Source organism: Myotis nattereri (assembly GCF_964212035.1).
Source record: "Myotis nattereri genome assembly, chromosome: 15".
NCBI classification, from domain to species: domain Eukaryota; kingdom Metazoa; phylum Chordata; class Mammalia; order Chiroptera; family Vespertilionidae; genus Myotis; species Myotis nattereri.
In genome coordinates this window covers 35,159,611-35,303,789 of record NC_138090.1, presented here as the reverse complement: position 1 = coordinate 35,303,789, position 144,179 = coordinate 35,159,611, and positions in this window count along the sequence as shown.

Here is a 144,179-nt window from a genome sequence, read left to right as displayed (position 1 = left end):
TCAAAGAGCTCAGAACACTGTGTAAATGCGGTTACTGTTCTAAGAATTCACAAAAATACACACTGGAATTGTTCTGTGATGTAAATGGAACACTTGAATAACAAGTCAAAAGAACCTTATTACAAACCGGGGAATAAAAATATAGTGAATATAGGTTCAAACAGGTCTCAAATGCCGAGTTTACTGTTTACATTTCCTATTCCCGTCATTCTTACGGCGTTTTTAAAGAAACTCCTTAGAATACCAAAGAATATGAGTTAAAGAGCTCAGAACACTGTGTAAATGCGGTTACTGTTCTAAGAATTCACAACAATACACACTGGAATTGTTCTGTGATGTAAATGGAACACTTGAATAACAAGTCAAAAGAACCATATTACAAACCATGGAATAAAAATACAGTGAATATAGGTTCAAACAGGTCTCAAATGCCGAGTTTACTGTTTACATTTCCTATTCCCGTCATTCTTTCGGCGTTTTTAAAGAAACTCCTTAGAATACAAAAGATTATGAGTTAAAAGAGCTCAGAACACTGTGTAAATGCGGTTACTGTTCTAAGAATTCACAATAATAAACACTGGAATCGTTCTGTGATGTAAATGGAACACTTGAATAACAACTCAAAAGAACCTTATTACAAAATGGGGAATAAAAATACACTGAACACACGTTCAGATAACTCTGTAATGGTTAGTTTACTATTTAAAATTACAATACCCGTCATTCTGATGGCGTGTTTAAAGAAAGTCCTTAGAATCCTTCAGAATATAAGAAATTTGATCTCAGAACACTCTGTCAATGTGGTTACTGTTCTAAGAATTCACAATCATAAACATTGGAATGTTTCTGTGATGTAAATGGATCACTTGAATAACAAGTCAAAAGAACCTTATTAAAAACCGGGGAATAAAAATACAGTGAACATAGGTTGAAACCAGTCTCAAAGGCCGAGTTTACTATTAATATTACCTATTCCAGTCACTCTGATGGCGTTTTAAAAGAAACTCCTTAGAATACTGAAGTATATAAGTTAAAAGAGCACAGAACACTCTCTAAATGTGGTTACTGTTCTAAGAATTCACAATAATAAACACTGGAATTGTTCTGTGATGTAAATGTAACACTTGAATAACAATTCAAAAGATCCTTATTACAAACTGGGGAATAAATATACGGTGAACATAGGTTGATACAGGTCTCAAATGCCGAGTTTACTGTTTACATTTCCAATTCCCGTCATTCTGATGGCGTTTCAAAAGAAACTCCTTAGAATATTAAAGTATATAAGTTAAAAGCGCACAGAACACTCTCTAAATGTGGTTACTGTTCTAAGAATTTACAATAATAAACACTGGAATTGTTCTGTGATGTAAATGGAACACTTGAATAACAAGTCAAAAGAACCTTATTACACAACGGGGAACAAAAATACTCTGAACAAACGTTCAGATTACTCTGAAATGCCGAGTTCACTGTTTACATTTCCTATTCCCGTCATTCTGATGGTGTTTTTAAAGAAACTCCTTAGAATACCAAAGAATATGAGTTAAAAGAGCTTAGAACTCTGTGTAAATGCGGTTACTGTTCTAAGAATTCACAAAAATACACACTGGAATTGTTCTGTGATGTAAATGGAACACTTGAATAACAAGTCAAAAGAACCTTATTACAAAACGGGGAATAATAATACAGTGAATATAGGTTCAAACAGGTCTCAAATGCTGAGTTTACTGTTTACATTTCCTATTCCCGTCATTCTTACGGCGTTTTTAAAGAAACTCCTTAGAATACCAAAGAATATGAGTTAAAAGAGCTCAGAACACTGTGTAAATGCGGTTACTGTTCTAAGAATTCACAATAATACACACTGGAATTGTTCTGTGATGTAAATGGAACACTTGAATAACAAGTTAAAGAACCTTATTACAAAACGGAGAACAAAAATACACTGAACACATGTTCAGATAACTCTGTAATGGTTAGTTTACTATTTAAAATTACAATCCCCGTCATTCTGATGGCATGTTTAAAGAAAGTCCTTAGAATCCTTCAGAATATAAGAAATTTGATCTCAGAACATTCTGTCAATGTGGTTACTGTTCTAAGAATTCACAATAATAAACACTGGAATTGTTCAGTGATGTAAATGGAACACTTGAATAACAAGTCAGTAGAAACTTATTACAAACCTGGGAATAAAAATACAGTGAACATAGGTTGAAACAGGTCTCAAATACCGAGTTTACTGTTTACATTTCCAATTCCCGTCATTCTGATGGCGTTTTAAAAGAAACTCCATAGAATACTAAAGTATATAAGTTAATAGAGCTCAAAAACTCTCTAAATGTGGTTACTGTTCTAAGAATTCACAATAATAAACACTGGAATTGTTCTGTGATGTAAATGGAACACTTGAATAACAAGTCAAAAGAACCTTATTACACAACGGGGAACAAAAATACACTGAACAAACGTTCAGATTACTCTGAAATGCCGAGTTCACTGTTTACATTTCCTATTCCCATCATTCTGATGGTGTTTTTAAAGAAACTCCTTAGAATACCAAAGAATATGAGTTAAAAGAGCTCAGAACACTGTGTAAATGCGGTTACTGTTCTAAGAATTCACAACAATACACACTGGAATTGTTCTTTGATGTAAATGGAACACTTGATTAACAAGTCAAAAGAACCTTATTACAAACCTGGGAATAAAAATACAGTGAATATACGTTCAAACAGGTCTCAAATGCCGAGTTTACTGTTTACATTTCCTATTCCCGTCATTCTTAAGGCGTTTTTAAAGAAACTACATAGAATACAAAAGAATATGAGTTAAAAGAGCTCAGAACACTGTGTAAATGCGGTTACTGTTCTAAGAATTCACAATAATACACACTGGAATTGTTCTGTGATGTAAATGGAACACTTGAATAACAAGTCAAAAGAACCTTATTACAAAACGGAGAACAAAAATACACTGAACACACGTTCAGATAACTCTGTTATGGTGAGTTTACTGTTTATAATTACAATTACCGTCATTCTGATGGCGTGTTTAAAGAAAGTACTGAGAATCCTTCAGAATATAAGAAATTTGATCTCAGAACACTCTGTCAATGTGGTTACTGTTCTAAGAATTCACAATTATAAACATTGGAATGTTTCTGTGATGTAAATGGAACACTTGAATAACAAGTCAAAAGAACCTTATTGCAAACCGGGGAATAAAAATACAGTGAACATAGGTTGAAACAAGTCTCAAAGGCCGAGTTTACTGTTAACATTTCCTATTCCCGTCACTCTGATGGCGTTTTTAAAGAAACTCCTTAGAATACTAAAGTATATAATTTAAAAGAGCTCAGAACACTCTCTAAATTGGTTACTGTTCTAAGAATTCACAATCATAAACATTGGAATGTTTCTGTGATGTAAATGGAACACTTGAATAACAAGTCAAAAGAACATTATTACAAACCGATGAATAAAAATACAGTGAACATAGGTTGAAACAGGTCTCAAATGCCGAGTTTACTGTTTACATTTCCTATTCCCGTCATTCTGATGGCGTTTTAAAAGAAACTCCTTAGAATACTAAAGTATATAGGTTAAAAGAGCTCAGAACACTCTCTAAATGTGGTTACTGTTCTAAGAATTCACAATAATAAACACTGGAATTGTTCTGTGATGTAAATGGAACACTTGAATAACAAGTCAAAAGAACCTTATTACACAACGGGGAACAAAAATACACTGAACAAACGTTCAGATTACTCTGAAATGCCGAGTTTATTGTTTACATTTCCTATTCCCGTCATTCTGATGGTGTTTTTAAAGAAACTCCTTAGAATACCAAAGAATATGAGTTAAAAGAGCTCAGAACACTGTGTAAATGCGGTTACTGTTCTAAGAATTCATAAAAATACACACTGGAATTGTTCTGTGATGTAAATGGAACACTTGAATAACAAGTCAAAAGAACCTTATTACAAACCGGGGAAAAAAATACAGTGAATATAGGTTCAAACAGGTCTCAAATGCCGAGTTTACTGTTTACATTTCCTATTCCCTTCATTCTTAGGGCGTTTTTAAAGAAACTCCTTAGAATACCAAAGAATATGAGTTAAAGAGCTCAGAACACTGTGTAAATGCGGTTACTGTTCTAAGAATTCACAACAATACACACTGGAATTGTTCTGTGATGTAAATGGTACACTTGAATAACAAGTCAAAAGAACCTTATTACAAAACTGAGAACAAAAATACACTGAACACACGTTCAGATAACACTGTAATGGTGAGTTTACTGTTTACAATTACAATTACCGTCATTCTGATGGCGTGTTTAAAGAAAGTACTTAGAATCCTTCAGAATATAAGAAATTTGATCTCAGAACACTCTGTCAATGTGGTTACTGTTCTAAGAATTCACAATTATAAACATTGGAATGTTTCTGTGATGTAAATGGAACACTTGAATAACAAGTCAAAAGAACCTTATGACAAACCGGGGAATAAAAATACAGTGAACATAGGTTGAAACAAGTCTCAAAGGCCGAGTTTACTGTTAACATTTCCTATTCCCGTCACTCTGATGGCGTTTTTAAAGAAACTCCTTAGAATACTAAAGTATATAATTTAAAAGAGCTCAGAACACTCTCTAAATGTGGTTACTGTTCTAAGAATTCACAATAATAAACACTGGAATTGTTCTGTGATGTAAATGGAACACTTGAATAACAAGTCAAAAGAACCTTATTACACAACGGGGAACAAAAATACACTGAACAAACATTCAGATTACTCTGAAATGCCGAGTTCACTGTTTACATTTCCTATTCCCGTCATTCTGATGGTGTTTTTAAAGAAACTCCTTAGAATACCAAAGAATATGAGTTAAAAGAGCTCAGAACACTGTGTAAATGCGGTTACTGTTCTAAGAATTCACAAAAATACACACTGGAATTGTTCTGTGATGTAAATGGAACACTTGAATAACAAGTCAAAAGAACCTTATTACAAACCGGGGAATAAAAATATAGTGAATATAGGTTCAAACAGGTCTCAAATGCCGAGTTTACTGTTTACATTTCCTATTCCCGTCATTCTTACGGCGTTTTTAAAGAAACTCCTTAGAATACCAAAGAATATGAGTTAAAGAGCTCAGAACACTGTGTAAATGCGGTTACTGTTCTAAGAATTCACAACAATACACACTGGAATTGTTCTGTGATGTAAATGGAACACTTGAATAACAAGTCAATAGAACCTTATTACAAACCGTGGAATAAAAATACAGTGAATATAGGTTTAAACAGGTCTCAAATGCCGAGTTTACTGTTTACATTTCCTATTCCCGTCATTCTTTCGGCGTTTTTAAAGAAACTCCATAGAATACAAAAGAATATGAGTTAAAAGAGCTCAGAACACTGTGTAAATGCGGTTACTGTTCTAAGAATTCACAATAATAAACACTGGAATCGTTCTGTGATGTAAATGGAACACTTGAATAACAAGTCAAAAGAACCTTATTACAAAATGGGGAATAAAAATACACTGAACACACGTTCAGATAACTCTGTAATGGTTAGTTTACTATTTAAAATTACAATCCCCGTCATTCTGATGGCGTGTTTAAAGAAAGTCCTTAGAATCCTTCAGAATATAAGAAATTTGATCTCAGAACACTCTGTCAATGTGGTTACTGTTCTAAGAATTCACAATAATAAACACTGGAATTGTTCAGTGATGTAAATGGAACACTTGAATAACAAGTCAAAAGAACCTTATTAAAAACCGGCGAATAAAAATACAGTGAACATAGGTTGAAACCAGTCTCAAAGGCCGAGTTTACTATTAATATTACCTATTCCAGTCACTCTGATGGCGTTTTAAAAGAAACTCCTTAGAATACTAAAGTATATAAGTTAAAAGAGATCAGAACACTCTCTAAATGTGGTTACAGTTCTAAGAATTCACAATCTTAACATTGGAATGTTTCTGTTATGTAAATGGAACACTTGAATAACAAGTCAAAAGAACCTTATTACAAACCCGGGAATAAAAATACAGTGAACATAGGTTGAAACAGGTCTCAAATGCCGAGTTTACTGTTTACATTTCCTATTCCCGTCATTCTGAGGGCGTTTTAAAAGAAACTCCTTAGAATACTGAAGTATATAAGTTAAAAGAGCACAGAACACTCTCTAAATGTGGTTACTGTTCTAAGAATTCACAATAATAAACACTGGAATTGTTCTGTGATGTAAATGTAACACTTGAATAACAATTCAAAAGATCCTTATTACAAACTGGGGAATAAATATACGGTGAACATAGGTTGATACAGGTCTCAAATGCCGAGTTTACTGTTTACATTTCCAATTCCCGTCATTCTGATGGCGTTTCAAAAGAAACTCCTTAGAATATTAAAGTATATAAGTTAAAAGCGCACAGAACACTCTCTAAATGTGGTTACTGTTCTAAGAATTCACAATAATAAACACTGGAATTGTTCTGTGATGTAAATGGAACACTTGAATAACAAGTCAAAAGAACCTTATTACACAACGGGGAACAAAAATACACTGAACAAACGTTCAGATTACTCTGAAATGCCGAGTTCACTGTTTACATTTCCTATTCCCGTCATTCTGATGGTGTTTTTAAAGAAACTCCTTAGAATACCAAAGAATATGAGTTAAAAGAGCTTAGAACACTGTGTAAATGCGGTTACTGTTCTAAGAATTCACAAAAATACACACTGGAATTGTTCTGTGATGTAAATGGAACACTTGAATAACAAGTCAAAAGAACCTTATTACAAAACGGGGAATAATAATACAGTCAATATAGGTTCAAACAGGTCTCAAATGCTGAGTTTACTGTTTACATTTCCTATTCCCGTCATTCTTACGGCGTTTTTAAAGAAACTCCTTAGAATACCAAAGAATATGAGTTAAAAGAGCTCAGAACACTGTGTAAATGCGGTTACTGTTCTAAGAATTCACAATAATACACACTGGAATTGTTCTGTGATGTAATTGGAACACTTGAATAACAAGTCAAAAGAACCTTATTACAAAACGGAGAACAAAAATACACTGAACACATGTTCAGATAACTCTGTAATGGTTAGTTTACTATTTAAAATTACAATCCCCGTCATTCTGATGGTATGTTTAAAGAAAGTCCTTAGAATCCTTCAGAATATAAGAAATTTGATCTCAGAACATTCTGTCAATGTGGTTACTGTTCTAAGAATTCACAATAATAAACACTGGAATTGTTCAGTGATGTAAATGGAACACTTGAATAACAAGTCAATAGAAACTTATTACAAACCTGGGAATAAAAATACAGTGAACATAGGTTGAAACAGGTCTCAAATACCGAGTTTACTGTTTACATTTCCAATTCCCGTCATTCTGATGGCGTTTTAAAAGAAACTCCATAGAATACTAAAGTATATAAGTTAATAGAGCTCAAAAACTCTCTAAATGTGGTTACTGTTCTAAGAATTCACAATAATAAACACTGGAATTGTTCTGTGATGTAAATGGAACACTTGAATAACAAGTCAAAAGAACCTTATTACACAACGGGGAACAAAAATACACTGAACAAACGTTCAGATTACTCTGAAATGCCGAGTTCACTGTTTACATTTCCTATTCCCATCATTCTGATGGTGTTTTTAAAGAAACTCCTTAGAATACCAAAGAATATGAGTTAAAAGAGCTCAGAACACTGTGTAAATGCGATTACTGTTCTAAGAATTCACAACAATACACACTGGAATTGTTCTTTGATGTAAATGGAACACTTGATTAACAAGTAAAAAGAACCTTATTACAAACCTGGGAATAAAAATACAGTGAATATACGTTCAAACAGGTCTCAAATGCCGAGTTTACTGTTTACATTTCCTATTCCCGTCATTCTTAAGGCGTTTTTAAAGAAACTACATAGAATACAAAAGAATATGAGTTAAAAGAGCTCAGAACACTGTGTAAATGCGGTTACTGTTCTAAGAATTCACAATAATACACACTGGAATTGTTCTGTGATGTAAATGGAACACTTGAATAACAAGTCAAAAGAACCTTATTACAAAACGGAGAACAAAAATACACTGAACACACGTTCAGATAACTCTGTTATGGTGAGTTTACTGTTTATAATTACAATTACCGTCATTCTGATGGCGTGTTTAAAGAAAGTACTGAGAATCCTTCAGAATATAAGAAATTTGATCTCAGAACACTCTGTCAATGTGGTTACTGTTCTAAGAATTCACAATTATAAACATTGGAATGTTTCTGTGATGTAAATGGAACACTTGAATAACAAGTCAAAAGAACCTTATTGCAAACCGGGGAATAAAAATACAGTGAACATAGGTTGAAACAAGTCTCAAAGGCCGAGTTTACTGTTAACATTTCCTATTCCCGTCACTCTGATGGCGTTTTTAAAGAAACTCCTTAGAATACTAATGTATATAATTTAAAAGAGCTCAGAACACTCTCTAAATTGGTTACTGTTCTAAGAATTCACAATCATAAACATTGGAATGTTTCTGTGATGTAAATGGAACACTTGAATAACAAGTCAAAAGAACATTATTACAAACCGATGAATAAAAATACAGTGAACATAGGTTGAAACAGGTCTCAAATGCCGAGTTTACTGTTTACATTTCCTATTCCCGTCATTCTGATGGCGTTTTAAAAGAAACTCCTTAGAATACTAAAGTATATAGGTTAAAAGAGCTCAGAACACTCTCTAAATGTGGTTACTGTTCTAAGAATTCACAATAATAAACACTGGAATTGTTCTGTGATGTAAATGGAACACTTGAATAACAAGTCAAAAGAACCTTATTACACAACGGGGAACAAAAATACACTGAACAAACGTTCAGATTACTCTGAAATGCCGAGTTTACTGTTTACATTTCCTATTCCCGTCATTCTGATGGTGTTTTTAAAGAAACTCCTTAGAATACCAAAGAATATGAGTTAAAAGAGCTCAGAACACTGTGTAAATGCGGTTACTGTTCTAAGAATTCATAAAAATACACACTGGAATTGTTCTGTGATGTAAATGGAACACTTGAATAACAAGTCAAAAGAACCTTATTACAAACCGGGGAATAAAAATACAGTGAATATAGGTTCAAACAGGTCTCAAATGCCGAGTTTACTGTTTACATTTCCTATTCCCTTCATTCTTAGGGCGTTTTTAAAGAAACTCCTTAGAATACCAAAGAATATGAGTTAAAGAGCTCAGAACACTGTGTAAACGCGGTTACTGTTCTAAGAATTCACAACAATACACACTGGAATTGTTCTGTGATGTAAATGGTACACTTGAATAACAAGTCAAAAGAACCTTATTACAAAACTGAGAACAAAAATACACTGAACACACGTTCAGATAACACTGTAATGGTGAGTTTACTGTTTACAATTACAATTACCGTCATTCTGATGGCGTGTTTAAAGAAAGTACTTAGAATCCTTCAGAATATAAGAAATTTGATCTCAGAACACTCTGTCAATGTGGTTACTGTTCTAAGAATTCACAATTATAAACATTGGAATGTTTCTGTGATGTAAATGGAACACTTGAATAACAAGTCAAAAGAACCTTATGACAAACCGGGGAATAAAAATACAGTGAACATAGGTTGAAACAAGTCTCAAAGGCCGAGTTTACTGTTAACATTTCCTATTCCCGTCACTCTGATGGCGTTTTTAAAGAAATTCCTTAGAATACTAAATTATATAATTTAAAAGAGCTCAGAACACTCTCTAAATGTGGTTACTGTTCTAAGAATTCACAATAATAAACACTGGAATTGTTCTGTGATGTAAATGGAACACTTGAATAACAAGTCAAAAGAACCTTATTACACAACGGGGAACAAAAATACACTGAACAAACATTCAGATTACTCTGAAATGCCGAGTTCACTGTTTACATTTCCTATTCCCGTCATTCTGATGGTGTTTTTAAAGAAACTCCTTAGAATACCAAAGAATATGAGTTAAAAGAGCTCAGAACACTGTGTAAATGCGGTTACTGTTCTAAGAATTCACAAAAATACACACTGGAATTGTTCTGTGATGTAAATGGAACACTTGAATAACAAGTCAAAAGAACCTTATTACAAACCGGGGAATAAAAATATAGTGAATATAGGTTCAAACAGGTCTCAAATGCCGAGTTTACTGTTTACATTTCCTATTCCCGTCATTCTTACGGCGTTTTTAAAGAAACTCCTTAGAATACCAAAGAATATGAGTTAAAGAGCTCAGAACACTGTGTAAATGCGGTTACTGTTCTAAGAATTCACAACAATACACACTGGAATTGTTCTGTGATGTAAATGGAACACTTGAATAACAAGTCTATAGAACCTTATTACAAACCGTGGAATAAAAATACAGTGAATATAGGTTTAAACAGGTCTCAAATGCCGAGTTTACTGTTTACATTTCCTATTCCCGTCATTCTTTCGGCGTTTTTAAAGAAACTCCATAGAATACAAAAGAATATGAGTTAAAAGAGCTCAGAACACTGTGTAAATGCGGTTACTGTTCTAAGAATTCACAATAATAAACACTGGAATCGTTCTGTGATGTAAATGGAACACTTGAATAACAAGTCAAAAGAACCTTATTACAAAATGGGGAATAAAAATACACTGAACACACGTTCAGATAACTCTGTAATGGTTAGTTTACTATTTAAAATTACAATCCCCGTCATTCTGATGGCGTGTTTAAAGAAAGTCCTTAGAATCCTTCAGAATATAAGAAATTTGATCTCAGAACACTCTGTCAATGTGGTTACTGTTCTAAGAATTCACAATAATAAACACTGGAATTGTTCAGTGATGTAAATGGAACACTTGAATAACAAGTCAAGAGAAACTTATTACAAACCTGGGAATAAAAATACAGTGAACATAGGTTGAAACAGGTCTCAAATACCGAGTTTACTGTTTACATTTCCAATTCCCGTCATTCTGATGGCGTTTTAAAAGAAACTCCATAGAATACTAAAGTATATAAGTTAATAGAGCTCAAAAACTCTCTAAATGTGGTTACTGTTCTAAGAATTCACAATAATAAACACTGGAATTGTTCTGTGATGTAAATGGAACACTTGAATAACAAGTCAAAAGAACCTTATTACACAACGGGGAACAAAAATACACTGAACAAACGTTCAGATTACTCTGAAATGCCGAGTTCACTGTTTACATTTCCTATTCCCATCATTCTGATGGTGTTTTTAAAGAAACTCCTTAGAATACCAAAGAATATGAGTTAAAAGAGCTCAGAACACTGTGTAAATGCGGTTACTGTTCTAAGAATTCACAACAATACACACTGGAATTGTTCTTTGATGTAAATGGAACACTTGATTAACAAGTCAAAAGAACCTTATTACAAACCGGGGAATAAAAATACAGTGAATATACGTTCAAACAGGTCTCAAATCCCGAGTTTACTGTTTACATTTCCTATTCCCGTCATTCTTAAGGCGTTTTTAAAGAAACTACATAGAATACAAAAGAATATGAGTTAAAGAGCTCAGAACACTGTGTAAATGCGGTTACTGTTCTAAGAATTCACAACAATACACACTGGAATTGTTCTGTGATGTAAATGGAACACTTGAATAACAAGTCAAAAGAACCTTATTACAAACCGTGGAATAAAAATACAGTGAATATAGGTTTAAACAGGTCTCAAATGCCGAGTTTACTGTTTACATTTCCTATTCCCGTCATTCTTTCGGCGTTTTTAAAGAAACTCCATAGAATACAAAAGAATATGAGTTAAAAGAGCTCAGAACACTGTGTAAATGCGGTTACTGTTCTAAGAATTCACAATAATAAACACTGGAATCGTACTGTGATGTAAATGGAACACTTGAATAACAAGTCAAAAGAACCTTATTACAAAATGGGGAATAAAAATACACTGAACACACGTTCAGATAACTCTGTAATGGTTAGTTTACTATTTAAAATTACAATCCCCGTCATTCTGATGGCGTGTTTAAAGAAAGTCCTTAGAATCCTTCAGAATATAAGAAATTTGATCTCAGAACACTCTGTCAATGTGGTTACTGTTCTAAGAATTCACAATAATAAACACTGGAATTGATCAGTGATGTAAATGGAACACTTGAATAACAAGTCAATAGAAACTTATTACAAACCTGGGAATAAAAATACAGTGAACATAGGTTGAAACAGGTCTCAAATACCGAGTTTACTGTTTACATTTCCAATTCCCGTCATTCTGATGGCGTTTTAAAAGAAACTCCATAGAATACTAAAGTATATAAGTTAATAGAGCTCAAAAACTCTCTAAATGTGGTTACTGTTCTAAGAATTCACAATAATAAACACTGGAATTGTTCTGTGATGTAAATGGAACACTTGAATAACAAGTCAAAAGAACCTTATTACACAACGGGGAACAAAAATACACTGAACAAACGTTCAGATTACTCTGAAATTCCGAGTTCACTGTTTACATTTCCTATTCCCATCATTCTGATGGTGTTTTTAAAGAAACTCCTTAGAATACCAAAGAATATGAGTTAAAAGAGCTCAGAACACTGTGTAAATGCGGTTACTGTTCTAAGAATTCACAACAATACACACTGGAATTGTTCTTTGATGTAAATGGAACACTTGATTAACAAGTCAAAAGAACCTTATTACAAACCGGGGAATAAAAATACAGTGAATATACGTTCAAACAGGTCTCAAATGCCGAGTTTACTGTTTACATTTCCTATTCCCGTCATTCTTAAGTCGTTTTTAAAGAAACTACATAGAATACAAAAGAATATGAGTTAAAAGAGCTCAGAACACTGTGTAAATGCGGTTACTGTTCTAAGAATTCACAATAATACACACTGGAATTGTTCTGTGATGTAAATGGAACACTTGAATAACAAGTCAAAAGAACCTTATTACAAAACGGAGAACAAAAATACACTGAACACACGTTCAGATAACTCTGTTATGGTGAGTTTACTGTTTATAATTACAATTACCGTCATTCTGATGGCGTGTTTAAAGAAAGTACTGAGAATCCTTCAGAATATAAGAAATTTGATCTCAGAACACTCTGTCAATGTGGTTACTGTTCTAAGAATTCACAATTATAAACATTGGAATGTTTCTGTGATGTAAATGGAACACTTGAATAACAAGTCAAAAGAACCTTATTGCAAACCGGGGAATAAAAATACAGTGAACATAAGTTGAAACAAGTCTCAAAGGCCGAGTTTACTGTTAACATTTCCTATTCCCGTCACTCTGATGGCGTTTTTAAAGAAACTCCTTAGAATACTAAATTATATAATTTAAAAGAGCTCAGAACACTCTCTAAATTGGTTACTGTTCTAAGAATTCAAATCATAAACATTGGAATGTTTCTGTGATGTAAATGGAACACTTGAATAACAAGTCAAAAGAACCTTATTACACAACGGGGAACAAAAATACAGTGAATATAGGTTCAAACAGGTCTCAAATGCCGAGTTTACTGTTTACATTTCCTATTCCCGTCATTCTTAGGGCGTTTTTAAAGAAACTCCTTAGAATACCAAAGAATATGAGTTAAAGAGCTCAGAACACTGTGTAAATGCGGTTACTGTTCTAAGAATTCACAACAATACACACTGGAATTGTTCTGTGATGTAAATGGTACACTTGAATAACAAGTCAAAAGAACATTATTTCAAAACTGAGAACAAAAATACACTGAACACACGTTCAGATAACTCTGTAATGGTGAGTTTACTGTTTACAATTACAATTACCGTCATTCTGATGGCGTGTTTAAAGAAAGTACTTAGAATCCTTCAGAATATAAGAAATTTGATCTCAGAACACTCTGTCAATGTGGTTACTGTTCTAAGAATTCACAATTATAAACATTGGAATGTTTCTGTGATGTAAATGGAACACTTGAATAACAAGTCAAAAGAACCTTATGACAAACCGGGGAATAAAAATACAGTGAACATAGGTTGAAACCAGTCTCAAAGGCCGAGTTTACTGTTAACATTTCCTATTCCCGTCACTCTGATGGCGTTTTTAAAGAAACTCCTTAGAATACTAAAGTATATAATTTGAAAGAGCTCAGAACACTCTCTAAATGTGGTTACTGTTCTAAGAATTCACAATAATAAACACTGGAATTGTTCTGTGATGTAAATGGAACACTTGAATAACAAGTCAAAAGAACCTTATTACACAACGGGGAACAAAAATACACTGAACAAAGGTTCAGATTACTCTGAAATGCCGAGTTCACTGTTTACATTTCCTATTCCCGTCATTCTGATGGTGTTTTTAAAGAAACTCCTTAGAATACCAAAGAATATGAGTTAAAAGAGCTCAGAACACTGTGTAAATGCGGTTACTGTTCTAAGAATTCACAAAAATACACACTGGAATTGTTCTGTGATGTAAATGGAACACTTGAATAACAAGTCAAAAGAACCTTATTACAAACCGGGGAATAAAAATATAGTGAATATAGGTTCAAACAGGTCTCAAATGCCGAGTTTACTGTTTACATTTCCTATTCCCGTCATTCTTACGGCGTTTTTAAAGAAACTCCTTAGAATACCAAAGAATATGAGTTAAAGAGCTCAGAACACTGTGTAAATGCGGTTAATGTTCTAAGAATTCACAACAATACACACTGGAATTGTTCTGTGATGTAAATGGAACACTTGATTAACAAGTCAAAAGAACCTTATTACAAACCGGGGAATAAAAATACAGTGAATATACGTTCAAACAGGTCTCAAATGCCGAGTTTACTGTTTACATTTCCTATTCCCGTCATTCTTAAGGCGTTTTTAAAGAAACTACATAGAATACAAAAGAATATGAGTTAAAAGAGCTCAGAACACTGTGTAAATGCGGTTACTGTTCTAAGAATTCACAATAATACACACTGGAATTGTTCTGTGATGTAAATGGAACACTTGAATAACAAGTCAAAAGAACCTTATTACAAAACGGAGAACAAAAATACACTGAACACACGTTCAGATAACTCTGTTATGGTGAGTTTACTGTTTATAATTACAATTACCGTCATTCTGATGGCGTGTTTAAAGAAAGTACTGAGAATCCTTCAGAATATAAGAAATTTGATCTCAGAACACTCTGTCAATGTGGTTACTGTTCTAAGAATTCACAATTATAAACATTGGAATGTTTCTGTGATGTAAATGGAACACTTGAATAACAAGTCAAAAGAACCTTATTGCAAACCGGGGAATAAAAATACAGTGAACATAGGTTGAAACCAGTCTCAAAGGCCGAGTTTACTATTAATATTACCTATTCCTGTCATCTGATGGCGTTTTAAAAGAAACTCCTTAGAATACTAAAGTATATAAGTTAAAAGTGCTGAGAACACTCTCTAAATGTGGTTACAGTTCTAAGAATTCACAATCTTAACATTGGAATGTTTCTGTTATGTAAATGGAACACTTGAATAACAAGTCAAAAGAACCTTATTACAAACCCGGGAATAAAAATACAGTGAACATAGGTTGAAACAGGTCTCAAATGCCGAGTTTACTGTTTACATTTCCTATTCCCGTCATTCTGAGGGCGTTTTAAAAGAAACTCCTTAGAATACTGAAGTATATAAGTTAAAAGAGCACAGAACACTCACTAAATGTGGTTACTGTTGTAAGAATTCACAATAATAAACACTGGAATTGTTCTGTGATGTAAATGTAACACTTGAATAACAATTCAAAAGATCCTTATTACAAACTGGGGAATAAATATACGGTGAACATAGGTTGATACAGGTCTCAAATGCCGAGTTTACTGTTTACATTTCCAATTCCCGTCATTCTGATGGCGTTTCAAAAGAAACTCCTTAGAATACTAAAGTATATAAGTAAAAAGCGCACAGAACACTCTCTAAATGTGGTTACTGTTCTAAGAATTCACAATAATAAACACTGGAATTGTTCTGTGATGTAAATGGAACACTTGAATAACAAGTCAAAAGAACCTTATTACACAACGGGGAACAAAAATACACTGAACAAACGTTCAGATTACTCTGAAATGCCGAGTTCACTGTTTACATTTCCTATTCCCGTCATTCTGATGGTGTTTTTAAAGAAACTCCTTACAATACCAAAGAATATGAGTTAAAAGAGCTCAGAACACTGTGTAAATGCGGTTACTGTTCTAAGAATTCACAAAAATACACACTGGAATTGTTCTGTGATGTAAATGGAACACTTGAATAACAAGTCAAAAGAACCTTATTAAAAACGGGGAATAATAATACAGTGAATATAGGTTCAAACAGGTCTCAAATGCTGAGTTTACTGTTTACATTTCCTATTCCCGTCATTCTTAAGGCGTTTTTAAAGAAACTCCTTAGAATACCAAAGAATATGAGTTAAAAGAGCTCAGAACACTGTGTAAATGCGGTTACTGTTCTAAGAATTCACAATAATACACACTGGAATTGTTCTGTGATGTAAATGGAACACTTGAATAACAAGTCAAAAGAACCTTATTACAAAACGGAGAACAAAAATACACTGAACACATGTTCAGATAACACTGTAATGGTTAGTTTACTATTTAAAATTACAATCCCCGTCATTCAGATGGCGTGTTTAAAGAAAGTCCTTAGAATCCTTCAGAATATAAGAAATTTGATCTCAGAACACTCTGTCAATGTGGTTACTGTTCTAAGAATTCACAATAATAAACACTGGAATTGTTCAGTGATGTAAATGGAACACTTGAATAACAAGTCAATAGAAACTTATTACAAACCTGGGAATAAAAATACAGTGAACATAGGTTGAAACAGGTCTCAAATACCGAGTTTACTGTTTACATTTCCAATTCCCGTCATTCTGATGGCGTTTTAAAAGAAACTCCATAGAATACTAAAGTATATAAGTTAATAGAGCTCAAAAACTCTCTAAATGTGGTTACTGTTCTAAGAATTCACAATAATAAACACTGGAATTGTTCTGTGATGTAAATGGAACACTTGAATAACAAGTCAAAAGAACCTTATTACACAACGGGGAACAAAAATACACTGAACAAACGTTCAGATTACTCTGAAATGCCGAGTTCACTGTTTACATTTCCTATTCCCATCATTCTGATGGTGTTTTTAAAGAAACTCCTTAGAATACCAAAGAATATGAGTTAAAAGAGCTCAGAACACTGTGTAAATGCGGTTACTGTTCTAAGAATTCACAACAATACACACTGGAATTGTTCTGTGATGTAAATGGAACACTTGATTAACAAGTCAAAAGAACCTTATTACAAACCGGGGAATAAAAATACAGTGAATATACGTTCAAACAGGTCTCAAATGCCGAGTTTACTGTTTACATTTCCTATTCCCGTCATTCTTAGGGCGTTTTTAAAGAAACTCCTTAGAATACCAAAGAATATGAGTTAAAGAGCTCAGAACACTGTGTAAATGCGGTTACTGTTCTAAGAATTGACAACAATACACACTGGAATTGTTCTGTGATGTAAATGGTACACTTGAATAACAAGTCAAAAGAACCTTATTACAAAACTGAGAACAAAAATACACTGAACACACGTTCAGATAACTCTGTAATGGTGAGTTTACTGTTTACAATTACAATTACCGTCATTCTGATGGCGTGTTTAAAGAAAGTACTTAGAATCCTTCAGAATATAAGAAATTTGATCTCAGAACACTCTGTCAATGTGGTTACTGTTCTAAGAATTCACAATTATAAACATTGGAATGTTTCTGTGATGTAAATGGAACACTTGAATAACAAGTCAAAAGAACCTTATGACAAACCGGGGAATAAAAATACAGTGAACATAGGTTGAAACAAGTCTCAAAGGCCGAGTTTACTCTTAACATTTCCTATTCCCGTCACTCTGATGGCGTTTTTAAAGAAACTCCTTAGAATACTAAAGTATATAATTTAAAAGAGCTCAGAACACTCTCTAAATGTGGTTACTGTTCTAAGAATTCACAATAATAAACACTGGAATTGTTCTGTGATGTAAATGGAACACTTGAATAACAAGTCAAAAGAACCTTATTACACAACGGGGAACAAAAATACACTGAACAAACGTTCAGTTTACTCTGAAATGCCGAGTTCACTGTTTAAATTTCCTATTCCCGTCATTCTGATGGTGTTTTTAAAGAAACTCCTTAGAATACCAAAGAATATGAGTTAAAGAGCTCAGAACACTGTGTAAATGCGGTTACTGTTCTAAGAATTCACAACAATACACACTGGAATTGTTCTGTGATGTAAATGGACACTTGAATAACAAGTCAAAAGAACCTTATTACAAACCGTGGAATAAAAATACAGTGAATATAGGTTCAAACAGGTCTCAAATGCCGAGTTTACTGTTTACATTTCCTATTCCCGTCATTCTTTCGGCGTTTTTAAAGAAACTCCATAGAATACAAAAGAATATGAGTTAAAAGAGCTCAGAACACTGTGTAAATGCGGTTACTGTTCTAAGAATTCACAATAATAAACACTGAAATCGTTCTGTGATGTAAATGGAACACTTGAATAACAAGTCAAAAGAACCTTATTACAAAATGGGGAATAAAAATACACTGAACACACGTTCAGATAACTCTGTAATGGTTAGTTTACTATTTAAAATTACAATCCCCGTCATTCTGATGGCGTGTTTAAAGAAAGTCCTTAGAATCCTTCAGAATATAAGAAATTTGATCTCAGAACACTCTGTGAATGTGGTTACTGTTCTAAGAATTCACAATAATAAACACTGGAATTGTTCAGTGATGTAAATGGAACACTTGAATAACAAGTCAATAGAAACTTATTACAAACCTGGGAATAAAAATACAGTGAACATAGGTTGAAACAGGTCTGAAATACCGAGTTTACTGTTTACATTTCCAATTCCCGTCATTCTGATGGCGTTTTAAAAGAAACTCCATAGAATACTAAAGTATATAAGTTAATAGAGCTCAAAAACCCTCTAAATGTGGTTACTGTTCTAAGAATTCACAATAATAAACACTGGAATTGTTCTGTGATGTAAATGGAACACTTGAATAACAAGTCAAAAGAACCTTATTACACAACGGGGAACAAAAATACACTGAACAAACGTTCAGATTACTCTGAAATGCCGAGTTCACTGTTTACATTTCCTATTCCCATCATTCTGATGGTGTTTTTAAAGAAACTCCTTAGAATACCAAAGAATATGAGTTAAAAGAGCTCAGAACACTGTGTAAATGCGGTTATGTTCTAAGAATTCACAACAATACACACTGGAATTGTTCTTTGATGTAAATGGAACACTTGATTAACAAGTCAAAAGAACCTTATTACAAACCGGGGAATAAAAATACAGTGAATATAAGTTCAAACAGGTCTCAAATGCCGAGTTTACTGTTTACATTTCCTATTCCCGTCATTCTTAAGGCGTTTTTAAAGAAACTACATAGAATACAAAAGAATATGAGTTAAAAGAGCTCAGAACACTGTGTAAATGCGGTTACTGTTCTAAGAATTCACAATAATACACACTGGAATTGTTCTGTGATGTAAATGGAACACTTGAATAACAAGTCAAAAGAACCTTATTACAAAACGGAGAACAAAAATACACTGAACACATGTTCAGATAACTCTGTTATGGTGAGTTTACTGTTTATAATTACAATTACCGTCATTCTGATGGCGTGTTTAAAGAAAGTACTGAGAATCCTTCAGAATATAAGAAATTTGATCTCAGAACACTCTGTCAATGTGGTTACTGTTCTAAGAATTCACAATTATAAACATTGGAATGTTTCTGTGATGTAAATGGAACACTTGAATAACAAGTCAAAAGAACCTTATTGCAAACCGGGGAATAAAAATACAGTGAACATAGGTTGAAACAAGTCTTAAAGGCCGAGTTTACTGTTAACATTTCCTATTCCCGTCACTCTGATGGCGTTTTTAAAGAAACTCCTTAGAATACTAAATTATATAATTTAAAAGAGCTCAGAACACTCTCTAAATTGGTTACTGTTCTAAGAATTCACAATCATAAACATTGGAATGTTTCTGTGATGTAAATGGAACACTTGAATAACAAGTCAAAAGAACCTTATTACAAACCGGGGAATAAAAATACAGTGAACATAGGTTGAAACAGGTCTCAAATGCCGAGTTTACTGTTTACATTTCCTATTCCCGTCATTCTGATGGCGTTTTAAAAGAAACTCCTTAGAATACTAAAGTATATAGGTTAAAAGAGCTCAGAACACTCTCTTAATGTGGTTACTGTTCTAAGAATTCACAATAATAAACACTGGAATTGTTCTGTGATGTAAATGGAACACTTGAATAACAAGTCAAAAGAACCTTATTACACAACGGGGAACAAAAATACACTGAACAAACGTTCAGATTACTCTGAAATGCCGAGTTTACTGTTTACATTTCCTATTCCCGTCATTCTGATGGTGTTTTTAAAGAAACTCCTTAGAATACCAAAGAATATGAGTTAAAAGAGCTCAGAACACTGTGTAAATGCGGTTACTGTTCTAAGAATTCATAAAAATACACACTGGAATTGTTCTGTGATGTAAATGGAACACTTGAATAACAAGTCAAAAGAACCTTATTACAAACCGGGGAATAAAAATACAGTGAGTATAGGTTCAAACCGGTCTCAAACGCCGAGTTTACTGTTTACATTTCCTATTCCCGTCATTCTTAGGGCGTTTTTAAAGAAACTCCTTAGAATACCAAAGAATATGAGTTAAAGAGCTCAGAACACTGTGTAAATGCGGTTACTGTTCTAAGAATTCACAACAATACACACTGGAATTGTTCTGTGATGTAAATGGTACACTTGAATAACAAGTCAAAAGAACCTTATTACAAAACTGAGAACAAAAATACACTGAACACACGTTCAGATAACTCTGTAATGGTGAGTTTACTGTTTACAATTACAATTACCGTCATTCTGATGGCGTGTTTAAAGAAAGTACTTAGAATCCTTCAGAATATAAGAAATTTGATCTCAGAACACTCTGTCAATGTGGTTACTGTTCTAAGAATTCACAATTATAAACATTGGAATGTTTCTGTGATGTAAATGGAACACTTGAATAACAAGTCAAAAGAACCTTATTACAAACCGTGGAATAAAAATACAGTGAATATAGGTTTAAACAGGTCTCAAATGCCGAGTTTACTGTTTACATTTCCTATTCCCGTCATTCTTTCGGCGTTTTTAAAGAAACTCCATAGAATACAAAAGAATATGAGTTAAAAGAGCTCAGAACACTGTGTAAATGCGGTTACTGTTCTAAGAATTCACAATAATAAACACTGGAATCGTTCTGTGATGTAAATGGAACACTTGAATAACAAGTCAAAAGAACCTTATTACAAAATGGGGAATAAAAATACACTGAACACACGTTCAGATAACTCTGTAATGGTTAGTTTACTATTTAAAATTACAATCCCCGTCATTCTGATGGCGTGTTTAAAGAAAGTCCTTAGAATCCTTCAGAATATAAGATATTTGATCTCAGAACACTCTGTCAATGTGGTTACTGTTCTAAGAATTCACAATCATAAACATTGGAATGTTTCTGTGATGTAAATGGATCACTTGAATAACAAGTCAAAAGAACCTTATTACAAACCGGGGAATAAAAATACAGTGAACATAGGTTGAAACCAGTCTCAAAGGCCGAGTTTACTATTAATATTACCTATTCCTGTCACTCTGATGGCGTTTTAAAAGAAACTCCTTAGAATACTAAAGTATATAAGTTAAAAGAGCTCAGAACACTCTCTAAATGTGGTTACAGTTCTAAGAATTCACAATCATAAACATTGGAATGTTTCTGTTATGTAAATGGAACACTTGAATAACAAGTCAAAAGAACCTTATTACAAACCCGGGAATAAAAATACAGTGAACATAGGTTGAAACAGGTCTCAAATGCCGAGTTTACTGTTTACATTTCCTATTCCCGTCATTCTGAGGGCGTTTTAAAAGAAACTCCTTAGAATACTGAAGTATATAAGTTAAAAGAGCACAGAACACTCTCTAAATGTGGTTACTGTTCTAAGAATTCACAATAATAAACACTGGAATTGTTCTGTGATGTAAATGTAACACTTGAATAACAATTGAAAAGATCCTTATTACAAACTGGGGAATAAATATACGGTGAACATAGGTTGATACAGGTCTCAAATGCCGAGTTTACTGTTTACGTTTCCAATTCCCGTCATTCTGATGGCGTTTCAAAAGAAACTCCTTAGAATACAAAAGTATATAAGTTAAAAGTGCACAGAACACTCTCTAAATATGGTTACTGTTCTAAGAATTCACAATAATAAACACTGGAATTGTTCTGTGATGTAAATGGAACACTTGAATAACAAGTCAAAAGAACCTTATTACACAACGGGGAACAAAAATACACTGAACAAACGTTCAGATTACTCTGAAATGCCGAGTTCACTGTTTACATTTCCTATTCCCATCATTCTGATGGTCTTTTTAAAGAAACTCCTTAGAATACCAAAGAATATGAGTTAAAAGAGCTCAGAACACTGTGTAAATGCGGTTACTGTTCTAAGAATTCACAAAAATACACACTGGAATTGTTCTGTGATGTAAATGGAACACTTGAATAACAAGTCAAAAGAACCTTATTACAAAACGGGGAATAATAATACAGTGAATATAGGTTCAAACAGGTCTCAAATGCTGAGTTTACTGTTTACATTTCCTATTCCCGTCATTCTTACGGCGTTTTTAAAGAAACTCCTTAGAATACCAAAGAATATGAGGTAAAAGAGCTCAGAACACTGTGTAAATGCGGTTACTGTTCTAAGAATTCACAATAATACACACTGGAATTGTTCTGTGATGTAAATGGAATACTTGAATAACAAGTCAAAAGAACCTTATTACAAAACGGAGAACAAAAATACACTGAACACATGTTCAGATAACTCTGTAATGGTTAGTTTACTATTTAAAATTACAATCCCCGTCATTCTGATGGCGTGTTTAAAGAAAGTCCTTAGAATCCTTCAGAATATAAGAAATTTGATCTCAGAACACTCTGTCAATGTGGTTACTATTCTAAGAATTCACAATAATAAACACTGGAATTGTTCAGTGATGTAAATGGAACACTTGAATATCAAGTCAATAGAAACTTATTACAAACCTGGGAATAAAAATACAGTGAACATAGGTTGAAACAGGTCTCAAATACCGAGTTTACTGTTTACATTTCCAATTCCCGTCATTCTGATGGCGTTTTAAAAGAAACTCCATAGAATACTAAAGTATATAAGTTAATAGAGCTCAAAAACTCTCTAAATGTGGTTACTGTTCTAAGAATTCACAATAATAAACACTGGAATTGTTCTGTGATGTAAATGGAACACTTGAATAACAAGTCAAAAGAACCTTATTACACAACGGGGAACAAAAATACACTGAACAAACGTTCAGATTACTCTGAAATGCCGAGTTCACTGTTTACATTTCCTATTCCCATCATTCTGATGGTGTTTTTAAAGAAACTCCTTAGAATACCAAAGAATATGAGTTAAAAGAGCTCAGAACACTGTGTAAATGCGGTTACTGTTCTAAGAATTCACAACAATACACACTGGAATTGTTCTTTGATGTAAATGGAAAACTTGATTAACAAGTCAAAAGAACCTTATTACAAACAGGGGAATAAAAATACAGTGAATATAGGTTCAAACAGGTCTCAAATGCCGAGTTTACTGTTTACATTTCCTATTCCCGTCATTCTTAGGGCGTTTTTAAAGAAACTCCTTAGAATACCAAAGAATATGAGTTAAAGAGCTCAGAACACTGTGTAAATGCGGTTACTGTTCTAAGAATTCACAACAATACACACTGGAATTGTTCTGTGATGTAAATGGTACACTTGAATAACAAGTCAAAAGAACCTTATTACAAAACTGAGAACAAAAATACACTGAACACACGTTCAGATAACTCTGTAATGGTGAGTTTACTGTTTACAATTACAATTACCGTCATTCTGATGGCGTGTTTAAAGAAAGTACTTAGAATCCTTCAGAATATAAGAAATTTGATCTCAGAACATTCTGTCAATGTGGTTACTGTTCTAAGAATTCGCAATCATAAACATTGGAATGTTTCTGTGATGTAAATGGATCACTTGAATAACAAGTCAAAAGAACCTTATTACAAACCGGGGAATAAAAATACAGTGAACATAGGTTGAAACCAGTCTCAAAGGCTGAGTTTACTATTAATATTACCTATTCCTGTCATCTGATGGCGTTTTAAAAGAAACTCCTTAGAATACTAAAGTATATAAGTTAAAAGAGCTCAGAACACTCTCTAAATGTGGTTACAGTTCTAAAAATTCACAATCTTAACATTGGAATGTTTCTGTTATGTAAATGGAACACTTGAATAACAAGTCAAAAGAACCTTATTACAAACCCGGGAATAAAAATACAGTGAACATAGGTTGAAACAGGTTTCAAATGCCGAGTTTACTGTTTACATTTCCTATTCCCGTCATTCTGAGGGCGTTTTAAAAGAAACTCCTTAGAATACTGAAGTATATAAGTTAAAAGAGCACAGAACACTCTCTAAATGTGGTTACTGTTCTAAGAATTCACAATGATAAACACTGGAATTGTTCTGTGATGTAAATGTAACACTTGAATAACAATTCAAAAGATCCTTATTACAAACTGGGGAATAAATATACGGTGAACATAGGTTGATACAGGTCTCAAATGCCGAGTTTACTGTTTACATTTCCAATTCCCGTCATTCTGATGGTGTTTTTAAAGAAACTCCTTAGAATACCAAAGAATATGAGTTAAAAGAGCTCAGAACACTGTGTAAATGCGGTTACTGTTCTAAGAATTCACAAAAATACACACTGGAATTGTTCTGTGATGTAAATGGAACACTTGAATAACAAGTCAAAAGAACCTTATTACAAAACGGGGAATAATAATACAGTGAATATAGGTTCAAACAGGTCTCAAACGCTGAGTTTACTGTTTACATTTCCTATTCCCGTCATTCTTAAGGCGTTTTTAAAGAAACTCCTTAGAATACCAAAGAATATGAGTTAAAAGAGCTCAGAACACTGTGTAAATGCGGTTACTGTTCTAAGAATTCACAATAATACACACTGGAATTGTTCTGTGATGTAAATGGAACACTTGAATAACAAGTCAAAAGAACCTTATTACAAAACGGAGAACAAAAATACACTGAACACATGTTCAGATAACACTGTAATGGTGAGTTTACTATTTAAAATTACAATCCCCGTCATTCAGATGGCGTGTTTAAAGAAAGTCCTTAGAATCCTTCAGAATATAAGAAATTTGATCTCAGAACACTCTGTCAATGTGGTTACTGTTCTAAGAATTCACAATAATAAACACTGGAATTGTTCAGTGATGTAAATGGAACTCTTGAATAACAAGTCAATAGAAACTTATTACAAACCTGGGAATAAAAATACAGTGAACATAGGTTGAAACAGGTCTCAAATACCGAGTTTACTGTTTACATTTCCAATTCCCGTCATTCTGATGGCGTTTTAAAAGAAACTCCATAGAATACTAAAGTATATAAGTTAATAGAGCTCAAAAACTCTCTAAATGTGGTTACTGTTCTAAGAATTCACAATAATAAACACTGGAATTGTTCTGTGATGTAAATGGAACACTTGAATAACAAGTCAAAAGAACCTTATTACACAACGGGGAACAAAAATACACTGAACAAACGTTCAGATTACTCTGAAATGCCGAGTTCACTGTTTACATTTCCTATTCCCATCATTCTGATGGTGTTTTTAAAGAAACTCCTTAGAATACCAAAGAATATGAGTTAAAAGAGCTCAGAACACTGTGTAAATGCGGTTACTGTTCTAAGAATTCATAAAAATACACACTGGAATTGTTCTGTGATGTAAATGGAACACTTGAATAACAAGTCAAAAGAACCTTATTACAAACCGGGGAATAAAAATACAGTGAATATAGGTTCAAACAGGTCTCAAATGCCGAGTTTACTGTTTACATTTCCTATTCCCGTCATTCTTAGGGCGTTTTTAAAGAAACTCCTTAGAATACCAAAGAATATGAGTTAAAGAGCTCAGAACACTGTGTAAATGCGGTTACTGTTCTAAGACTTCACAACAATACACACTGGAATTGTTCTGTGATGTAAATGGTACACTTGAATAACAAGTCAAAAGAACCTTATTACAAAACTGAGAACAAAAATACACTGAACACACGTTCAGATAACTCTGTAATGGTGAGTTTACTGTTTACAATTACAATTACCGTCATTCTGATGGCGTGTTTAAAGAAAGTACTTAGAATCCTTCAGAATATAAGAAATTTGATCTCAGAACACTCTGTCAATGTGGTTACTGTTCTAAGAATTCACAATTATAAACATTGGAATGTTTCTGTGATGTAAATGGAACACTTGAATAACAAGTCAAAAGAACCTTATGACAAACCGGGGAATAAAAATACAGTGAACATAGGTTGAAACAAGTCTCAAAGGCCGAGTTTACTGTTAACATTTCCTATTCCCGTCACTCTGATGGCGTTTTTAAAGAAACTCCTTAGAATACTAAAGTATATAATTTAAAAGAGCTCAGAACACTCTCTAAATGTGGTTACTGTTCTAAGAATTCACAATAATAAACACTGGAATTGTTCTGTGATGTAAATGGAACACTTGAATAACAAGTCAAAAGAACCTTATTACACAACGGGGAACAAAAATACACTGAACAAACGTTCAGATTACTCTGAAATGCCGAGTTCACTGTTTACATTTCCTATTCCCGTCATTCTGATGGTGTTTTTAAAGAAACTCCTTAGAATACCAAAGAATATGAGTTAAAAGAGCTCAGAACACTGTGTAAATGCGGTTACAATTCTAAGAATTCACAAAAATACACACTGGAATTGTTCTGTGATGTAAATGGAACACTTGAATAACAAGTCAAAAGAACCTTATTACAAACCGGGGAATAAAAATATAGTGAATATAGGTTCAAACAGGTCTCAAATGCCGAGTTTACTGTTTACATTTCCTATTCCCGTCATTCTTACGGCGTTTTTAAAGAAACTCCTTAGAATACCAAAGAATATGAGTTAAAGAGCTCAGAACACTATGTAAATGCGGTTACTGTTCTACGAATTCACAACAATACACACTGGAATTGTTCTGTGATGTAAATGGAACACTTGAATAACAAGTCAAAAGAACCTTATTACAAACCGTGGAATAAAAATACAGTGAATATAGGTTTAAACAGGTCTCAAATGCCGAGTTTACTGTTTACATTTCCTATTCCCGTCATTCTTACGGCGTATTTAAAGAAACTCCATAGAATACAAAAGAATATGAGTTAAAAGAGCTCAGAACACTGTGTAAATGCGGTTACTGTTCTAAGAATTCACAATAATAAACACTGGAATCGTTCTGTGATGTAAATGGAACACTTGAATAACAACTCAAAAGAACCTTATTACAAAATGGGGAATAAAAATACACTGAACACACGTTCAGATAACTCTGTAATGGTTAGTTTACTATTTAAAATTACAATCCCCGTCATTCTGATGGCGTGTTTAAAGAAAGTCCTTAGAATCCTTCAGAATATAAGAAATTTGATCTCAGAACACTCTGTCAATGTGGTTACTGTTCTAAGAATTCACAATCATAAACATTGGAATGTTTCTGTGATGTAAATGGATCACTTGAATAACAAGTCAAAAGAACCTTATTACAAACCGGGGAATAAAAATACAGTGAACATAGGTTGAAACCAGTCTCAAAGGCCGAGTTTACTATTAATATTACCTATTCCTGTCACTCTGATGGCGTTTTAAAAGAAACTCCTTAGAATACTAAAGTATATAAGTTAAAAGAGCTCAGAACACTCTCTAAATGTGGTTACAGTTCTAAGAATTCACAATCATAAACATTGGAATGTTTCTGTTATGTAAATGGAACACTTGAATAACAAGTCAAAAGAACCTTATTACAAACCCGGGAATAAAAATACAGTGAACATAGGTTGAAACAGGTCTCAAATGCCGAGTTTACTGTTTACATTTCCTATTCCCGTCATTCTGAGGGCGTTTTAAAAGAAACTCCTTAGAATACTGAAGTATATAAGTTAAAAGAGCACAGAACACTCTCTAAATGTGGTTACTGTTCTAAGAATTCACAATAATAAACACTGGAATTGTTCTGTGATGTAAATGGAACACTTGAATAACAAGTCAAAAGAACCTTATTACACAACGGGGAACAAAAATACACTGAACAAACGTTCAGATTACTCTGAAATGCCGAGTTCACTGTTTACATTTCCTATTCCCATCATTCTGATGGTGTTTTTAAAGAAACTCCTTAGAATACCAAAGAATATGAGTTAAAAGAGCTCAGAACACTGTGTAAATGCGGTTACTGTTCTAAGAATTCACAAAAATACACACTGGAATTGTTCTGTGATGTAAATGGAACACTTGAATAACAAGTCAAAAGAACCTTATTACAAAACGGGGAATAATAATACAGTGAATATAGGTTCAAACAGGTCTCAAATGCTGAGTTTACTGTTTACATTTCCTATTCCCGTCATTCTGATGGTGTTTTTAAAGAAACTCCTTAGAATACCAAAGAATATGAGGTAAAAGAGCTCAGAACACTGTGTAAATGCGGTTACTGTTCTAAGAATTCACAATAATACACATTGGAATTGTTCTGTGATGTAAATGGAATACTTGAATAACAAGTCAAAAGAACCTTATTACAAAACGGAGAACAAAAATACACTGAACACATGTTCAGATAACTCTGTAATGGTTAGTTTACTATTTAAAATTACAATCCCCGTCATTCTGATGGCGTGTTTAAAGAAAGTCCTTAGAATCCTTCAGAATATAAGAAATTTGATCTCAGAACACTCTGTCAATGTGGTTACTATTCTAAGAATTCACAATAATAAACACTGGAATTGTTCAGTGATGTAAATGGAACACTTGAATATCAAGTCAATAGAAACTTATTACAAACCTGGGAATAAAATACAGTGAACATAGGTTGAAACAGGTCTCAAATACCGAGTTTACTGTTTACATTTCCAATTCCCGTCATTCTGATGGCGTTTTAAAAGAAACTCCATAGAATACTAAAGTATATAAGTTAATCGAGCTCAAAAACTCTCTAAATGTGGTTACTGTTCTAAGAATTCACAATAATAAACACTGGAATTGTTCTGTGATGTAAATGGAACACTTGAATAACAAGTCAAAAGAACCTTATTACACAACGGGGAACAAAAATACACTGAACAAACGTTCAGATTACTCTGAAATGGCGAGTTCACTGTTTACATTTCCTATTCCCATCATTCTGATGGTGTTTTTAAAGAAATTCCTTAGAATACCAAAGAATATGAGTTAAAAGAGCTCAGAACACTGGGTAAATGCGGTTACTGTTCTAAGAATTCACAACAATACACACTGGAATTGTTCTTTGATGTAAATGGAACACTTGATTAACAAGTCAAAAGAACCTTATTACAAACTGGGGAATAAAAATACAGTGAATATACGTTCAAACAGGTCTCAAATGCCTAGTTTACTGTTTACATTTCCTATTCCCGTCATTCTTAAGGCGTTTTTAAAGAAACTACATAGAATACAAAAGAATATGAGTTAAAAGAGCTCAGAACACTGTGTAAATGCGGTTACTGTTCTAAGAATTCACAATAATACACACTGGAATTGTTCTGTGATGTAAATGGAACACTTGAATAACAAGTCAAAAGAACCTTATTACAAAACGGAGAACAAAAATACACTGAACACACGTTCAGATAACTCTGTTATGGTGAGTTTACTGTTTATAATTACAATTACCGTCATTTTGATGGCGTGTTTAAAGAAAGTACTTATAATCCTTCAGAATATAAGAAATTTGATCTCAGAACACTCTGTCAATGTGGTTACTGTTCTAAGAATTCACAATTATAAACATTGGAATGTTTCTGTGATGTAAATGGAACACTTGAATAACAAGTCAAAAGAACCTTATTGCAAACCGAGGAATAAAAATACAGTGAACATAGGTTGAAACAAGTCTCAAAGGCCCAGTTTACTGTTAACATTTCCTATTCCCGTCACTCTGATGGCGTTTTTAAAGAAACTCCTTAGAATACTAAAGTATATAATTTAAAAGAGCTCAGAACACTCTCTAAATTGGTTACTGTTCTAAGAATTCACAATCATAAACATTGGAATGTTTCTGTGATGTAAATGGAACACTTGAATAACAAGTCAAAAGAACCTTATTACAAACCGGGGAATAAAAATACAGTGAACATAGGTTGAAACAGGTCTCAAATGCCGAGTTTACTGTTTACATTTCCTATTCCCGTCATTCTGATGGCGTTTTAAAAGAAACTCCTTAGAATACTAAAGTATATAGGTTAAAAGAGCTCAGAACACTCTCTAAATGTGGTTACTGTTCTAAGAATTCACAATAATAAACACTGGAATTGTTCTGTGATGTAAATGGAACACTTGAATAACAAGTCAAAAGAACCTTATTACACAACGGGGAACAAAAATACACTGAACAAACGTTCAGATTACTCTGAAATGCCGAGTTTACTGTTTACATTTCCTATTCCCGTCATTCTGATGGTGTTTTTAAAGAAACTCCTTAGAATACCAAAGAATATGAGTTAAAAGAGCTCAGAACACTGTGTAAATGCGGTTACTGTTCTAAGAATTCATAAAAATACACACTGGAATTGTTCTGTGATGTAAATGGAACACTTGAATAACAAGTCAAAAGAACCTTATTACAAACCGGGGAATAAAAATACAGTGAATATAGGTTCAAACAGGTCTCAAATGCCGAGTTTACTGTTTACATTTCCTATTCCCGTCATTCTTAGGGCGTTTTTAAAGAAACTCCTTAGAATACCAAAGAATATGAGTTAAAGAGCTCAGAACACTGTGTAAATGCGGTTACTGTTCTAAGAATTCACAACAATACACACTGGAATTGTTCTGTGATGTAAATGGTACACTTGAATAACAAGTCAAAAGAACCTTATTACAAAAATGAGAACAAAAATACACTGAACACACGTTCAGATAACTCTGTAATGGTGAGTTTACTGTTTACAATTACAATTACCGTCATTCTGATGGCGTGTTTAAAGAAAGTACTTAGAATCCATCAGAATATACGAAATTTGATCTCAGAACACTCTCTAAATGTGGTTACTATTCTAAGAATTCACAATCATAAACATGGGAATGTTTCTGTGATGTAAATGGAACACTTGAAGAACAAGTCAAAAGAACCTTATTACAAACCGGGGAATAAAAATACAGTGAACATAGGTTGAAACAGGTCTCAAATGCCGAGTTCACTGTTTACATTTCCTATTCCCGTCATTCTGATGGTGTTTTTAAAGAAACTCCTTAGAATACCAAAGAATAAGAGTTAAAAGAGCTCAGAACACTGTGTGAATGCGGTTACTGTTCTAAGAATTCACAACAATACACACTGGAATTGTTCTGTGATGTAAATGGAACACTTGAATAACAAGTCAAAAGAACCTTATTATACAACGGGGAACAAAAATACACTGAACAAACGTTCAGATTACTCTGAAATGCCGAGTTCACTGTTTACATTTCCTATTCCCGTCACTCTGATGTTGTTTTTAAAGAAACTCCTTAGAATACCAAAGAATATGAGTTAAAAGAGGTCAGAACCCTGTGTAAATGCGGTTACTGTTCTAAGAATTCACAATAACACACACTGGAATTGTTCTGTGATGTAAATGGAACACTTGCATAACAAGTCAAATGAACCTTATTACAAAACGGGGAACAAAAATAAAGTGAACACACGTTCAGATAACTCTGTAATGGTGAGTTTACTGTTTACAATTACAATTACCGTCATTCTGATGGCGTGTTTAAAGAAAGTACTTAGAATCCTTCAGAATATAAGAAATTTGATCTCAGAACACTCTGTCAATGTAGTTACTGTTCTAAGAATTCACAATCATAAACATTGGAATGTTTCCGTGATGTAAATGGAACACTTGAATAACATGTCAAAAGAACCTTATTACAAACCCGGGAATAAAAATACAGTGAACATAGGTTGAAACAGGTCTCAAATGCCGAGTTTACTGTTTACATTTCCTATTCCCGTCATTCTGATGGCGTTTTAAAAGAAACTCCTTAGAATACTAAAGTATATAATTTAAAAGAGCTCAGAACACTCTCTAAATGTGGTTACTGTTCTAAGAATTCACAATCTTAACATTGGAATGTTTCTGTGATGTAAATGGAACACTTGAATAACAAGTCAAAAGAACCTTATTACAAACCCGGGAATAAAAATACAGTGAACATAGGTTGAAACAGGTCTCAAATGCCGAGTTTACTGTTTACATTTCCTATTCCCGTCATTCTGAGGGCGTTTTAAAAGAAACTCCTTAGAATACTGAAGTATATAAGTTAAAAGAGCACAGAACACTCTCTAAATGTGGTTACTGTTCTAAGAATTCACAATAATAAACACTGGAATTGTTCTGTGATATAAATGTAACACTTGAATAACAATTCAAAAGATCCTTATTACAAACTGGGGAATAAAAATACGGTGAACATAGGTTGAAACAGGTCTCAAATACCGAGTTTACTGTTTACATTTCCTATTCCCGTCAGTCTGATGGCGTTTTAAAAGAAACTCCTTAGAATACTAAAGTATATAAGTTAAAAGCGCACAGAACACTCTCTAAATGTGGTTACTGTTCTAAGAATTCACAATAATAAACACTGGCATTGTTCTGTGATGTAAATGGAACACTTGAATAACAAGTCAAAAGAACCTTATTACACAACGGGGAACAAAAATACACTGAACAAACGATCAGATTACTCTGAAATGCCGAGTTCACTGTTTACATTTCCTATTCCCGTCATTCTGATGGTGTTTTTAAAGAAACTCCTTAGAATACCAAAGAATATGAGTTAAAAGAGCTCAGAACACTGTGTAAATGCAGTTACTGTTCTAATAATTCACAACAATTCACACTGGAATTGTTCTGTGTTGTAAATGGAACACTCGAATAACAAGTCAAAAGAACCTTATTACAAACCTGGGAATAAAAATATAGTGAATATAGGTTCAAACAGGTCTCAAATGCCGAGTTTACTGTTTACATTTCCTATTCCCGTCATTCTTACGGCGTTTTTAAAGAAACTCCTTAGAATACCAAAGAATATGAGTTAAAAGAGCTCAGAACACTGTGTAAATGCGGTTACTGTTCTAAGAATTCACAATAATACACACTGGAATTGTTCTGTGATGTAAATGGAACACTTGAATAACAAGTCAAAAGAACCTTATTACAAAACGGAGAACAAAAATACACTGAACACATGTTCAGATAACTCTGTAATGGTTAGTTTACTATTTAAAATTACAATCCCCGTCATTCTGATGGCGTGTTTAAAGAAAGTCCTTAGAATCCTTCAGAATATAAGAAATTTGATCTCAGAACACTCTGTCAATGTGGTTACTGTTCTAAGAATTCACAATAATAAACACTGGAATTGTTCAGTGATGTAAATGGAACACTTGAATAACAAGTCAATAGAAACTTATTACAAACCTGGGAATAAAAATAAAGTGAACATAGGTTGAAACAGGTCTCAAATACCGAGTTTACTGTTTACATTTCCAATTCCCGTCATTCTGATGGCGTTTTAAAAGAAACTCCTTAGAATACTAAAGTATATAAGTTAAAAGAGCTGAGAACACTCTCTAAATGTGGTTACTGTTCTAAGAATTAACAATAATAAACACTGGAATAGTTCTGTGATGTAAATGGAACACTTGAATAACAAGTCAAAAGAACCTTATTACACAACAGGGCACAAAAATACACTGGACACACGTTCAGATAACTCTGAAATGCCGAGTTCACTGTTTATATTTCCTATTCCCGTCATTCTGATGGTGTTTTTAAAGAAACTCCTTAGAATACCAAAGAATATGAGTTAAAAGAGCTCAGAACATTGTGTAAATGCGGTTACTCTTCTAAGAATTCACAATAACACACACTGGAATTGTTCTGTGATGTAAATGGAACACTTGCATAACAAGTCAAATGAACCTTATTACAAAACGGGGAACAAAAATACAGTGAACACACGTTCAGATAACTCTGTAATGGTGAGTTTACTGTTTACAATTACAATTACCGTCATTCTGATGGCGTGTTTAAAGAAAGTACTTAGAATCCTTCAGAATATAAGAAATTTGATCTCAGAACACTCTGTCAATGTAGTTACTGTTCTAAGAATTCACAATCATAAACATTGGAATGTTTCCGTGATGTAAATGGAACACTTGAATAACAAGTCAAAAGAACCTTATGACAAACCGGGGAATAAAAATACAGTGAACATAGGTTGAAACAAGTCTCAAAGGCCGAGTTTACTGTTAACATTTCCTATTCCCGTCACTCTGATGGCGTTTTTAAAGAGACTCCTTAGAATACTAAAGTATATAATTTAAAAGAGCTCAGAACACTCTCTAAATGTGGTTACTGTTCTAAGAATTCACAATAATAAACACTGGAATTGTTCTGTGATGTAAATGGAACACTTGAATAACAAGTCAAAAGAACCTTATTACACAACGGGGAACAAAAATACACTGAACAAACGTTCAGATTACTCTGAAATGCCGAGTTCACTGTTTACATTTCCTATTCCCGTCATTCTGATGGTGTTTTTAAAGAAACTCCTTAGAATACCAAAGAATATGAGTTAAAAGAGCTCAGAACACTGTGTAAATGCGGTTACTGTTCTAAGAATTCACAAAAATACACACTGGAATTGTTCTGTGATGTAAATGGAACACTTGAATAACAAGTCAAAAGAACCTTATTACAAACCGGGGAATAAAAATATAGTGAATATAGGTTCAAACAGGTCTCAAATGCCGAGTTTACTGTTTACATTTCCTATTCCCGTCATTCTTACGGCGTTTTTAAAGAAACTCCTTAGAATACCAAAGAATATGAGTTAAAGAGCTCAGAACACTGTGTAAATGCGGTTACTGTTCTAAGAATTCACAACAATACACACTGGAATTGTTCTGTGATGTAAATGGAACACTTGAATAACAAGTCAAAAGAACCTTATTACAAACCGTGGAATAAAAATACAGTGAATATAGGTTTAAACAGGTCTCAAATGCCGAGTTTACTGTTTACATTTCCTATTCCCGTCATTCTTTCGGCGTTTTTAAAGAAACTCCATAGAATACAAAAGAATATGAGTTAAAAGAGCTCAGAACATTGTGTAAATGCGGTTACTGTTCTAAGAATTCACAATAATAAACACTGGAATCGTTCTGTGATGTAAATGGAACACTTGAATAACAAGTCAAAAGAACCTTATTACAAAATGGGTAATAAAAATACACTGAACACACGTTCAGATAACTCTGTAATGGTTAGTTTACTATTTAAAATTACAATCCCCGTCATTCTGATGGCGTGTTTAAAGAAAGTCCTTAGAATCCTTCAGAATATAAGAAATTTGATCTCAGATCACTCTGTCAATGTGGTTACTGTTCTAAGAATTCACAATCATAAACATTGGAATGTTTCTGTGATGTAAATGGATCACTTGAATAACAAGTCAAAAGAACCTTATTACAAACCGGGGAATAAAAATACAGTGAACATAGGTTGAAAACAGTCTCAAAGGCCGAGTTTACTATTAATATTACCTATTCCTGTCACTCTGATGGCGTTTTAAAAGAAACTCCTTTGAATACTGAAGTATATAAGTTAAAAGAGCTCAGAACACTCTCTAAATGTGGTTACAGTTCTAAGAATTCACAATCATAAACATTGGAATGTTTCTGTTATGTAAATGGAACACTTGAATAACAAGTCAAAAGAACCTTATTACAAACCCGGGAATAAAAATACAGTGAACATAGGTTGAAACAGGTCTCAAATGCCGAGTTTACTGTTTACATTTCCTATTCCCGTCATTCTGAGGGCGTTTTTAAAGAAACTCCTTAGAATACTGAAGTATATAAGTTAAAAGAGCACAGAACACTCTCTAAATGTGGTTACTGTTCTAAGAATTCACAATAATAAACACTGGAATTGTTCTGTGATATAAATGTAACACTTGAATAACAATTCAAAAGATCCTTATTACAAACTGGGGAATAAATATACGGTGAACATAGGTTGATACAGGTCTCAAATGCCGAGTTTACTGTTTACATTTCCAATTCCCGTCATTCTGATGGCGTTTCAAAAGAAACTCCTTAGAATACAAAAGTATATAAGTTAAAAGTGCACAGAACACTCTCTAAATATGGTTACTGTTCTAAGAATTCACAATAATAAACACTGGAATTGTTCTGTGATGTAAATGGAACACTTGAATAACAAGTCAAAAGAACGTTATTACACAACGGGGAACAAAAATACACTGAACAAACGTTCAGATTACTCTGAAATGCCGAGTTCACTGTTTACATTTCCTATTCCCATCATTCTGATGGTGTTTTTAAAGAAACTCCTTAGAATACCAAAGAATATGAGTTAAAAGAGCTCAGAACACTGTGTAAATGCGGTTACTGTTCTAAGAATTCACAATAATACACACTGGAATTGTTCTGTGATGTAAATGGAACACTTGAATAACAAGTCAAAAGAACCTTATTACAAAACGGAGAACAAAAATACACTGAACACATGTTCAGATAACTCTGTAATGGTTAGTTTACTATTTAAAATTACAATCCCCGTCATTCTGATGGCGTGTTTAAAGAAAGTCCTTAGAATCCTTCAGAATATAAGAAATTTGATCTCAGAACACTCTGTCAATGTGGTTACTGTTCTAAGAATTCACAATAATAAACACTGGAATTGTTCAGTGATGTAAATGGAACACTTGAATAACAAGTCAATAGAAACTTATTACAAACCTGGGAATAAAAATAAAGTGAACATAGGTTGAAACAGGTCTCAAATACCGAGTTTACTGTTTACATTTCCAATTCCCGTCATTCTGATGGCGTTTTAAAAGAAACTCCTTAGAATACTAAAGTATATAAGTTAAAAGAGCTGAGAACACTCTCTAAATGTGGTTACTGTTCTAAGAATTAACAATAATAAACACTGGAATAGTTCTGTGATGTAAATGGAACACTTGAATAACAAGTCAAAAGAACCTTATTACACAACAGGGCACAAAAATACACTGGACACACGTTCAGATAACTCTGAAATGCCGAGTTCACTGTTTATATTTCCTATTCCCGTCATTCTGATGGTGTTTTTAAAGAAACTCCTTAGAATACCAAAGAATAAGAGTTAAAAGAGCTCAGAACACTGTGTAAATGCGGTTACTGTTCTAAGAATTCACAACAATACACACTGGAATTGTTCTGTGATGTAAATGGAACACTTGAATAACAAGTCAAAAGAACCTTATTACACAACGGGGAACAAAAATACACTGAACAATCGTTCAGATTACTCTGAAATGCGAAGTTCACTGTTTACATTTCCTATTCCCGTCACTCTGATGTTGTTTTTAAAGAAACTCCTTAGAATACCAAAGAATATGAGTTAAAAGAGCTCAGAACATTGTGTAAATGCGGTTACTGTTCTAAGAATTCACAATAACACACACTGGAATTGTTCTGTGATGTAAATGGAACACTTGCATAACAAGTCAAATGAACCTTATTACAAAACGGGGAACAAAAATACAGTGAACACACGTTCAGATAACTCTGTAATGGTGAGTTTACTGTTTACAATTACAATTACCGTCATTCTGATGGCGTGTTTAAAGAAAGTACTTAGAATCCTTCAGAATATAAGAAATTTGATCTCAGAACACTCTGTCAATGTAGTTACTGTTCTAAGAATTCACAATCATAAACATTGGAATGTTTCCGTGATGTAAATGGAACACTTGAATAACAAGTCAAAAGAACCTTATGACAAACCGGGGAATAAAAATACAGTGAACATAGGTTGAAACAAGTCTCAAAGGCCGAGTTTACTGTTAACATTTCCTATTCCCGTCACTCTGATGGCGTTTTTAAAGAAACTCCTTAGAATACTAAAGTATATAATTTAAAAGAGCTCAGAACACTCTCTAAATGTGGTTACTGTTCTAAGAATTCACAATAATAAACACTGGAATTGTTCTGTGATGTAAATGGAACACTTGAATAACAAGTCAAAAGAACCTTATTACACAACGGGGAACAAAAATACACTGAACAAACGTTCAGATTACTCTGAAATGCCGAGTTCACTGTTTACATTTCCTATTCCCGTCATTCTGATGGTGTTTTTAAAGAAACTCCTTAGAATACCAAAGAATATGAGTTAAAAGAGCTCAGAACACTGTGTAAATGCGGTTACTGTTCTAAGAATTCACAAAAATACACACTGGAATTGTTCTGTGATGTAAATGGAACACTTGAATAACAAGTCAAAAGAACCTTATTACAAACCGGGGAATAAAAATATAGTGAATATAGGTTCAAACAGGTCTCAAATGCCGAGTTTACTGTTTACATTTCCTATTCCCGTCATTCTTACGGCGTTTTTAAAGAAACTCCTTAGAATACCAAAGAATATGAGTTAAAGAGCTCAGAACACTGTGTAAATGCGGTTACTGTTCTAAGAATTCACAACAATACACACTGGAATTGTTCTGTGATGTAAATGGAACACTTGAATAACAAGTCAAAAGAACCTTATTACAAACCGTGGAATAAAAATACAGTGAATATAGGTTTAAACAGGTCTCAAATGCCGAGTTTACTGTTTACATTTCCTATTCCCGTCATTCTTTCGGCGTTTTTAAAGAAACTCCATAGAATACAAAAGAATATGAGTTAAAAGAGCTCAGAACATTGTGTAAATGCGGTTACTGTTCTAAGAATTCACAATAATAAACACTGGAATCGTTCTGTGATGTAAATGGAACACTTGAATAACAAGTCAAAAGAACCTTATTACAAAATGGGTAATAAAAATACACTGAACACATGTTCAGATAACTCTGTAATGGTTAGTTTACTATTTAAAATTACAATCCCCGTCATTCTGATGGCGTGTTTAAAGAAAGTCCTTAGAATCCTTCAGAATATAAGAAATTTGATCTCAGATCACTCTGTCAATGTGGTTACTGTTCTAAGAATTCACAATCATAAACATTGGAATGTTTCTGTGATGTAAATGGATCACTTGAATAACAAGTCAAAAGAACCTTATTACAAACCGGGGAATAAAAATACAGTGAACATAGGTTGAAACCAGTCTCAAAGGCCGAGTTTACTATTAATATTACCTATTCCTGTCACTCTGATGGCGTTTTAAAAGAAACTCCTTTGAATACTGAAGTATATAAGTTAAAAGAGCTCAGAACACTCTCTAAATGTGGTTACAGTTCTAAGAATTCACAATCATAAACATTGGAATGTTTCTGTTATGTAAATGGAACACTTGAATAACAAGTCAAAAGAACCTTATTACAAACCCGGGAATAAAAATACAGTGAACATAGGTTGAAACAGGTCTCAAATGCCGAGTTTACTGTTTACATTTCCTATTCCCGTCATTCTGAGGGCGTTTTAAAAGAAACTCCTTAGAATACTGAAGTATATAAGTTAAAAGAGCACAGAACACTCTCTAAATGTGGTTACTGTTCTAAGAATTCACAATAATAAACACTGGAATTGTTCTGTGATGTAAATGTAACACTTGAATAACAATTCAAAAGATCCTTATTACAAACTGGGGAATAAATATACGGTGAACATAGGTTGATACAGGTCTCAAATGCCGAGTTTACTGTTTACATTTCCAATTCCCGTCATTCTGATGGCGTTTCAAAAGAAACTCCTTAGAATACAAAAGTATATAAGTTAAGAGTGCACAGAACACTCTCTAAATATGGTTACTGTTCTAAGAATTCACAATAATAAACACTGGAATTGTTCTGTGATGTAAATGGAACACTTGAATAACAAGTCAAAAGAACCTTATTACACAACGGGGAACAAAAATACACTGAACAAACGTTCAGATTACTCTGAAATGCCGAGTTCACTGTTTACATTTCCTATTCCCATCATTCTGATGGTGTTTTTAAAGAAACTCCTTAGAATACCAAAGAATATGAGTTAAAAGAGCTCAGAACACTGTGTAAATGCGGTTACTGTTCTAAGAATTCACAAAAATACACACTGGAATTGTTCTGTGATGTAAATGGAACACTTGAATAACAAGTCAAAAGAACCTTATTACAAAACGGGGAATAATAATACAGTGAATATAGGTTCAAACAGGTCTCAAATGCTGAGTTTACTGTTTACATTTCCTATTCCCGTCATTCTTACGGCGTTTTTAAAGAAACTCCTTAGAATACCAAAGAATATGAGGTAAAAGAGCTCAGAACACTGTGTAAATGCGGTTACTGTTCTAAGAATTCACAATAATACACACTGGAATTGTTCTGTGATGTAAATGGAATACTTGAATAACAAGTCAAAAGAACCTTATTACAAAACGGAGAACAAAAATACACTGAACACATGTTCAGATAACTCTGTAATGGTTAGTTTACTATTTAAAATTACAATCCCCGTCATTCTGATGGCGTGTTTAAAGAAAGTCCTTAGAATCCTTCAGAATATAAGAAATTTGATCTCAGAACACTCTGTCAATGTGGTTACTATTCTAAGAATTCACAATAATAAACACTGGAATTGTTCAGTGATGTAAATGGAACACTTGAAGATCAAGTCAATAGAAACTTATTATAAACCTGGGAATAAAAATACAGTGAACATAGGTTGAAACAGGTCTCAAATACCGAGTTTACTGTTTACATTTCCAATTCCCGTCATTCTGATGGCGTTTTAAAAGAAACTCCATAGAATACTAAAGTATATAAGTTAATAGAGCTCAAAAACTCTCTAAATGTGGTTACTGTTCTAAGAATTCACAATAATAAACACTGGAATTGTTCTGTGATGTAAATGGAACACTTGAATAACAAGTCAAAAGAACCTTATTACACAACGGGGAACAAAAATACACTGAACAAACGTTCAGATTACTCTGAAATGCCGAGTTTACTGTTTACATTTCCTATTCCCGTCATTCTGATGGTGTTTTTAAAGAAACTCCTTAGAATACCAAAGAATATGAGTTAAAAGAGCTCAGAACACTGTGTAAATGCGGTTACTGTTCTAAGAATTCATAAAAATACACTCTGGAATTGTTCTGTGATGTAAATGGAACACTTGAATAACAAGTCAAAAGAACCTTATTACAAACCGGGGAATAAAAATACAGTGAATATAGGTTCAAACAGGTCTCAAATGCCGAGTTTACTGTTTACATTTCCTATTCCCGTCATTCTTAGGGCGTTTTTAAAGAAACTCCTTAGAATACGAAAGAATATGAGTTAAAGACCTCAGAACACTGTGTAATTGCGGTTACTGTTCTAAGAATTCACAACAATACACACTGGAATTGTTCTGTGATGTAAATGGTACACTTGAATAACAAGTCAAAAGAACCTTATTACAAAACTGAGAACAAAAATACACTGAACACACGTTCAGATAACTCTGTAATGGTGAGTTTACTGTTTACAATTACAATTACCGTCATTCTGATGGCGTGTTTAAAGAAAGTACTTAGAATCCATCAGAATATAAGAAATTTGATCTCAGAACACTCTCTAAATGTGGTTACTATTCTAAGAATTCACAATCATAAACATGGGAATGTTTCTGTGATGTAAATGGAACACTTGAAGAACAAGTCAAAAGAACCTTATTACAAACCGGGGAATAAAAATACAGTGAACATAGGGTGAAACAGGTCTCAAATGCCGAGTTCACTGTTTACATTTCCTATTCCCGTCATTCTGATGGTGTTTTTAAAGAAACTCCTTAGAATACCAAAGAATAAGAGTTAAAAGAGCTCAGAACACTGTGTAAATGCGGTTACTGTTCTAAGAATTCACAACAATACACACTGGAATTGTTCTGTGATGTAAATGGAACACTTGAATAACAAGTCAAAAGAACCTTATTATACAACGGGGAACAAAAATACACTGAACAAACGTTCAGATTACTCTGAAATGCCGAGTTCACTGTTTACATTTCCAATTCCCGTCATTCTGATGGCGTTTTAAAAGAAACTCCTTAGAATACTAAAGTATATAAGTTAAAAGAGCTCAGAACACTCTCTAAATGTGGTTACTGTTCTAAGAATTCACAATCTTAACATTGGAATGTTTCTGTGATGTAAATGGAACACTTGAATAACAAGTCAAAAGAACCTTATTACAAACCCGGGAATAAAAATACAGTGAACATAGGTTGAAACAGGTCTCAAATGCCGAGTTTACTGTTTACATTTCCTATTCCCGTCATTCTGAGGGGGTTTTAAAAGAAACTCCTTAGAATACTGAAGTATATAAGTAAAAAGAGCACAGAACACTCTCTAAATGTGGTTACTGTTCTAAGAATTCACAATAATAAACACTGGAATTGTTCTGTGATGTAAATGTAACACTTGAATAACAATTCAAAAGATCCTTATTACAAACTGGGGAATAAAAATACGGTGAACATAGGTTGAAACAGGTCTCAAATACCGAGTTTACTGTTTACATTTCCTATTCCCGTCAGTCTGATGGCGTTTTAAAAGAAACTCCTTAGAATACTAAAGTATATAAGTTAAAAGCGCACAGAACACTCTCTAAATGTGGTTACTGTTCTAAGAATTCACAATAATAAACACTGGCATTGTTCTGTGATGTAAATGGAACACTTGAATAACAAGTCAAAAGAACCTTATTACACAACGGGGAACAAAAATACACTGAACAAATGATCAGATTACTCTGAAATGCCGAGTTCACTGTTTACATTTCCTATTCCCGTCATTCTGATGGTGTTTTTAAAGAAACTCCTTAGAATACCAAAGAATATGAGTTAAAAGAGCTCAGAACACTGTGTAAATGCAGTTACTGTTCTAAGAATTCACAACAATACACACTGGAATTGTTCTGTGTTGTAAATGGAACACTCGAATAACAAGTCAAAAGAACCTTATTACAAACCGGGGAATAAAAATATAGTGAATATAGGTTCAAACAGGTCTCAAATGCCGAGTTTACTGTTTACATTTCCTATTCCCGTCATTCTTACGGCGTTTTTAAAGAAACTCCTTAGAATAGCAAAGAATATGAGTTAAAAGAGCTCAGAACACTGTGTAAATGCGGTTACTGTTCTAAGAATTCACAATAATACACACTGGAATTGTTCTGTGATGTAAATGGGACACTTGAATAACAAGTCAAAAGAACCTTATTACACAACGGGGAACAAAAATACACTGAACAAACGTTCAGATTACTCTGAAATGCCGAGTTCACTGTCTACATTTCCTATTCCCGTCATTCTGATGGTGTTTTTAGAGAAACTCCTTAGAATACCAAAGAATATGAGTTAAAAGAACTCAGAACACTGTGTAAATGCGGTTACTGTTCTAAGAATTCACAATAACACACACTGGAATTGTTCTGTGATGTAACTGGAACACTTGAATAACAAGTCAAATGAACCTTATTACAAAACGGGGAACAAAAATACAGTGAACACACGTTCAGATAACTCTGTAATGGTGAGTTTACTGTTTACAATTACAATTACCGTCATTCTGATGGCGTGTTTAAAGAAAGTACTTAGAATCCTTCAGAATATAAGAAATTTGATCTCAGAACACTCTGACAATGTGGTTACTGTTCTAAGAATTCACAATCATAAACATTGGAATGTTTCTGTAATGTAAATGGAACACTTGAATAACAAGTCAAAAGATCCTTATTACACAACGGGGAATAAAAATACAGTGAACATAGGTTGAAACAGGTCTCAAATGCCGAGTTTACTGTTTACATTTCCTATTCCCGTCATTCTGATGGCGTTTTAAAAGAAACTCCTTAGAATACTAAAGTATATAAGTTAAAAGAGCCCAGAACACTCTCTAAATGTGGTTACTGTTCTAAGAATTCACAATCATAAACATTGGAATGTTTCTGTGATGTAAATGGAACACTTGAATAACAAGTCAAAAGAACCTTATTACAAACCGGGGAATAAAAATACAGTGAACATAGGTTGAAACAGGTCTCAAATGCCGAGTTTACTGTTTACATTTCCTATTCCCGTCATTCTGATGGCGTTTTAAAAGAAACTCCTTAGAATACTAAAGTATATAAGTTAATAGAGCTCAGAACACTCTCTAAATGTGGTTACTGTTCTAAGAATTCACAATAATAAACACTGGTATTGTTCTTTGATGTAAATGGAACACTTGAATAACAAGTCAAAAGAACCTTATTACACAACGGGGAACAAAAATACACTGAACAAACGTTCAGATTACTCTGAAATGCCGAGTTCACTGTTTACATTTCCTATTTCCGTCATTCTGATGGTGTTTTTAAAGAAACTCCTTAGAGTAACAAAGAATAAGGGTTAAAAGAGCTCAGAACACTGTGTAAATGCGGTTACTGTTCTAAGAATAGACAACAATACACACTGGAATTGTTCTGTGATGTAAATGGAACACTTGAATAACAAGTCAAAAGAACCTTATTACAAACCGGGGAATAAAAATACAGTGAATATAGGTTCAAACAGGTCTCAAATGCCGAGTTTACTGTTTACATTTCCAATTCCCGTAATTCTGATGGCGTTTTAAAAGAAACTCCTTAGAATACTAATGTATATAAGTTAAAAGAGCTCAGAACACTCTCTAAATGTGGTTACAGTTCTAAGAATTCACAATCTTAACATTGGAATGTTTCTGTGATGTAAATGGAACACTTGAATAACAAGTCAAAAGAACCTTATTACAAACCGGGGAATAAAAATACAGTGAAAATAGGGTGAAACATGTCTCAAATGCTGAGTTTACTGTTTACATTTCCTATTCCCGTCAGTCTGATGGCGTTTTAAAAGAAACTCCTTAGAATACTAAAGTATATAAGTTAAAAGAGCTGAGAACACTCTCTAAATGTGGTTACTGTTCTAAGAATTAACAATAATAAACACTGGAATTGTTCTGTGATGTAAATGGAACATTGAATAACAAGTCAAAAGAGCCTTATTACACAACAGGGCACAAAAATACACTGGACAAACGTTCAGATTACTCTGAAATGCCAAGTTCACTGTTTACATTTCCTATTCCCGTCACTCTGATGTTGTTTTTAAAGAAACTCCTTAGAATACCAAAGAATATGAGGTAAAAGAGCTCAGAACACTGTGTAAATGCGGTTACTGTTCTAAGAATTCACAATAACACACACTGGAATTGTTCTGTGATGTAAATGGAACACTTGCATAACAAGTCAAATGAACCTTATTACAAAACGGTGAACAAAAATACAGTGAACACACGTTCAGATAACTCTGTAATGGTGAGTTTACTGTTTACAATTACAATTACCGTCATTCTGATGGCGTGTTTAAAGAAAGTACTTAGAATCCTTCAGAATATAAGAAATTTGATCTCAGAACACTCTGTCAATGTGGTTACTGTTCTAAGAATTCACAATCATAAACATTGGAATGTTTCTGTAATGTAAATGGAACACTTGAATAACAAGTCAAAAGATCCTTATTACACAACGGGGAATAAAAATACAGTGAACATAGGTTGAAACAGGTCTCAAATGCCGAGTTTACTGTTTACATTTCCTATTCCCGTCATTCTGATGGCGTTTTAAAAGAAACTCCTTAGAATACTAAAGTATATAAGTTAAAAGAGCCCAGAACACTCTCTAAATGTGGTTACTGTTCTAAGAATTCACAATCATAAACATTGGAATGTTTCTGTGATGTAAATGGAACACTTGAATAACAAGTCAAAAGAACCTTATTACAAACCGGGGAATAAAAATACAGTGAACATAGGTTGAAACAGGTCTCAAATGCCGAGTTTACTGTTTACATTTCCTATTCCCGTCATTCTGATGGCGTTTTAAAAGAAACTCCTTAGAATACTAAAGTATATAAGTTAATAGAGCTCAGAACACTCTCTAAATGTGGTTACTGTTCTAAGAATTCACAATAATAAACACTGGAATTGTTCTTTGATGTAAATGGAACACTTGAATAACAAGTCAAAAGAACCTTAATACAAAACGGAGAACAAAAATACACTGAACAAACGTTCAGATTACTCTGAAATGCCGAGTTCACTGTTTACATTTCCTATTTCCGTCATTCTGATGGTGTTTTTAAAGAAACTCCTTAGAGTAACAAAGAATAAGGGTTAAAAGAGCTCAGAACACTGTGTAAATGCGGTTACTGTTCTAAGAATAGACAACAATACACACTGGAATTGTTCTGTGATGTAAATGGAACACTTGAATAACAAGTCAAAAGAACCTTATTACAAACCGGGGAATAAAAATACAGTGAATATAGGTTCAAACAGGTCTCAAATGCCGATTTACTGTTTACATTTCCAATTCCCGTAATTCTGATGGCGTTTTAAAAGAAACTCCTTAGAATACTAAAGTATATAAGTTAAAAGAGCTCAGAACACTCTCTAAATGTGGTTACAGTTCTAAGAATTCACAATCTTAACATTGGAATGTTTCTGTGATGTAAATGGAACACTTGAAGAACAAGTCAAAAGAACCTTATTACAAACCCGGGAATAAAAATACAGTGAACATAGGTTGAAACAGGTCTCACATGCCAAGTTTATTGTTTACATTTCCTATTCCCGTCATTCTGAGGGCGTTTTAAAAGAAACTCCTTAGAATACTGAAGTATATAAGTTAAAAGAGCACAGAACACTCTCTAAATGTGGTTACTGTTCTAAGAATTCACAATAATAAACACTGGAATTGTTCTGTGATGTAAATGTAACACTTGAATAACAATTCAAAAGATCCTTATTACAAACTGGGGAATAAAAATACGGTGAACATAGGGTGAAACAGGTGTCAAATGCCAAGTTTACTGTTTACATTTCCAATTCCCGTCATTCTGATGGCGTTTTAACAGAAACTCCTTAGAATACTAAAGTATATAAGTTAAAAGCGCACAGAACACTCTCTAAATGTGGTTACTGTTCTAAGAATTCACAATAATAAACACTGGAATTGTTCTGTGATGTAAATGGAACACTTGAATAACAAGTCAAAAGAACCTTATTACACAACGGGGAACAAAAATACACTGAACAAACGGTCAGATTACTCTAAAATGCCGAGTTCACTGTTTACATTTCCTATTCCCGTCATTCTGATGGTGTTTTTAAAGAAACTCCTTAGAATAACAAAGAATATGAGTTAAAAGAGCCCAGAACACTGTGTAAATGCGGTTACTGTTCTAAGAATTCACAAAAATACACACTGGATTTGTTCTGTGATGTAAATGGAACACTTGAATAACAAGTCAAAAGAACCTTATTACAAACTGGGGAATAATAATACAGTGAATATAGGGTCAAACAGGTCCCAAATGCCGAGTTTACTGTTTACATTTCCTATTCCCGTCATTCTTACGGAGTTTTTAAAGAAACTCCTTAGAATACCAAAGAATATGAGTTAAAAGAGCTCAGAACACTGTGTAAATGCGGTTACTGTTCTAAGAATTCACAATAATAAACACTGGATTTTTTCTGTGATGTAAATGGAACACTTGAATAACAAGTCAAAAGAACCTTATTACAAAACGGAGAACAAAAATACACTGAACACACGTTCAGATTACTCTGAAATGCCAAGGTCACTGTTTACATTTCCTATTCCCGTCACTCTGATGTTGTTTTTAAAGAAACTCCTTAGAATACCAAAGAATATGAGTTAAAAGAGCTCAGAACACTGTGTAAATGCGGTTACTGTTCTAAGAATTCACAATAACACACACTGGAATTGTTCTGTGATGTAAATGGAACACTTGCATAACAAGTCAAATGAACCTTATTACAAAACGGGGAACAAAAATACAGTGAACACACGTTCAGATAACTCTGTAATGGTGAGTTTACTCTTTACAATTACAATTACCGTCATTCTGATGGCGTGTTTAAAGAAAGTCCTTAGAATCCTTCAGAATATAAGAAATTTGATCTCAGAACACTCTGTCAATGTGGTTACTGTTCTAAGAATTCACAATCATAAACATTGGAATGTTTCTGTAATGTAAATGGAACACTTGAATAACAAGTCAAAAGATCCTTATTACACAACGGGGAATAAAAATACAGTGAACATAGGTTGAAACAGGTCTCAAATGCCGAGTTTACTGTTTACATTTCCTATTCCCGTCATTCTGATGGCGTTTTAAAAGAAACTCCTTAGAATACTAAAGTATATAAGTTAAAAGAGCCCAGAACACTCTCTAAATGTGGTTACTGTTCTAAGAATTCACAATCATAAACATTGGAATGTTTCTGTGATGTAAATGGAACACTTGAATAACAAGTCAAAAGAACCTTATTACAAACCGGGGAATAAAAATACAGTGAACATAGGTTGAAACAGGTCTCAAATGCCGAGTTTACTGTTTACAGTTCCTATTCCCGTCATTCTGATGGCGTTTTAAAAGAAACTCCTTAGAATACTAAAGTATATAAGTTAATAGAGCTCAGAACACTCTCTAAATGTGGTTACTGTTCTAAGAATTCACAATAATAAACACTGGAATTGTTCTTTGATGTAAATGGAACACTTGAATAACAAGTCAAAAGAACCTTATTACACAACGGGGAACAAAAATACACTGAACAAACGTTCAGATTACTCTGAAATGCCGAGTTCACTGTTTACATTTCCTATTTCCGTCATTCTGATGGTGTTTTTAAAGAAACTCCTTAGAGTAACAAAGAATAAGGGTTAAAAGAGCTCAGAACATTGTGTAAATGCGGTTACTGTTCTAAGAATAGACAACAATACACACTGGAATTGTTCTGTGATGTAAATGGAACACTTGAATAACAAGTCAAAAGAACCTTATTACAAACCGGGGAATAAAAATACAGTGAATATAGGTTCAAACAGGTCTCAAATGCCGAGTTTACTGTTTACATTTCCAATTCCCGTAATTCTGATGGCGTTTTAAAAGAAACTCCTTAGAATACTAAAGTATATAAGTTAAAAGAGCTCAGAACACTCTCTAAATGTGGTTACAGTTCTAAGAATTCACAATCTTAACATTGGAATGTTTCTGTGATGTAAATGGAACACTTGAATAACAAGTCAAAAGAACCTTATTACACACCGGGGAATAAAAATACAGTGAACATAGGGTGAAGCAGGTCTCAAATGCTGAATTTACTGTTTACATTTCCTATTCCCGTAAGTCTGATGGCGTTTTAAAAGAAACTCCTTAGAATACTAAAGTATATAAGTTAAAAGAGCTGAGAACACTCTCTAAATGTGGTTACTGTTCTAAGAATTAACAATAATAAACACTGGAATTGTTCTGTGATGTAAATGGAACACTTGAATAACAAGTCAAAAGAACCTTATTACACAACAGGGCACAAAAATACACTGGACACACGTTCAGATAACTCTGAAATGCCGAGTTCACTGTTTACATTTCCTATTCCCGTCATTCTGATGGTGTTTTTAAAGAAACTCCTTAGAATACCAAAGAATAAGAGTTAAAAGAGCTCAGAACACTGTGTAAATGCGGTTACTGTTCTAAGAATTCACAACAATACACACTGGAATTGTTCTGTGATGTAAATGGAACACTTGAATAACAAGTCAAAAGAACCTTATTACACAACGGGGAACAAAAATACACTGAACAAACGTTCAGATTACTCTGAAATGCCAAGTTCACTGTTTACATTTCCTATTCCCGTCACTCTGATGTTGTTTTTAAAGAAACTCCTTAGAATACCAAAGAATATGAGTTAAATGAGCTCAGAACACTGTGTAAATGCGGTTACTGTTCTAAGAATTCACAATAATACACACTGGAATTGTTCTGTGATGTAAATGGAACACTTGCATAACAAGTCAAATGAACCTTATTACAAAACGGGGAACAAAAATACAGTGAACAAACGTTCAGATAACTCTGTAATGGTGAGTTTACTGTTTACAATTACAATTACCGTCATTCTGATGGCGTGTTTAAAGAAAGTACTTAGAATCCTTCAGAATATAAGAAATTTGATCTCAGAACACTCTGTCAATGTAGTTACTGTTCTAAGAATTCACAATCATAAACATTGGAATGTTTCCGTGATGTAAATGGAACACTTGAATAACATGTCAAAAGAACCTTATTACAAACCCGGGAATAAAAATACAGTGAACATAGGTTGAAACAGGTCTCAAATGCCAAGTTTACTGTTTACATTTCCAATTCCGGTAATTCTGATGGCGTTTTAAAAGAAACTCCTTAGAATACTAAAGTATATAAGTTAAAAGAGCGCAGAACACTCTCTAAATTGGTTACTGTTCTAAGAATTCACAATCATAAACATTGGAATGTTTCTGTGATGTAAATGGAACACTTGAATAACAAGTCAAAAGAACCTTATTACAAACCGGGGAATAAAAATACAGTGAACATAGGTTGAAACAGGTCTCAAATGCCGAGTTTACTGTTTACATTTCCTATTCCCGTCATTCTGATGGCGTTTTAAAAGAAACTCCTTAGAATACTAAAGTATATAAGTTAAAAGAGCTCAGAACACTCTCTAAATGTGGTTACTGTTCTAAGAATTCACAATAATAAACACTGGAATTGTTCTGTGATGTAAATGGGACACTTGAATAACAAGTCAAAAGAACCTTATTACACAACGGGGAACAAAAATACACTGAACAAATGTTCAGATTACTCTGAAATGCCGAGTTCACTGTCTACATTTCCTATTCCCGTCATTCTGATGGTGTTTTTAGAGAAATTCTTAGAATACCAAAGAATATGAGTTAAAAGAGCTCAGAACACTGTGTAAATGCGTTTACTGTTCTAAGAATTCACAATAACACACACTGGAATTGTTCTGTGATGTAAATGGAACACTTGAATAACAAGTCAAATGAACCTTATTACAAAACGGGGAACAAAAATACAGTGAACACACGTTCAGATAACTCTGTAATGGTGAGTTTACTGTTTACAATTACAATTACCGTCATTCTGATGGCGTGTTTAAAGAAAGTACTTAGAATCCTTCAGAATATAAGAAATTTGTTCTCAGAACACTCTGTCAATGTGGTTACTGTTCTAAGAATTCACAATCATAAACATTGGAATGTTTCTGTAATGTAAATGGAACACTTGAATAACAAGTCAAAAGATCCTTATTACAAACCGGGGAATAAAAATACAGTGAACATAGGTTGAAACAGGTCTCAAATGCCGAGTTTACTGTTTACAGTTCCTATTCCCGTCATTCTGATGGCGTTTTAAAAGAAACTCCTTAGAATACTAAAGTATATAAGTTAATAGAGCTCAGAACACTCTCTAAATGTGGTTACTGTTCTAAGAATTCACAATAATAAACACTGGAATTGTTCTTTGATGTAAATGGAACACTTGAATAACAAGTCAAAAGAACCTTATTACACAACGGGGAACAAAAATACACTGAACAAACGTTCAGATTACTCTGAAATGCCGAGTTCACTGTTTACATTTCCTATTTCCGTCATTCTGATGGTGTTTTTAAAGAAACTCCTTAGAGTAACAAAGAATAAGGGTTAAAAGAGCTCAGAACATTGTGTAAATGCGGTTACTGTTCTAAGAATAGACAACAATACACACTGGAATTGTTCTGTGATGTAAATGGAACACTTGAATAACAAGTCAAAAGAACCTTATTACAAACCGGGGAATAAAAATACAGTGAATATAGGTTCAAACAGGTCTCAAATGCCGAGTTTACTGTTTACATTTCCAATTCCCGTAATTCTGATGGCGTTTTAAAAGAAACTCCTTAGAATACTAAAGTATATAAGTTAAAAGAGCTCAGAACACTCTCTAAATGTGGTTACAGTTCTAAGAATTCACAATCTTAACATTGGAATGTTTCTGTGATGTAAATGGAACACTTGAATAACAAGTCAAAAGAACCTTATTACACACCGGGGAATAAAAATACAGTGAACATAGGGTGAAGCAGGTCTCAAATGCTGAATTTACTGTTTACATTTCCTATTCCCGTAAGTCTGATGGCGTTTTAAAAGAAACTCCTTAGAATACTAAAGTATATAAGTTAAAAGAGCTGAGAACACTCTCTAAATGTGGTTACTGTTCTAAGAATTAACAATAATAAACACTGGAATTGTTCTGTGATGTAAATGGAACACTTGAATAACAAGTCAAAAGAACCTTATTACACAACAGGGCACAAAAATACACTGGACACACGTTCAGATAACTCTGAAATGCCGAGTTCACTGTTTACATTTCCTATTCCCGTCATTCTGATGGTGTTTTTAAAGAAACTCCTTAGAATACCAAAGAATAAGAGTTAAAAGAGCTCAGAACACTGTGTAAATGCGGTTACTGTTCTAAGAATTCACAACAATACACACTGGAATTGTTCTGTGATGTAAATGGAACACTTGAATAACAAGTCAAAAGAACCTTATTACACAACGGGGAACAAAAATACACTGAACAAACGTTCAGATTACTCTGAAATGCCAAGTTCACTGTTTACATTTCCTATTCCCGTCACTCTGATGTTGTTTTTAAAGAAACTCCTTAGAATACCAAAGAATATGAGTTAAATGAGCTCAGAACACTGTGTAAATGCGGTTACTGTTCTAAGAATTCACAATAATACACACTGGAATTGTTCTGTGATGTAAATGGAACACTTGCATAACAAGTCAAATGAACCTTATTACAAAACGGGGAACAAAAATACAGTGAACAAACGTTCAGATAACTCTGTAATGGTGAGTTTACTGTTTACAATTACAATTACCGTCATTCTGATGGCGTGTTTAAAGAAAGTACTTAGAATCCTTCAGAATATAAGAAATTTGATCTCAGAACACTCTGTCAATGTAGTTACTGTTCTAAGAATTCACAATCATAAACATTGGAATGTTTCCGTGATGTAAATGGAACACTTGAATAACATGTCAAAAGAACCTTATTACAAACCCGGGAATAAAAATACAGTGAACATAGGTTGAAACAGGTCTCAAATGCCAAGTTTACTGTTTACATTTCCAATTCCGGTAATTCTGATGGCGTTTTAAAAGAAACTCCTTAGAATACTAAAGTATATAAGTTAAAAGAGCTCAGAACACTCTCTAAATTGGTTACTGTTCTAAGAATTCACAATCATAAACATTGGAATGTTTCTGTGATGTAAATGGAACACTTGAATAACAAGTCAAAAGAACCTTATTACAAACCGGGGAATAAAAATACAGTGAACATAGGTTGAAACAGGTCTCAAATGCCGAGTTTACTGTTTACATTTCCTATTCCCGTCATTCTGATGGCGTTTTAAAAGAAACTCCTTAGAATACTAAAGTATATAAGTTAAAAGAGCTCAGAACACTCTCTAAATGTGGTTACTGTTCTAAGAATTCACAATAATAAACACTGGAATTGTTCTCTGATGTAAATGGGACACTTGAATAACAAGTCAAAAGAACCTTATTACACAACGGGGAACAAAAATACACTGAACAAATGTTCAGATTACTCTGAAATGCCGAGTTCACTGTCTACATTTCCTATTCCCGTCATTCTGATGGTGTTTTTAGAGAAATTCTTAGAATACCAAAGAATATGAGTTAAAAGAGCTCAGAACACTGTGTAAATGCGTTTACTGTTCTAAGAATTCACAATAACACACACTGGAATTGTTCTGTGATGTAAATGGAACACTTGAATAACAAGTCAAATGAACCTTATTACAAAACGGGGAACAAAAATACAGTGAACACACGTTCAGATAACTCTGTAATGGTGAGTTTACTGTTTACAATTACAATTACCGTCATTCTGATGGCGTGTTTAAAGAAAGTACTTAGAATCCTTCAGAATATAAGAAATTTGTTCTCAGAACACTCTGTCAATGTGGTTACTGTTCTAAGAATTCACAATCATAAACATTGGAATGTTTCTGTAATGTAAATGGAACACTTGAATAACAAGTCAAAAGATCCTTATTACAAACCGGGGAATAAAAATACAGTGAACATAGGTTGAAACAGGTCTCAAATGCCGAGTTTACTGTTTACATTTCCTATTCCCGTCATTCTGATGGCGTTTTAAAAGAAACTCCTTAGAATACTAAAGTATATAAGTTAAAAGAGCCCAGAACACTCTCTAAATGTGGTTACTGTTCTAAGAATTCACAATCATAAACATTGGAATGTTTCTGTGATGTAAATGGAACACTTGAATAACAAGTCAAAAGAACCTTATTACAAACCGGGGAATAAAAATACAGTGAACATAGGTTGAAACAGGTCTCAAATGCCGAGTTTACTGTTTACATTTCCTATTCCCGTCATTCTGATGGCGTTTTAAAAGAAACTCCTTAGAATACTAAAGTATATAAGTTAATAGAGCTCAGAACACTCTCTAAATGTGGTTACTGTTCTAAGAATTCACAATAATAAACACTGGAATTGTTCTTTGATGTAAATGGAACACTTGAATAACAAGTCAAAAGAACCTTATTACACAACGGGGAACAAAAATACACTGAACAAACGTTCAGATTACTCTGAAATGCCTATTTCACTGTTTACATTTCCTATTTCCGTCATTCTGATGGTGTTTTTAAAGAAACTCCTTAGAGTAACAAAGAATAAGGGTTAAAAGAGCTCAGAACACTGTGTAAATGCGGTTACTGTTCTAAGAATAGACAACAATACACACTGGAATTGTTCTGTGATGTAAATGGAACACTTGAATAACAAGTCAAAAGATCCTTATTACAAACCGGGGAATAAAAATACAGTGAATATAGGTTCAAACAGGTCTCAAATGCCGAGTTTACTGTTTACATTTCCAATTCCCGTAATTCTGATGGCGTTTTAAAAGAAACTCCTTAGAATACTAAAGTATATAAGTTAAAAGAGCTGAGAACACTCTCTAAATGTGGTTACTGTTCTAAGAATTCACAATAATAAACACTGGAATTGTTCTGTGATGTAAATGGAACACTTGAATAACAAGTCAAAAGAACCTTATTACACAACAGGGCACAAAAATACACTGGACACACATTCAGATAACTCTGAAATGCCGAGTTCACTGTTTACATTTCCTATTCCCGTCATTCTGATGGTGTTTTTAAAGAAACTCCTTAGAATACCAAAGAATAAGAGTTAAAAGAGCTCAGAACACTGTGTAAATGCGGTTACTGTTCTAAGAATTCACAACAATACACACTGGAATTGTTCTGTGATGTAAATGGAACACTTGAATAACAAGTCAAAAGAACCTTATTACACAACTGTGAACAAAAATACACTGAACAAACGTTCAGATTACTCTGTAATGGTGAGTTTACTGTTTACAATTACAATTACCGTCATTCTGATGGCGTGTTTAAAGAAAGTACTTAGAATCCTTCAGAATATAAGAAATTTGATCTCAGAACACTCTGTCAATGTAGTTACTGTTCTAAGAATTCACAATCATAAACATTGGAATGTTTCCGTGATGTAAATGGAACACTTGAATAACAAGTCAAAAGAACCTTATTACAAAACGGGGAATAAAAATACAGTGAACATAGGTTGAAACAGGTCTCAAATGCCGAGTTTACTGTTTACATTTCCTATTCCCGCATTCTGATGGCGTTTTAAAAGAAACTCCTTAGAATACTAAAGTATATAAGTTAAAAGAGCTCAGAACACTCTCTAAATGTGGTTACTGTTCTAAGAATTCACAATAATAAACACTGGAATTGTTCTGTGATGTAAATGGAACACTTGAATAACAAGTCAAAAGAACCTTATTACACAACGGGGAACAAAAATACACTGAACAAACGTTCAGATTACTCTGAAATGCCGAGTTCACTGTTTACATTTCCTATTTCCGTCATTCTGATGGTGTTTTTAAAGAAACTCCTTAGAATACCAAAGAATATGAGTTAAAAGATCTCAGAACACTGTGTAAATGCGGTTACTGTTCTAAGAATTCACAAAAATACACACTGGAATTGTTCTGTGATGTAAATGGAACACTTGAATAACAAGTCAAAAGAACCTTATTACAAACCGGGGAATAAAAATACAATGAATATAGGTTCAAACAGGTCTCAAATGCCGAGTTTACTGTTTACATTTCCTATTCCCGTCATTCTTACGGCGTTTTCAAAGAAACTCCATAGAATACAAAAGAATATGAGTTAAAAGAGCTCAGAACACTCTCTAAATGTGGTTACTGTTCTAAGAATTCACAATAATAAACACTGGAATTGTTCTGTGATGTAAATGGGACACTTGAATAACAAGTCAAAAGAACCTTATTACACAACGGGGAACAAAAATACAGTGAACAAATGTTCAGATTACTCTGAAATGCCGAGTTCACTGTCTACATTTCCTATTCCCGTCATTCTGATGGTGTTTTTAGAGAAATTCTTAGAATACCAAAGAAAATGAGTTAAAAGAGCTCAGAACACTGTGTAAATGCGTTTACTGTTCTAAGAATTCACAATAACACACACTGGAATTGTTCTGTGATGTAAATGGAACACTTGAATAACAAGTCAAATGAACCTTATTACAAAACGGGGAACAAAAATACAGTGAACACACGTTCAGATAACTCTGTAATGGTGAGTTTACTGTTTACAATTACAATTACCGTCATTCTGATGGCGTGTTTAAAGAAAGTACTTAGAATCCTTCAGAATATAAGAAATTTGTTCTCAGAACACTCTGTCAATGTGGTTACTGTTCTAAGAATTCACAATCATAAACATTGGAATGTTTCTGTAATGTAAATGGAACACTTGAATAACAAGTCAAAAGATCCTTATTACAAACCGGGGAATAAAAATACAGTGAACATAGGTTGAAACAGGTCTCAAATGCCGAGTTTACTGTTTACATTTCCTATTCCCGTCATTCTGATGGCGTTTTAAAAGAAACTCCTTAGAATACTAAAGTATATAAGTTAAAAGAGCCCAGAACACTCTCTAAATGTGGTTACTGTTCTAAGAATTCACAATCATAAACATTGGAATGTTTCTGTGATGTAAATGGAACACTTGAATAACAAGTCAAAAGAACCTTATTACAAACCGGGGAATAAAAATACAGTGAACATAGGTTGAAACAGGTCTCAAATGCCGAGTTTACTGTTTACATTTCCTATTCCCGTCATTCTGATGGCGTTTTAAAAGAAACTCCTTAGAATACTAAAGTATATAAGTTAATAGAGCTCAGAACACTCTCTAAATGTGGTTACTGTTCTAAGAATTCACAATAATAAACACTGGAATTGTTCTTTGATGTAAATGGAACACTTGAATAACAAGTCAAAAGAACCTTATTACACAACGGGGAACAAAAATACACTGAACAAACGTTCAGATTACTCTGAAATGCCTATTTCACTGTTTACATTTCCTATTTCCGTCATTCTGATGGTGTTTTTAAAGAAACTCCTTAGAGTAACAAAGAATAAGGGTTAAAAGAGCTCAGAACACTGTGTAAATGCGGTTACTGTTCTAAGAATAGACAACAATACACACTGGAATTGTTCTGTGATGTAAATGGAACACTTGAATAACAAGTCAAAAGAACCTTATTACAAACCGGGGAATAAAAATACAGTGAATATAGGTTCAAACAGGTCTCAAATGCCGAGTTTACTGTTTACATTTCCAATTCCCGTAATTCTGATGGCGTTTTAAAAGAAACTCCTTAGAATACTAAAGTATATAAGTTAAAAGAGCTGAGAACACTCTCTAAATGTGGTTACTGTTCTAAGAATTCACAATAATAAACACTGGAATTGTTCTGTGATGTAAATGGAACACTTGAATAACAAGTCAAAAGAACCTTATTACACAACAGGGCACAAAAATACACTGGACACACATTCAGATAACTCTGAAATGCCGAGTTCACTGTTTACATTTCCTATTCCCGTCATTCTGATGGTGTTTTTAAAGAAACTCCTTAGAATACCAAAGAATAAGAGTTAAAAGAGCTCAGAACACTGTGTAAATGCGGTTACTGTTCTAAGAATTCACAACAATACACACTGGAATTGTTCTGTGATGTAAATGGAACACTTGAATAACAAGTCAAAAGAACCTTATTACACAACTGTGAACAAAAATACACTGAACAAACGTTCAGATTACTCTGAAATGCCAAGTTCACTGTTTACATTTCCTATTCCCGTCACTCTGATGTTGTTTTTAAAGAAACTCCTTAGAATACCAAAGAATATGAGTTAAAAGAGCTCAGAACACTGTGTAAATGCGGTTACTGTTCTAAGAATTCACAATAACACACACTGGAATTGTTCTGTGATGTAAATGGAACACTTGCATAACAAGTCAAATGAACCTTATTACAAAACGGGGAACAAAAATACAGTGAACACACGTTCAGATAACTCTGTAATGGTGAGTTTACTGTTTACAATTACAATTACCGTCATTCTGATGGCGTGTTTAAAGAAAGTACTTAGAATCCTTCAGAATATAAGAAATTTGATCTCAGAACACTCTGTCAATGTAGTTACTGTTCTAAGAATTCACAATCATAAACATTGGAATGTTTCCGTGATGTAAATGGAACACTTGAATAACAAGTCAAAAGAACCTTATTACAAAACGGGGAATAAAAATACAGTGAACATAGGTTGAAACAGGTCTCAAATGCCGAGTTTACTGTTTACATTTCCTATTCCCGCATTCTGATGGCGTTTTAAAAGAAACTCCTTAGAATACTAAAGTATATAAGTTAAAAGAGCTCAGAACACTCTCTAAATGTGGTTACTGTTCTAAGAATTCACAATAATAAACACTGGAATTGTTCTGTGATGTAAATGGAACACTTGAATAACAAGTCAAAAGAACCTTATTACACAACGGGGAACAAAAATACACTGAACAAACGTTCAGATTACTCTGAAATGCCGAGTTCACTGTTTACATTTCCTATTTCCGTCATTCTGATGGTGTTTTTAAAGAAACTCCTTAGAATACCAAAGAATATGAGTTAAAAGATCTCAGAACACTGTGTAAATGCGGTTACTGTTCTAAGAATTCACAAAAATACACACTGGAATTGTTCTGTGATGTAAATGGAACACTTGAATAACAAGTCAAAAGAACCTTATTACAAACCGGGGAATAAAAATACAATGAATATAGGTTCAAACAGGTCTCAAATGCCGAGTTTACTGTTTACATTTCCTATTCCCGTCATTCTTACGGCGTTTTCAAAGAAACTCCATAGAATACAAAAGAATATGAGTTAAAAGAGCTCAGAACACTGTGTAAATGTGGTTACTGTTCTAAGAATTCACAATAATACACACTGGAATTGTTCTGTGATGTAAATGGAACACTTGAATAACAAGTCAAAAGAACCTTAATACAAAACGGAGAACAAAAATACACTGAACACACGTTCAGATAACTCTGTAATGGTGAGTTTACTGTTTATAATTACAATTACCGTCATTCTGATGGCGTGTTTAAAGAAAGTACTTAGAATCCTTCAGAATATAAGAAATTTGATCTCAGAACACTCTGTCATTGTGGTTACTGTTCTAAGAATTCACAATTATAAACATTGGAATGTTTCTGTGATGTAAATGGAACACTTGAATAACAAGTCAAAAGAACCTTATTACAAACCTGGGAATAAAAATACAGTGAACATAGGTTGAAACAAGTCTCAAAGGCCGAGTTTACTGTTAACATTTCCTATTCCCGTCACTTTGATGGCGTTTTTAAAGAAACTCCTTAGAATACTAAAGTATATAATTTAAAAGAGCTCAGAACACTCTCTAAATTGGTTACTGTTCTAAGAATTCACAATCATAAACATTGGAATGTTTCTGTGATGTAAATGGAACACTTGAATAACAAGTCAAAAGAACCTTATTACAAACCGGGGAATAAAAATACAGTGAACATAGGTTGAAACAGGTCTCAAATGCCGAGTTTACTGTTTACATTTCCTATTCCCGTCATTCTGATGGCGTTTTAAAAGAAACTCCTTAGAATACTAAAGTATATAAGTTAAAAGAGCTCAGAACACTCTCTAAATGTGGTTACTGTTCTAAGAATTCACAATAATAAACACTGGAATTGTTCTGTGATGTAAATGGGACACTTGAATAACAAGTCAAAAGAACCTTATTACACAACGGGGAACAAAAATACACTGAACAAACGTTCAGATTACTCTGAAATGCCGAGTTCACTGTCTACATTTCCTATTCCCGTCATTCTGATGGTGTTTTTAGAGAAACTCCTTAGAATACCAAAGAATATGAGTTAAAAGAGCTCAGAACACTGTGTAAATGCGTTTACTGTTCTAAGAATTCACAATAACACACACTGGAATTGTTCTGTGATGTAAATGGAACACTTGAATAACAAGTCAAATGAACCTTATTACAAAACGGGGAACAAAAATACAGTGAACACACGTTCAGATAACTCTGTAATGGTGAGTTTACTGTTTACAATTACAATTACCGTCATTCTGATGGCGTGTTTAAAGAAAGTACTTAGAATCCTTCAGAATATAAGAAATTTGTTCTCAGAACACTCTGTCAATGTGGTTACTGTTCTAAGAATTCACAATCATAAACATTGGAATGTTTCTCTAATGTAAATGGAACACTTGAATAACAAGTCAAAAGATCCTTATTACACAACGGGGAATAAAAATACAGTGAACATAGGTTGAAACAGGTCTCAAATGCCGAGTTTACTGTTTACATTTCCTATTCCCGTCATTCTGATGGCGTTTTAAAAGAAACTCCTTAGAATACTAAAGTATATAAGTTAAAAGAGCCCAGAACACTCTCTAAATGTGGTTACTGTTCTAAGAATTCACAATCATAAACATTGGAATGTTTCTGTGATGTAAATGGAACACTTGAATAACAAGTCAAAAGAACCTTATTACAAACCGGGGAATAAAAATACAGTGAACATAGGTTGAAACAGGTCTCAAATGCCGAGTTTACTGTTTACATTTCCTATTCCCGTCATTCTGATGGCGTTTTAAAAGAAACTCCTTAGAATACTAAAGTATATAAGTTAATAGAGCTCAGAACACTCTCTAAATGTGGTTACTGTTCTAAGAATTCACAATAATAAACACTGGAATTGTTCTTTGATGTAAATGGAACACTTGAATAACAAGTCAAAAGAACCTTATTACACAACGGGGAACAAAAATACACTGAACAAACGTTCAGATTACTCTGAAATGCCTATTTCACTGTTTACATTTCCTATTTCCGTCATTCTGATGGTGTTTTTAAAGAAACTCCTTAGAGTAACAAAGAATAAGGGTTAAAAGAGCTCAGAACACTGTGTAAATGCGGTTACTGTTCTAAGAATAGACAACAATACACACTGGAATTGTTCTGTGATGTAAATGGAACACTTGAATAACAAGTCAAAAGAACCTTATTACAAACCGGGGAATAAAAATACAGTGAACATAGGTTGAAACAGGTCTCAAATGCCGAGTTTACTGTTTACATTTCCTATTCCCGTCATTCTGATGGCGTTTTAAAAGAAACTCCTTAGAATACTAAAGTATATAAGTTAAAAGAGCTGAGAACACTCTCTAAATGTGGTTACTGTTCTAAGAATTCACAATAATAAACACTGGAATTGTTCTGTGATGTAAATGGAACATTTGAATAACAAGTCAAAAGAACCTTATTACACAACAGGGCACAAAAATACACTGGACACACATTCAGATAACTCTGAAATGCCGAGTTCACTGTTTACATTTCCTATTCCCGTCATTCTGATGGTGTTTTTAAAGAAACTCCTTAGAATACCAAAGAATAAGAGTTAAAAGAGCTCAGAACACTGTGTAAATGCGGTTACTGTTCTAAGAATTCACAACAATACACACTGGAATTGTTCTGTGATGTAAATGGAACACTTGAATAACAAGTCAAAAGAACCTTATTACACAACTGTGAACAAAAATACACTGAACAAACGTTCAGATTACTCTGAAATGCCAAGTTCACTGTTTACATTTCCTATTCCCGTCACTCTGATGTTGTTTTTAAAGAAACTCCTTAGAATACCAAAGAATATGAGTTAAAAGAGCTCAGAACACTGTGTAAATGCGGTTACTGTTCTAAGAATTCACAATAACACACACTGGAATTGTTCTGTGATGTAAATGGAACACTTGCATAACAAGTCAAATGAACCTTATTACAAAACGGGGAACAAAAATACAGTGAACACACGTTCAGATAACTCTGTAATGGTGAGTTTACTGTTTACAATTACAATTACCGTCATTCTGATGGCGTGTTTAAAGAAAGTACTTAGAATCCTTCAGAATATAAGAAATTTGATCTCAGAACACTCTGTCAATGTAGTTACTGTTCTAAGAATTCACAATCATAAACATTGGAATGTTTCCGTGATGTAAATGGAACACTTGAATAACAAGTCAAAAGAACCTTATTACAAAACGGGGAATAAAAATACAGTGAACATAGGTTGAAACAGGTCTCAAATGCCGAGTTTACTGTTTACATTTCCTATTCCCGCATTCTGATGGCGTTTTAAAAGAAACTCCTTAGAATACTAAAGTATGTAAGTTAAAAGAGCTCAGAACACTCTCTAAATGTGGTTACTGTTCTAAGAATTCACAATAATAAACACTGGAATTGTTCTGTGATGTAAATGGAACACTTGAATAACAAGTCAAAAGAACCTTATTACACAACGGGGAACAAAAATACACTGAACAAACGTTCAGATTACTCTGAAATGCCGAGTTCACTGTTTACATTTCCTATTCCCGTCATTCTGATGGTGTTTTTAAAGAAACTCCTTAGAATACCAAAGAATATGAGTTAAAAGATCTCAGAACACTGTGTAAATGCGGTTACTGTTCTAAGAATTCACAAAAATACACACTGGAATTGTTCTGTGATGTAAATGGAACACTTGAATAACAAGTCAAAAGAACCTTATTACAAACCGGGGAATAAAAATACAATGAATATAGGTTCAAACAGGTCTCAAATGCCGAGTTTACTGTTTACATTTCCTATTCCCGTCATTCTTACGGCGTTTTCAAAGAAACTCCATAGAATATAAAAGAATATGAGTTAAAAGAGCTCAGAACACTGTGTAAATGTGGTTACTGTTCTAAGAATTCACAGTAATACACACTGGAATTGTTCTGTGATGTAAATGGAACACTTGAATAACAAGTCAAAAGAACCTTAATACAAAACGGAGAACAAAAATACACTGAACACACGTTCAGATAACTCTGTAATGGTGAGTTTACTGTTTATAATTACAATTACCGTCATTCTGATGGCGTGTTTAAAGAAAGTACTTAGAATCCTTCAGAATATAAGAAATTTGATCTCAGAACACTCTGTCATTGTGGTTACTGTTCTAAGAATTCACAATTATAAACATTGGAATGTTTCTGTGATGTAAATGGAACACTTGAATAACAAGTCAAAAGAACCTTATTACAAACCTGGGAATAAAAATACAGTGAACATAGGTTGAAACAAGTCTCAAAGGCCGAGTTTACTGTTAACATTTCCTATTCCCGTCACTCTGATGGCGTTTTTAAAGAAACTCCTTAGAATACTAAAGTATATAATTTAAAAGAGCTCAGAACACTCTCTAAATTGGTTACTGTTCTAAGAATTCACAATCATAAACATTGGAATGTTTCTGTGATGTAAATGGAACACTTGAATAACAAGTCAAAAGAACCTTATTACAAACCGGGGAATAAAAATACAGTGAACATAGGTTGAAACAGGTCTCAAATGCCGAGTTTACTGTTTACATTTCCTATTCCCGTCATTCTGATGGCGTTTTAAAAGAAACTCCTTAGAATACTAAAGTATATAAGTTAATAGAGCTCAGAACACTCTCTAAATGTGGTTACTGTTCTAAGAATTCACAATAATAAACACTGGAATTGTTCTTTGATGTAAATGGAACACTTGAATAACAAGTCAAAAGAACCTTATTACACAACGGGGAACAAAAATACACTGAACAAACGTTCAGATTACTCTGAAATGCCGAGTTCACTGTCTACATTTCCTATTCCCGTCATTCTGATGGTGTTTTTAGAGAAACTCCTTAGAATACCAAAGAATATGAGTTAAAAGAGCTCAGAACACTGTGTAAATGCGTTTACTGTTCTAAGAATTCACAATAACACACACTGGAATTGTTCTGTGATGTAAATGGAACACTTGAATAACAAGTCAAATGAACCTTATTACAAAACGGGGAACAAAAATACAGTGAACACACGTTCAGATAACTCTGTAATGGTGAGTTTACTGTTTACAATTACAATTACCGTCATTCTGATGGCGTGTTTAAAGAAAGTACTTAGAATCCTTCAGAATATAAGAAATTTGTTCTCAGAACACTCTGTCAATGTGGTTACTGTTCTAAGAATTCACAATCATAAACATTGGAATGTTTCTGTAATGTAAATGGAACACTTGAATAACAAGTCAAAAGATCCTTATTACACAACGGGGAATAAAAATACAGTGAACATAGGTTGAAACAGGTCTCAAATGCCGAGTTTACTGTTTACATTTCCTATTCCCGTCATTCTGATGGCGTTTTAAAAGAAACTCCTTAGAATACTAAAGTATATAAGTTAAAAGAGCCCAGAACACTCTCTAAATGTGGTTACTGTTCTAAGAATTCACAATCATAAACATTGGAATGTTTCTGTGATGTAAATGGAACACTTGAATAACAAGTCAAAAGAACCTTATTACAAACCGGGGAATAAAAATACAGTGAACATAGGTTGAAACAGGTCTCAAATGCCGAGTTTACTGTTTACATTTCCTATTCCCGTCATTCTGATGGCGTTTTAAAAGAAACTCCTTAGAATACTAAAGTATATAAGTTAAAAGAGCTGAGAACACTCTCTAAATGTGGTTACTGTTCTAAGAATTCACAATAATAAACACTGGAATTGTTCTGTGATGTAAATGGAACACTTGAATAACAAGTCAAAAGAACCTTATTACACAACAGGGCACAAAAATACACTGGACACACATTCAGATAACTCTGAAATGCCGAGTTCACTGTTTACATTTCCTATTCCCGCATTCTGATGGCGTTTTAAAAGAAACTCCTTAGAATACTAAAGTATATAAGTTAAAAGAGTTCAGAACACTCTCTAAATGTGGTTACTGTTCTAAGAATTCACAATAATAAACACTGGAATTGTTCTGTGATGTAAATGGAACACTTGAATAACAAGTCAAAAGAACCTTATTACACAACGGGGAACAAAAATACACTGAACAAACGTTCAGATTACTCTGAAATGCCGAGTTCACTGTTTACATTTCCTATTCCCGTCATTCTGATGGTGTTTTTAAAGAAACTCCTTAGAATACCAAAGAATATGAGTTAAAAGATCTCAGAACACTGTGTAAATGCGGTTACTGTTCTAAGAATTCACAAAAATACACACTGGAATTGTTCTGTGATGTAAATGGAACACTTGAATAACAAGTCAAAAGAACCTTATTACAAACCGGGGAATAAAAATACAATGAATATAGGTTCAAACAGGTCTCAAATGCCGAGTTTACTGTTTACATTTCCTATTCCCGTCATTCTTACGGCGTTTTCAAAGAAACTCCATAGAATACAAAAGAATATGAGTTAAAAGAGCTCAGAACACTGTGTAAATGTGGTTACTGTTCTAAGAATTCACAATAATACACACTGGAATTGTTCTGTGATGTAAATGGAACACTTGAATAACAAGTCAAAAGAACCTTAATACAAAACGGAGAACAAAAATACACTGAACACACGTTCAGATAACTCTGTAATGGTGAGTTTACTGTTTATAATTACAATTACCGTCATTCTGATGGCGTGTTTAAAGAAAGTACTTAGAATCCTTCAGAATATAAGAAATTTGATCTCAGAACACTCTGTCATTGTGGTTACTGTTCTAAGAATTCACAATTATAAACATTGGAATGTTTCTGTGATGTAAATGGAACACTTGAATAACAAGTCAAAAGAACCTTATTACAAACCTGGGAATAAAAATACAGTGAACATAGGTTGAAACAAGTCTCAAAGGCCGAGTTTACTGTTAACATTTCCTATTCCCGTCACTCTGATGGCGTTTTTAAAGAAACTCCTTAGAATACTAAAGTATATAATTTAAAAGAGCTCAGAACACTCTCTAAATTGGTTACTGTTCTAAGAATTCACAATCATAAACATTGGAATGTTTCTGTGATGTTAATGGAACACTTGAATAACAAGTCAAAAGAACCTTATTACAAACCGGGGAATAAAAACACAGTGAACATAGGTTGAAACAGGTCTCAAATGCCGAGTTTACTGTGTACATTTCCTATTCCCGTCATTCTGATGGCGTTTTAAAAGAAACTCCTTTGCATACTAAAATATATAGGTTAAAAGAGCTCAGAACACTCTCTAAATGTGGTTACTGTTCTAAGAATTCACAATAATAAACACTGGAATTGTTCTGTGATGTAAATGGAACACTTGAATAACAAGTCAAAAGAACCTTATTACACAACGGGGAACAAAAATACACTGAACAAACGTTCAGATTACTCTGAAATGCCGAGTTCAAAGTTTACATTTCCTATTCCCGTCATTCTGATGGTGTTTTTAAAGAAACTCCTTAGAATACCAAAGAATATGAGTTAAAAGAGCTCAGAACACTGTGTAAATGCGGTTACTGTTCTAAGAATTAACAAAAATACACACTGGAATTGTTCTGTGATGTAAATGGAACACTTGAATAACAAGTCAAAAGAACCTTATTACAAAACGGAGAACAAAAATACACTGAACCCACGTTCAGATAACTCTGTAATGGTGAGTTTACTGTTTATAATTACAATTACTGTCATTCTGATGGCGTGTTTAAAGAAAGAACTTAGAATCCTTCAGAATATAAGAAATTTGATCTCAGAAGACTCTGTCAATGTGGTTACTGTTCTAAGAATTCACAATTATAAACATTGGAATGTTTCTGTGATGTAAATGGAACACTTGAATAACAAGTCAAAAGAACCTTATTACAAACCGGGGAATAAAAATACAGTGAACATAGGTTGAAACAAGTCTCAAAGGCCGAGTTTACTGTTAACATTCCTATTCCCGTCACTCTGATGGCGTTTTTAAAGAAACTCCTTAGAATACTAAAGTATATAATTTAAAAGAGCTCAGAACACTCTCTAAATTGGTTACTGTTCTAAGAATTCACAATCATAAACATTGGAATGTTTCTGTGATGTAAATGGAACACTTGAATAACAAGTCAAAAGAACCTTATTACAAACCGGGGAATAAAAATACAGTGAACATAGGTTGAAACAGGTCTCAAATGCCGAGTTTACTGTTTACATTTCCTATTCCCGTCATTCTGATGGCGTTTTAAAAGAAACTCCTTAGAATACTAAAGTATATAGGTTCAAAGAGCTCAGAACACTCTCTAAATGTGGTTACTGTTCTAAGAATTCACAATAATAAACACTGGAATTGTTCTGTGATGTAAATGGAACACTTGAATAACAAGTCAAAAGAACCTTATTACACAACGGGGAACAAAAATACACTGAACAAAGGTTCAGATTACTCTGAAATGCCGAGTTCACTGTTTACATTTCCTATTCCCGTCATTCTGATGGTGTTTTTAAAGAAACTCCTTAGAATACCAAAGAATATGAGTTAAAAGAGCTCAGAACACTGTGAAAATGCGGTTACAGTTCTAAGAATTCACAAAAATACACACTGGAATTTTTCTGTGATGTAAATGGAACACTTGAATAACAAGTCAAAAGAACCTTATTACAAACCTGGGAATAAAAATACAGTGATTATAGGTTCAAACAGGTCTCAAATGCCGAGTTTACTGTTTACATTTCCTATTCCCGTCATTCTTACGGCGTTTTTAAAGAAACTCCTTAGAATACCAAAGAATATGAGTTAAAGAGCTCATAACACAGTGTAAATGCGGTTCTGTTCTAAGAATTCACAATAATACACACTGGAATTGTTCTGTGATGTAAATGGTAAAATTGAATAACAAGTCAAAAGAACCTTATTACAAAACTGAGAACAAAAATACACTGAACACACGTTCAGATAACTCTGTAATGGTGAGTTTACTGTTTACAATTACAATTACCGTCATTCTGATGGCGTGTTTAAAGAAAGAACTTAGAATCCTTCAGAATATAAGAAATTTGATCTCAGAACACTCTCTAAATGTGGTTACTGTTCTAAGAATTCACAATCATAAACATGGGAATGTTTCTGTGATGTAAATGGAACACTTGAATAACAAGTCAAAAGAACCTTATTACAAACCGGGGAATAAAAATACAGTGAACATAGGTTGAAACAGGTCTCAAATGCCGAGTTTACTGTTTACATTTCCTATTCCCGTCATTCTGATGGCGTTTTAAAAGAAACTCCATAGAATACTAAAGTATATAAGTTAATAGAGCTCAGAACACTCTCTAAATGTGGTTACTGTTCTAAGAATTCACAATAATAAACACTGGAATTGTTCTGTGATGTAAATGGAACACTTGAATAACAAGTCAAAAGAACCTTATTACAAACCAAGGAATAAAAATACAGTGAACATAGGTTGAAACAGGTCTCAAATGCCGAGTTCACTGTTTACATTTCCTATTCCCATCATTCTGATGGTGTTTTTAAAGAAACTCCTTAGAATACCAAAGAATATGAGTTAAAAGAGCTCAGAACACTGTGTAAATGCGGATACTGTTCTAAGAATTCACAACAATACACACTGGAATTGTTCTTTGATGTAAATGGAACACTTGATTAACAAGTCAAAAGAACCTTATTACAAACCGCGGAATAAAAATACAGTGAATATACGTTCAAACAGGTCTCAAATGCTGAGTTTACTGTTTACATTTCCTATTCCCGTCATTCTTACGGCGTTTTTAAAGAAACTACATAGAATACAATAGAATATGAGTTAAATGAGCTCAGAACACTGTGTAAATGCGGTTACTGTTCTAAGAATTCACAATAACACACACTGGAATTGTTCTGTGATGTAAATGGAACACTTGCATAACAAGTCAAATGAACCTTATTACAAAACGGGGAACAAAAATACAGTGAACACACGTTCAGATAACTCTGTAATGGTGAGTTTACTGTTTACAATTACAATTGCCGTCATTCTGATGGCGTGTTTAAAGAAAGAACTTAGAATCCTTCAGAATATAAGAAATTTGATCTCAGAAGACTCTGTCAATGTGGTTACTGTTCTAAGAATTCACAATTATAAACATTGGAATGTTTCTGTGATGTAAATGGAACACTTGAATAACAAGTCAAAAGAACCTTATTACAAACCGGGGAATAAAAATACAGTGAACATAGGTTGAAACAAGTCTCAAAGGCCGAGTTTACTGTTAACATTTCCTATTCCCGTCACTCTGATGGCGTTTTTAAAGAAACTCCTTAGAATACTAAAGTATATAATTTAAAAGAGCTCAGAACACTCTCTAAATTGGTTACTGTTCTAAGAATTCACAATCATAAACATTGGAATGTTTCTGTGATGTAAATGGAACACTTGAATAACAAGTCAAAAGAACCTTATTACAAACCGGGGAATAAAAATACAGTGAACATTGGTTGAAACAGGTCTCAAATGCCGAGTTTACTGTTTACATTTCCTATTCCTGTCATTCTGATGGCGTTTTAAAAGAAACTCTTTAGAATACTAAAGTATATAGGTTCAAAGAGGTCAGAACACTCTCTAAATGTGGTTACTGTTCTAAGAATTCACAATAATAATCACTGGAATTGTTCTGTGATGTAAATGGAACACTTGAATAACAAGTCAAAAGAACCTTATTACAAACCCGGGAATAAAAATACAGTGAACATAGGTTGAAACAGGTCTCAAATGCCGAGTTTACTGTTTACAATTCCTATTCCCGTCATTCTGAGGGCGTTTTAAAAGAAACTCCTTAGAATACTGAAGTATATAAGTTAAAAGAGCACAGAACACTCTCTAAATGTGGTTACTGTTCTAAGAATTCACAATAATAAACACTGGAATTGTTCTGTGATGTAAATGTAACACTTGAATAACAATTCAAAAGATCCTTATTACAAACTGGGGAATAAAAATACGGTGAACATAGGTTGAAACAGGTCTCAAATGCCGAGTTTACTGTTTACATTTCCAATTACCGTCATTCTGATGGCGTTTTAAAATAAACTCCTTAGAACACTAAAGTATATAAGTTAAAAGCGCACAGAACACTCTCTAAATGTGGTTACTGTTCTAAGAATTCACCATAATAAACACTGGAATTGTTCTGTGATGTAAATGGAACACTTGAATAACAAGTCAAAAGAACCTTATTACACATCGGGGAACAAAAATACACTGAACAAACGTTCAGATTACTCTGAAATGCCGAGTTCACAGTTTACATTTCCTATTCCCGTCATTCTGATGGTGTTTTTAAAGAAACTCCTTAGAATACCAAAGAATATGAGTTAAAAGAGCTCAGAACACTGTGTAAATGCGGTTACTGTTCTAAGAATTCACAAAAATACACACTGGAATTGTTCTGTGATGTAAATGGAACACTTGAATAACAAGTCAAAAGAACCTTATTACAAACCGGGGAATAAAAATACAGTGAATATAGGTTCAAACAGGTCTCAAATGCCGAGTTTACTGTTTACATTTCCTATTCCCGTCATTCTTACGGCGTTTTTAAAGAAACTCCTTAGAATACCAAAGAATATAATTTAAAAGAGCTCAGAACACTGTGTAAATGCGGTTACTCTTCTAAGAATTCACAATAATACACACTGGAATTGTTCTGTGATGTAAATGGAACACTTGAATAACAAGTCAAAAGAACCTTATTACAAAACGGAGAACAAAAATACACTGAACCCACGTTCAGATAACTCTGTAATGGTGAGTTTACTGTTTATAATTACAATTACCGTCATTCTGATGGCGTGTTTAAAGAAAGTACTTAGAATCCTTCAGAATATAAGAAATTTGATCTCAGAACACTCTGTCATTGTGGTTACTGTTCTAAGAATTCACAATTATAAACATTGGAATGTTTCTGTGATGTAAATGGAACACTTGAATAACAAGTCAAAAGAACCTTATTACAAACCTGGGAATAAAAATACAGTGAACATAGGTTGAAACAAGTCTCAAAGGCCGAGTTTACTGTTAACATTTCCTATTCCCGTCACTCTGATGGCGTTTTTAAAGAAACTCCTTAGAATACTAAAGTATATAATTTAAAAGAGCTCAGAACACTCTCTAAATTGGTTACTGTTCTAAGAATTCACAATCATAAACATTGGAATGTTTCTGTGATGTTAATGGAACACTTGAATAACAAGTCAAAAGAACCTTATTACAAACCGGGGAATAAAAACACAGTGAACATAGGTTGAAACAGGTCTCAAATGCCGAGTTTACTGTGTACATTTCCTATTCCCGTCATTCTGATGGCGTTTTAAAAGAAACTCCTTTGCATACTAAAATATATAGGTTAAAAGAGCTCAGAACACTCTCTAAATGTGGTTACTGTTCTAAGAATTCACAATAATAAACACTGGAATTGTTCTGTGATGTAAATGGAACACTTGAATAACAAGTCAAAAGAACCTTATTACACAACGGGGAACAAAAATACACTGAACAAACGTTCAGATTACTCTGAAATGCCGAGTTCAAAGTTTACATTTCCTATTCCCGTCATTCTGATGGTGTTTTTAAAGAAACTCCTTAGAATACCAAAGAATATGAGTTAAAAGAGCTCAGAACACTGTGTAAATGCGGTTACTGTTCTAAGAATTAACAAAAATACACACTGGAATTGTTCTGTGATGTAAATGGAACACTTGAATAACAAGTCAAAAGAACCTTATTACAAAACGGAGAACAAAAATACACTGAACCCACGTTCAGATAACTCTGTAATGGTGAGTTTACTGTTTATAATTACAATTACTGTCATTCTGATGGCGTGTTTAAAGAAAGAACTTAGAATCCTTCAGAATATAAGAAATTTGATCTCAGAAGACTCTGTCAATGTGGTTACTGTTCTAAGAATTCACAATTATAAACATTGGAATGTTTCTGTGATGTAAATGGAACACTTGAATAACAAGTCAAAAGAACCTTATTACAAACCGGGGAATAAAAATACAGTGAACATAGGTTGAAACAAGTCTCAAAGGCCGAGTTTACTGTTAACATTTCCTATTCCCGTCACTCTGATGGCGTTTTTAAAGAAACTCCTTAGAATACTAAAGTATATAATTTAAAAGAGCTCAGAACACTCTCTAAATTGGTTACTGTTCTAAGAATTCACAATCATAAACATTGGAATGTTTCTGTGATGTAAATGGAACACTTGAATAACAAGTCAAAAGAACCTTATTACAAACCGGGGAATAAAAATACAGTGAACATAGGTTGAAACAGGTCTCAAATGCCGAGTTTACTGTTTACATTTCCTATTCCCGTCATTCTGATGGCGTTTTAAAAGAAACTCCTTAGAATACTAAAGTATATAGGTTCAAAGAGCTCAGAACACTCTCTAAATGTGGTTACTGTTCTAAGAATTCACAATAATAAACACTGGAATTGTTCTGTGATGTAAATGGAACACTTGAATAACAAGTCAAAAGAACCTTATTACACAACGGGGAACAAAAATACACTGAACAAAGGTTCAGATTACTCTGAAATGCCGAGTTCACTGTTTACATTTCCTATTCCCGTCATTCTGATGGTGTTTTTAAAGAAACTCCTTAGAATACCAAAGAATATGAGTTAAAAGAGCTCAGAACACTGTGAAAATGCGGTTACAGTTCTAAGAATTCACAAAAATACACACTGGAATTTTTCTGTGATGTAAATGGAACACTTGAATAACAAGTCAAAAGAACCTTATTACAAACCTGGGAATAAAAATACAGTGATTATAGGTTCAAACAGGTCTCAAATGCCGAGTTTACTGTTTACATTTCCTATTCCCGTCATTCTTACGGCGTTTTTAAAGAAACTCCTTAGAATACCAAAGAATATGAGTTAAAGAGCTCATAACACAGTGTAAATGCGGTTCTGTTCTAAGAATTCACAATAATACACACTGGAATTGTTCTGTGATGTAAATGGTAAAATTGAATAACAAGTCAAAAGAACCTTATTACAAAACTGAGAACAAAAATACACTGAACACACGTTCAGATAACTCTGTAATGGTGAGTTTACTGTTTACAATTACAATTACCGTCATTCTGATGGCGTGTTTAAAGAAAGAACTTAGAATCCTTCAGAATATAAGAAATTTGATCTCAGAACACTCTCTAAATGTGGTTACTGTTCTAAGAATTCACAATCATAAACATGGGAATGTTTCTGTGATGTAAATGGAACACTTGAATAACAAGTCAAAAGAACCTTATTACAAACCGGGGAATAAAAATACAGTGAACATAGGTTGAAACAGGTCTCAAATGCCGAGTTTACTGTTTACATTTCCTATTCCCGTCATTCTGATGGCGTTTTAAAAGAAACTCCATAGAATACTAAAGTATATAAGTTAATAGAGCTCAGAACACTCTCTAAATGTGGTTACTGTTCTAAGAATTCACAATAATAAACACTGGAATTGTTCTGTGATGTAAATGGAACACTTGAATAACAAGTCAAAAGAACCTTATTACAAACCAAGGAATAAAAATACAGTGAACATAGGTTGAAACAGGTCTCAAATGCCGAGTTCACTGTTTACATTTCCTATTCCCATCATTCTGATGGTGTTTTTAAAGAAACTCCTTAGAATACCAAAGAATATGAGTTAAAAGAGCTCAGAACACTGTGTAAATGCGGATACTGTTCTAAGAATTCACAACAATACACACTGGAATTGTTCTTTGATGTAAATGGAACACTTGATTAACAAGTCAAAAGAACCTTATTACAAACCGCGGAATAAAAATACAGTGAATATACGTTCAAACAGGTCTCAAATGCTGAGTTTACTGTTTACATTTCCTATTCCCGTCATTCTTACGGCGTTTTTAAAGAAACTACATAGAATACAATAGAATATGAGTTAAATGAGCTCAGAACACTGTGTAAATGCGGTTACTGTTCTAAGAATTCACAATAACACACACTGGAATTGTTCTGTGATGTAAATGGAACACTTGCATAACAAGTCAAATGAACCTTATTACAAAACGGGGAACAAAAATACAGTGAACACACGTTCAGATAACTCTGTAATGGTGAGTTTACTGTTTACAATTACAATTGCCGTCATTCTGATGGCGTGTTTAAAGAAAGAACTTAGAATCCTTCAGAATATAAGAAATTTGATCTCAGAAGACTCTGTCAATGTGGTTACTGTTCTAAGAATTCACAATTATAAACATTGGAATGTTTCTGTGATGTAAATGGAACACTTGAATAACAAGTCAAAAGAACCTTATTACAAACCGGGGAATAAAAATACAGTGAACATAGGTTGAAACAAGTCTCAAAGGCCGAGTTTACTGTTAACATTTCCTATTCCCGTCACTCTGATGGCGTTTTTAAAGAAACTCCTTAGAATACTAAAGTATATAATTTAAAAGAGCTCAGAACACTCTCTAAATTGGTTACTGTTCTAAGAATTCACAATCATAAACATTGGAATGTTTCTGTGATGTAAATGGAACACTTGAATAACAAGTCAAAAGAACCTTATTACAAACCGGGGAATAAAAATACAGTGAACATTGGTTGAAACAGGTCTCAAATGCCGAGTTTACTGTTTACATTTCCTATTCCTGTCATTCTGATGGCGTTTTAAAAGAAACTCTTTAGAATACTAAAGTATATAGGTTCAAAGAGGTCAGAACACTCTCTAAATGTGGTTACTGTTCTAAGAATTCACAATAATAATCACTGGAATTGTTCTGTGATGTAAATGGAACACTTGAATAACAAGTCAAAAGAACCTTATTACAAACCCGGGAATAAAAATACAGTGAACATAGGTTGAAACAGGTCTCAAATGCCGAGTTTACTGTTTACAATTCCTATTCCCGTCATTCTGAGGGCGTTTTAAAAGAAACTCCTTAGAATACTGAAGTATATAAGTTAAAAGAGCACAGAACACTCTCTAAATGTGGTTACTGTTCTAAGAATTCACAATAATAAACACTGGAATTGTTCTGTGATGTAAATGTAACACTTGAATAACAATTCAAAAGATCCTTATTACAAACTGGGGAATAAAAATACGGTGAACATAGGTTGAAACAGGTCTCAAATGCCGAGTTTACTGTTTACATTTCCAATTACCGTCATTCTGATGGCGTTTTAAAATAAACTCCTTAGAACACTAAAGTATATAAGTTAAAAGCGCACAGAACACTCTCTAAATGTGGTTACTGTTCTAAGAATTCACCATAATAAACACTGGAATTGTTCTGTGATGTAAATGGAACACTTGAATAACAAGTCAAAAGAACCTTATTACACATCGGGGAACAAAAATACACTGAACAAACGTTCAGATTACTCTGAAATGCCGAGTTCACAGTTTACATTTCCTATTCCCGTCATTCTGATGGTGTTTTTAAAGAAACTCCTTAGAATACCAAAGAATATGAGTTAAAAGAGCTCAGAACACTGTGTAAATGCGGTTACTGTTCTAAGAATTCACAAAAATACACACTGGAATTGTTCTGTGATGTAAATGGAACACTTGAATAACAAGTCAAAAGAACCTTATTACAAACCGGGGAATAAAAATACAGTGAATATAGGTTCAAACAGGTCTCAAATGCCGAGTTTACTGTTTACATTTCCTATTCCCGTCATTCTTACGGCGTTTTTAAAGAAACTCCTTAGAATACCAAAGAATATAATTTAAAAGAGCTCAGAACACTGTGTAAATGCGGTTACTCTTCTAAGAATTCACAATAATACACACTGGAATTGTTCTGTGATGTAAATGGAACACTTGAATAACAAGTGAAAAGAACCTTATTACAAAACGGAGAACAAAAATACACTGAACCCACGTTCAGATAACTCTGTAATGGTGAGTTTACTGTTTATAATTACAATTACCGTCATTCTGATGGCGTGTTTAAAGAAAGAACTTAGAATCCTTCAGAATATAAGAAATTTGATCTCAGAACACTCTGTCAATGTGGTTACTGTTCTAAGAATTCACAATCATAAACATTGGAATGTTTCCGTGATGTAAATGGAACACTTGAATAACATGTCAAAAGAACCTTATTACAAACCCGGGAATAAAAATACAGTGAACATAGGTTGAAACAGGTCTCAAATGCCGAGTTTACTGTTTACATTTCCAATTCCCGTAATTATGATGGCGTTTTAAAAGAAACTCCTTAGAATACTAAAGTATATAGGTTAAAAGAGCTCAGAACACTCTCTAAATGTGGTTACTGTTCTAAGAATTCACAATCTTAACATTGGAATGTTTCTGTGATGTAAATGGAACACTTGAATAACAAGTCAAAAGAACCTTATTACAAACCCGGGAATAAAAATACAGTGAACATAGGTTGAAACAGGTCTCAAATGCCGAGTTTACTGTTTACATTTCCTATTCCCGTCATTCTGAGGGCGTTTTAAAAGAAACTCCTTAGAATACTGAAGTATATAAGTTAAAAGAGCACAGAACACTCTCTAAATGTGGTTACTGTTCTAAGAATTCACAATAATAAACACTGGAATTGTTCTGTGATGTAAATGTAACACTTGAATAACAATTCAAAAGATCCTTATTACAAACTGGGGAATAAAAATACGGTGAACATAGGTTGAAACAGGTCTCAAATGCCGAGTTTACTGTTTACATTTCCAATTACCGTCATTCTGATGGCGTTTTAAAATAAACTCCTTAGAACACTAAAGTATATAAGTTAAAAGCGCACAGAACACTCTCTAAATGTGGTTACTGTTCTAAGAATTCACCATAATAAACACTGGAATTGTTCTGTGATGTAAATGGAACACTTGAATAACAAGTCAAAAGAACCTTATTACACAACGGGGAACAAAAATACACTGAACAAACGTTCAGATTACTCTGAAATGCCGAGTTCAAAGTTTACAATTCCTATTCCCGTCATTCTGATGGTGTTTTTAAAGAAACTCCTTAGAATACCAAAGAATATGAGTTAAAAGAGCTCAGAACACAGTGTAAATGCGGTTAATGTTCTAAGAATTAACAAAAATACACACTGGAATTGTTCTGTGATGTAAATGGAACACTTGAATAACAAGTCAAAAGAACCTTATTACAAAACGGAGAACAAAAATACACTGAACCCACGTTCAGATAACTCTGTAATGGTGAGTTTACTGTTTATAATTACAATTACTGTCATTCTGATGGCGTGTTTAAAGAAAGAACTTAGAATCCTTCAGAATATAAGAAATTTGATCTCAGAACACTCTGTCAATGTGGTTACTGTTCTAAGAATTCACAATTATAAACATTGGAATGTTTCTGTGATGTAAATGGAACACTTGAATAACAAGTCAAAAGAACCTTATTACAAACCGGGGAATAAAAATACAGTGAACATAGGTTGAAACAAGTCTCAAAGGCCGAGTTTACTGTTAACATTTCCTATTCCCGTCACTCTGATGGCGTTTTTAAAGAAACTCCTTAGAATACTAAAGTATATAATTTAAAAGAGCTCAGAACACTCTCTAAATTGGTTACTGTTCTAAGAATTCACAATCATAAACATTGGAATGTTTCTGTGATGTAAATGGAACACTTGAATAACAAGTCAAAAGAACCTTATTACAAACCGGGGAATAAAAATACAGTGAAAATAGGTTCAAACAGGTCTCAAATGCCGAGTTTACTGTTTACATTTCCTATTCCCGTCATTCTGATGGCGTTTTAAAAGAAACTCCTTAGAATACTAAAGTATATAGGTTCAAAGAGCTCAGAACACTCTCTAAATGTGGTTACTGTTCTAAGAATTCACAATAATAAACACTGGAATTGTTCTGTGATGTAAATGGAACACTTGAATAACAAGTCAAAAGAACCTTATTACACAACGGGGAACAAAAATACACTGAACAAAGGTTCAGATTACTCTGAAATGCCGAGTTCACTGTTTACATTTCCTATTCCCGTCATTCTGATGGTGTTTTTAAAGAAACTCCTTAGAATACCAAAGAATATGAGTTAAAAGAGCTCAGAACACTGTGAAAATGCGGTTACAGTTCTAAGAATTCACAAAAATACACACTGGAATTTTTCTGTGATGTAAATGGAACACTTGAATAACAAGTCAAAAGAACCTTATTACAAACCTGGGAATAAAAATACAGTGATTATAGGTTCAAACAGGTCTCAAATGCCGAGTTTACTGTTTACATTTCCTATTCTCGTCATTCTTACGGCGTTTTTAAAGAAACTCCTTAGAATACCAAAGAATATGAGTTAAAGAGCTCATAACACAGTGTAAATGCGGTTCTGTTCTAAGAATTCACAATAATACACACTGGAATTGTTCTGTGATGTAAATGGTAAAATTGAATAACAAGTCAAAAGAACCTTATTACAAAACTGAGAACAAAAATACACTGAACACACGTTCAGATAACTCTGTAATGGTGAGTTTACTGTTTACAATTACAATTACCGTCATTCTGATGGCGTGTTTAAAGAAAGAACTTAGAATCCTTCAGAATATAAGAAATTTGATCTCAGAACACTCTCTAAATGTGGTTACTGTTCTAAGAATTCACAATCATAAACATGGGAATGTTTCTGTGATGTAAATGGAACACTTGAATAACAAGTCAAAAGAACCTTATTACAAACCGGGGAATAAAAATACAGTGAACATAGGTTGAAACAGGTCTCAAATGCCGAGTTTACTGTTTACATTTCCTATTCCCGTCATTCTGATGGCGTTTTAAAAGAAACTCCATAGAATACTAAAGTATATAAGTTAATAGAGCTCAGAACACTCTCTAAATGTGGTTACTGTTCTAAGAATTCACAATAATAAACACTGGAATTGTTCTGTGATGTAAATGGAACACTTGAATAACAAGTCAAAAGAACCTTATTACAAACCGGGGAATAAAAATACAGTGAACATAGGTTGAAACAGGTCTCAAATGCCGAGTTCACTGTTTACATTTCCTATTCCCATCATTCTGATGGTGTTTTTAAAGAAACTCCTTAGAATACCAAAGAATATGAGTTAAAAGAGCTCAGAACACTGTGTAAATGCGGATACTGTTCTAAGAATTCACAACAATACACACTGGAATTGTTCTTTGATGTAAATGGAACACTTGATTAACAAGTCAAAAGAACCTTATTACAAACCGCGGAATAAAAATACAGTGAATATACGTTCAAACAGGTCTCAAATGCTGAGTTTACTGTTTACATTTCCTATTCCCGTCATTCTTACGGCGTTTTTAAAGAAACTACATAGAATACAATAGAATATGATTTAAATGAGCTCAGAACACTGTGTAAATGCGGTTACTGTTCTAAGAATTCACAATAACACACACTGGAATTGTTCTGTGATGTAAATGGAACACTTGCATAACAAGTCAAATGAACCTTATTACAAAACGGGGAACAAAAATACAGTGAACACACGTTCAGATAACTCTGTAATGGTGAGTTTACTGTTTACAATTACAATTGCCGTCATTCTGATGGCGTGTTTAAAGAAAGAACTTAGAATCCTTCAGAATATAAGAAATTTGATCTCAGAAGACTCTGTCAATGTGGTTACTGTTCTAAGAGTTCACAATTATAAACATTGGAATGTTTCTGTGATGTAAATGGAACACTTGAATAACAAGTCAAAAGAACCTTATTACAAACCGGGGAATAAAAATACAGTGAACATAGGTTGAAACAGGTCCCAAATGCCGAGTTTACTGTTAACATTTCCTATTCCCGTCACTCTGATGGCGTTTTTAAAGAAACTCCTTAGAATACTAAAGTATATAATTTAAAAGAGCTCAGAACACTCTCTAAATTGGTTACTGTTCTAAGAATTCACAATCATAAACATTGGAATGTTTCTGTGATGTAAATGGAACACTTGAATAACAAGTCAAAAGAACCTTATTACAAACCGGGGAATAAAAATACAGTGAACATTGGTTGAAACAGGTCTCAAATGCCGAGTTTACTGTTTACATTTCCTATTCCTGTCATTCTGATGGCGTTTTAAAAGAAACTCCTTAGAATACTAAAGTATATAGGTTCAAAGAGGTCAGAACACTCTCTAAATGTGGTTACTGTTCTAAGAATTCACAATAATAATCACTGGAATTGATCTGTGATGTAAATGGAACACTTGAATAACAAGTCAAAAGAACCTTATTACACAACGGGGAACAAAAATACACTGAACAAACGTTCAGATTACTCTGAAATGCCGAGTTCACAGTTTACATTTCCTATTCCCGTCATTCTGATGGTGTTTTTAAAGAAACTCCTTAGAATACCAAAGAATATGAGTTAAAAGAGCTCAGAACACTGTGTAAATGCGGTTACTGTTCTAAGAATTCACAAAAATACACACTGGAATTGTTCTGTGATGTAAATGGAAAACTTGAATAACAAGTCAAATGAACCTTATTACAAACCGGGGAATAAAAATACAGTGAAAATAGGTTCAAACAGGTCTCAAATGCCGAGTTTACTGTTTACATTTCCTATTCCCGTCATTCTTACGGCGTTTTTAAAGAAACTCCTTAGAATACCAAAGAATATAATTTAAAAGAGCTCAGAACACTGTGTAAATGCGGTTACTCTTCTAAGAATTCACAATAATACACACTGGAATTGTTCTGTGATGTAAATGGAACCCTTGAATAACAAGTCAAAAGAACCTTATTACAAAACGGAGAACAAAAATACACTGAACCCACGTTCAGATAACTCTGTAATGGTGAGTTTACTGTTTATAATTACAATTACCGTCATTCTGATGGCGTGTTTAAAGAAAGAACTTAGAATCCTTCAGAATATAAGAAATTTGATCTCAGAACACTCTGTCAATGTGGTTACTGTTCTAAGAATTCACAATTATAAACATTGGAATGTTTCTGTGATGTAAATGGAACACTTGAATAACAAGTCAAAAGAACCTTATTACAAACCGGGGAATAAAAATACAGTGAACATAGGTTGAAACAAGTCTCAAAGGCCGAGTTTACTGTTAACATTTCCTATTCCCGTCACTCTGATGGCGTTTTTAAAGAAACTCCTTAGAATACTAAAGTATATAATTTAAAAGAGCTCAGAACACTCTCTAAATTGGTTACTGTTCTAAGAATTCACAATCATAAACATTGGAATGTTTCTGTGATGTAAATGGAACACTTGAATAACAAGTCAAAAGAACCTTATTACAAACCGGGGAATAAAAATACAGTGAACATAGGGTGAAACAGGTCTCAAATGCTGAGTTTACTGTTTACATTTCCTATTCCCGTCAGTCTGATGGCTTTTTAAAAGAAACTCCTTAGAATACTAAAGTATATAAGTTAAAAGCGCACAGAACACTCTCTAAATGTGGTTACTGTTCTAAGAATTCACAATAATAAACACTGGAATTGTTCTGTGATGTAAATGGAACACTTGAATAACAAGTCAAAAGAACCTTATTACACAACAGGGCACAAAAATACACTGAACACACGTTCAGATAACTCTGAAATGCCGAGTTCACTGTTTACATTTCCTATTCCCGTCATTCTGATGTTGTTTTTAAAGAAACTCCTTAGAATACCAAAGAATAAGAGTTAAAAGAGCTCAGAACACTGTGTAAATGCGTTTACTGTTCTAAGAATTCACAACAATACACACTGGAATTGTTCTGTGATGTAAATGGAACACTTGAATAACAAGTCAAAAGAACCTTATTACACAACGGGGAACAAAAATACACTGAACAAACGTTCAGATTACTCTGAAATGCCGAGGTCACTGTTTGCATTTCCTATTCCCGTCACTCTGATGTTGTTTTTAAAGAAACTCCTTAGAATACCAAAGAATATGAGTTAAAAGAGCTCAGAACCCTGTGTAAATGCGGTTACTGTTCTAAGAATTCACAATAACACACACTGGAATTGTTCTGTGATGTAAATGGAACACTTGCATAACAAGTCAAATGAACCTTATTACAAAACCGGGAACAAAAATACAGTGACCACACGTTCAGATAACATTGTAATGGTGAGTTTACTGTTTACAATTACAATTACCGTCATTCTGATGGCGTGTTTAAAGAAAGTACTTAGAATCCTTCAGAATATAAGAAATTTGATCTCAGAACACTCTGTCAATATAGTTACTGTTCTAAGAATTCACAATCATAAACATTGGAATGTTTCCGTGATGTAAATGGAACACTTGAATAACATGTCAAAAGAACATTATTACAAACCCGGGAATTAAAATACAGTGAACATAGGTTGAAACAGGTCTCAAATGGCGAGTTTACTGTTTACATTTCCAATTCCCATAATTATGATGGCGTTTTAAAAGAAACTCCTTAGAATACTAAAGTATATAAGTTAAAAGAGCTCAGAACACTCTCTAAATGTGGTTACTGTTCTAAGAATTCACAATAATAAACACTGGAATTGTTCTGTGATGTAAATGTAACACTTGAATAAGAATTCAAAAGATCCTTATTACAAACTGGGGAATAAAAATACGGTGAACATAGGTTGAAACAGGTCTCAAATGCCGAGTTTACTGTTTACATTTCCAATTACCGTCATTCTGATGGCGTTTTAAAATAAACTCCTTAGAACACTAAAGTATATAAGTTAAAAGCGCACAGAACACTCTCTAAATGTGGTTACTGTTCTAAGAATTCACCATAATAAACACTGGAATTGTTCTGTGATGTAAATGGAACACTTGAATAACAAGTCAAAAGAACCTTATTACACAACGGGGAACAAAAATACACTGAACAAACGTTCAGATTACTCTGAAATGCCGAGTTCACAGTTTACATTTCCTATTCCCGTCATTCTGATGGTGTTTTTAAAGAAACTCCTTAGAATACCAAAGAATATGAGTTAAAAGAGCACAGAACACTGTGTAAATGCGGTTACTGTTCTAAGAATTCACAAAAATACACACTGGAATTGTTCTGTGATGTAAATGGAACACTTGAATAACAAGTCAAAAGATCCTTATTACAAACCGGGGAATAAAAATACAGTGAATATAGGTTCAAACAGGTCTCAAATGCCGAGTTTACTGTTTACATTTCCTATTCCCGTCATTCTTACGGCGTTTTTAAAGAAACTCCTTAGAATACCAAAGAATATAATTTAAAAGAGCTCAGAACACTGTGTAAATGCGGTTACTCTTCTAAGAATTCACAATAATACACACTGGAATTGTTCTGTGATGTAAATGGAACACTTGAATAACAAGTCAAAAGAACCTTATTACAAAACGGAGAACAAAAATACACTGAACCCACGTTCAGATAACTCTGTAATGGTGAGTTTACTGTTTATAATTACAATTACCGTCATTCTGATGGCGTGTTTAATGAAAGAACTTAGAATCCTTCAGAATATAAGAAATTTGATCTCAGAACACTCTCTAAATGTGGTTACTGTTCTAAGAATTCACAATTATAAACATTGGAATGTTTCTGTGATGTAAATGGAACACTTGAATAACAAGTCAAAAGAACCTTATTACAAACCGGGGAATAAAAATACAGTGAACATAGGTTGAAACAAGTCTCAAAGGCCGAGTTTACTGTTAACATTTCCTATTCCCGTCACTCTGATGGCGTTTTTAAAGAAACTCCTTAGAATACTAAAGTATATAATTTAAAAGAGCTCAGAACACTCTCTAAATTGGTTACTGTTCTAAGAATTCACAATCATAAACATTGGAATGTTTCTGTGATGTAAATGGAACACTTGAATAACAAGTCAAAAGAACCTTATTACAAACCGGGGAATAAAAATACAGTGAACATAGGGTGAAACAGGTCTCAAATGCTGAGTTTACTGTTTACATTTCCTATTCCCGTCAGTCTGATGGCTTTTTAAAAGAAACTCCTTAGAATACTAAAGTATATAAGTTAAAAGCGCACAGAACACTCTCTAAATGTGGTTACTGTTCTAAGAATTTACAATAATAAACACTGGAATTGTTCTGTGATGTAAATGGAACACTTGAATAATAAGTCAAAAGAACCTTATTACACAACAGGGCACAAAAATACACTGAACACACGTTCAGATAACTCTGAAATGCCGAGTTCACTGTTAACATTTCCTATTCCCGTCATTCTGATGGTGTTTTTAAAGAAACTCCTTAGAATACCAAAGAATAAGAGTTAAAAGAGCTCAGAACACTGTGTAAATGCGTTTACTGTTCTAAGAATTCACAACAATACACACTGGAATTGTTCTGTGATGTAAATGGAACACTTGAATAACAAGTCAAAAGAACCTTATTACACAACGGGGAACAAAAATACACTGAACAAACGTTCAGATTACTCTGAAATGCCGAGTTCACTGTTTACATTTCCTATTCCCGTCACTCTGATGTTGTTTTTAAAGAAACTCCTTAGAATACCAAAGAATATGAGTTAAAAGAGCTCAGAACCTTTGTAAATGCGGTTACTGTTCTAAGAATTCACGATAACACACACTGGAATTGTTCTGTGATGTAAATGGAACACTTGCATAACAAGTCAAATGAACCTTATTACAAAACCGGGAACAAAAATACAGTGAACACACGTTCAGATAACTCTGTAATGGTGAGTTTACTGTTTACAATTACAATTACCGTCATTCTGATGGCGTGTTTAAAGAAAGTACTTAGAATCCTTCAGAATATAAGAAATATGATCTCAGAACACTCTGTCAATATAGTTACTGTTCTAAGAATTCACAATCATAAACATTGGAATGTTTCCGTGATGTAAATGGAACACTTGAATAACATGTCAAAAGAACCTTATTACAAACCCGGGAATAAAAATACAGTGAACATAGGTTGAAACAGGTCTCAAATGCCGAGTTTACTGTTTACATTTCCAATTCCCGTAATTATGATGGCGTTTTAAAAGAAACTCCTTAGAATACTAAAGTATATAAGTTAAAAGAGCTCAGAACACTCTCTAAATGTGGTTACTGTTCTAAGAATTCACAATCTTAACATTGGAATGTTTCTGTGATGTAAATGGAACACTTGAATAACAAGTCAAAAGAACCTTATTACAAACCCGGGAATAAAAATACAGTAAACATAGGTTGAAACAGGTCTCAAATGCCGAGTTTACTGTTTACATTTCCTATTCCCGTCATTCTGAGGGCGTTTTAAAAGAAACTCCTTAGAATACTGAAGTATATAAGTTAAAAGAGCACAGAACACTCTCTAAATGTGGTTACTGTTCTAAGAATTCACAATAATAAACACTGGAATTGTTCTGTGATGTAAATGTAACACTTGAATAACAATTCAAAAGATCCTTATTACAAACTGGGGAATAAAAATACGGTGAACATAGGTTGAAACAGGTCTCAAATGCCGAGTTTACTGTTTACATTTCCAATTACCGTCATTCTGATGGCGTTTTAAAATAAACTCCTTAGAACACTAAAGTATATAAGTTAAAAGCGCACAGAACACTCTCTAAATGTGGTTACTGTTCTAAGAATTCACAACAATACACACTGGAATTGTTCCGTGATGTAAATGGAACACTTGAATAACAAGTCAAAAGAACCTTATTACACAACGGGGAACAAAAATACACTGAACAAACGTTCAGATTACTCTGAAATGCTGAGTTCACTGTTTACATTTCCTATTCCCGTCATTCTGATGGTGTTTTTAAAGAAACTCCTTAGAATACCAAAGAATATGAGTTAAAAGAGCTCAGAACACTGTGTAAATGCGGTTACTGTTCTAAGAATTCACAAAAATACACACTGGAATTGTTCTGTGATGTAAATGGAACACTTGAATAACAAGTCAAAAGATCCTTATTACAAACCGGGGAATAAAAATACAGTGAATATAGGTTCAAACAGGTCTCAAATGCCGAGTTTACTGTTTACATTTCCTATTCCCGTCATTTTTACGGCGTTTTTAAAGAAACTCCTTAGAATACCAAAGAATATAATTTAAAAGAGCTCAGAACACTGTGTAAATGCGGTTACTCTTCTAAGAATTCACAATAATACACACTGGAATTGTTCTGTGATGTAAATGGAACACTTGAATAACAAGTCAAAAGAACCTTATTACAAAACGGAGAACAAAAATACACTGAACCCACGTTCAGATAACTCTGTAATGGTGAGTTTACTGTTTATAATTACAATTCCCGTCATTCTGATGGCTTGTTTAAAGAAAGTACTTAGAATCCTTGAGATTATAAGAAATTTGATCTCAGAACACTCTGTCAATGTGGTTACTGTTCTAAGAATTCACAATTATAAACATTGGAATGTTTCTGTGATGTAAATGGAACACTTGAATAACAAGTCAAAAGAACCTTATTACAAACCGGGGAATAAAAATACAGTGAACATAGGTTGAAACAAGTCTCAAAGGCCGAGTTTACTGTTAACATTTCCTATTCCCGTCACTCTGATGGCGTTTTTAAAGAAACTCCTTAGAATACTAAAGTATATAATTTAAAAGAGCTCAGAACACTCTCTAAATTGGTTACTGTTCTAAGAATTCACAATCATAAACATTGGAATGTTTCTGTGATGTAAATGGAACACTTGAATAACAAGTCAAAAGAACCTTATTACAAACCGGGGAATAAAAATACAGTGAACATAGTGTGAAACAGGTCTCAAATGCTGAGTTTACTGTTTACATTTCCTATTCCCGTCAGTCTGATGGCTTTTTAAAAGAAACTCCTTAGAATACTAAAGTATATAAGTTAAAAGCGCACAGAACACTCTCTAAATGTGGTTACTGTTCTAAGAATTCACAATAATAAACACTGGAATTGTTCTGTGATGTAAATGGAACACTTGAATAATAAGTCAAAAGAACCTTATTACACAACAGGGCACAAAAATACACTGAACACACGTTCAGATAACTCTGAAATGCCGAGTTCACTGTTAACATTTCCTATTCCCGTCATTCTGATGGTGTTTTTAAAGAAACTCCTTAGAATACCAAAGAATAAGAGTTAAAAGAGCTCAGAACACTGTGTAAATGCGTTTACTGTTCTAAGAATTCACAACAATACACACTGGAATTGTTCTGTGATGTAAATGGAACACTTGAATAACAAGTCAAAGAGCCTTATTACACAACGGGGAACAAAAATACACTGAACAAATGTTCAGATTACTCTGAAATGCCGAGTTCACTGTTTACATTTCCTATTCCCGTCACTCTGATGTTGTTTTTAAAGAAACTCCTTAGAATACCAAAGAATATGAGTTAAAAGAGCTCAGAACCCTGTGTAAATGCGGTTACTGTTCTAAGAATTCACAATAACACACACTGGAATTGTTCTGTGATGTAAATGGAACACTTGCATAACAAGTCAAATGAACCTTATTACAAAACCGGGAACAAAAATACAGTGAACACACGTTCAGATAACTCTGTAATGGTGAGTTTACTGTTTACAATTACAATTACCGTCATTCTGATGGCGTGTTTAAAGAAAGTACTTAGAATCCTTCAGAATATAAGAAATATGATCTCAGAACACTCTGTCAATATAGTTACTGTTCTAAGAATTCACAATCATAAACATTGGAATGTTTCCGTGATGTAAATGGAACACTTGAATAACATGTCAAAAGAACCTTATTACAAACCCGGGAATAAAAATACAGTGAACATAGGTTGAAACAGCTCTCAAATGCCGAGTTTACTGTTTACATTTCCAATTCCCGTAATTATGATGGCGTTTTAAAAGAAACTCCTTAGAATACTAAAGTATATAAGTTAAAAGAGCTCAGAACACTCTCTAAATGTGGTTACTGTTCTAAGAATTCACAATCTTAACATTGGAATGTTTCTGTGATGTAAATTGAACACTTGAAAAACAAGTCAAAAGAACCTTATTACAAACCGGGGAATAAAAATACAGTGAACATAGGTTGAAACAGGTCTCAAATGCCGAGTTTACTGTTTACATTTCCTATTCCCGTCATTCTGAGGGCGTTTTAAAAGAAACTCCTTAGAATACTGAAGTATATAAGTTAAAAGAGCACAGAACACTCTCTAAATGTGGTTACTGTTCTAAGAATTCACAATAATAAACACTGGAATTGTTCTGTGATGTAAATGTAACAATTGAATAAAAATTCAAAAGATCCTTATTACAAACTGGGGAATAAAAATACGGTGAACATAGGTTGAAACAGGTCTCAAATGCCGAGTTTACTGTTTACATTTCCAATTACCGTCATTCTGATGGCGTTTTAAAATAAACTCCTTAGAACACTAAAGTATATAAGTTAAAAGCCCACAGAACACTCTCTAAATGTGGTTACTGTTCTAAGAATTCACCATAATAAACACTGGAATTGTTCTGTGATGTAAATGGAACACTTGAATAACAAGTCAAAAGAACCTTATTACACAACGGGGAACAAAAATACACTGAACAAACGTTCAGATTACTCTGAAATGCCGAGTTCACTGTTTACATTTCCTATTCCCGTCATTCTGATGGTGTTTTTAAAGAAACTCCTTAGAATACCAAAGAATATGAGTTAAAAGAGCTCAGAACACTGTGTAAATGCGTTTACTGTTCTAAGAATTCACAAAAATACACACTGGAATTGTTCTGTGATGTAAATGGAACACTTGAATAACAAGTCAAAAGAACCTTATTACACAACGGGGAACAAAAATACACTGAACAAACGTTCAGATTACTCTGAAATGCCGAGTTCACTGTTTACATTTCCCATTCCCGTCATTCTTACGGCGTTTTTAAGGAAACTCCTTAGAATACCAAAGAATATGAGTTAAAGAGCTCATAACACTGTGTAAATGCGGTTCTGTTCTAAGAATTCACAATAATACACACTGGAATTGTTCTGTGATGTAAATGGTAAAATTGAATAACAAGTCAAAAGAACCTTATTACAAAACTGAGAACAAAAATACACTGAACACACGTTCAGATAACTCTGTAATGGTGAGTTTACTGTTTACAATTACAATTACCGTCATTCTGATGGCGTGTTTAAAGAAAGAACTTAGAATCCTTCAGAATATAAGAAATTTGATCTCAGAAGACTCTGTCAATGTGGTTACTGTTCTAAGAATTCACAATTATAAACATTGGAATGTTTCTGTGATGTAAATGGAACACTTGAATAACAAGTCAAAAGAACCTTTTTACAAACCGGGGAATAAAAATACAGTGAACATAGGTTGAAACAAGTCTCAAAGGCCGAGTTTACTGTTAACATTTCCTATTCCCGTCACTCTGATGGCGTTTTTAAAGAAACTCCTTAGAATACTAAAGTATATAATTTAAAAGAGCTCAGAACACTCTCTAAATTGGTTACTGTTCTAAGAATTCACAATCATAAACATTGGAATGTTTCTGTGATGTAAATGGAACACTTGAATAACAAGTCAAAAGGACCTTATTACAAACCGGGGAATAAAAATACAGTGAACATAGGTTGAAACAGATCTCAAATGCCGAGTTTACTGTTTACATTTCCTATTCCCGTCATTCTGATGGCGTTTTAAAAGAAACTCCTTAGAATACTAAAGTATATAGGTTCAAAGAGGTCAGAACACTCTCTAAATGTGGTTACTGTTCTAAGAATTCACAATCTTAACATTGGAACGTTTCTGTGATGTAAATTGAACACTTGAAAAACAAGTCAAAAGAACCTTATTACAAACCGGGGAATAAAAATACAGTGAACATAGGTTGAAACAGGTCTCAAATGCCGAGTTTACTGTTTACATTTCCTATTCCCGTCATTCTGAGGGCGTTTTAAAAGAAACTCCTTAGAATACTGAAGTAGATAAGTTAAAAGAGCACAGAACACTCTCTAAATGTGGTTACTGTTCTAAGAATTCACAATAATAAACACTGGAATTGTTCTGTGATGTAAATGTAACAATTGAATAAAAATTCAAAAGATCCTTATTACAAACTGGGGAATAAAAATACGGTGAACATAGGTTGAAACAGGTCTCAAATGCCGAGTTTACTGTTTACATTTCCAATTACCGTCATTCTGAAGGCGTTTTAAAATAAACTCCTTAGAACACTAAAGTATATAAGTTAAAAGCGCACAGAACACTCTCTAAATGTGGTTACTGTTCTAAGAATTCACCATAATAAACACTGGAATTGTTCTGTGATGTAAATGGAACACTTGAATAACAAGTCAAAAGAACCTTATTACACAACGGGGAACAAAAATACACTGAACAAACGTTCAGATTACTCTGAAATGCCGAGTTCACTGTTTACATTTCCTATTCCCATCATTCTGATGGTGTTTTTAAAGAAACTCCTTAGAATACCAAAGAATATGAGTTAAAAGAGCTCAGAACACTGTGTAAATGCGTTTACTGTTCTAAGAATTCACAAAAATACACACTGGAATTGTTCTGTGATGTAAATGGAACACTTGAATAACAAGTCAAAAGAACCTTATTACAAACCGGGGAATAAAAATACAGTGAATATAGGTTCAAACAGGTCTCAAATGCCGAGTTTACTGTTTACATTTCCTATTCCCGTCATTCTTACGGCGTTTTTAAAGAAACTCCTTAGAATACCAAAGAATATAATTTAAAAGAGCTCAGAACACTGTGTAAATGCGGTTACTCTTCTAAGAATTCACAATAATACACACTGGAATTGTTCTGTGATGTAAATGGAACACTTGAATAACAAGTCAAAAGAACCTTATTACAAAACGGAGAACAAAAATACACTGAACCCACGTTCAGATAACTCTGTAATGGTGAGTTTACTGTTTATGATTACAATTACCGTCATTCTGATGGCGTGTTTAAAGAAAGAACTTAGAATCCTTCAGAATATAAGAAATTTGATCTCAGAACACTCTGTCAATGTGGTTACTGTTCTAAGAATTCACAATTATAAACATTGGAATGTTTCTGTGATGTAAATGGAACACTTGAATAACAAGTCAAAAGAACCTTATTACAAACCGGGGAATAAAAATACAGTGAACATAGGTTGAAACAAGTCTCAAAGGCCGAGTTTACTGTTAACATTTCCTATTCCCGTCATTCTGATGGCGTTTTTAAAGAAACTCCTTAGAATACTAAAGTATATAATTTAAAAGAGCTCAGAACACTCTCTAAATTGGTTACTGTTCTAAGAATTCACAATCATAAACATTGGAATGTTTCTGTGATGTAAATGGAACACTTGAATAACAAGTCAAAAGAACCTTATTACAAACCGGGGAATAAAAATACAGTTAACATAGGGTGAAACAGATCTCAAATGCCGAGTTTACTGTTTACATTTCCTATTCCCGTCAGTCTGATGGCTTTTTAAAAGAAACTCCTTAGAATACTAAAGTATATAAGTTAAAAGCGCACAGAACACTCTCTAAATGTGGTTACTGTTCTAAGAATTCACAATAATAAACACTGGAATTGTTCTGTGATGTAAATGGAACACTTGAATAATAAGTCAAAAGAACCTTATTACACAACAGGGCACAAAAATACACTGAACACACGTTCAGATAACTCTGAAATGCCGAGTTCACTGTTAACATTTCCTATTCCCATCATTCTGATGGTTTTTTTAAAGAAACTCCTTAGAATACCAAAGAATAAGAGTTAAAAGAGCTCAGAACACTGTGTAAATGCGTTTACTGTTCTAAGAATTCACAACAATACACACTGGAATTGTTCTGTGATGTAAATGGAACACTTGAATAACAAGTCAAAAGAACCTTATTACACAACGGGGAACAAAAATACACTGAACAAACGTTCAGATTACTCTGAAATGCCGAGTTCACTGTTTACATTTCCCATTCCCGTCATTCTTACGGCGTTTTTAAGGAAACTCCTTAGAATACCAAAGAATATGAGTTAAAGAGCTCATAACACTGTGTAAATGCGGTTCTGTTCTAAGAATTCACAATAATACACACTGGATTTGTTCTGTGATGTAAATGGTAAAATTGAATAACAAGTCAAAAGAACCTTATTACAAAACTGAGAACAAAAATACACTGAACACACGTTCAGATAACTCTGTAATGGTGAGTTTACTGTTTACAATTACAATTACCGTCATTCTGATGGCGTGTTTAAAGAAAGAACTTAGAATCCTTCAGAATATAAGAAATTTGATCTCAGAAGACTCTGTCAATGTGGTTACTGTTCTAAGAATTCACAATTATAAACATTGGAATGTTTCTGTGATGTAAATGGAACACTTGAATAACAAGTCAAAAGAACCTTTTTACAAACCGGGGAATAAAAATACAGTGAACATAGGTTGAAACAAGTCTCAAAGGCCGAGTTTACTGTTAACATTTCCTATTCCCGTCACTCTAATGGCGTTTTTAAAGAAACTCCTTAGAATACTAAAGTATATAATTTAAAAGAGCTCAGAACACTCTCTAAATTGGTTACTGTTCTAAGAATTCACAATCATAAACATTGGAATGTTTCTGTGATGTAAATGGAACACTTGAATAACAAGTCAAAAGGACCTTATTACAAACCGGGGAATAAAAATACAGTGAACATAGGTTGAAACAGATCTCAAATGCCGAGTTTACTGTTTACATTTCCTATTCCCGTCATTCTGATGGCGTTTTAAAAGAAACTCCTTAGAATACTAAAGTATATAGGTTCAAAGAGGTCAGAACACTCTCTAAATGTGGTTACTGTTCTAAGAATTCACAATAATAAACACTGGAATTGTTCTGTGATGTAAATGGAACACTTGAATAACAAGTCAAAAGAACCTTATTACACAACGGGGAACAAAAATACACTGAACAAAGGTTCAGATTACTCTGAAATGCCGAGTTCACTGTTTACATTTCCTATTCCCGTCATTCTGATGGTGTTTTTAAAGAAACTCCTTAGAATACCAAAGAATATGAGTTAAAAGAGCTCAGAACACTGTGAAAATGCGGTTACAGTTCTAAGAATTCACAAAAATACACACTGGAATTGTTCTGTGATGTAAATGGAACACTTGAATAACAAGTCAAAAGAACCTTATTACAAACCTGGGAATAAAAATACAGTGATTATAGGTTCAAACAGGTCTCAAATGCCGAGTTTACTGTTTACATTTCCTATTCCCGTCATTCTTACGGCCTTTTTAAAGAAACTCCTTAGAATACCAAAGAATATGAGTTAAAGAGCTCATAACACTGTGAAAATGTGGTTCTGTTCTAAGAATTCACAATAATACACACTGGAATTGTTCTGTGATGTAAATGGTAAAATTGAATAACAAGTCAAAAGAACCTTATTACAAAACTGAGAACAAAATACACTGAACACACATTCAGATAACTCTGTAATGGTGAGTTTACTGTTTACAATTACAATTACCGTCATTCTGATGGCATGTTTAAAGAAAGTACTTAGAATCCTTCAGAATATAAGAAATTTGATCTCAGAACACTCTCTAAATGTGGTTACTGTTCTAAGAATTCACAATCATAAACATGGGAATGTTTCTGTGATGTAAATGGAACACTTGAATAAAAGTCAAAAGAACCTTATTACAAACCTGGGAATAAAAATACAGTGATTATAGGTTCAAACAGGTCTCAAATGCCGAGTTTACTGTTTACATTTCCTATTCCCGTCATTCTTACGGCCTTTTTAAAGAAACTCCTTAGAATACCAAAGAATATGAGTTAAAGAGCTCATAACACTGTGAAAATGCGGTTCTGTTCTAAGAATTCACAATAATACACACTGGAATTGTTCTGTGATGTAAATGGAACACTTGAATAACAAGTCAAAAGAACCTTATTACAAAACAGAGAACAAAAATACACTGAACCCACGTTCAGATAACTCTGTAATGGTGAGTTTACTGTTTATAATTACAATTACCGTCATTCTGATGGCGTGTTTAAAGAAAGAACTTAGAATCCTTCAGAATATAAGAAATTTGATCTCAGAACACTCTGTCAATGTGGTTACTGTTCTAAGAATTCACAATTATAAACATTGGAATGTTTCTGTGATGTAAATGGAACACTTGAATAACAAGTCAAAAGAACCTTATTACAAACCGGGGAATAAAAATACAGTGAACATAGGTTGAAACAGGTCTCAAATGCCGAGTTTACTGTTTACATTTCCTATTCCCGTCATTGTGATTGCGTTTTAAAAGAAACTCCTTAGAATACTAAAGTATATAGGTTCAAAGAGCTCAGAACACTCTCTAAATGTGGTTACTGTTCTAAGAATTCACAAGAATAAACACTGGAATTGTTCTGTGATGTAAATGGAACACTTGAATAACAAGTCAAAAGAACCTTATTACACAACGGGGAACAAAAATACACTGAACAAACGTTCAGATTACTCTGAAATGCCGAGTTCACTGTTTACATTTCCTATTCCCATCATTCTGATGGTGTTTTTAAAGAAACTCCTTAGAATACCAAAGAATATGAGTTAAAAGAGCTCAGAACACTGTGTAAATGCGGATACTGATCTAAGAATTCACAACAATACACACTGGAATTGTTCTTTGATGTAAATGGAACACTTGATTAACAAGTCAAAAGAACCTTATTACAAACCGCGGAATAAAAATACACTGAATATACGTTCAAACAGGTCTCAAATGCTGAGTTTACTGTTTACATTTCCTATTCCCGTCATTCTTACGGCGTTTTTAAAGAAACTACATAGAATACAATAGAATATGAGTTAAATGAGCTCAGAACACTGTGTAAATGCGGTTACTGTTCTAAGAATTCACAATAACACACACTGGAATTGTTCTGTGATGTAAATGGAACACTTGTATAACAAGTCAAATGAACCTTATTACAAAACGGGGAACAAAAATACAGTGAACACACGTTCAGATAACTCTGTAATGGTGAGTTTACTGTTTACAATTACAATTACCGTCATTCTGATGGCGTGTTTAAAGAAAGAACTTAGAATCTTTCAGAATATAAGAAATTTGATCTCAGAAGACTCTGTCAATGTGGTTACTGTTCTAAGAATTCACAATTATAAACATTGGAATGTTTCTGTGATGTAAATGGAACACTTGAATAACAAGTCAAAAGGACCTTATTACAAACCGGGGAATAAAAATACAGTGAACATAGGTTGAAACAGATCTCAAATGCCGAGTTTACTGTTTACATTTCCTATTCCCGTCATTCTGATGGCGTTTTAAAAGAAACTCCTTAGAATACTAAAGTATATAGGTTCAAAGAGGTCAGAACACTCTCTAAATGTGGTTACTGTTCTAAGAATTCACAATAATAAACACTGGAATTGTTCTGTGATGTAAATGGAACACTTGAATAACAAGTCAAAAGAACCTTATTACACAACGGGGAACAAAAATACACTGAACAAAGGTTCAGATTACTCTGAAATGCCGAGTTCACTGTTTACATTTCCTATTCCCGTCATTCTGATGGTGTTTTTAAAGAAACTCCTTAGAATACCAAAGAATATGAGTTAAAAGAGCTCAGAACACTGTGAAAATGCGGTTACAGTTCTAAGAATTCACAAAAATACACACTGGAATTGTTCTGTGATGTAAATGGAACACTTGAATAACAAGTCAAAAGAACATTATTACAAACCTGGGAATAAAAATACAGTGATTATAGGTTCAAACAGGTCTCAAATGCCGAGTTTACTGTTTACATTTCCTATTCCCGTCATTCTTACGGCCTTTTTAAAGAAACTCCTTAGAATACCAAAGAATATGAGTTAAAGAGCTCATAACACTGTGAAAATGCGGTTCTGTTCTAAGAATTCACAATAATACACACTGGAATTGTTCTGTGATGTAAATGGTAAAATTGAATAACAAGTCAAAAGAACCTTATTACAAAACTGAGAACAAAATACACTGAACACACATTCAGATAACTCTGTAATGGTGAGTTTACTGTTTACAATTACAATTACCGTCATTCTGATGGCATGTTTAAAGAAAGTACTTAGAATCCTTCAGAATATAAGAAATTTGATCTCAGAACACTCTCTAAATGTGGTTACTGTTCTAAGAATTCACAATCATAAACATGGGAATGTTTCTGTGATGTAAATGGAACACTTGAATAACAAGTCAAAAGAACCTTATTACAAACCGGGGAATAAAAATACAGTGAACATAGGTTGAAACAGGTCTCAAATGCCGAGTTTACTGTTTACATTTCCTATTCCCGTCATTCTGATGGCATTTTAAAAGAAACTCCATAGAATACTAAAGTATATAAGTTAATAGAGCTCAGAACACTCTCTAAATGTGGTTACTGTTCTAAGAATTCACAATAATAAACACTGGAATTGTTCTGTGATGTAAATGGAACACTTGAATAACAAGTCAAAAGAACCTTATTACACAACGGGGAACAAAAATACACTGAACAAACGTTCAGATTACTCTGCAATGCCGAGTTCACTGTTTACATTTCCTATTCCCATCATTCTGATGGTGTTTTTAAAGAAACTCCTTAGAATACCAAAGAATATGAATTAAAAGAGCTCAGAACACTGTGTAAATGCGGATACTGTTCTAAGAATTCACAACAATACACACTGGAATTGTTCTTTGATGTAAATGGAACACTTGATTAACAAGTCAAAAGAACATTATTACAAACCGGGGAATAAAAATACAGTGAATATATGTTCAAACAGGTCTCAAATGCTGAGTTTACTGTTTACATTTCCTATTCCCGTCATTCTTACGGCGTTTTTAAAGAAACTACATAGAATACAATAGAATATAAGTTAAATGAGCTCAGAACACTGTGTAAATGCGGTTACTGTTCTAAGAATTCACAATAACACACACTGGAATTGTTCTGTGATGTAAATGGAACACTTGCATAACAAGTCAAATGAACCTTATTACAAAACGGGGAACAAAAATACAGTGAACACACGTTCAGATAACTCTGTAATGGTGAGTTTACTGTTTACAATTACAATTACCGTCATTCTGATGGCGTGTTTAAAGAAAGAACTTAGAATCCTTCAGAATATAAGAAATTTGATCTCAGAACACTCTGTCAATGTGGTTACTGTCCTAAGAATTCACAATTATAAACATTGGAATGTTTCTGTGATGTAAATGGAACACTTGAATAACAAGTCAAAAGAACCTTATTACAAACCGGGGAATAAAAATACAGTGAACATAGGTTGAAACAAGTCTCAAAGGCCGAGTTTACTGTTAACATTTCCTATTCCCGTCACTGTGATGGCGTTTTTAAAGAAACTCCTTAGAATACCAAAGAATATGAGTTAAAAGAGCTCAGAACACTGTGAAAATGCGGTTACAGTTCTAAGAATTCACAAAAATACACACTGGAATTGTTCTGTGATGTAAATGGAACACTTGAAGAACAAGTCTAAAGAACCTTATTACAAACCGCGGAATAAAAATACAGTGAACATAGGGTGAAACAGGTCTCAAATGCTGAGTTTACTGTTTACATTTCCAATTCCCGTCAGTCTGATGGCGTTTTAAAAGAAACTCCTTAGAATACTAAAGTATATAAGTTAAAAGAGCTGAGAACACTCTCTAAATGTGGTTACTGTTCTAAGATTTCACAATAATAAACACTGGAATTGTTCTGTGATGTAAATGGAACACTTGAATAACAAGTCAAAAGAACCTTATTACACAACAGGGCAAAAAAATACACTGAAACACGTTCAGATAACTCTGAAATGCCGAGTTCACTGTTTACATTTCCTATACCCGTCATTCTGATGGTGTTTTTAAAGAAACTCCTTAGAATACCAAAGAATAAGAGTTAAAAGAGCTCAGAACACTGTGTAAATGCGGTTACTGTTCTAAGAATTCACAACAATACACACTGGAATTGTTCTGTGATGTAAATGGAACACTTGAAGAACAAGTCAAAAGAACTTTATTACCCAACGGGGAACAAAAATACACTGAACAAACGTTCAGATTACTCTGAAATGCCGAGTTCACTGTTTACATTTCCTATTCCCGTCACTCTGATGTTGTTTTTAAAGAAACTCCTTAGAATACCAAAGAATATGAGTAAAAAGAGCTCAGAACCCTGTGTAAATGCGGTTACTGTTCTAAGAATTCACAATAACACACACTGGAATTTTTCTGTGATGTAAATGGAACACTTGCATAACAAGTCAAATGAACCTTATTACAAAACGGGGAACAAAAATACAGTGAACACACGTTCAGATAACTCTGTAATGGTGAGTTTACTGTTTACAATTACAATTACCGTCATTCTGATGGCGTGTTTAAAGAAAGTACTTAGAATCCTTCAGAATATAAGAAATTTGATCTCAGAACACTCTGTCAATGTAGTTACTGTTCTAAGAATTCACAATCATAAACATTGGAATGTTTCCGTGATGTAAATGGAACACTTGAATAATATGTCAAAAGAACCTTATTACAAACCCGGGAATAAAAATACAGTGAACATAGGTTGAAACAGGTCTCAAATGCCAAGTTTACTGTTTACATTTCCAATTCCCGTAATTCTGATGGCGTTTTAAAAGAAACTCCTTAGAATACTAAAGTATATAAGTTAAAAGAGCTCAGAACACTCTCTAAATGTGGTTACTGTTCAAAGAATTCACAATCTTAACATTGGAATGTTTCTGTGATGTAAATGGAACACTTGAATAACAAGTCAAAAGAACCTTATTACAATCCCGGGAATAAAAATACAGTGAACATAGGTTGAAACAGGTCTCAAAAGCCCAGTTTACTGTTTACATTTCCTATTCCCGTCATTCTGAGGGCGTTTTAAAAGAAACTCCTTAGAATACTGAAGTATATAAGTTAAAAGAGCACAGAACACTCTCTAAATGTGGTTACTGTTCTAAGAATTCACAATAAAAAACACTGGAATTGTTCTGTGATGTAAATGTAACACTTGAATAACAATTCAAAAGATCCTTATTACAAACTGGGGAATAAAAATACGGTGAACATAGGTTGAAACAGGTCTCAAATGCCGAGTTTACTGTTTACATTTCCAATTACCGTCATTCTGATGGCGTTTTAAAACAAACTCCTTAGAACACTAAAGTATATAAGTTAAAAGCGCACAGAACACTCTCTAAATGTGGTTTCTGTTCTAAGAATTCACAATAATAAACACTGGAATTGTTCTGTGATGTAAATGGAACACTTGAATAACAAGTCAAAAGAACCTTATTACACAACGGGGAACAAAAATACACTGAACAAACGTTCAGATTACTCTGAAATGCGGAGTTCACAGTTTACATTTCCTATTCACGTCATTCTGATGGTGTTTTTAAAGAAACTCCTTAGAATACCAAAGAATATGAGTTAAAAGAGCTCAGAACACTGTGTAAATGCGGTTACTGTTCTAAGAATTCACAAAAATACACACTGGAATTGTTCTGTGATGTAAATGGAACACTTGAATAACAAGTCAAAAGAACCTTATTACAAACCGGGGAATAAAAATACAGTGAATATAGGTTCAAACAGGTCTCAAATGCCGAGTTTACTGTTTACATTTCCTATTCCGTCATTCTTACGGCGTTTTTAAAGAAACTCCTTAGAATACCAAAGAATATGTGTTAAAGTGCTCAGAACACTGTGTAAATGCGGTTACTGTTCTAAGAATTCACAATAATACACACTGGAATTGTTCTGTGATGTAAATGGTACAGTTGAATAACAAGTCAAAAGAACCTTATTACAAAACTGAGAACAAAAATACACTGAACACAGGTTCAGATAACTCTGTAATGGTGAGTTTACTGTTTAAATTACAATTACCGTCATTCTGATGGCGTGTTTAAAGAAAGTACTTAGAATCTTTCAGAATATAAGAAATTTGATCTCAGAACACTCTCTAAATGTGGTTACTGTTCTAAGAATTCACAATCATAAACATGGGAATGTTTCTGTGATGTAAATGGAACACTTGAATAACAAGTCAAAAGAACCTTATTACAAACCGGGGAATAAAAATACAGTGAACATAGGGTGAAACAGGTCTCAAATGCTGAGTTTACTGTTTACATTTCCTATTCCCGTCAGTCTGATGGCGTTTTAAAAGAAACTCCTTAGAATACTATAGTATATAAGTTAAAAGAGCTGAGAACACTCTCTAAATGTGGTTACTGTTCTGAGAATTCACAATAATAAACACTGGTATTGTTCTGTGATGTAAATGGAACACTTGAATAACAAGTCAAAAGAACCATATTACACAACAGGGCACAAAAATACACTGAACACACGTTCAGATAACTCTGAAATGCCGAGTTCACTGTTTACATTTCCTATTCCCGTCATTCTGATGGTGTTTTTAAAGAAACTCCTTAGAATACCAAAGAATATGAGTTAAAAGAGCTCAGAACACTGTGTAAATGCGGTTACTGTTCTAAGAATTCACAAAAATACACACTGGAATTGTTCTGTGTTGTAAATGGAACACTTGAATAACAAGTCAAAAGAACCTTATTACAAACCGGGGAATAAAAATACAGTGAATATAGGTTCAAACAGGTCTCAAATGCCGAGTTTACTGTTTACATTTCCTATTCCCGTCATTCTTAAGGCGTTTTTAAAGAAACTCCATAGAATACCAAAGAATATGAGTTAAAAGAGCTCAGAACACTGTGTAAATGCGGTTACTATTCTAAGAATTCACAATAATACACACTGGAATTGTTCTGTGATGTAAATGGAACACTTGAATAACAAGTCAATAGAACCTTATTACAAAACGGAGAACAAAAATACACTGAACACACGTTCAGATAACTCTGTAATGGTGAGTATACTGTTTATAATTACAATTACCGTCATTCTGATGGCGTGTTTAAAGAAAGTACTTAGAATCCTTCAGAATATAAGAAATTTGATCTCAGAACACTCAGTCAATGTGGTTACTGTTCTAAGAATTCACAATTATAAACATTGGAATGTTTCTGTGATGTAAATGGAACACTTGAGTAACAAGTCAAAAGAACCTTATTACAAACCGGGGAATAAAAATACAGTGAACATAGGTTGAAACAGGTCTCAAATGCTGAGTTCACTGTTTACATTTCCTATTCCCGTCATTCTGATGGTGTTTTTAAAGAAACTCCTTAGAATACCAAAGAATATGAGTTAAAAGAGCTCAGAACACTGTGTAAATGCGGTTACTGTTCTAAGAATTCACAATCTTAACATTGGAATGTTTCTGTGATGTAAATGGAACACTTGAATAACAAGTCAAAAGAACCTTATTACAAAACGGAGAACAAAAATACACTGAACACACGTTCAGATAACTCTGTAATGGTGAGTTTACTGTTTAAATTACAATTACCGTCATTCTGATGGCGTGTTTAAAGAAAGTACTTAGAATTCTTCAGAATATAAGAAATTTGATCTGAGAACACTCTCTAAATGTGGTTACTGTTCTAAGAATTGACAATCATAAACATGGGAATGTTTCTGTGATGTAAATGGAACACTTGAATAACAAGTCAAAAGAACCTTATTACAAACCGGGGAATAAAAATACGGTGAACATAGGTTGAAACAGGTCTCAAATGCCGAGTTTACTGTTTACATTTCCTATTCCCGTCATTCTGATGGCGTTTTAAAAGAAACTCCTTAGAATACTAAAGTATATAGGTTAAAAGAGCTCAGAACACTCTCTAAAAGTGGTTACTGTTCTAAGAATTCACAATAATAAACACTGGAATTGTTCTGTGATGTAAATGGAACACTTGAATAACAAGTCAAAAGAACCTTATTACACAACGGGGAACAAAAATACACTGAAAAAACGTTCAGATTACTCTAAAATGCCGAGTTCACTGTTTACATTTCCTACTCCCGACATTCTGATGGTGTTTTTAAAGAAACTCCTTAGAATACCAAAGAATATGAGTTAAAAGAGCTCAGAACACTGTGTAAATGCGGTTACTGTTCTAAGAATTCACAAAAATACACACTGGAATTGTTCTGTGATGTAAATGGAACACTTGAATAACAAGTCAAAAGAACCTTATTACAAACCGGGGAATAAAAATACAGTGAACATAGGTTGAAACAGGTCTCAAATGCCGAGTTTACTGTTTACATTTCCAATTCCCGTAATTCTGATGGCGTTTTAAAAGAAACTCCTTAGAATACTAAAGTATATAAGTTAAAAGAGCTCAGAACACTCTCTAAATGTGGTTACTGTTCTAAGAATTCACAATCTTAACATTGGAATGTTTCTGTGATGTAAATGGAACACTTGAATAACAAGTCAAAAGAACCTTATTACAAAACGGAGAACCAAAATACACTGAACCCACATTCAGATAACTCTGTAATGGTGAGTTTACTGTTTATAATTACAATTACCGTCATTCTGATGGCGTGTTTAAAGAAAGTACTTAGAATCCTTCAGAATATAAGAAATTTGATCTCAGAACACTCAGTCAATGTGGTTACTGTTCTAAGAATTCACAATTATAAACATTGGAATGTTTCTGTGATGTAAATGGAACACTTGAGTAACAAGTCAAAAGAACATTATTACAAACCGGGGAATAAAAATACAGTGAACATAGGTTGAAACAGGTCTAAAATGCTGAGTTTACTGTTTACATTTCCTATTCCCGTCATTCTGATGGCGTTTTAAAAGAAACTCCTTAGAATACTAAAGTATATAGGTTAAAAGAGCTCAGAACACTCTCTAAATGTGGTTACTGTTCTAAGAATTCACAATATTAAACACTGGAATTGTTCTGTGATGTAAATGGAACACTTGAATAACAAGTCAAAAGAACCTTATTACACAACGGGGAACAAAAATACACTGAACACACGTTCAGATTACTCTGAAATGCCGAGTTCACTGTTTACATTTCCTATTCCCGTCATTCTGATGGTGTTTTTAAAGAAACTCCTTAGAATACCAAAGAATATGAGTTAAAAGAGCTCAGAACACTGTGAAAATGCGGTTACAGTTCTAAGAATTCACAAAAATACACACTGGAATTGTTCTGTGATGTAAATGGAACACATGAATAACAAGTCAAAAGAACCTTACTACAAACCGGGGAATAAAAATACAGTGAATATAGGTTCAAACAGGTCTCAAATGCCGAGTTTACTGTTTACATTTCCTATTCCCGTCTTTCTTACGGCGTTTTTAAAGAAACTCCTTAGAATACCAAAGAATATGAGTTAAAGAGCTCACAACACAGTGTAAATGCGGTTACTGTTCTAAGAATTCACAATAATACACACTGGAATTGTTCTGTGATGTAAATGGTACACTTGAATAACAAGTCAAATGAACCTTATTACAAAACTGAGAACAAAAATACACTGAACACACGTTCAGATAACTCTGTAATGGTGAGTTTACTGTTTACAATTACAATTACCGTCATTCTGATGGCGTGTTTAAAGAAAGTACTTAGAATCCTTCAGAATATAAGAAATTTGATCTCAGAACACTCTCTAAATGTGGTTACTATTCTAAAAATTCACAATCATAAACATGGGAATGTTTCTGTGATGTAAATGGAACACTTGAATAACAAGTCAAAAGAACCTTATTACAAACCGGGGAATAAAAATACTGTGAACATGGGTTGAAACAGGTCTCAAATGCCGAGTTTACTGTTTACATTTCCTATTCCCGTCAGTCTGATGGCTTTTTAAAAGAAACTCCTTAGAATACTAAAGTATATAAGTTAAAAGCGCACAGAACACTCTCTAAATGTGGTTACTGTTCTAAGAATTCACAATAATAAACACTGGAATTGTTCTGTGATGTAAATGGAACACTTGAATAACAAGTCAAAAGAACCTTATTACACAACAGGGCACAAAAATACACTGAACACACGTTCAGATAACTCTGAAATGCCGAGTTCACTGTTTACATTTCCTATTCCCGTCATTCTGATGGTGTTTTTAAAGAAACTCCTTAGAATACCAAAGAATAAGAGTTAAAAGAGCTCAGAACACTGTGTAAATGCGGTTACTGTTCTAAGAATTCACAACAATACACACTGGAATTGTTCTGTGATGTAAATGGAACACTTGAATAACAAGTCAAAAGAACCTTATTACACAACGGGGAACAAAAATACACTGAACAAACGTTCAGATTACTCTGAAATGCCGAGTTCACTGTTTACATTTCCTAGTCCAGTCACTCTGATGTTGTTTTTAAAGAAACTCCTTAGAATACCAAAGAATATGAGTTAAAAGAGCTCAGATCCCTGTGTAAATGCGGTTACTGTTCTAAAAATTCACAATAACACACACTGGAATTGTTCTGTGATGTAATTGGAACACTTGCATAACAAGTCAAATGAACCTTATTACAAAACGGGGAACAAAAATACAGTGAACACACGTTCAGATAACTCTGTAATGGTGAGTTTACTGTTTACAATTACAATTACCGTCATTCTGATGGCGTGTTTAAAGAAAGTACTTAGAATCCTTCAGAATATAAGAAATTTGATCTCAGAACACTCAGTCAATGTGGTTACTGTTCTAAGAATTCACAATTATAAACATTGGAATGTTTCCGTGATGTAAATGGAACACTTGAATAACAAGTCAAAAGAACCTTATTACAAACCGGGGAATAAAAATACAGTGAACATAGGGTGAAACAGGTCTCAAATGCTGAGTTTACTGTTTACATTTCCTATTCTCGTCAGTCTGATGGCGTTTTAAAAGAAACTCCTTAGAATACTAAAGTATATAAGTTAAAAGAGCTGAGAACACTCTCTAAATGTGGTTACTGTTCTAAGAATTCACAATAATAAACACTGGAATTGTTCTGTGATGTAAATGGAACACTTGAATAACAAGTCAAAAGAACCTTATTACACAACAGGGCACAAAAATACACTGAACACACGTTCAGATAACTCTGAAATGCCGAGTTCACTGTTTACATTTCCTATTCCCGTCATTCTGATGGTGTTTTTAAAGAAACTCCTTAAAATACCAAAGAATATGAGTTAAAAGAGCTCAGATCCCTGTGTAAATGCGGTTACTGTTCTAAGAATTCACAATAACACACACTGGAATTGTTCTGTGATGTAATTGGAACACTTGCATAACAAGTCAAATGAACCTTATTACAAAACGGGGAACAAAAATACAGTGAACACACGTTCAGATAACTCTGTAATGGTGAGTTTACTGTTTACAATTACAATTACCGTCATTCTGATGGCGTGTTTAAAGAAAGTACTTAGAATCCTTCAGAATATAAGAAATTTGATCTCAGAACACTCAGTCAATGTGGTTACTGTTCTAAGAATTCACAATTATAAACATTGGAATGTTTCTGTGATGTAAATGGAACACTTGAATAACAAGTCAAAAGAACCTTATTACAAACCGGGGAATAAAAATACAGTGAACATAGGGTGAAACAGGTCTCAAATGCTGAGTTTACTGTTTACATTTCCTATTATCGTCAGTCTGATGGCGTTTTAAAAGAAACTCCTTAGAATACTAAAGTATATAAGTTAAAAGAGCTGAGAACACTCTCTAAATGTGGTTACTGTTCTAAGAATTCACAATAATAAACACTGGAATTGTTCTGTGATGTAAATGGAACACTTGAATAACAAGTCAAAAGAACCTTATTACACAACAGGGCACAAAAATACACTGAACACACGTTCAGATAACTCTGAAATGCCGAGTTCACTGTTTACATTTCCTATTCCCGTCATTCTGATGGTGTTTTTAAAGAAACTCCTTAAAATACCAAAAAATAAGAGTTAAAAGAGCTCAGAACACTGTGTAAATGCGGTTACTGTTCTAAGAATTCACAACAATACACACTGGAATTGTTCTGTGATGTAAATGGAACACTTGAATAACAAGTCAAAAGAACCTTATTACAAACCGTGGAATAAAAATACAGTGAATATAGGTTTAAACAGGTCTCAAATGCCGAGTTTACTGTTTACATTTCCTATTCCCATCATTCTTTCGGCGTTTTTAAAGAAACTCCATAGAATACAAAAGAATATGAGTTAAAAGAGCTCAGAACACTGTGTAAATGCGGTTACTGTTCTAAGAATTCACAATAATAAACACTGGAATCGTTCTGTGATGTAAATGGAACACTTGCATAACAAGTCAAATGAACCTTATTACAAAACGGGGAACAAAAATACAGTGAACACACGTTCAGATAACTCTGTAATGGTGAGGTTACTGTTTACAATTACAATTACCGTCATTCTGATGGCGTGTTTAAAGAAAGTAGTTAGAATCCTTCAGAATATAAGAAATTTGATCTCAGAACACTCTGTCAATGTAGTTACTGTTCTAAGAATTCACAATCATAAACATTGGAATGTTTCCGTGATGTAAATGGAACACTTGAATAACATGTCAAAAGAACCTTATTAAAAACCCGGGAATAAAAATACAGTGAACATAGGTTGAAACAGGTCTCAAATGCCCAGTTTACTGTTTATATTTCCAATTCCCGTAATTCTGATGGCGTTTTAAAAGAAACTCCTTAGAATACTAAAGCATATAAGTTAAAAGAGCTCAGAACACTCTCTAAATGTGGTTACTGTTCTAAGAATTCACAATAATAAACACTGGAATTGTTCTGTGATGTAAATGGAACACTTGAATAACAAGTCAAAAGAACCTTATTACACAACGGGGAACAAAAATACACTGAACAAACCTTCAGATTACTCTGAAATGCCGAGTTCACTGTTTACATTTCCTATTCCCGTCATTCTGATGGTGTTTTTAAAGAAACTCCTTAGAATACCAAAGAATATGAGTTAAAAGAGCTCAGAACACTGTGTAAATGCGGTTACTGTTCTAAGAATTCACAAAAATACACACTGGAATTGTTCTGTGATGTAAATGGAACACTTGAATAACAAGTCAAAAGAACCTTATTACAAACCGGGGAATAAAAATACAGTGAATATAGGTTCAAACAGGTCTCAAATGCCGAGTTTACTGTTTACATTTCCTATTCCCGTCATTCTTACGGCGTTTTTAAAGAAACTCCTTAGAATACCAAAGTATATGAGTTAAAAGAGCTCAGAACACTGTGTAAATGCGGTTACTCTTCTAAGAATTCACAATAATACACACTGGAATTGTTGTGTGATGTAAATGGAACACTTGAATAACCAGTCAATAGAACCTTATTACAAAACGGAGAACAAAAATACACTGAACACACGTTCAGATAACTCTGTAATGGTGAGTTTACTGTTTATAATTACAATTACCGTCATTATGATGGCGTGTTAAAAGAAAGTACTTAGAATCCTTCTGAATATAAGAAATTTGATCTCAGAACACTCAGTCAATGTGGTTACTGTTCTAAGAATTCACAGTTATAAACATTGGAATGTTTCTGTGATGTAAATGGAACACTTGAATAACAAGTCAAAAGAACCTTATTACAAACCGGGGAATAAAAATACAGTGAACATAGGGTGAAACAGGTCTCAAATGCTGAGTTTACTGTTTACATTTCCTATTCTCGTCAGTCTGATGGCGTTTTAAAAGAAACTCCTTAGAATACTAAAGTATATAAGTTAAAAGAGCTGAGAACACTCTCTAAATGTGGTTACTGTTCTAAGAATTCACAATAATAAACACTGGAATTGTTCTGTGATGTAAATGGAACACTTGAATAACAAGTCAAAAGAACCTTATTACACAACAGGGCACAAAAATACACTGAACACACGTTCAGATAACTATGAAATGCCGAGTTCACTGTTTACATTTCCTATTCCCGTCATTCTGATGGTGTTTTTAAAGAAACTCCTTAAAATACCAAAGAATAAGAGTTAAGAGAGCTCAGAACACTGTGTAAATGCGGTTACTGTTCTAAGAATTCACAACAATACACACTGGAATTGTTCTGTGATGTGAATGGAACACTTGAATAACAAGTCAAAAGAACCTTATTACAAACCGTGGAATAAAAATACAGTGAATATAGGTTGAAACAGGTCTCAAAAGCCCAGTTTACTGTTTACATTTCCTATTCCCGTCATTCTGAGGGCGTTTTAAAAGAAACTCCTTAGAATACTGAAGTATATAAGTTAAAAGAGCACAGAACACTCTCTAAATGTGGTTACTGTTCTAAGAATTCACAATAAAAAACACTGGAATTGTTCTGTGATGTAAATGTAACACTTGAATAACAATTCAAAAGATCCTTATTACAAACTGGGGAATAAAAATACGGTGAACATAGGTTGAAACAGGTCTCAAATGCCGAGTTTACTGTTTACATTTCCAATTACCGTCATTCTGATGGCGTTTTAAAACAAACTCCTTAGAACACTAAAGTATATAAGTTAAAAGCGCACAGAACACTCTCTAAATGTGGTTTCTGTTCTAAGAATTCACAATAATAAACACTGGAATTGTTCTGTGATGTAAATGGAACACTTGAATAACAAGTCAAAAGAACCTTATTACACAACGGGGAACAAAAATACACTGAACAAACGTTCAGATTACTCTGAAATGCGGAGTTCACAGTTTACATTTCCTATTCACGTCATTCTGATGGTGTTTTTAAAGAAACTCCTTAGAATACCAAAGAATATGAATTAAAAGAGCTCAGAACACTGTGTAAATGCGGTTACTGTTCTAAGAATTCACAAAAATACACACTGGAATTGTTCTGTGATGTAAATGGAACACTTGAATAACAAGTCAAAAGAACCTTATTACAAACCGGGGAATAAAAATACAGTGAATATAGGTTCAAACAGGTCTCAAATGCCGAGTTTACTGTTTACATTTCCTATTCCGTCATTCTTACGGCGTTTTTAAAGAAACTCCTTAGAATACCAAAGAATATGTGTTAAAGAGCTCAGAACACTGTGTAAATGCGGTTACTGTTCTAAGAATTCACAATAATACACACTGGAATTGTTCTGTGATGTAAATGGTACACTTGAATAACAAGTCAAAAGAACCTTATTACAAAACTGAGAACAAAAATACACTGAACACAGGTTCAGATAACTCTGTAATGGTGAGTTTACTGTTTAAATTACAATTACCGTCATTCTGATGGCGTGTTTAAAGAAAGTACTTAGAATCTTTCAGAATATAAGAAATTTGATCTCAGAACACTCTCTAAATGTGGTTACTGTTCTAAGAATTCACAATCATAAACATGGGAATGTTTCTGTGATGTAAATGGAACACTTGAATAACAAGTCAAAAGAACCTTATTACAAACCGGGGAATAAAAATACAGTGAACATAGGGTGAAACAGGTCTCAAATGCTGAGTTTACTGTTTACATTTCCTATTCCCGTCAGTCTGATGGCGTTTTAAAAGAAACTCCTTAGAATACTATAGTATATAAGTTAAAAGAGCTGAGAACACTCTCTAAATGTGGTTACTGTTCTGAGAATTCACAATAATAAACACTGGTATTGTTCTGTGATGTAAATGGAACACTTGAATAACAAGTCAAAAGAACCATATTACACAACAGGGCACAAAAATACACTGAACACACGTTCAGATAACTCTGAAATGCCGAGTTCACTGTTTACATTTCCTATTCCCGTCATTCTGATGGTGTTTTTAAAGAAACTCCTTAGAATACCAAAGAATATGAGTTAAAAGAGCTCAGAACACTGTGTAAATGCGGTTACTGTTCTAAGAATTCACAAAAATACACACTGGAATTGTTCTGTGTTGTAAATGGAACACTTGAATAACAAGTCAAAAGAACCTTATTACAAACCGGGGAATAAAAATACAGTGAATATAGGTTCAAACAGGTCTCAAATGCCGAGTTTACTGTTTACATTTCCTATTCCCGTCATTCTTAAGGCGTTTTTAAAGAAACTCCATAGAATACCAAAGAATATGAGTTAAAAGAGCTCAGAACACTGTGTAAATGCGGTTACTCTTCTAAGAATTCACAATAATACACACTGGAATTGTTCTGAGATGTAAATGGAACACTTGAATAACAAGTCAATAGAACCTTATTACAAAACGGAGAACAAAAATACACTGAACACACGTTCAGATAACTCTGTAATGGTGAGTATACTGTTTATAATTACAATTACCGTCATTCTGATGGCGTGTTTAAAGAAAGTACTTAGAATCCTTCAGAATATAAGAAATTTGATCTCAGAACACTCAGTCAATGTGGTTACTGTTCTAAGAATTCACAATTATAAACATTGGAATGTTTCTGTGATGTAAATGGAACACTTGAGTAACAAGTCAAAAGAACCTTATTACAAACCGGGGAATAAAAATACAGTGAACATAGGTTGAAACAGGTCTCAAATGCTGAGTTCACTGTTTACATTTCCTATTCCCGTCATTCTGATGGTGTTTTTAAAGAAACTCCTTAGAATACCAAAGAATATGAGTTAAAAGAGCTCAGAACACTGTGTAAATGCGGTTAATGTTCTAAGAATTCACAATCTTAACATTGGAATGTTTCTGTGATGTAAATGGAACACTTGAATAACAAGTCAAAAGAACCTTATTACAAAACGGAGAACAAAAATACACTGAACACACGTTCAGATAACTCTGTAATGGTGAGTTTACTGTTTAAATTACAATTACCGTCATTCTGATGGCGTGTTTAAAGAAAGTACTTAGAATTCTTCAGAATATAAGAAATTTGATCTGAGAACACTCTCTAAATGTGGTTACTGTTCTAAGAATTTACAATCATAAACATGGGAATGTTTCTGTGATGTAAATGGAACACTTGAATAACAAGTCAAAAGAACCTTATTACAAACCGGGGAATAAAAATACGGTGAACATAGGTTGAAACAGGTCTCAAATGCCGAGTTTACTGTTTACATTTCCTATTCCCGTCATTCTGATGGCGTTTTAAAAGAAACTCCTTAGAATACTAAAGTATATAGGTTAAAAGAGCTCAGAACACTCTCTAAAAGTGGTTACTGTTCTAAGAATTCACAATAATAAACACTGGAATTGTTCTGTGATGTAAATGGAACACTTGAATAACAAGTCAAAAGAACCTTATTACACAACGGGGAACAAAAATACACTGAAAAAACGTTCAGATTACTCTAAAATGCCGAGTTCACTGTTTACATTTCCTACTCCCGACATTCTGATGGTGTTTTTAAAGAAACTCCTTAGAATACCAAAGAATATGAGTTAAAAGAGCTCAGAACACTGTGTAAATGCGGTTACTGTTCTAAGAATTCACAAAAATACACACTGGAATTGTTCTGTGATGTAAATGGAACACTTGAATAACAAGTCAAAAGAACCTTATTACAAACCGGGGAATAAAAATACAGTGAACATAGGTTGAAACAGGTCTCAAATGCCGAGTTTACTGTTTACATTTCCAATTCCCGTAATTCTGATGGCGTTTTAAAAGAAACTCCTTAGAATACTAAAGTATATAAGTTAAAAGAGCTCAGAACACTCTCTAAATGTGGTTACTGTTCTAAGAATTCACAATCTTAACATTGGAATGTTTCTGTGATGTAAATGGAACACTTGAATAACAAGTCAAAAGAACCTTATTACAAAACGGAGAACCAAAATACACTGAACCCACGTTCAGATAACTCTGTAATGGTGAGTTTACTGTTTATAATTACAATTACCGTCATTCTGATGGCGTGTTTAAAGAAAGTACTTAGAATCCTTCAGAATATAAGAAATTTGATCTCAGAACACTCAGTCAATGTGGTTACTGTTCTAAGAATTCACAATTATAAACATTGGAATGTTTCTGTGATGTAAATGGAACACTTGAGTAACAAGTCAAAAGAACATTATTACAAACCGGGGAATAAAAATACAGTGAACATAGGTTGAAACAGGTCTCAAATGCTGAGTTTACTGTTTACATTTCCTATTCCCGTCATTCTGATGGCGTTTTAAAAGAAACTCCTTAGAATACTAAAGTATATAGGTTAAAAGAGCTCAGAACACTCTCTAAATGTGGTTACTGTTCTAAGAATTCACAATATTAAACACTGGAATTGTTCTGTGATGTAAATGGAACACTTGAATAACAAGTCAAAAGAACCTTATTACACAACGGGGAACAAAAATACACTGAACACACGTTCAGATTACTCTGAAATGCCGAGTTCACTGTTTACATTTCCTATTCCCGTCATTCTGATGGTGTTTTTAAAGAAACTCCTTAGAATACCAAAGAATATGAGTTAAAAGAGCTCAGAACACTGTGAAAATGCGGTTACAGTTCTAAGAATTCACAAAAATACACACTGGAATTGTTCTGTGATGTAAATGGAACACATGAATAACAAGTCAAAAGAACCTTACTACAAACCGGGGAATAAAAATACAGTGAATATAGGTTCAAACAGGTCTCAAATGCCGAGTTTACTGTTTACATTTCCTATTCCCGTCTTTCTTACGGCGTTTTTAAAGAAACTCCTTAGAATACCAAAGAATATGAGTTAAAGAGCTCACAACACAGTGTAAATGCGGTTACTGTTCTAAGAATTCACAATAATACACACTGGAATTGTTCTGTGATGTAAATGGTACACTTGAATAACAAGTCAAATGAACCTTATTACAAAACTGAGAACAAAAATACACTGAACACACGTTCAGATAACTCTGTAATGGTGAGTTTACTGTTTACAATTACAATTACCGTCATTCTGATGGCGTGTTTAAAGAAAGTACTTAGAATCCTTCAGAATATAAGAAATTTGATCTCAGAACACTCTCTAAATGTGGTTACTGTTCTAAAAATTCACAATCATAAACATGGGAATGTTTCTGTGATGTAAATGGAACACTTGAATAACAAGTCAAAAGAACCTTATTACAAACCGGGGAATAAAAATACTGTGAACATGGGTTGAAACAGGTCTCAAATGCCGAGTTGACTGTTTACATTTCCTATTCCCGTCAGTCTGATGGCTTTTTAAAAGAAACTCCTTAGAATACTAAAGTATATAAGTTAAAAGCGCACAGAACACTCTCTAAATGTGGTTACTGTTCTAAGAATTCACAATAATAAACACTGGAATTGTTCTGTGATGTAAATGGAACACTTGAATAACAAGTCAAAAGAACCTTATTACACAACAGGGCACAAAAATACACTGAACACACGTTCAGATAACTCTGAAATGCCGAGTTCACTGTTTACATTTCCTATTCCCGTCATTCTGATGGTGTTTTTAAAGAAACTCCTTAGAATACCAAAGAATAAGAGTTAAAAGAGCTCAGAACACTGTGTAAATGCGGTTACTGTTCTAAGAATTCACAACAATACACACTGGAATTGTTCTGTGATGTAAATGGAACACTTGAATAACAAGTCAAAAGAACCTTATTACACAACGGGGAACAAAAATACACTGAACAAACGTTCAGATTACTCTGAAATGCCGAGTTCACTGTTTACATTTCCTAGTCCAGTCACTCTGATGTTGTTTTTAAAGAAACTCCTTAGAATACCAAAGAATATGAGTTAAAAGAGCTCAGATCCCTGTGTAAATGCGGTTACTGTTCTAAGAATTCACAATAACACACACTGGAATTGTTCTGTGATGTAATTGGAACACTTGCATAACCAGTCAAATGAACCTTATTACAAAACGGGGAACAAAAATACAGTGAACACACGTTCAGATAACTCTGTAATGGTGAGTTTACTGTTTACAATTACAATTACCGTCATTCTGATGGCGTGTTTAAAGAAAGTACTTAGAATCCTTCAGAATATAAGAAATTTGATCTCAGAACACTCAGTCAATGTGGTTACTGTTCTAAGAATTCACAATTATAAACATTGGAATGTTTCTGTGATGTAAATGGAACACTTGAATAACAAGTCAAAAGAACCTTATTACAAACCGGGGAATAAAAATACAGTGAACATAGGGTGAAACAGGTCTCAAATGCTGAGTTTACTGTTTACATTTCCTATTCTCGTCAGTCTGATGGCGTTTTAAAAGAAACTCCTTACAATACTAAAGTATATAAGTTAAAAGAGCTGAGAACACTCTCTAAATGTGGTTACTGTTCTAAGAATTCACAATAATAAACACTGGAATTGTTCTGTGATGTAAATGGAACACTTGAATAACAAGTCAAAAGAACCTTATTACACAACAGGGCACAAAAATACACTGAACACACGTTCAGATAACTCTGAAATGCCGAGTTCACTGTTTACATTTCCTATTCCCGTCATTCTGATGGTGTTTTTAAAGAAACTCCTTAAAATACCAAAGAATAAGAGTTAAAAGAGCTCAGAACACTGTGTAAATGCGGTTACTGTTCTAAGAATTCACAACAATACACACTGGAATTGTTCTGTGATGTAACTGGAACACTTGAATAACAAGTCAAAAGAACCTTATTACAAACCGTGGAATAAAAATACAGTGAATATAGGTTTAAACAGGTCTCAAATGCCGAGTTTACTGTTTACATTTCCTATTCCCATCATTCTTTCGGCGTTTTTAAAGAAACTCCATAGAATACAAAAGAATATGAGTTAAAAGAGCTCAGAACACTGTGTAAATGCGGTTACTGTTCTAAGAATTCACAATAATAAACACTGGAATCGTTCTGTGATGTAAATGGAACACTTGCATAACAAGTCAAATGAACCTTATTACAAAACGGGGAACAAAAATACAGTGAACACACGTTCAGATAACTCTGTAATGGTGAGGTTACTGTTTACAATTACAATTACCGTCATTCTGATGGCGTGTTTAAAGAAAGTACTTAGAATCCTTCAGAATATAAGAAATTTGATCTCAGAACACTCTGTCAATGTAGTTACTGTTCTAAGAATTCACAATCATAAACATTGGAATGTTTCCGTGATGTAAATGGAACACTTGAATAACATGTCAAAAGAACCTTATTAAAAACCCGGGAATAAAAATACAGTGAACATAGGTTGAAACAGGTCTCAAATGCCCAGTTTACTGTTTATATTTCCAATTCCCGTAATTCTGATGGCGTTTTAAAAGAAACTCCTTAGAATACTAAAGCATATAAGTTAAAAGAGCTCAGAACACTCTCTAAATGTGGTTACTGTTCTAAGAATTCACAATAATAAACACTGGAATTGTTCTGTGATGTAAATGGAACACTTGAATAACAAGTCAAAAGAACCTTATTACACAACGGGGAACAAAAATACACTGAACAAACCTTCAGATTACTCTGAAATGCCGAGTTCACTGTTTACATTTCCTATTCCCGTCATTCTGATGGTGTTTTTAAAGAAACTTCTTAGAATACCAAAGAATATGAGTTAAAAGAGCTCAGAACACTGTGTAAATGCGGTTACTGTTCTAAGAATTCACAAAAATACACACTGGAATTGTTCTGTGATGTAAATGGAACACTTGAATAACAAGTCAAAAGAACCTTATTACAAACCGGGGAATAAAAATACAGTGAATATAGGTTCAAACAGGTCTCAAATGCCGAGTTTACTGTTTACATTTCCTATTCCCGTCATTCTTACGGCGTTTTTAAAGAAACTCCTTAGAATACCAAAGTATATGAGTTAAAAGAGCTCAGAACACTGTGTAAATGCGGTTACTCTTCTAAGAATTCACAATAATACACACTGGAATTGTTGTGTGATGTAAATGGAACACTTGAATAACCAGTCAATAGAACCTTATTACAAAACGGAGAACAAAAATACACTGAACACACGTTCAGATAACTCTGTAATGGTGAGTTTACTGTTTATAATTACAATTACCGTCATTATGATGGCGTGTTAAAAGAAAGTACTTAGAATCCTTCTGAATATAAGAAATTTGATCTCAGAACACTCAGTCAATGTGGTTACTGTTCTAAGAATTCACAGTTATAAACATTGGAATGTTTCTGTGATGTAAATGGAACACTTGAATAACAAGTCAAAAGAACCTTATTACAAACCGGGGAATAAAAATACAGTGAACATAGGGTGAAACAGGTCTCAAATGCTGAGTTTACTGTTTACATTTCCTATTCTCGTCAGTCTGATGGCGTTTTAAAAGAAACTCCTTAGAATACTAAAGTATATAAGTTAAAAGAGCTGAGAACACTCTCTAAATGTGGTTACTGTTCTAAGAATTCACAATAATAAACACTGGAATTGTTCTGTGATGTAAATGGAACACTTGAATAACAAGTCAAAAGAACCTTATTACACAACAGGGCACAAAAATACACTGAACACACGTTCAGATAACTCTGAAATGCCGAGTTCACTGTTTACATTTCCTATTCCCGTCATTCTGATGGTGTTTTTAAAGAAACTCCTTAAAATACCAAAGAATAAGAGTTAAGAGAGCTCAGAACACTGTGTAAATGCGGTTACTGTTCTAAGAATTCACAACAATACACACTGGTATTGTTCTGTGATGTGAATGGAACACTTGAATAACAAGTCAAAAGAACCTTATTACAAACCGAGGAATAAAAATACAGTGAATATAGGTTGAAACAGGTCTCAAATGCCGAGTTTACTGTTTATATTTCCAATTCCCGTAATTCTGATGGCGTTTTAAAAGAAACTCCTTAGAATACTAAAGCATATAAGTTAAAAGAGCTCAGAACACTCTCTAAATGTGGTTACTGTTCTAAGAATTCACAATCTTAACATTGGAATGTTTCTGTGATGTAAATGGAACACTTGAATAACAAGTCAAAAGAACCTTATTACAAACCCAGGAATAAAAATACAGTGAACATAGGTTGAAACAGGTCTCAAATGCCGAGTTTACTGTTTACATTTCCTATTCCCGTCATTCTGAGGGCGTTTTAAAAGAAACTCCTTAGAATACTGAAGTATATAAGTTAAAAGAGCACAGAACACTCTCTAAATGTGCTTACTGTTCTAAGAATTCACAATAATAAACACTGGAATTGTTCTGTGATGTAAATGTAACACTTGAATAACAATTCAAAAGATCCTTATTACAAACTGGGGAATAAAAATACGGTGAACATAGGTTGAAACAGGTCTCAAATGCCGAGTTTACTGTTTATATTTCCAATTACCGTCATTCTGATGGCGTTTTAAAACAAACTCCTTAGAATACTAAAGTATATAAGTTAAAAGCACACAGAACACTCTCTAAATGTGGTTTCTGTTCTAAGAATTCACAATAATAAACACTGGAATTGTTCTGTGATGTAAATGGAACACTTGAATAACAAGTCAAAAGAACCTTATTACACAACGGGGAACAAAAATACACTGAACAAACCTTCAGATTACTCTGAAATGCCGAGTTCACTGTTTACATTTCCTATTCCCGTCATTCTCATGGTGTTTTTAAAGAAACTCCTTAGAATACCAAAGAATATGAGTTAAAAGAGCTCAGAACACTGTGTAAATGCGGTTACTCTTCTAAGAATTCACAATAATACACACTGGAATTGTTGTGTGATGTAAATGGAACACTTGAATAACCAGTCAATAGAACCTTATTACAAAACGGAGAACAAAAATACACTGAACACACGTTCAGATAACTCTGTAATGGTGAGTTTACTGTTTATAATTACAATTACCATCATTCTGATGGCGTGTTAAAAGAAAGTACTTAGAATCCTTCAGAATATAAGAAATTTGATCTCAGAACACTCTCTAAATGTGGTTACTGTTCTAAAAATTCACAATCATAAACATGGGAATGTTTCTGTGATGTAAATGGAACACTTGAATAACAAGTCAAAAGAACCTTATTACAAACCGGGGAATAAAAATACTGTGAACATGGGTTGAAACAGGTCTCAAATGCCGAGTTTACTGTTTACATTTCCTATTCCCGTCAGACTGATGGCTTTTTAAAAGAAACTCCTTAGAATACTAAAGTATATAAGTTAAAAGCGCACAGAACACTCTCTAAATGTGGTTACTGTTCTAAGAATTCACAATAATAAACACTGGAATTGTTCTGTGATGTAAATGGAACACTTGAATAACAAGTCAAAAGAACCTTATTACACAACAGGGCACAAAAATACACTGAACACACGTTCAGATAACTCTGAAATGCCGAGTTCACTGTTTACATTTCCTATTCCCGTCATTCTGATGGTGTTTTTAAAGAAACTCCTTAGAATACCAAAGAATAAGAGTTAAAAGAGCTCAGAACACTGTGTAAATGCGGTTACTGTTCTAAGAATTCACAACAATACACACTGGAATTGTTCTGTGATGTAAATGGAACACTTGAATAACAAGTCAAAAGAACCTTATTACACAACGGGGAACAAAAATACACTGAACAAACGTTCAGATTACTCTGAAATGCCGAGTTCACTGTTTACATTTCCTAGTCCAGTCACTCTGATGTTGTTTTTAAAGAAACTCCTTAGAATACCAAAGAATAAGAGTTAAAAGAGCTCAGAACACTGTGTAAATGCGGTTACTGTTCTAAGAATTCACAATAACACACACTGGAATTGTTCTGTGATGTAATTGGAACACTTGCATAACAAGTCAAATGAACCTTATTACAAAACGGGGAACAAAAATACAGTGAACACACGTTCAGATAACTCTGTAATGGTGAGTTTACTGTTTACAATTACAATTACCGTCATTCTGATGGCGTGTTTAAAGAAAGTACTTGGAATCCTTCAGAATATAAGAAATTTGATCTCAGAACACTCAGTCAATGTGGTTACTGTTCTAAGAATTCACAATTATAAACATTGGAATGTTTCTGTGATGTAAATGGAACACTTGAATAACAAGTCAAAAGAACCTTATTACAAACCGGGGAATAAAAATACAGTGAACATAGGGTGAAACAGGTCTCAAATGCTGAGTTTACTGTTTACATTTCCTATTCTCGTCAGTCTGATGGCGTTTTAAAAGAAACTCCTTAGAATACTAAAGTATATAAGTTAAAAGAGCTGAGAACACTCTCTAAATGTGGTTACTGTTCTAAGAATTCACAATAATAAACACTGGAATTGTTCTGTGATGTAAATGGAACACTTGAATAACAAGTCAAAAGAAGCTTATTACACAACAGGGCACAAAAATACACTGAACACACGTTCAGATAACTCTGAAATGCCGAGTTCACTGTTTACATTTCCTATTCCCGTCATTCTGATGGTGTTTTTAAAGAAACTCCTTAAAATACCAAAGAATAAGAGTTAAAAGAGCTCAGAACACTGTGTAAATGCGGTTACTGTTCTAAGAATTCACAACAATACACACTGGAATTGTTCTGTGATGTAAATGGAACACTTGAATAACAAGTCAAAAGAACCTTATTACAAACCGTGGAATAAAAATACAGTGAATATAGGTTTAAACAGGTCTCAAATGCCGAGTTTACTGTTTACATTTCCTATTCCCATCATTCTTTCGGCGTTTTTAAAGAAACTCCATAGAATACAAAAGAATATGAGTTAAAAGAGCTCAGAACACTGTGTAAATGCGGTTACTGTTCTAAGAATTCACAATAATAAACACTGGAATCGTTCTGTGATGTAAATGGAACACTTGAATAACCAGTCAATAGAACCTTATTACAAAACGGAGAACAAAAATACACTGAACACACGTTCAGATAACTCTGTAATGGTGAGTTTACTGTTTACAATTACAATTACCGTCATTCTGATGGCGTGTTTAAAGAAAGTACTTAGAATCCTTCAGAATATAAGAAATTTGATCTCAGAACACTCTGTCAATGTGGTTACTGTTCTAAGAATTCACAATCATAAACATTGGAATGTTTCTGTGATGTAAATGGAACACTTGAATAACAAGTCAAAAGATCCTTATTACAAACCGGGGAATAAAAATACAGTGAACATAGGTTGAAACATCTCTCAAATGCCGAGTTTACTGTTTACATTTCCTATTCCCGTCAGTCTGATGGCGTTTTAAAAGAAAATCCTTAGAATACTAAAGTATATAAGTTAAAAGAGCTCAGAACACTCTCTAAATGTGGTTATTGTTCTAAGAATTCACAATAATAAACACTGTAATTGTTCAGGGATGTAAATGGAACACTTGAATAACAAGTCAATAGAACCTTATTACAAACCGGGAAAAAAAATACAGTGAACATAGGTTCAAACAGGTCTAAAATGCCGAGTTTACTGTTTACATTTCCTATTCCCGTCATTCTGATGGCGTTTTTAAAGAAACTCCTTAGAATACTAAAGAATATAGGTTAAAAGAGCTCAGAACACTCTGTAAATGTGGTTACCGTTCTAAGAGTTCACAATAATAAACACTGCAATTGTTCTGTGATGTAAATGGAACACTTGAATAACAAGTCAAAAGAACCTAATTAAACAACGGGGAACAAAAATACACTGAACAAACGTTCAGATTACTCTCAAATGCCGAGTTCACTGTTTACATTTCCTATTCCCGTCATTCTGATGGTGTTTTTAAAGAAACTCCTTAGAATACCAAAGAATATGAGTTAAAAGAGTTCAGAACACTGTGTAAATGCGGTTACTGTTCTAAGAATTCACAATAATACACACTGGAATTGTTCTGTGATGTAAATGGAACACTTGAATAACAAGTCAAAAGAACCTTATTACAAAACGGGGAACAAAAATACACTGATCACACGTTCAGATAACTCTAATGGTGAGTTTACTATTTAAAATTACAATCCCCGTCATTCTGATGGCGTGTTTAAAGAAAGTACTTAGAATCCTTCAGAATATAAGAAATTTGATCTCAGAAAACTCTGTCAATGTGGTTACTGTTCTAAGAATTCACAATCATAAACATTGGAATGTTTCTGTGATGTAAATGGAACACTTGAGTAACAAGTCAAAAGAACCTTATTACAAACCGGGGGATAAAAATACAGTGAACATAGGTTGAAACAAGTCACAAATGCCTAGTTTACTGTTAACATTTCCTATTCCCTTCATTCTGATGGCGTTTTAAAAGAAACTCCTTAAAATACTAAAGTATATAAGTTAATAGAGCTCAGAACACTCTCTAAATGTGGTTACTGTTCTAAGAATTCACAATAATAAACACTGGAATTGTTCTGTGATGTAAATGGAACACTTGAATAACAAGTCAAAAGAACCTTATTACAAAACGGGGAACAAAAATACACTGAACAAACGTTCAGATTACTCTGAAATGCCGAGTTCACTGTTTACATTTCCTATTTCCGTCATTCTGATGGTGTTTTTAAAGAAACTCCTTAGAATAACAAAGAATAAGAGTTAAAAGAGCTCAGAACACTGTGTAAATGCGGTTACTGTTCTAAGAATTCACAACAATACACACTGGAATTGTTCTGTGATGTAAATGGAACACTTGAATAACAAGTCAAAAGAACCTTATTACAAACCGGGGAATAAAAATACAGTGAATATAGGTTCAAACAGGTCTCAAATGCCGAGTTTACTGTTTACAATTCCTATTCCCGTCATTCTTATGGCGTTTTTAAAGAAACTACATAGAATACAAAAGAATATGAGTTAAAAGAGCTCAGAACACTGTGTAAATGTGTTTACTGTTCTAAGAATTCACAATAACACACACTGGAATTATTCTGTGATGTAAATGGAACACTTGAATAACAAGTCAAATGAACCTTATTACAAAACGGGGAACAAAAATACAGTGAACACAGGTTCAGATAACTCTGTAATGGTGAGTTTACTGTTTACAATTACAATTACCGTCATTCTGATGGCGTGTTTAAAGAAAGTACTTAGAATCCTTCAGAATATAAGAAATTTGATCTCAGAACACTCTGTCAATGTGGTTACTGTTCTAAGAATTCACAATCATAAACATTGGAATGTTTCTGTGATGTAAATGGAACACTTGAATAACAAGTCAAAAGAACCTTATTACAAACCGGGGAATAAAAATACAGTGAATATAGGTTGAAACATGTCTCAAATGCCGAGTTTACTGTTTACATTTCCTATTCCCGTCAGTCTGATGGCGTTTTAAAAGAAAATCCTTAGAATACTAAAGTATATAAGTTAAAAGAGCTCAGAACACTCTCTAAATGTGGTTACTGTTCTAAGAATTCACAATAATAAACACTGGAATTGTTCTGTGATGTAAATGGAACACTTGAGTAACAAGTCAAAAGAACCTTATTACAAACCGGGGAATAAAAATACAGTGAACATAGGTTGAAACAGGTCTCAAATGACGAGTTTACTGTTGACATTTCCTATTCCCGTCATTCTGAGGGCGTTTTAAAAGAAACTCCTTAAAATACTAAAGTATATATGTTAAAAGCGCACAGAACACTCTCTAAATGTGGTTACTGTTCTAAGAATTCACAATAATAAACACTGGAATTGTTCTGTGATGTAAATGGAACACTTGAGTAACAAGTCAAAAGAACCTTATTACAAACTGGGGAATAAAAATATGGTGAACATAGGTTGAAACAGGTCTCAAATGCCGAGTTTAGTGTTTACATTTCCAATTAACGTCATTCTGATGGCGTTTTAAAACAAACTCCTTAAAATACTAAAGTATATATGTTAAAAGCGCACAGAACACTCTCTAAATGTGGTTACTGTTCTAAGAATTCACAATAATAAACACTGGAATTGTTCTGTGATGTAAATGGAACACTTGAATAACAAGTCAAAAGAACCTTATTACACAACGGGGAACAAAAATACACTGAACAAACGTTCAGATTACTCTGAAATGGCGAGTTCACTGTTTACATTTCCCATTCCCGTCCTTCTGATGGTGTTTTTAAAGAAACTCCTTAGAATACAAAGGATATGAGTTAAAAGAGCTCAGAACACTGTGTAAATGCGGTTACTGTTCTAAGAATTCACAAAAATACACACTGGAATTGTTCTGTGATGTAAATGGAACACTTGAATAACAAGTCAAAAGAACCTTATTACAAACCGGGGAATAAAAATACAGTGAATATAGGTTCAAACAGGTCTCAAATGCCGAGTTTACTGTTTACATTTCCTATTCCCGTCATTCTTACGGCGTTTTTAAAGAAACTCCTTAGAATACCAAAGAATATGAGTTAAAAGAGCTCAGAACACTGTGTAAATGCGGTTACTCTTCTTAGAATTCACAATAATACACACTGGAATTGTTCTGTGATGTAAATGGAACACTTGAATAACAAGTCAAATGAACCTTATTACAAAACGGGGAACAAAAATACAGTGAACAGAGGTTCAGATAACTCTGTAATGGTGAGTTTACTGTTTACAATTACAATTACCGTCATTCTGATGGCGTGTTTAAAGAAAGTACTTAGAATCCTTCAGAATATAAGAAATTTGATCTCAGAACACTCTGTCAATGTGGTTACTGTTCTAAGAATTCACAATCATAAACATTGGAATGTTTCTGTGATGTAAATGGAACACTTGAATAACAAGTCAAAAGAACCTTATTACAAACCGGGGAATAAAAATACAGTGAATATAGGTTGAAACATGTCTCAAATGCCGAGTTTACTGTTTACATTTCCTATTCCCGTCAGTCTGATGGCGTTTTAAAAGAAAATCCTTAGAATACTAAAGTATATAAGTTAAAAGAGCTCAGAACACTCTCTAAATGTGGTTACTGTTCTAAGAATTCACAATAATAAACACTGGAAATGTTCTGTGATGTAAATGGAACACTTGAGTAACAAGTCAAAAGAACCTTATTACAAACCGGGGAATAAAAATACAGTGAACATAGGTTGAAACAGGTCTCAAATGACGAGTTTACTGTTGACATTTCCTATTCCCGTCATTCTGAGGGCGTTTTAAAAGAAACTCCTTAAAATACTAAAGTATATATGTTAAAAGCGCACAGAACACTATCTAAATGTGGTTACTGTTCTAAGAATTCACAATAATAAACACTGGAATTGTTCTGTGATGTAAATGGAACACTTGAGTAACAAGTCAAAAGAACCTTATTACAAACTGGGGAATAAAAATATGGTGAACATAGGTTGAAACAGGTCTCAAATGCCGAGTTTAGTGTTTACATTTCCAATTAACGTCATTCTGATGGCGTTTTAAAACAAACTCCTTAAAATACTAAAGTATATATGTTAAAAGCGCACAGAACACTCTCTAAATGTGGTTACTGTTCTAAGAATTCACAATAATAAACACTGGAATTGTTCTGTGATGTAAATGGAACACTTGAATAACAAGTCAAAAGAACCTTATTACACAACGGGGAACAAAAATACACTGAACAAACGTTCAGATTACTCTGAAATGGCGAGTTCACTGTTTACATTTCCCATTCCCGTCATTCTGATGGTGTTTTTAAAGAAACTCCTTAGAATACAAAGGATATGAGTTAAAAGAGCTCAGAACACTGTGTAAATGCGGTTACTGTTCTAAGAATTCACAAAAATACACACTGGAATTGTTCTGTGATGTAAATGGAACACTTGAATAACAAGTCAAAAGAACCTTATTACAAACCGGGGAATAAAAATACAGTGAATATAGGTTCAAACAGGTCTCAAATGCCGAGTTTACTGTTTACATTTCCTATTCCCGTCATTCTTACGGCGTTTTTAAAGAAACTCCTTAGAATACCAAAGAATATGAGTTAAAAGAGCTCAGAACACTGTGTAAATGCAGTTACTCTTCTTAGAATTCACAATAATACACACTGGAATTGTTCTGTGATGTAAATGGAACACTTGAATAACAAGTCAAATGAACCTTATTACAAAACGGGGAACAAAAATACAGTGAACAGAGGTTCAGATAACTCTGTAATGGTGAGTTTACTGTTTACAATTACAATTACCGTCATTCTGATGGCGTGTTTAAAGAAAGTACTTAGAATCCTTCAGAATATAAGAAATTTGATCTCAGAACACTCTGTCAATGTGGTTACTGTTCTAAGAATTCACAATCATAAACATTGGAATGTTTCTGTGATGTAAATGGAACACTTGAATAACAAGTCAAAAGAACCTTATTACAAACCGGGGAATAAAAATACAGTGAATATAGGTTGAAACATGTCTCAAATGCCGAGTTTACTGTTTACATTTCCTATTCCCGTCAGTCTGATGGCGTTTTAAAAGAAAATCCTTAGAATACTAAAGTATATAAGTTAAAAGAGCTCAGAACACTCTCTAAATGTGGTTACTGTTCTAAGAATTCACAATAATAAACACTGGAATTGTTCTGTGATGTAAATGAAACACTTGAGCAACAAGTCAAAAGAACCTTATTACAAACCGGGGAATAAAAATACAGTGAACATAGGTTGAAACAGGTCTCAAATGACGAGTTTACTGTTGACATTTCCTATTCCCGTCATTCTGAGGGCGTTTTAAAAGAAACTCCTTAGAATACTGAAGTATATAAGTTAAAAGAGCACAGAACACTCTCTAAATGTGGTTACTGTTCTAAGAATTCACAATAATAAACACTGGAATTGTTCTGTGATGTAAATGTAACACTTGAATAACAATTCAAAAGATACTTATTACAAACTGGGGAATAAAAATATGGTGAACATAGGTTGAAACAGGTATCAAATGCCGAGTTTACTGTTTACATTTCCAATTACCGTCATTCTGATGGCGTTTTAAAACAAACTCCTTAAAATACTAAAGTATATATGTTAAAAGCGCACAGAACACTCTCTAAATGTGGTTACTGTTCTAAGAATTCACAATACTAAACACTGGAATTGTTCTGTGATGTAAATGGAACACTTGAATAACAAGTCAAAAGAACCTTATTACACAACGGGGAACAAAAATACACTGAACAAACGTTCAGATTACTCTGAAATGGCGAGTTCACTGTTTACATTTCCTATTCCCGTCATTCTGATGGTGTTTTTAAAGAAACTCCTTAGAATACCAAAGAATATGAGTTAAAAGAGCTCAGAACACTGTGTAAATGCGGTTACTGTTCTAAGAATTCACAAAAATACACACTGGAATTGTTCTGTGATGTAAATGGAACACTTGAATAACAAGTCAAAAGATCCTTATTACAAACCGGGGAATAAAAATACAGTGAATATAGGTTCAAACAGGTCTCAAATGCCGAGTTTACTGTTTACATTTCCTATTCCCGTCATTCTTTCGGCGTTTTTAAAGAAACTCCTTAGAATACCAAAGACTATGAGTTAAAAGAGCTCAGAACACTGTGTAAATGCGGTTACTCTTCTTAGAATTCACAATAATACACACTGGAATTGTTCTGTGATGTAAATGGAACACTTGAATAACAAGTCAAAAGAACCTTATTACAAAACGGAGAACAAAAATACACTGAACACACGTTCAGATAACTCTGTAATCGTGAGTGTACTGTTTATAATTACAATTACCGTCATTCTGATGGGGTGTTTAAAGAAAGTACTTAGAATCCTTCAGAATATAAGAAATTTGATCTCAGAACACTCTGTCAACGTGGTTACTGTTCTAAGAATTCACAATTATAAACATTGGTATGTTTCTGTGATGTAAATGGAACACTTGAATAACAAGTCAAAAGAACCTTATTACAAACCGGGAACAAAAATACAGTGACCATAGGGTGAAACAGGTCTCAAATGCTGAATTTACTGTTTACATTTCCTATTCCCATCAGTCTGATGGCGTTTTAAAAGAACTCCTTAGAATACTAAAGTATATAAGTTAAAAGAGCTGAGAACACTCTCTAAATGTGGTTACTGTTCTAAGAATTCACAGTAATAAACACTGGAATTGTTCTGTGATGTAAATGGAACACTTGAATAACAAGTCAAAAGAACCTTATTACAAACCGGGGAATAAAAATACAGTGAACATAGGTTGAAACAGGTCTCAAATGCCGAGTTTACTGTTTACATTTCCTATTCCCGTCATTCTGATGGCGTTTTAAAAGAAACCCCTTAGAATACTAAAGTATATAAGTTAAAAGAGCTCAGAACACTCTCTAAATGTGGTTACTGTTCTAAGAATTCACAATAATAAACACTGGAATTGTTCTGTGATGTAAATGGAACACTTGAATAACAAGTCAAATGAACCTTATTACAAAACGGGGAACAAAAATACAGTGAACACACGTTCAGATAACTCTGTAATGGTGAGTTTACTGTTTACAATTACAATTACCGTCATTCTGATGGCGTGTTTAAAGAAAGTACTTAGAATCCTTCAGAATATAAGAAATTTGATCTCAGAACACTCTGTCAATGTGGTTACTGTTCTAAGAATTCACAATCATAAACATTGGAATGTTTCTGTGATGTAAATGGAACACTTGAATAACAAGTCAAAAGATCCTTATTACAAACCGGGGAATAAAAATACAGTGAACATAGGTTGAAACAGGTCTCAAATGCCGAGTTTACTGTTTACATTTCCTATTCACGTCAGTCTGATGGCGTTTTAAAAGAAAATACTTAGAATACCAAAGAATATGAGTTAAAAGAGTTCAGAACACTGTGTAAATGCGGTTACTGTTCTAAGAATTCACAATAATACACACTGGAATTGTTCTGTGATGTAAATGGAACACTTGAATAACAACTCAAAAGAACCTTATTACAAAACGGGGAACAAAAATACACTGATCACACGTTCAGATAACTCTAATGGTGAGTTTACTATTAAAATTACAATCCCCGTCATTCTGATGGCGTGTTTAAAGAAAGTACTTAGAATCCTTCAGAATATAAGAAATTTGATCTCAGAAAACTCTGTCAATGTGGTTACTGTTCTAAGAATTCACAATCATAAACATTGGAATGTTTCTGTGATGTAAATGGAACACTTGAGTAACAAGTCAAAAGAACCTTATTACAAACCGGGGGATAAAAATACAGTGAACATACCTTGAAACAGGTCTCAAATGCCGAGTTGACTGTTTACATTTCCTATTCCCGTCAGTCTGATGGCGTTTTAAAAGAAAATCCTTAGAATACTAAAGTATATAAGTTAAAAGAGCTCAGAACACTCTCTAAATGTGGTTACTGTTCTAAGAATTCACAACAATACACACTGGAATTGTTCTGTGATGTAAATGGAACACTTGAATAACAAGTCAAAAGAACCTTATTACAAACCGGGGAATAAAAATACATTGAATATAGGTTCAAACAGGTCTCAAATGCCGAGTTTACTGTTTACAATTCCTATTCCCGTCATTCTTCCGGCGTTTTTAAAGAAACTACATAGAATACAAAAGAATATGAATTAAAAGAGCTCAGAACACTGTGTAAATGCGGTTACTGTTCTAAGAATTCACAATAACACACACTGGAATTGTTCTGTGATGTAAATGGAACACTTGAATAACAAATCAAATGAACCTTATTACAAAACGGGGAACAAAAATACAGTGAACACAGGTTCAGATAACTCTGTAATGGTGAGTTTACTGTTTACAATTACAATTACCGTCATTCTGATGGCGTGTTTAAAGAAAGTACTTAGAATCCTTCAGAATATAAGAAATTTGATCTCAGAACACTCTGTCAATGTGGTTACTGTTCTAAGAATTCACAATCATAAACATTGGAATGTTTCTGTGATGTAAATGGAACACTTGAATAACAAGTCAAAAGAACCTTATTACAAACCGGGGAATAAAAATACAGTGAATATAGGTTGAAACAGGTCTCAAATGCCGAGTTGACTGTTTACATTTCCTACTCCAGTCAGTCTGATGGCGTTTTAAAAGAAAATCCTTAGGATACTAAAGTATATAAGTTAAAAGAGCTCAGAACACTCTCTAAATGTGGTTACTGTTCTAAGAATTCACAATAATAAACACTGGAATTGTTCTGTGATGTAAATGGAACACTTGAGTAACAAGTCAAAAGAACCTTATTACAAACCGGGGAATAAAAATACAGTGAACATAGTTTGAAACAGGTCTCAAATGCCGAGTTCACTGTTTACATTTCCTATTCCCGTCATTCTGATGGCGTTTTTAAAGAAACTCCTTAGAATACTAAAGAATATAGGTTAAAAGAGCTCAGAACACTCTGTAAATGTGGTTACCGTTCTAAGAGTTCACAATAATAAACACTAGAATTGTTCTGTGATGTAAATGGAACACTTGAATAACAAGTCAAAAGAACCTAATTAAACATCGGGGAACAAAAATACACTGAACAAACGTTCATATTACTCTCAAATGCCGAGTTCACTGTTTACATTTCCTATTCCCGTCATTCTGATGGTGTTTTTAAAGAAACTCCTTAGAATACCAAAGAATATGAGTTAAAAGAGTTCAGAAAACTGTGTAAATGCGGTTACTGTTCTAAGAATTCACAACAATACACACTGGAATTGTTCTGTGATGTAAATGTAACACTTGAATAACAACTCAAAAGAACCTTATTACAAAACGGGGAACAAAAATACACTGATCACACGTTCAGATAACTCTAATGGTGAGTTTACTATTTAAAATTACAATCCCTGTCATTCTGATGGCGTGTTTAAAGAAAGTACTTAGAATCCTTCAGAATATAAGAAATTTGATCTCAGAAAACTCTGTCAATGTGGTTACTGTTCTAAGAATTCACAATCATAAACATTGGAATGTTTCTGTGATGTAAATGGAACACTTGAGTAACAAGTTAAAAGAACCTTATTACAAACCGGGGGATAAAAATACAGTGAACATAGGTTGAAACAAGTCACAAATGCCTAGTTTACTGTTAACATTTCCTATTCCCGTCATTCTGATGGTGTTTTAAAAGAAACTCCTTAAAATACTAAAGTATATAAGTTAATAGAGCTCAGAACACTCTCTAAATGTGGTTACTGTTCTAAGAATTCACAATAATAAACACTGGAATTGTTCTGTGATGTAAATGGAACACTTGAATAACAAGTCAAAAGAACATTATTACAAAACGGGGAACAAAAACACACTGAACAAACGTTCAGATTACTCTGAAATGCCGAGTTCACTGTTTACATTTCCTATTTCCGTCATTCTGATGGTGTTTTTAAAGAAACTCCTTAGAATAACAAAGAATAAGAGTTAAAAGAGCACAGAACACTGTGTAAATGCGGTTACTGTTCTAAGAATTCACAACAATACACACTGGAATTGTTCTGTGATGTAAATGGAACACTTGAATAACAAGTCAAAAGAACCTTATTACAAACCGGGGAATAAAAATACAGTGAATATAGGTTCAAACAGGTCTCAAATGCCGAGTTTACTGTTTACATTTCCTATTCCCGTCATTCTTACGGCGTTTTTAAAGAAACTCCATAGAATACAAAAGAATATGTGTTAATTGAGCTCAGAACACTGTGTAAATGCGGTTACTGTTCTAAGAATTCACAATAACACACTCTGGAATTGTTCTGTGATGTAAATGGAACACTTGAATAACAAGTCAAATGAACCTTATTACAAAACAGGGAACAAAAATACAGTGAACACAGGTTCAGATAACTCTGTAATGGTGAGTTTACTGTTTACAATTACAATTACCGTCATTCTGATGGCATGTTTAAAGAAAGTACTTAGAATCCTTCAGAATATAAGAAATTAGATCTCAGAACACTCTGTCAATGTGGTTACTGTTCTAAGAATTCACAATCATAAACATTGGAATGTTTCTGTGATGTAAATGGAACACTTGAATAACAAGTCAAAAGAACCTTATTACAAACCGGGGAATAAAAATACAGTGAATATAGGTTGAAACAGGTCTCAAATGCCGAGTTTACTGTTTACATTTCCTATTCCCGTCAGTCTGATGGCGTTTTAAAAGAAAATCCTTAGAATACTAAAGTATATAAGTTAAAAGAGCTCAGAACACTCTCTAAATGTGGTTACTGTTCTAAAAATTCACAATAATAAACACTGGAATTGTTCTGTGATGTAAATGGAACACTTGAATAACAAGTCAAAAGAACCTTATTACACAACGGGGAACAAAAATACACTGAACAAACGTTCAGATTACTCTGAAATGCCGAGTTCACTGTTTACATTTCCTATTCCTGTGATTCTGATGGTGTTTTTAAAGAAACTCCTTAGAATACCAAAGAATATGAGTTGAAAGAGCTCAGAACACTGTGTAAATGCGGTTACTGTTCTAAGAATTCACAACAATACACACTGGAATTGTTCTGTGATGTAAATGGAACACTTGAATAACAAGTCAAAAGAACCTTATTACAAACCGGGGAATAAAAAAACAGTGAATATAGGTTCAAACAGGTCTCGAATGCCGAGTTTACTGTTTACATTTCCTATTCCCGTCATTCTGATGGTGTTTTTAAAGAAACAACTTAGAATACTAAAGAATATAGGTTAAAAGAGCTCAGAACACTCTGGTAATGTGGTTACCGTTCTAAGAGTTCACAGTAATAAACACTGGAATTGTTCTGTGATGTAAATGGAACACTTGAATAACAAGTAAAAAGAACCTTATTAAACAACGGGGAACAAAAATACACTGAACAAACGTTCAGATTACTCTGAAATGCCGAGTTCACTGTTTACATTTCCTATTCCCGTCATTCTGATGGTGTTTTTAAAGAAACTCCTTAGAATACCAAAGAATATGAGTTAAAAGAGCTCAGAACACTGTGTAAATGCGGTTACTGTTCTAAGAATTCACAACAATACACACTGGAATTGTTCTGTGATGTAAATGGAACACTTGAATAACAAGTCAAAAGAACCTTATTACAAAATGGGTAACAAAAATACACTGAACACACGTTCAGATAACTCTGTAATGGTGAGTTTACTATTTAAAATTACAATCCCCGTCATTCTGATGGCGTGTTTAAAGAAAGTACTTAGAATCCTTCAGAATATAAGAAATTTGATCTCAGAACACTGTCAATGTGGTTACTGTTCTAAGAATTCACAACCATAAACATTGGAATGTTTCTGTGATGTAAATGGAACACTTGAATAACAAGTCAAAAGAACCTTATTACAAACCGGGGAATAAAAATACAGTGAACATAGGTTGAAACAAGTCTCTAATGCCGAGTTTACTGTTAACATTTCCTATTCCCGTCACTCTGATGGCGTTTTTAAAGAAACTCCTTAGAATACTAAAGTATATAAGTTAAAAGAGCTCAGATCACTCTCTAAATGTGTTTACTGTTCTAAGAATTCACAATCATAAACATGGGAATGTTTCTGTGATGTAAATGACACACTTGAATAACAAGTCAAAAGAACCTTATTACAAACCGGGGAATAAAAATACAGTGAACATAGGTTGAAACAAGTCTCAAATGCCGAGTTTACTGTTAACATTTCCTATTCCCGTCACTCTGATGGCATTTGAAAAGAAACTCCTTAGAATACTTAAGTATATAAGTTAAAAGAGCACAGAACACTCTCTAAATGTGGTTACTGTTCTAAGAATTCACAATAATAAACACTGGAATTGTTCTGTGATGTAAATGGAACACTTGAATAACAAGTCAAAAGAACCTTATTACACAACAGGGCACAAAAATACACTGAACACACGTTCAGATAACTCTGAAATGCCGAATTCACTGTTTACATTTCCTATTCCTGTCATTCTGATGGAGTTTTTAAAGAAACTCCTTAGAATACCAAAGAATAAGGGTTAAAAGAGCTCAGAACACTGTGTAAATGCAGTTACTGTTCTAAGAATTCACAACAATACACACTGGAATTGTTCTGTGATGTAAATGGAACACTTGAATAACAAGTCAAAAGAACCTTATTACACAACGGGGAACAAAAATACACTGAACAAACGTTCAGATTACTCTGAAATGCCGAGTTCACTGTTTACATTTCCTATTCCCGTCACTCTGATGTTGATTTTAAAGAAACTCCTGAGAATACCAAAGAATATGAGTTAAAAGAGCTCAGAACCCTGTGTAAATGCGGTTACTGTTCTAAGAATTCACAATAACACACACTGGAATTGTTCTGTGATGTAAATGGAACACTTGCATAACAAGTCAAATGAACCTTATTACAAAACGGGGAACAAAAATACAGTGAACACACGTTCAGATAACTCTGTGATGGTGAGTTTACTGTTTACAATTACAATTACCGTCATTCTGATGGCGTGTTTAAAGAAAGTACTTAGAATCCTTAGGAATATAAGAAATTTGATCTCAGAACACTCTGTCAATGTAGTTACTGTTCTAAGAATTCACAATCATAAACATTGGAATGTTTCCGTGATGTAAATGGAACACTTGAATAACATGTCAAAAGAACCTTATTACAAACCCGGGAATAAAAATACAGTGAACATAGGTTGAAACAGGTCTCAAATGCCAAGTTTACTGTTTACAATTCCTATTCCCGTCATTCTTACGGCGTTTTTAAAGAAACTACATAGACTACAAAAGAATATGAGTTAAAAGAGCTCAGAACACTGTGTAAATGCGGTTACTGTTCTAAGAATTCACAATAACACACACTGGAATTGTTCTGTGATGTAAATGGAACACTTGAATAACAAATCAAATGAACCTTATTACAAAACGGGGAACAAAAATACAGTGAACACAGGTTCAGATAACTCTGTAATGGTGAGTTTACTGTTTACAATTACAATTACCGTCATTCTGATGGCGTGTTTAAAGAAAGTACTTAGAATCCTTCAGAATATAAGAAATTTGATCTCAGAACACTCTGTCAATGTGGTTACTGTTCTAAGAATTCACAATCATAAACATTGGAATGATTCTGTGATGTAAATGGAACACTTGAATAACAAGTCAAAAGAACCTTATTACAAACCGGGGAATAAAAATACAGTGAATATAGGTTGAAACAGGTCTCAAATGCCGAGTTGACTGTTTACATTTCCTACTCCCGTCAGTCTGATGGCGTTTTAAAAGAAAATCCTTAGGATACTAAAGTATATAAGTTAAAAGAGCTCAGAACACTCTCTAAATGTGGTTACTGTTCTAAGAATTCACAATAATAAACACTGGAATTGTTCTGTGATGTAAATGGAACACTTGAGTAACAAGTCAAAAGAACCTTATTACAAACCGGGGAATAAAAATACAGTGAACATAGGTTGAAACAGGTCTCAAATGCCGAGTTCACTGTTTACATTTCCTATTCCCGTCATTCTGATGGCGTTTTTAAAGAAACTCCTTAGAATACTAAAGAATATAGGTTAAAAGAGCTCAGAACACTCTGTAAATGTGGTTACCGTTCTAAGAGTTCACAATAATAAACACTAGAATTGTTCTGTGATGTAAATGGAACACTTGAATAACAAGTCAAAAGAACCTAATTAAACATCGGGGAACAAAAATACACTGAACAAACGTTCAGATTACTCTCAAATGCCGAGTTCACTGTTTACATTTCCTATTCCCGTCATTCTGATGGTGTTTTTAAAGAAACTCCTTAGAATACCAAAGAATATGAGTTAAAAGAGTTCAGAACACTGTGTAAATGCGGTTACTGTTCTAAGAATTCACAACAATACACACTGGAATTGTTCTGTGATGTAAATGTAACACTTGAATAACAACTCAAAAGAACCTTATTACAAAACGGGGAACAAAAATACACTGATCACACGTTCAGATAACTCTAATGGTGAGTTTACTATTTAAAATTACAATCCCTGTCATTCTGATGGCGTGTTTAAAGAAAGTACTTAGAATCCTTCAGAATATAAGAAATTTGATCTCAGAAAACTCTGTCAATGTGGTTACTGTTCTAAGAATTCACAATCATAAACATTGGAATGTTTCTGTGATGTAAATGGAACACTTGAGTAACAAGTCAAAAGAACCTTATTACAAACCGGGGGATAAAAATACAGTGAACATAGGTTGAAACAGGTCTCAAATGCCGAGTTTACTGTTTACATTTCCTATTCCCGTCATTCTGATGGAGTTTTAAAAGAAACTCCTTAGAATACTAAAGTATATAAGTTAAAAGAGCTCAGAACACTCTCTAAATGTGGTTACTGTTCTAAGAATTCACAATAATAAACACTGGAATTGTTCTGTGATGTAAATGGAACACTTGAATAACAAGTCAAAGAAACAAACCAGGGAATAAAAATACAGTGAACATAGGTTGAAACAGGTCTCAAATGCCGAGTTGACTGTTTACATTTCCTATTCCCGTCATTCTGATGGTGTTTTTAAAGAAACTCCTTAGAATACCAAAGAATATGAGTTAAAAGAGCTCAGAACACTGTGTAAATGCGGTTACTGTTCTAAGAATTCACAATAATACACACTGGAATTGTTCTTTGATGTAAATGGAACACTTGATTAACAAGTCAAACGAACCTTATTACAAACCGCGGAATAAAAATACAGTGAATATAGGTTCAAACAGGTCTCAAATGTTGTGTTTACTGTTTACATTTCCTATTCCCGTCATTCTTACAGCGTTTTTAAAGAAACTACATAGAATACAAAAGAATATGAATTAAAAGAGCTCAGAACACTGTGTAAATGCGGTTACTGTTCTAAGAATTCACAACAATACACACTGGAATTGTTCTTTGATGTAAATGGAACACTTGATTAACAAGTCAAACGAACCTTATTACAAACCGGGGAATAAAAATACAGTGAACATAGGTTGAAACAGGTCTCAAATGCCGAGTTTACTGTTTACATTTCCTATTCCCGTGATTCTGATGGAGTTTTAAAAGAAACTCCTTAGAATACTAAAGTATATAAGTTAAAAGAGCTCAGAACACTCTCTAAATGTGGTTACTGTTCTAAGAATTCACAATAATAAACACTGGAATTGTTCTGTGATGTAAATGGAACACTTGAATAACAAGTCAAAGAAACAAACCAGGGAATAAAAATACAGTGAACATAGGTTGAAACAGGTCTCAAATGCCGAGTTGACTGTTTACATTTCCTATTCCCGTCATTCTGATGGTGTTTTTAAAGAAACTCCTTAGAATACCAAAGAATATGAGTTAAAAGAGCTCAGAACACTGTGTAAATGCGGTTACTGTTCTAAGAATTCACAATAATACACACTGGAATTGTTCTGTGATGTTAATGGAACACTTGAATAACAAGTCTAAAGAACCTTATTACAAAACGGGGTACAAAAATACACTGAACACACGTACAGATAACTCTGTAATGGTGAGTTTACTATTTACAATTACAATCCCCCTCGTGCTGATTGGGTGTTTAAAGAAAGTACTTAGAATCCTTCAGAATATAAGAAATTTGATCTCAGAACACTCTGTCAATGTGCTTACTGTTCTAAGAATTCACAATCATAAACATTGGAATGTTTCTGTGATGTAAATGGAACACTTGAATAACAAGTCAAAAGAACCTTATTACAAACCGTGGAATAAAAATACAGTGAACATAGGTTGAAACAAGTCTCAAATGCCGAGTTTACTGTTAACATTTCCTATTCCCGTCACTCTGATGGTGTTTTTAAAGAAACTCCTTAGAATACTAAAGTATATAAGTTAAAAGAGCTCAGAACACTCTCTAAATGTGGTTACTGTTCTAAGAATTCACAATCATAAACATGGGAATGTTTCTGTGATGTAAATGGAACACTTGAATAACAAGTCAAAGAAACAAACCGGGGAATAAAAATACAGTGAACATAGGTTGAAACAGGTCTCAAATGCCGAGTTGACTGTTTACATTTCCTATTCCCGTCATTCTGATTGCGTTTTTAAAGAAACTACTTAGAATTCCAAAGAATATGAGTTAAAAGAGCTCAGAACACTCTGTAATAGTGGCTACTGCTCTACGATTTCACAATAATAAACACTGGAATGGTTCTGTGATGTAAATGGAACACTTGAATAACAATTAAAAAGAACCTTATTAAAAAGTGCGGAACAAAAATACTGTGAACATAGATTCAAACAGGTCTAAAATGCCGAGTTTACCGTTTACATTTCCATTTCCCGTCATTCTGATGGCGTTTTTAAAGAAACTCCTTAGAATACCAAAGAATATGAGTTAAAAGAGCTCAGAACACTGTGTAAATGCGGTAACGGTTCTAAGAATTCACAATATTACACACTGGAATTGTTCTGTGATGTAAATGGAACATTTGAATAACAAGACAAAAGAACCTTATTACAAAACGGAGAACAAAAATACACTGAACACACGTTCAGATAACTCTGTAATGGTGAGTTTACTGTTGACAATTACAATTCCCGTCATTCTGATGGCGTGTTTAAAGAAAGTACTTAAAATCCTTCAGAATATAAGAAATTTGATCTCAGAACACTCTGTCAATGTGGTTACTGTTCTAAGAATTCACAATCATAAACATTGGAATGTTTCTGTGATGTAAATGGAACACTTGAATAACAAGTCAAAAGAACCTTATTACACAACGGGGAACAAAAGTACACTGAACAAACGTTCAGATTACTCTGAAATGCCGCGTTCACTGTTTACATTTCCTATTCCCGTCATTCTGATGGTGTTTTTAAAGAAAATCCTTAGAATACCAAAGAATATGAGTTAAAAGAGCTCAGAACACTGTGTAAATGCGGTTACTGTTCTAAGAATTCACAATAATACACACTGGAATTGTTCTGTGATGTAAATGGAACACTTGAATAACAAGTCAAAAGAACCTTATTACAAAACGGGGAACAAAAATACACTGAACACACGTTCAGATAACTCTGTAATGGTGAGTTTACTATTTAAAATTACAATCCCCGTCATTCTGATGGCGTGTTTAAAGAAAGTACTTAGAATCCTTCAGAATATAAGAAATTTGATCTCAGAACACTCTGTCAATGTGGTTACTGTTCTAAGAATTCACAATCATAAACATTGGAATGTTTCTGTGGTGTAAATGGAACACTTGAATAACAAGTCAAAAGAACCTTATTACAAACCGGGGAATAAAAATACAGTGAACATAGGTTCAGATAACTCTGTAATTGTGAGTTTACTGTTTACAATTACAATCCCCGTCATTCTGATGGCGTGTTTAAAGAAAGTACTTAGAATCCTTCACAATATAAGAAATTTGATCTCAGAACACTCTGTCAATGTGGTTAGTGTTCTAAGAATTCACAATCATAAACATTGGAATGTTTCTGTGATGTAAATGGAACACTTGAATAACAAGTCAAAAGAACCTTATTACAAACCGGGAACAAAAATACAGTGACCATAGATTCAAACAAGTCTCAAATGCCGAGTTTACTGTTAACATTTCCTATTCCCGTCACTCTGATGGCGTTTTTAAAGAAACTCCTTAAAATACCAAAGAATATGAGTTAAAAGAGCTCAGAACACTCTGTAAATTTGGCTACTGCTCTAAGAGTTCACAATAATAAACAATGGAATGGTTCTGTGATGTAAATGGAACACTTGAATAACAAGTAAAAAGAACCTTATTAAAAAGTGGGGAACAAAAATACCGTGAACATAGGTTCAAACAGGTCTAAAATGCCCAGTTTACCATTTACATTTCCAATTCTCGTCATTCTGATGGCGTTTTTATTTTTTATTTATTTTTTTTTAATTTTTTTATTGCTTAAAGTATTACAAAGGGTATTACATATGTGTCCATTTTATCCCCCCGCCCTAGACAGTCCCCCAGCCTCCCCTATCCCCCAGTGTCTTATGTCCATTGGTTATGCTTATACGCATGCATACAAGTCCTTTAGTTGATCTCTTACCCCCCTCCCTCCTGCCCCCCAACCCTCCCCGGCCTTCCCACTGCAGTTTGACAATCTGTTTGAGGCAGCTCTGCCTCTGAATCTATTATTGTTCAAAAGTTTATAATGGTCTCTATTATCCATGAATGAGTGAGATCATGTGGTATTTTTCCTTCATTGACTGGCTTATTTCACTTAGCATAATGCTCTCCAGTTCCATCCATGACGTTGCAAATGGTAAGAGTTCCTTCCTTTTTAGAGCAGCATAGTATTCCATCGTGTAGATGTACCACAGTTTTCTAATCCATTCATCTACTGATGGGCACTTAGGCTGTTTCCAAATCTTAGCTATGGTGAATTGTGCTGCTATGAACATAGGGGTGCATATATCTTTTCTGATTGGTGTTTCTGGTTTCTTGGGATATATTCCTAGAAGTGGGATCACAGGGTCAAATGGGAGTTCCATTTTCAGTTTTTTAAGGAAACTCCATACTGTCTTCCATAGTGGCTGCACCAGTCTGCATTCCCACCAGCAGTGCACAAGTGTTCCTTTTTCTCCACATCCTCTCCAGCACTTGTCGTTTGCTGATTTGTTGATGATAGCCAGTCTGACAGGTGTGAGATGGTACCTCATTGTTGTTTTGATTTGCATCTCTCGGATGATTAGTGACTTTGAGCATGTTTTCATATGTCTCTTGGCTTTCTGAATGTCCTCTTTTGAAAGGTGTCTATTTAGGTCCTTTGCCCATTTTTTGATTGGATTGTGTATCTTCCTTTTGTTAAGTTGTATGAGTTCCCTATAGATTTTGGAGATTAGGCCCTTATCAGATATGACATTGGCAAATATGTTTTCCCACACAGTGGGTTTTCTCGTTGTTTTGTTGATGGTTTCTTTTGCTGTGCAGAAGCTTTTTATTTTGATGTAGTCCCATTTGTTCATTTTCTCTTTAGTTTCAAGTGCCCTAGGAGCTGTATCAGTGAAGAAATTGCTTCGGCATATGTCTGAGATTTTGTTGCCTTTGGATTCTTCTAGCATTTTTATGGTTTCCTGGCGCACATTTAAGTCCTTTATCCATTTTGAGTTTATTTTTGTGTATGGTGTAAGTTGGTGGTCTAGTTTCATATTCTTGCATATATCTGTCCAATTTTCCCAACACCATTTATTGAAGAGACTATCTTGGCTCCATTGTATGTTCTTGCCTCCTTTGTCAAATATTAATTGAGCATATTGGTTCGGGCCGATTTCTGGGCTCTCTATTCTATTCCATTGATCTATATGCCTATTCTTGTGCCAGTACCAGGCAGTTTTGAGAACAGTGGCTTTGTAATACAACTTGATATCTGGTATTGAGATCCCACCTACTTTGTTCTTTTTCAGGATTGCTGCAGCTATTCGGGGTCTTTTTTTATTCCAGATGAATTTTTGGAGAGTTCGTTCTAGATCTCTGAAGTATGCCGTTGGTATTTTAATGGGAAGTGCATTGAATTTATAGATTGCTTTGGGTAGTATGGACATTTTAATGATGTTGATTCTACCAATCCATGAACACGGTATGTTCTTCCATCTGTTTATGTCTTCCTCTATATCTTTTTTCAACGTCCTGTAGTTTTCTGAGTAGAGGTCTTTTACCTCTTTAGTTAAGATTATTCCTAGGTAGCTTAGTTTTTTTGGTGCGATGGTAAACGGGATTGTTTTTATAATCTCTCTTTCTGAAAGTTCACTATTGGTGTATAGAAATGCCTCAGATTTCTTGGGGTTAATTTTGTATCCTGCTACATTGCCAAATTCATGTATTAAGTCTAGTAGCTTTTTGATGGAGTCTCTAGGGTTTTGTATGTATAATATCATGTCGTCTGCAAATAAGGACAGTTTTACTTCCTCTTTTCCAATTTGGATGCCTTTTATTTCTTCTTCTTGCCGAATTGCAATGGCTAACACTTCCAGTACTATGTTGAACAGGAGTGGTGAGAGGGGGCATCCCTGTCTTGTTCCTGTTCTTAGGGGAAATGGTGTAAGTTTTTGTCCATTGAGAATGATGTTGGCTGTGGGCCTGTCATATATGGCTTTTATTATGTTGAGGTATGATCCTCCTACTCCCACCTTACTGAGAGTTTTTATCAAAAATGGGTGTTGAATTTTGTCAAATGCTTTTTCTGCATCAATTGATAAGACCATGTGGTTTTTTTCTTTCAATTTGTTTATGTGATGTATCACGTTTATTGATTTGCGGATATTGTACCATCCTTGCATCCCTGGGATAAATCCTACTTGGTCATGGTGTATGATCTTTCTGATGTACTGCTGGATCCGATTTGCTAAGATTTTGTTGAGGATTTTGGCATCTATGTTCATGAGGGATATTGGCCTGTAATTCTCTTTCATTGTGTTGTCTTTACCTGGTTTTGGTATTAGGGTGATGCTGGCTTCATAGAATGAGCTTGGAAGTGTTCCTTCCTCTTGAATTTTTTGTAGTAGTCTGAGGAGGATAGGTTTTAGTTCTTCCTTGAATGTTTGGTAAAACTCCCCTGTGAAGCCGTCTGGTCCTGGGCTTTTGTTTGCTGGAAGCTTTTTGATGACTGCTTCAATTTCTTCCATAGTTATTGGCCTGTTGAGATTTTTAGATTCTTCCTGATTGAGTTTTGGAATGTTGTATTTTTCTAGGAATTTGTCCATTTCCTCCAGGTTGTCTAGTTTGCTGGAGTAGAGCTGTCCATAGTATTTTTTAACAATCATTTGTATTTCTGTGGGGTCTGTTGTTATTTCACCTCTTTCATTTCTGATTTTGTTTATTTGGGTCCTCTCTCTTTGCTTCTTGGTGAGTCTGGCTAGAGGTTTGTCAATCTTGTTTATCCTTTCGAAGAACCAGCTCTTGGTTTCATTGATTTTCTGTATTATTTTTTTGGTCTCTATGTTATTTATTTCTGCTCTAATCTTTATTATCTCCTTCCTTCTGCTCACTCTGGGGTTTTCTTGTTGCTCTCTTTCTAATTCTTTGAGTTGTAGAGTTAGCTGATTTACTACCATTTTTTCTTGTTTTTTTAGATAGGCCTGTAGAGCTATAAACTTCCCTCTCAGGACTGCTTTCATTGTGTCCCATAGGTTTTGGATTGTTGTGTTTTCATTGTCATTAGTTTCCAGGATGTTTTGAATTTCTTCTTTGATTTCATTGGTAACCCAATCAATATTTAATAGCATGCTATTCAGCTTCCAGGTGTTTGAGTATTTTGGGTTGTTTTTATTGCAGTTTATTTCTAATATTATGCCATCGTGGTCTGCGAAGACGCTTTTTATGATTTCAATCTTCTTGAATTTGGGGATACTTTGCTTGTGACCCAATATATGGTCTATTTTTGAATATGTGTCATGAGCACTTGAGTAGAATGTATATTCCGTGGCACTGGGGTGAAGTGTTCTGAAGATGTCTATTAAGTCCATCTGATCTAGTGAGTCATTTAGTATTGCTGTATCTTTGCTGATTGTTTGTCTAGAGGACTTATCCAGTGATGACAGTGGTGTATTAAAGTCCCCTACTATGATTGTATTGTTGTCGATCTCTCCTTTGATATCTTCCAGAAGATTTTTTATGTATTTGGGTGCTCCTGCATTGGGTGCATATATGTTTATCAGGGTTATATCTTCTTGTTGTATTGATCCTTTTAGTATTATGAAGTGGCCTTCCGTATCTCTTGTTATGGCCTTCACTTTGAGGTCTATTTTGTCCGATATAAGTATTGCTACCCCAGCTTTCTTTTCTTTTCCATTAGCCTGAAAGATAGTTTTCCATCCCTTCACTTTCAGTCTGTGTGAGTCCTTTCTAATGAGGTGTGTCTCTTGTAGACAGCAAATGTATGGGTCATGATTTTTTATCCATTCAGCCACTCGATATCTTTTGGTTGGAGCATTTAGCCCGTTTACATTTAAAGTTATTATTGAAAGGTACTTGTTTGTAGCCATTTCTTTTTGTGTGTGTGTGGCTGTTTTCTTTCTGGGATTTTTATTTCTTCTTTTTACACCAGTCCCTTTAGCATTTCTTGCATTGCTGGCTTGGTGGTGATAAACTCCCTTAGCCTTTTTTTGTCTGTGAAGTTTCTTATTTCCCCTTCAATTTTGAATGATAGCCTTGCTGGATAGAGTATTCTTGGATTCAGTCCTTTGCTTTGCATCACTTTGTAAATTTCCGTCCATTCTTTTCTGGCCTGATGTGTTTCTGTTGAGAAATCATTTGATAATCTAATGGGAGATCCCTCTGATGGCGTTTTTAAAGAAACTCCTTAGAATACCAAAGAATGTGAGTTAAAAGAGCTCAGAACACTGTGTAAATGCGGTTACTGTTCTAAGAATTCACAATAATACACACTGGAATTGTTCTGTGATGTAAATGGAACACTTGAATAACAAGTCAAAGCACCTTATTACAAAACGGGGAACAAAAATACACTGAACACAGGTTCAGATAACTCTGTAATGGTGAGTTTACTGTTGACAATTACAATTCCCGTCATTCTGATGGCATGTTTAAAGAAAGTACTTAGAATCCTTCAGAATATAAGAAATTTGATCTCAGAACACTCTGTCAATGTGGTTACTGTTCTAAGAATTCACAGTCATAAACATTGGAATGTTTCTGTGGTGTAAAT